The sequence below is a fragment of the Ricinus communis genome, chromosome 6 (genome assembly GCF_019578655.1).
Source record: "Ricinus communis isolate WT05 ecotype wild-type chromosome 6, ASM1957865v1, whole genome shotgun sequence".
Lineage (NCBI taxonomy): Eukaryota > Viridiplantae > Streptophyta > Magnoliopsida > Malpighiales > Euphorbiaceae > Ricinus > Ricinus communis.
In genome coordinates, this window is record NC_063261.1 from 16038011 (window position 1) to 16181314 (window position 143304).

At 32.7% G+C, this 143304-nt stretch overlaps 11 protein-coding genes, 2 long non-coding RNA genes and 1 other non-coding gene across 24 annotated transcripts in view; 6 read left to right on the top strand and 8 right to left on the bottom strand.

The window, feature by feature from the left end:
- Positions 1-1693: 1693 nt before the first annotated feature.
- LOC8277534 (separase) lies at positions 1694-18460 on the top strand. Of its 2 annotated transcripts, XM_015725270.2 has the most exons (27): positions 1694-2368; positions 3138-3315; positions 3385-3492; positions 4454-4588; positions 4737-5239; positions 5993-6095; positions 6193-6318; positions 7031-7315; positions 7389-7505; positions 7640-7861; positions 7981-8082; positions 8222-8350; positions 8434-8802; positions 8925-9014; positions 9758-10021; positions 10127-10250; positions 10356-11144; positions 11496-11733; positions 11971-12073; positions 13271-13468; positions 14436-14491; positions 14571-14800; positions 14907-15153; positions 15506-15908; positions 16765-17004; positions 17209-17296; positions 17422-18460. In XM_015725270.2, the coding sequence occupies exons 1-27, from the start codon at positions 1734-1736 to the stop codon at positions 17937-17939; spliced, it is 6600 nt and encodes a 2199-aa protein (XP_015580756.1). In that variant the 5' UTR covers positions 1694-1733; the 3' UTR covers positions 17940-18460. The 2 variants fall into 2 exon arrangements, 1 of the variants encoding a protein (XP_015580756.1); XR_007216340.1 differs by lacking the exons at positions 17209-17296; positions 17422-18460 and adding an exon at positions 16573-16664 and having other exon boundaries at positions 16765-16798.
- Positions 13736-16925, bottom strand: LOC107262044. Of its 3 annotated transcripts, none has more exons than XR_007216343.1 (4): positions 16787-16925; positions 15481-15608; positions 14488-15396; positions 13736-14203 (listed from the first exon to the last, which is right to left on the bottom strand). It is a non-coding gene; the product is annotated as an uncharacterized LOC107262044 (long non-coding RNA). The 3 variants fall into 3 exon arrangements; XR_007216342.1 differs by having other exon boundaries at positions 14488-14803; positions 14911-15608; XR_007216341.1 differs by having other exon boundaries at positions 14488-15608.
- A 4179-nt stretch (positions 18461-22639) lies between the features above and the next one.
- LOC112536391 lies at positions 22640-22746 on the bottom strand. Its single transcript, XR_003080419.1, has one exon. It is a non-coding gene; the product is annotated as a small nucleolar RNA R71 (small nucleolar RNA).
- Positions 22747-30489: 7743 nt separating this feature from the next.
- On the top strand, positions 30490-36790 carry LOC8277533 (ribosome biogenesis protein BOP1 homolog). Its single transcript, XM_015725274.3, has 18 exons — positions 30490-30839; positions 31358-31438; positions 31591-31695; positions 31785-31939; positions 32334-32451; positions 32576-32674; positions 32874-33030; positions 33113-33221; positions 33312-33414; positions 33557-33707; positions 33802-33934; positions 34033-34139; positions 34224-34294; positions 34412-34472; positions 34690-34917; positions 35001-35085; positions 35582-35760; positions 36404-36790. Exons 1-18 carry the CDS (start codon positions 30675-30677, stop codon positions 36487-36489), a joined length of 2193 nt encoding a protein of 730 aa, XP_015580760.1. The 5' UTR covers positions 30490-30674; the 3' UTR covers positions 36490-36790.
- A 7998-nt stretch (positions 36791-44788) lies between these two features.
- LOC8277532 (nifU-like protein 2, chloroplastic) lies at positions 44789-48699 on the bottom strand. Its single transcript, XM_002528955.4, has 4 exons — positions 48323-48699; positions 48153-48249; positions 47669-47979; positions 44789-45261 (listed from the first exon to the last, which is right to left on the bottom strand). Exons 1-4 carry the CDS (start codon positions 48404-48406, stop codon positions 45073-45075), a joined length of 681 nt encoding a protein of 226 aa, XP_002529001.1. The 5' UTR covers positions 48407-48699; the 3' UTR covers positions 44789-45072.
- Positions 48700-52197: 3498 nt separating this feature from the next.
- On the bottom strand, positions 52198-53391 carry LOC8277531 (WEB family protein At3g51220). Its single transcript, XM_002528954.3, has one exon. The coding sequence runs from the start codon at positions 53145-53147 to the stop codon at positions 52407-52409; it is 741 nt and encodes a 246-aa protein (XP_002529000.1). The 5' UTR covers positions 53148-53391; the 3' UTR covers positions 52198-52406.
- Positions 53392-57271: 3880 nt separating this feature from the next.
- LOC8277530 (DExH-box ATP-dependent RNA helicase DExH7, chloroplastic) lies at positions 57272-89018 on the top strand. 5 transcript variants are annotated; one of them, XM_015725266.3, is made up of 34 exons: positions 57279-57864; positions 57948-58053; positions 58325-58527; positions 59292-59345; positions 59459-59609; positions 59694-60115; positions 60708-60926; positions 61903-62014; positions 62246-62434; positions 62873-62952; positions 63927-64049; positions 64217-64303; positions 65234-65334; positions 66337-66394; positions 67221-67286; positions 67552-67634; positions 67725-67908; positions 68988-69134; positions 69225-69326; positions 69433-69585; positions 71483-71587; positions 72374-72514; positions 72650-72739; positions 72824-72880; positions 76533-76616; positions 77667-77765; positions 77874-78014; positions 83339-83409; positions 84418-84487; positions 84740-84832; positions 85082-85294; positions 86005-86097; positions 86935-87057; positions 88143-89018. In XM_015725266.3, the coding sequence occupies exons 1-34, from the start codon at positions 57589-57591 to the stop codon at positions 88218-88220; spliced, it is 4374 nt and encodes a 1457-aa protein (XP_015580752.1). In that variant the 5' UTR covers positions 57279-57588; the 3' UTR covers positions 88221-89018. The 5 variants fall into 5 exon arrangements, 2 of the variants coding, with proteins under 2 accessions (XP_048231413.1, XP_015580752.1); XM_048375456.1 differs by lacking the exon at positions 59292-59345 and having other exon boundaries at positions 57276-57864; XR_007216257.1 differs by lacking the exons at positions 86935-87057; positions 88143-89018 and having other exon boundaries at positions 57273-57864; positions 85098-85294.
- A 2047-nt stretch (positions 89019-91065) lies between these two features.
- On the top strand, positions 91066-94657 carry LOC8277529 (SWI/SNF complex subunit SWI3B). The gene is given in 8 exon segments (XM_025159097.2): positions 91066-91282; positions 91284-91340; positions 91343-91424; positions 91733-92157; positions 92498-92908; positions 93463-93589; positions 94193-94323; positions 94419-94657. Coding segments are annotated over 8 exon segments (1482 nt in total). The 5' UTR covers positions 91066-91216; the 3' UTR covers positions 94602-94657.
- A 1462-nt stretch (positions 94658-96119) lies between these two features.
- LOC8277528 (protein argonaute 2) lies at positions 96120-100200 on the bottom strand. The gene is made up of 4 exons (XM_048376256.1): positions 100099-100200; positions 99589-99975; positions 97977-99114; positions 96120-97843 (listed from the first exon to the last, which is right to left on the bottom strand). Exons 2-4 carry the CDS (start codon positions 99965-99967, stop codon positions 96442-96444), a joined length of 2919 nt encoding a protein of 972 aa, XP_048232213.1. The 5' UTR covers positions 99968-99975; positions 100099-100200; the 3' UTR covers positions 96120-96441.
- Positions 100201-102654: 2454 nt separating this feature from the next.
- LOC8277549 (uncharacterized protein At5g49945) lies at positions 102655-106568 on the top strand. The gene is made up of 3 exons (XM_002528950.3): positions 102655-103797; positions 105748-105951; positions 106040-106568. Exons 1-3 carry the CDS (start codon positions 102826-102828, stop codon positions 106268-106270), a joined length of 1407 nt encoding a protein of 468 aa, XP_002528996.1. The 5' UTR covers positions 102655-102825; the 3' UTR covers positions 106271-106568.
- Positions 106569-120714: 14146 nt separating this feature from the next.
- LOC8286979 (embryogenesis-associated protein EMB8) lies at positions 120715-131594 on the bottom strand. The gene is made up of 14 exons (XM_002533835.4): positions 130558-131594; positions 130352-130441; positions 130187-130251; positions 129982-130082; positions 129070-129159; positions 127382-127504; positions 126451-126528; positions 124684-124769; positions 124469-124517; positions 123617-123673; positions 123401-123531; positions 122533-122616; positions 121871-121940; positions 120715-121331 (listed from the first exon to the last, which is right to left on the bottom strand). Exons 1-14 carry the CDS (start codon positions 130809-130811, stop codon positions 120894-120896), a joined length of 1716 nt encoding a protein of 571 aa, XP_002533881.1. The 5' UTR covers positions 130812-131594; the 3' UTR covers positions 120715-120893.
- On the bottom strand, positions 125146-126444 carry LOC125370417. Its single transcript, XR_007216378.1, has 2 exons — positions 126220-126444; positions 125146-126066 (listed from the first exon to the last, which is right to left on the bottom strand). It is a non-coding gene; the product is annotated as an uncharacterized LOC125370417 (long non-coding RNA).
- A 3561-nt stretch (positions 131595-135155) lies between the features above and the next one.
- Positions 135156-136963, top strand: LOC8272155 (protein WHAT'S THIS FACTOR 9, mitochondrial). Its single transcript, XM_002533836.3, has one exon. It carries the CDS (start codon positions 135419-135421, stop codon positions 136595-136597), a length of 1179 nt encoding a protein of 392 aa, XP_002533882.2. The 5' UTR covers positions 135156-135418; the 3' UTR covers positions 136598-136963.
- Positions 136964-137335: 372 nt separating this feature from the next.
- Positions 137336-143304, bottom strand: part of LOC8284797 (embryogenesis-associated protein EMB8) — an 11335-nt gene continuing 5366 nt past the window's right edge. For 2 of the 4 annotated variants that reach the window (XM_025159896.2, XM_015728182.3), the window contains exons 10-17: positions 143023-143070; positions 141573-141658; positions 141347-141395; positions 140536-140592; positions 140321-140451; positions 139336-139419; positions 138626-138695; positions 137336-137890 (exon numbers count right to left, since the gene is read on the bottom strand). In XM_025159896.2, the coding sequence (XP_025015664.1) occupies positions 137663-137890; positions 138626-138695; positions 139336-139419; positions 140321-140451; positions 140536-140592; positions 141347-141395; positions 141573-141658; positions 143023-143070 (753 nt within the window). In that variant the 3' untranslated portion in view covers positions 137336-137662. The remainder of the gene's footprint in view (positions 137891-138625; positions 138696-139335; positions 139420-140320; positions 140452-140535; positions 140593-141346; positions 141396-141572; positions 141659-143022; positions 143071-143304) is intronic. The other 2 variants (XM_048375777.1, XM_015728183.3) reach the window with 1 other exon arrangement.

Consider the following 143304-nt stretch of genomic DNA (forward strand, 5'->3'; position numbering starts at 1 on the left):
ATAAAAGAAACGACTAAACAGAACAACAACATCAATAACAACGGTAACAACACAACAAAACATATCTTGACTTCAGTCTTTCAATATCAATTAGGCTTTTAGCTATTGAGAAGAATTGTCCAATACCAACTATAGTGACTGTCATGGTTAATTTCATTATGAACAATGTGATAAAACTTTGATTTTAATCCTCCAACAACTTATTTCATTGCTGTCATTCATGTTCACTACTTTTAATTTTGATATGAATAGTAGACATATAGTTTATTTACTGGTATTAATATATTATTTTATCTTCTTAAAGTAATTTTTTTATTTTTTAATTCTAAATACTTAATAACTAACATTTATTTTGAATAATTATTGAAATAATTCTCAATAAACATTAGTCAAAGTTATTAATCTATTAGTTTTTATATTTAAATTTCTTTTATGGATAATGACTTTTGTTACCTCTTAAATGGGTGATTTGAGCCATAAATTTTTTCGAGTTAAATTGGTTTAAAAGGTAAAAATAGTCAAAATAAAAATGGCCATAAAAAGCTACCTTATTAAAAAAAGAAAAGCATAAGATTTAATTTAGTCCCTAAACTTATGAATAATGACTAAATCAACCATTTTTAGGGGGGTTTTTAGCACACAACTTTATTTTTTTAGCTCAAGTAACATATAGCTGATGAAGAGAGTGAATTACACTTTATAGGCAATATGCATGAGTTTTTGTCAAAATTAGTAATTAAGTATTTATTCAATTTAATTATTTTCTTTATTTAAATTAAATAATTTAACTTCTCTTCAACTAAGCCAAAAAATAAAATTGAATTCAATTTTTTTAATTATCACATTTCAACATTTAAAAAATATACTAGAGAGATTAACCATAGCCAATTGTATTCACGATAATAACTTCTTTTACAATCACAAAGAAAATAGTGTTGATTTGATTGATTTGAGTGATAAGCAATAAAAATAAAGGATGATGATGGCTAGCAATAGAGATATAAAAGGGGATTAGGAACTTCTTATGATCATACCCAATGTTGATTCTATCCATATTATTGTTAAATCCAAACTGTCATATTCTCTTTGCTATATTACCTAGGATGTGATGGAAGATATATTTTTTGACTTTAGAGTTTTCATGGATTTGATTGAAAATTTAATCTGCTGAGTAGGTTTTTATGGAATCTATGTTTTATGCATTAAAATGAAAGTTAAAATTAATTAATTGAATTAAAAAATTTTAGTGTGGCATTGATATATTGGAGGTCCAAGAATTGGAAAAGGCAAGGTAAAGGAGGTTGTGGAGACTAAGAATCTCTCTTTAGATGATATGTAAGGAGATTGAGTGAAAAATGGTTCAGGTGATTGAATTAATAAGTTCATATGGATTCACATTGAACGAGTTGAATGTGGAATGTATCTTAGAACTAAAAAAGCTCATCATTAAATAATATTTTCTATTTTTATATCTAGAAGTATAATTAACTCTCTCTATCAGCTATTGATGGGAGGTTATCTTAGTCGGAAAAGGAAAGTTGTATGCTAAAGTAAGCCAAAAATGCTAAAAGGGTTGAATTGATCTTATCTGTAAGTTTAGGGGCTAAATTGAATTTTATTCCAAAAGACCGGCGGGCTCAGTTCCCGCCTTTCAAAATAAAAGCTTCACAGAACAACCATACTTCCATTTACTACGTTCTCCTTTGTTCATTTCTTACTCTCATTCACTAATAATGGCTTCTCTAACAGAAGACTCAGACCTAATCTCAAAACTAGAATCCTCCACTTCAACTCATATCTATTCTGACTTCTCAAATTACCTAATCCCCTTCGACGATTTCAAAAATTCCGATAAATCTCAAACCCTAACTCGGTCTCTAGCCAAACAGTTCCTTCCCTTCCTCAATCGCTCACTTTCAATCATACCAAAACGCCTTTCTGATCTCTCTAAATCTAAGGACATCCCAAAAGAGATTGTTTCTGGACTGCTTGATACCTACAGATTGTGCTTAGATTGTTTAGAATTAGTAGCCTCACAGCTGTCATGTAAGTCGTACACTGTAAGTATACAGAGGCTGAGGTTGGTTTACTGTTTGGAGCAATTACGGCTTTACAAGGAAGCGGAAAATGAGGGGTTTAGAGTTTTGCAGAAGATTAAGGGCTTGGATGTGATAAAGAAAAAGAAGAAGGAGAAGGATAAGTTTCTGCCGGTCCTTGCGGTGAAGGAGAATGTGGATTCGGAGCTTGCCAAGCTGGTCATTGAGGTCGTGGTGTGCATTGTGAAGTGTGTGGCTTTGGAGCAGAGCAAGGATTGTGAGGATTATAGGAGGGTTATTGGGTTGGTTGATGAGGTTAGGCCGTGGTTCAGGTATGTGGAATTAGTTTATGCATTCTATCATTGTTAGATATTGGAAATAAGTAGTAAATAACGCAATGTGATTTTATGTGCGTTTATTGATGGGAGTTGTGAAACAAAAAAAGCAATGGGTTGTTTAGGTACTTAATTTTTTTATTAAAATAATTTACAGCTGAAAAGGATAGAAATAATAACTATTGAAATACACATAAGTTTTAAATATTTGAATTTTTCTTTTGGATTCTTTACGATGTATTTATTTTAAGGGAAAATGAAAGGCAGCAAGGGAAAAACCCTTTGAGATTTGGTAGAGTTAGAGCTTTACAATTGTGAGACGGTATTTTTGCTAAAGTTAAGTGTATCATAAAAAGCTAAGTTCTATTACAAATGGCTTCAGAAAATGTTTGCGGCATTGCTTTATTTTTTTTTTCAATGGCAGCAAGAACAAAGACTAAAAACTTTGTTACTTGTTTTTGGGCCATATTATACTTTTCCCTTCACTAAACAGAGGGCCAGTGCTTTCACTGATATTTGTTAATCAATTTGTAGAAGTTCTGTTGTTTATGAAGCAATTCTTTTTTTTTAATTTTTAAATTACTTGTCATGCTTTGTCAGTTTGCACCCTAAGCATTGATAGCTTTAAGTTACATCTCACTGGACGCTTTTTAAATTAGATGCATGTTTTCACCATTTATCTGTACTCTATCGGAACATTTAGACAGTAGTTTGGACATCAATATTTAGATTACTGACAGCGTATACCTACAAATGAATATTTTAGAGAGTTGGATGCCAATACACATGAGAAGCTACATAGAGTGCTTGTTACGTACTTGGGAAAATGCACTTTATTTTTGGTTGGGGAGCTATCAAATTTTGATGGGGGCATAGTGCATTCTTTCTGTGTGACAGCAGTTGACGAGTATATAAAGTCATCCTTGAAAGATCAAATTTACAAGGTATTTTCTAGATTTTGTTTTTTCCAATTAAATGGCAGGGGATCTTTCTAATTAGTACTTTTTCTCCAGTTTGCTCGCCGGATCTGTTCCTCCCTATTCTTGCATCAGTATGACATACCTCAATTTGTAATTGACATTTTGAAAAGCATTTTGGACTCCCTGGCCAGTAGGTGCAAGGTAAATCAGCAGATCCTTTTATCAGGGAAGACCCTCCCTAAATTTACACTTCTGGTTCCTTCTGGTTGTTTGCTAAAGCATTGGCTCTATTATGATTTCCAGTTACCACACTTTTTTCACAGAATGATTTTACTGTTTAATAACACGTTAAGAGAGTGCATGTGCATGAAAATTGAAAAGTGATTGTTTACTATGCAGAGTCCCGTTCTAGCTGTGGTGCAAATTGATTCACTGTGAGACGCTAGAATTTTTATTTTTTTAGCTTTCTACAAACCAAGACTTGTAACTCTGTGAGTTGGAGAATGCAACTCAAAAAATTCTTATTCCCTGTTTGTCCCCTTCACTTATAAATGATTTCCCATTATAAAAGTTGTTCTTTAAATATACACTGTTTGGACCTAGGATAAGTGTGAAATATCAATATGGAAGAATGGAGGAAACTTTGTGTCCCCTCCCCCATTACATGTAAGTGCTGCCACTTTACTCCCCTTCCATTTTATGTCCCTCTTAGTAAGGATGAGTAGTTATTGTCAAAGAGGTGTAGTTAATGAATGAATATACACCCATAGCCAAGAATATTGTTTGACTTGAACGGCTCCATATTTTTTTATGAGAGGAAGAGAACATGAAAGGCACCAAGTTTTTATTTCAGTTCCTTGTTTTCTATTTCTAGCTACTTTTGCTCATAAAATAATTTTAGATGACTGTTAAATCATGTTTCTCCTTGATGAATCTAGAATTAATCTCAAAATCCTGACCTGATTGACATTTTTGAGAGTTTTTCCTAGTTGAAATATATATATCGCAAAGAACTTATTGCGTTAGACTTTTTATGCAGTGCAATGCCTTTTTGAGATTATTGACAAGCTTTTTTTGCTTTAGATCTTTTCTGCAATGCTTTCATGATTCAACCTGGAAACAAATCATCTCCTCGGTAATATTGACAAACTTTCTTTGGCAGGTTGAAGACCAAAATTTGGAAATAGAATTTGTTCAACTTGTCTCTTATTGTGCTGATAAATGTCGAACTGCAAGTACAAATTTCTGCAGTACTGTCGAAGCACATCTAAATAACATAGCTGATGTTTTTTGTCAGGTATCATGTTTAGCTCATTTGCTTTTGTACTTTCCGTCTTTATTTTCTTACAGTTATATAGTTATCTGGATGAAGACACCTATAACTATATAGTTATCTGGATGAAGACACCTATAACTATCTTTGTTTCAATTAATTGCTTTTGCAGGCTAGGGAACCAATGGATAAGATTTTGAGGCTATATGCTATTGGATTGACCATTACTGATAGTGTTGTTAATTCCAGAGTCGATGATGCTACATCCTCCAAAAGCTCAAAGGATGAGCCTGCATTCAATAGTTTGCTTACTCATGGAGCTAGGCTTTCAGATTTCGCACCCCTGCTTGGTTCACTGCAAAGTTTCTTTTATGTTGGATGCGAGGAGAACTGTGTGTCATGTGGGGTTGAGTACAAGGATTCTGATAGTCTATTATATTCAGAGTCAGATTCTCATTATGGAATCTCGTTAGCTTGCAAACAGAAGAATAGAAAGGTTTATCTGCTGAGCTACTTAAGTGCTTTGAAGTTCTTGTGTCAGCCACTTGCTGCACTAGTAAACTCAGAGAAAAAACAAATTGTTACTGAAAATGGTGTTGCTTCTATTTCTACTATACTGTTCAGCATCCAAGAAGCATTTGATAAATTTTTTGATATCTTCCTACTTTTTCAAAGGTAAACAGACTATAGCACTTGATGCCTTTGTTCTTTCCCTGTCGCCTATAGAACTTTGGCTGCTTATCCAGCAAGTAGTTCTAATATTACGAAATTTGATTTGACCTTTATTTGGCTATTTAGAGCCAGTTTGGCATTGCTTCTTCCTAGCTACTTTTGGTTATTTTATTTTATTTTATTTTCTGTAGCTGCCTTTTGGAATCCAACTTCTGTAAGCAGAGTAAACCATGCTTGCTCTAAAAGCAGGTTTCAAAAAGCAGAAACAGTAAAACTAAAAAAATAAAAATTCAAATTCTCAAAAGCAGGATGTCCCACAATGTTGCCAAACTGACCCTTAATGGCATAAAAGAAGGTACTGTCCATTATGTTTAAATTAGTTTTAGTTTTTTTTTTCTGGATTGGAGTGGTGTTTCTTATCCCTGTTCATACAATTGAGTCCTTGAGACATGGCATGTATTAGAGTTGCATGAAGAGACATATTAAGTAAGATATAGAATTACATTCACTGCTCAAGTATCTGACTTTTAAGATATGTATTTTTTTTTTAAATCACTTTTTTTTTCCCTCTTTTTAAGATATTATACTTTGACATTTCAGTACCAGAAAGTGAAATTCTGAACTGTAATAATCAAGCTATGAAATTAGTTTGTTGTCAACCCTACTTATGTTTGATACTAGCACTTGATTAGATGCAAATCATCAGACAATAAATGTCAGTGAGCATTCCCTCACATTTCCTGTATAAGTTTGCAGTACAGCATCTGAAGGAGAGGGGGATGAGTTTGATGAAAACATTATACTTAGTGTTGCTGTAGCTGCCTTTACTATCTCCATCAGGACCAAGCTAAAATTGCAGGTTGCCATTATTTTCTTTGATATTGAAGAATTCAAAGTTTCGTCGCTTGAGAGATGTACTTTGATTATGGCTAACTGGTTTGCACTTCTTATTTCAGAAGAGTGTGCATGTAATGAAGCACATCCTTGACAGTAAATGGATTCAACCCCAGGGGCTGAAGTACTTATTTTCCTCTCTTTACAATCTTGGCATACATTTATACAGGAATAAGCAAGTAAATGAGGTACTGTTTTAAAAGAAAAAAATGATATATGATATTAATGCAATTTCTTTCTGTTTCATGAATAATTCTTTTTCTTAGGTCATGATTTTATTTGTCAAGAAAAGCATTTAAAATGGAAAATGTGATCATATTAGCTTTCACATGTTGCCGATGTACTGTTTGATGTTGTGTTTATTCCAAGCCTGAAAGATATTTCTGAAGGCAATGCGTGGGTGCTATAAAAAGTGGAGTTACTGTGCTCCTATTGCAATTTTTAGAATTTGTTTTGGTCGTCCTACTTTACTGCTGGTTATACTGATGAAAATGGAGGATCCCATCTATAAGTCCTACTGGAGTTTGATTGAATTAATTGGGAAGTGCAGCTAAAATTCTCCCTGGATATCTTGTTTACTCCATTCCTTGAAAAGGGAGTAATGCCTCGAATGAGTTGATTCAAGTGTTTGGAAGTGTTGAATAGATAATACATAGCGTTTATGAGTGATTAATTTAATGAAGATGAAAATCTGGAGTTGATGGACTGATGCACTGACATAGATTATTCAAGAGGTTAGACGGTGATCATTTAGATCGATGGAGGGATAGGGACCGTGTTTTAATTTATACAAGCACATGTATATTAATTTCTCATCTGGCCTCAATTTGATAAATATGCAGTCTTGTATTTTAATGCTTTTCCATTCAAAGCCTTCATTTTGTTTCCTTTTTTTCTCAGGCTTCAAAGGCATTAAAGTTATCTTGCAGAGCATCCTGGACTTGTGCTGTTCTTTTCTGTCAAATGTATATGAACAAATCCAATGGTGATCTTTCAGAAGATGTTATTTCTGATTTCATTACAGAGGCATGTACACGAACTGCTTTTCTTTTGGACATTGTCTATCAGTGTGGCAGTCTTAAACTAAAGAAGATAATTGTAAATGGTCTTGAAAATTGGTCTGTTGCTGAAGATTTATTTAGAAGTCTGCCAGGTCCTATGCCTTTGGTGAAGCAATGGGTGAAGGTAGCACTTGAACAGCTTTAACAGTCTCCAATATTTATTTCTTGCTTTGGCAGTCTGATTATTTAATTTTCAGATAGAATGCAAACGAATTAAGAACTTGGATGTGGATGATGAAGCTTCAACCTTATATCATTTGTTGTCATCTTCAAAGAAATTGTCGAAGAGGACAATTGGCAAAATCTTACAGCAGGTCTGGCTCTTTTTGATGCATTAGTTTGTATGGATTTGTATATTTTCTTTATATTATGCTCTCTTCCTCTATACTTGTGATTTTGGCTTTGCTCTACCTTTTCTTTTCAACCTTTTCATTTGAAATTTTTTTAGGAGCTTAATGCATATGAAGAGATGGACATTATGTACCCAGAATTGTGCCAGAGAATGCAACTTGAAATAATAGATATTCTCTTGCAAGACGTGTATGTCATGCAAGATAGTTGTTTAGAGAGATCAAGACTTTTACTAAGAAAGGGACGAGCATTGAGGGCCTTTGGTTTTAACGGTTTGAGGGACTGTATACAATGTCTGACAGATGCAATATCTGTAATTGTGAGTTAGTCCTGCATGTTTTTTTATCCCACCTTTTGCTTCTCATTAAATATTTGGTAGAAATGCCTTGTTCATACAGAGTTGGGTATGTGACTTACTTGAGATGGCTACTTGAACAGAATGCTGGAAAACATGGTGGTGGAATTCCAACTTCTCTTCAATTAGCCATGGCACATTGCTTACGTGGTTTGTGTATCCAGGAAGCTGAGCCAAATTCAAAGGTGTTGATGATATAAGGCTAGTCTTGTAATTTACTATTTAATACTTAAAATCTTATTTGTTTAGTTAATAAGTTGTGTGAGAATGAATATGAAGCTGACAATAAATCCTAAATGTTCTCTTGTTTCTCTCTGCAAGCAGCAAGTCCTTCAAGATGTCCAAGCTGCTATAAGTATATGGTTGAGTATTCCAATATCAGATGATGGCAATTTATTATCTGGCAGTGGATTGATACTGCTGTATAATATAGTAGATTTACTAGCAGCAAAGGTATCTTTATGATCTCATTATTTGATTGTGGTTATCATTTCTGATATCTCTTTCAGCTTTTCTTCATTACTTTCTCTCTACAGGGTTCCATGGAATTTCACTACAATGTATATAAACTGATGATTAGAATATTGGAACTAAAAAATGTACCATTGGAGAAGTTCTTGTCAATCTTGTGGGAGAGTAGAAGGCTTAGTCATGCCCTCTGCATTTCACCTGTATATGATGAGTTGCTGATGAACTTATCAAGGGATTATGGCGAACAATTCAAGTCTACTGGTTTTTGGATTCATTGTCTAAAGGCGTCTCCACCTTTATTAGTTGGGTTTCAACAAAACTTCTCATATTTATTTACAAGTGTACCGTGCAGCTCTGGTGATCATGAGACTCCTTTTCAGTCAGATATCACAGTTGATGATGTTAAACAGGCTGCTTTGGAACTCGTTTCAAGGGTAAGATCCTTGAATCCTTTTAGGAGCATACCATGGTTTTTTCAGTAGTTTCTTTATCTCATATTTTATATTAACTCATCCATTCATCTTTTTTGCTTTTATTTTATTTAAATCTTGTATAGGCTCCTGTGACCAGTTGTTCTATTTTCTTTGCTGGATGCCTCTACTACGATTTGTGTGAAAAACTCATTGCAAGTGGACACATATTTGAGGTACGATGCACTTATTTATTTTCATATTTGATAGTTGGATATGATGATTTGATCTACAAAGATAATATTCTCTGTATTTGGATAATTTGTGGTACGTTCCTTTTTCTGAACAAATATAAGTTCACATGCTATTCTCTCATTACTAAGCTAGTTTGCGTATAATTACAATTAAACATATTGTTAGGTTAGTTTTCCTGATAAATCTGGTAGAATGTTTGCAATGTCATAGAAAAATATTGTCTATGAATTAATATTTGCTCCTATTTTATAACTATTCATTTTTCTACATTGGCTAGACTCACCTGAAAGAGCGACAGAACCAACCCGCAATTTCAATTATGTCGTAAACCTATTTCAATGTTTCCAGCCTGTTTATGGCCATATTCTTCATATGATGCTTGGAAACAATTGCTTTTTCAGTGTAATTCTGGCCATTGTTGTCCCTTCCCTTGAATCCAGTAAAGTTTTGTTCTGAACTTTGATGGATCTGGATGTCAATATGACATGCAGCTAAACCTGTTTATATAAAATCTTGTTTCCATCTGTTGCTGACTGTCACCAACTTCACTTAGGTAAATATATGCATTCTTATATCTATTCTTTTTCCCTTTGTTATTTGATGTATGAATTTTATTCTGGATAACATGCATGGAAAATTCCTTTAGCTTCAGCTCGATGTATGTTTGTGTCTTCCTGCTTGCTATGTCACTTTGGATTTCCATTTAATTTTTCCTTCTTTACAGGCTCTTTCTTATGCAAAAGAAGCCCATCGGTTGCGTACTAAACTCTTCCAAGAGAAATTTACATACTCTGTTGAGCAGCAAACTGAAAAGCACATTGAAGTTGGGGATCATTCTCAAAAGCTTACCTATGCTATTCGCAATCTACGAGTGAACAAATCAATTGCTTGTAAATTGTGGTACTCTGATGGTAAATCATCGGATGAGGAAGTCTATTATCTTAGTCCATGGAAAATACTTCAGTGTTATCTTGAAAGCACTCTGCAGGTTTTGTAATCTTTGACTTGTAAGCTTCTGATCTGGGAATTTCATTCATATCTTCTGTTCTATTAAGCTTATGAAATGTATTTTGGATCATTCATGCAAATTCAGGTTGGAACTGTTCATGAAATAGTTGGAAATGGAGGCGAGGCTGAAACTTTTTTGTTGTGGGGAAAAGACATCTCCTGCCAACAAAGCTTGCCACTGTTTGTAGTTGCCTTCTCTTCTGTTTTAGGTATTGACTCAACTTAGGTCCTGTTTTCTGGTATCAATGATCATAACTTTTTTAATACACATTTAGAAGTTTTATGATGATTAGTTTATTCTTATTGATATGTAGGAAAAGTATATCGTAAGAAAAGGTCTTGGGATCTCTCACAAAAGGAACTTCAAAGTGCCAAACAGAATTTGGAGAGTAGGAGCTCTGCTTTTTCTTGCTTAAAATGCAGATTGATACTGGAAGTCACTGTTGATCAGCAACTTGCTGATTTATCCCGAAATTGTATTTTTGATGCCGCAAGAAATGTTTCATTGGAGAGGTTATCTCATGCTGAAAGTTTGTATAAATCATCCCTTGACAAATTGAATCTTTCTGAATGGAAGAATTCTACTAGTTTTCCTGAAAAAGTTGATGATGGAACAACAAACAAATGTGCTTGTTCTGACACAAGTCGGCCAGATATGATGGATTTTGTTTCCACAAGATCAGGGCCTAATGCAAAGATGAAAGGCAGAAAGAATAGACAGACTAAGCCTAGTGCGAAATCTTCATTAAAAGAGCAATCATCTATGACTGAGTGTAATACGAGACTAACTCGTTCTAGATATCGCTCTTCTCAAAACCAAAATGTGAACAGTTCAGAAGAGGAGCAACATGGCCTTTTCAAACATCCGAATGACTATAGTGCATGTGATTTGAATGATGCTAACAGCCAAAGGAAGTTATTGTTAGAAACGAGAAGCAGCACGGTGGATTTTGGATGTGAGGTTGTATGCATTTGCAACAAATTGAAATGCTGGTTTTGTCTTGCTATGGAAGTTAAAGAGTCTGGACTACTGATGAATTTCATAAATATGAAATGGGAGCTTGTTCGAAGGCGGCTCTCCCTCAGGATACTAAGTAGCAGAGGTATGGCTTCTATTGCATACTATAAATATTAGTTCATGAAACACTTCGTCCTATTGTTCTTTTTGGTTAAGTTAGTTAGGTGGCAATGAGTAATTCATGCGGTAGTATGCTACTTAAGTTTGGGTTTTCTTCCTATTTTACTTGTCAGTCAGGTCCTTTCTTATGAGCTGCATATGGTATACTAAACAGCATAAACAATTAGGGCTAGCAGAAAAAAGAAAAGATTAATATCCATTCTGGAAGAAAAGGGGTATATATGAGCATACAATTTGGTAATTGCTTTGTGTGGGTATTTGCAAATTATTCTCTGCCATTTTTTTGCTTTACAATAGCTTATTGGTCTCATTTCAGGAAAATGCCTCCAAATTCATGGCGAAATCCATGAAGCACATGAAATTATTCTGCAAAGTGCCTCTGTTCTAGTCAGCCGGAACCCATTCACTCAATCTTATTCTGCTGTTTCACACACTTTTTTGCTTGATTTGGTTGGGACAGAGTACTCTGGGGATGTATTTGCTGTTGAACGGGCAGCTTTACTGTTCGACATATGCTGGTTCTCTTTGAAGAGTTACCATTCCAAAGACAACAGGTATTTATATTAGTCATGCAGGCATGCCTATTAAGTCTATTTATAGTTGTCTGCATGTTTGCCAATGACTACAAGGCTTCCCTAGAATATGCATATCTAAGTTACCTTGTTTTGCATCTAGGTTTGCATGTAAGGTAATATACATATATCTAGGTATCCTTATCTATTTCTAGTCTTTATAGAAATAGTTGTTTTTTTTAATTGACTAGCCCTTTGTCATCACTTCTTCTGCAACAGGACCATCTGCTGTGATCTATCCCATGTTAAATTACAGAAAGTAGCTTCCTGGTTGATGCTAGCCTTTGTACTATGCCGCGAAGTTCCTAAACTTTTTCAGAAGGTCACACTTCTGCTGCTTTCCTTTGGCACAATTTAGTCTCGCTATTCTTTATTTTCATTTTTGGTGCCTTTATATAAATCATATATTTTAAATTCTGGTGGCAACTTTTATTGGTTTAACATCTTTCCCTGCTATTTCTTTTCTTATTACTTTTAATTTTTTTCTCTTCTACAATATCCACAATTTCAAATTCTTTGTAATGGCCTGTTGACGACTTCACACATGCCTGAACATTTAATGTGAACTGAGTTTTTGTGTAGGCTCACTGTTATTTGCTATTCACTCCATAGCTTGATTTCTGATAGGTATTCTAAGAACACTCTATGTGGAACTCCAATGAAGTTAGTAAGAAACCTGCATCAACTCTAATTGAAATTCTTTTCCTTGGACTGGTAGTTTATGTCAACAATATTATGTCCTCAAGCACTGGCCAATAGATCAAATAGCATGATGTGAGAAGGTTACAGATCATCTTCTTAAAAGGATTGGTTCGTAATCATAATGGTTTTCCCAGGTCACAGACCCTGAATCAAATCTTAGAATCTTGAAGAATGCTAAAAGCGTCGACCAAACTAACCAAACAGAATCTGATAGATGAATAAATATCATCAATGCAGCCCGATGTTTGATATAATGAACAAGAGTATATTTGACTGTAGGACCTACTGGAATCTATTATGCATCTTTGCTATTTAAAATTCTGGAGGATTCAAAGTTTCTGCCGTTATTTATACAAATAAAGATGCTAAAAAACTCCATAAGAATATGAAATTAGGAGAGATGAGACTTTACATTAAAGTCTTGCAGCTTTGTAGAAAATTTTGTTAATTTTTAGCCTATTCCTAAACTCTCAAAAGTTCAACTTGATAAATATCTATTTTCAAATATAATAAGAATAACAAAATTCTTATTTTAGAAGTGTGAATGTAAGTTCTTAAACAATAAAGAATAATGCACTTTAAATTCTCAAGGAAATAAAAGCTTAAGATTTATGAGGATCTAGACTAGTAATTCTTTGGAGTTCAAGGTCTCAAAAAGTAGATCTAATTGCTTATAAATTTGATCATATGTGATTGTGGATTTTGAATTTTGAATTTAATTTTATCTTTTGCCATTGCTTATACCTTTGAATTGCTTGCTTTTCCTTCTATATTGTTTGAAAATGATTGATAAATATTCCTTTAAATTGATTAACAGGTTTCCAGATTGCTTTCTGGTATTTTTACTCTTTCTTCATCAAGTGAGCATTTTTCTTTGCCATCTTATTGCAAAGTGCTCTCTGAAGGTCATTGGGCGTCATATTTTCATCAAGCTTCACTTGGTACTCATCATACTTGCCAGTTCTTTTCAAGTATCACCCAGAAACATAAAGCTGAACATCTTGAAGATGATCAGGTATATTTTAATCCATATTTGGTTCTCATATATAGTAGAAATTGCTCTATTTCATAAACAAGAGCTTCTTGATAGATGTTTTTGGGTGACTGACACTTTAACATCTTGGCATAGATGTCATATTTCTTTATGACTTTATGCGGTAATCAATTTCATTTATCATTGCTTCCTCCATCCTGTTTGACTCTAAGAGTATCCAATAAGAGTTGGGATAGCTCGCTTGTGTAAAATAATTAACTAATATTTGCTTCTTTTGAGTTTGAAGTCAAAAAATTGAATAAATATTTTGCTGCTTAAAGAAGATTGTACTGTCACAAGGATTGGAGAAGTTAATACAATTTATGCTTATGTTTGGGAGAGGGAGGAAAATGGGAGCAGAGTTAAGGAATTGTTGAAGGGCTATTTTACTTATGTATAGGAGAGGGGATAATGGAAGGAAAAATCACGTAGAGACACTGGCTAGGGGAAAATAATTCCTTAAAGATTTGCGGTCTGCACCAAAAGAATTAACAGGACAAATAACACTCTAAGATTGCAGGTGGGAAGAGAATTAGGATTACTGTTGAGGGAATTTCGGACATGCACACATCATCTGCTTGCTCGAGATTTTAGATTTTCTTCTTCTCATGAGTTTTCTGGCTAATTTGTCTGAAGAGCTGTCCTTTGGACTTTGCTTCTTGAACCTTCTGGCCATGTTTCTCGATTAGACGTGAATGTGTCAAAAACATAGTTGCTCTGATACAAATACAGCATATCAGATACTATTTCCTTCTTTTTCTGGGTTTTATTTATTCAATGATTTAGAGGTGTGAAGTGCCAATTCATTTACTCTTGCAAAGCATATTCTTTCACTTCATTATTTATTTTCTTTATTAGTTTGTGTTACAAAAATGATTATATCTTGATAGTGCAAAGGTACTAAGAGTAGATTTTATTTCATAGTTTCATTTGATAATTCTGCTTTCAGGGTTCACAAGTGACTGGTGCAACATGCAAAGGAGCAGAAACATGTAACTTACCAAGGTTTTAGCTGTCACATTATACTGAGGCTTTCCATGGTTCAAAATGCGTTCTGATTTTCTTCTTTTATGCTGTGCTGCAGTCTTGCTCCCAAGTCTCTTCAAGATATGGAACATTTTGTGACAGATTTTTTCTCAAGCCTTCCTTCCACAATGGTTGTTTGCATAAGTTTGATTGGAGATCCTTATGCAACTTTATTACAAGAATTACTCATGTATCCTTCACGTGTTTGTGCATGGATGCTGTTGTCACGCTTGAATTCTAAGAGCCATCCTATTATGATGCTTCTGCCAGTGGATTTGATTTCAGAAGGTACTTAACATAAAATATAAACAGAGAGTTACAGTTTGTCACATGGCCACTTAGTAATTGTATGCATAACTTACTGAATACTCAATAATTTGCAAAAAATTGTCAGAAACCTCAGATGATGATGCACCAAATCCTGGCTCTGAAGAATTTCCAGAAAGCAATGACTTGGATAAACATTGGCACTGTCCCTGGGGTTTCACTGTCATTGATGAAGTTTCTCCTGCATTTAAACTTATATTGGAGGAGAATTACTTATCTTCATCAATCTTTCCTCTGGAGGACACCAAAGAGAATAGAACTTTATGGTGGATGAGGAGAAAGAAGCTGGATTTTCAACTTGGTAAACTGCTGAGGTATTTGTCTCGATTCAATACAACTCAATTCAACCTTAAATAATTTACCAAGTTCTTTGAATTGTATTTGTATGTTCTTTTTTTTTGTATTACATACATGGGCACTTGTATAATGACATACGATGGAGAAAATAGTTTCAAAACCTTGTCATTCATCTTCAGTTTCAGTGTCTGCATGTATTATTTTACCTAAGCTCTGGTGGAGATAGAAAACAATATTTATTCCTGAGCTTCAGTTAATGCCTGTTGAAGGAGAATGCTAATAGTGGGATCTCAATCCATCATATGCATCTCTGGGATATTAGAACTTATTTGCTTAGTACTTACTAGATGTCTTGCCTTCATGATCCAGGAAAATGGAAGATCTGTGGTTGGGTCCCTGGAGGTGTGTGCTTCTTGGAGAATTGTCCGACAGCAAGCACCTAGACTCCGTACAGAAGAAGCTGATGCGAAATCTGAAATCCAAATGTAAAGTTGATGTTAATGAAAGTTTTCTCAAGGTTATTCTTGGAGGAGGAAAGTCCGTGTTAGATGCAGAAGCATGTATTTATGACATATTATTTCTGAAAAAGGGTTGCTTCATTGGGAAAGTTATATATTCTGATGAAGAAACATGCAAGATATTGACTAAAGAATTTGGAGTTCAAAAATTGCCAAACTTGGCTATCCAATTGATACACGAGGCTGTGAATGAACTTGAAGTGGACATTGTAACTAGAGAACCCCTAATTTTGGTGCTGGATTTTGAGGTGCAGGTGGGATTTTCTTGGCTTTTGTCTCTTCCCCTTCATCTTATTCTGACGTTGATCTTAACTATTTGTTTTCATTATTTTGTTTCCCTGATTTGGCATTCTCTTTGTAGTTTTTAAAGATTAGCCATCCATAGAGGTAGGATTAGTTAATGTCTCGGTTGGTTTAGCTTGAAAGGAAAATCTCAGTTTGGCTGGTGAGCTCTAAAATAAATCTGGGAGTCGGATTCTCAGCTTTTCAAAACAAGCTTGTTGACCTCTAGAATCAAATTAGAATAATCTTATAAATAAGACGAGTTCTGCTAAACCCTGAAGGTGAGAAGCCACATTATACTTGCAGTGGTCGAATAGGAACATGAAAAAAACTGGAATTATCTGAAAATCGATGCTGTTCTCTTATCATTGAAATACATTAATTAGACAAGACAGGAATTTTATTGTTAGTCAAAGAGTTGATTATTTATATTAACCTCGACTTGTACCACATTAAGCTTTATAATATCTTATATATCAACTAAAGACCAAGCAAGTGTGCCTCAGAACAATCCTACTGAACCCTTGCTTCTTATCATTCCTAGCATGCCTTTTCTGTCACTAGAATGTTGACCTGAGCGGTATCTGTGTGAGTGAGAAATGACATGCTTGAACTGATTATTTGTCTTCTGCACAGTGAGAGAATTCATTTGACTGTTTCAAGATGGTGCGATTCCTTTAGTTGGCATGGTAATCTAAGAATTTAAAGGTTTCCAAATGCGTACACAGGTCATCTACAATGTCCTTTTGGAGTGGATTAGATTTGCCATTAGTTTCCTTCTATGAAATTTATTTCATATAAGCTGACTAGACTGATGACTGTATGCAGATGCTTCCATGGGAGAATTTACCTGTTCTTAGAAACCAAGAGGTCTATCGGATGCCTTCTGTTGCTAGCATCTGCTCAACGCTCGATAGAAGCTGCAACAATCAAGAGCAAGTTGGGAGAATATTTTCTGCCTTTCCTTTCATAGATCCCTTGGATGCATTTTACTTGTTAAATCCAAGTGGTGATCTAAGCAGCACACAAGTTGAATTTGAGAACTGGTTTAGGGATCAAAACTTGGAGGTAATTTTCTTTTTTCTTTTCCATTATAATGGTTAAGAAAAAGAATGATAGGAGGCTGGTGAAGTAAATTCAGGAGTAGTTCCGAAATGAGTATTCCCCTTCCTCTTTTCAAATAGAGGAGGTTATTTCATAGTAGTTGTATATGATGCAAAATTACTTAATCCATGTGTTTCTTGAATGATACTTAATTAAATGTTGATGCAGGGGAAAGCTGGATGTGCTCCCACTGCTGAAGAACTGACTTCAGCTTTAAAGAATCACGACCTCTTCTTATATTTTGGTCATGGAAGCGGTATGCGAGATAAAATATGCGAAATTACCACAACTTTTTTTCTGTCCTTTGCTGTATGCTCCGATTTTGCATTATGAAGTCGCTTGCAGTGATGTCCATTTAACATTATGTATCTTATGTCACAGGTGCACAATACATTTCTCAGCAAGAGATTCAAAAACTGGAAAACTGTGCTGCTACTCTCCTGATGGGATGCAGTAGCGGAGCCTTGTCATTAAATGGAAGTTATATTCCACACGGTACTCCATTATCCTATCTTCTAGCTGGTTCACCAGTCATTGTTGCAAATCTTTGGGAAGTCACGGACAAGGATATCGATCGATTTGGGAAGGTAATGCTTGATGCCTGGTTAAAGGAAAGATCTATTGCTTCCTCAGATTGCATCCAATGCAATTTACTAGCAGAAGAATTTGAGGCCATGAACTTAAAGGATCGGAAAGTTGCTACCAAGAAGAGAGTACAAAAGAAGAAAGAACCTGAAACTTGTGATGGTGATGCCTTGAAGAATTCTTGTAATCATAGACCGAAGATTGGATCATTCATGAGTCAAGCTCGTGAAGCTTGCAGACTCCCTTATCTGATTGGAGCATCTCCAGTATGTTATGGCGTCCCTACAGGTATAAGAAGAAAGAAGGATTTATAGCATATGGCTTCACTGCCTTGTATTTTGCCAAATTGGCAAGGATTTGATTAAAGCTAAGATCACTGCAAGATCTAACCCAACACAAGAATTATAACATCAATGGCACAGCTTTGCCAGAAGATTCAGCTAACATCCATTGATAGTTTCAATTTTCTGTATTCGCTTCTAACTTTCCTCAGAAATTAAGGGGGGGGGGGGGGGGGGGGGGGGGGGGGGGGGGGGGCGGCGGCTTTGAAGTCTGCAAAGTGGAAGGACAAGTTAAGTTGCAAGTTTTTTGTCCTCCTGTGGCACAAGTATTCATTCTTCTATAAATATCTTCATTCTTTTTTTTTTAATCCCAAGGAATTGGGGAGTATACCTTGTTTTCTCTTGTACAAAGATGTAATTTAATTCGTACATTTGTTTGGATGTGCATCTTAAGGTGTTGGAACTTTTATTTTAGTCTCGGGTAATTACTTAGCACTTGTATTTTGTCGAATTATATAAGTTACTTTTTAACATTTAAAAATTTATTTTTTATTATTCTTTTGTTTTATAATTTTATATTAAAAAATCAAACTATTTGAATTTCTATTAAATAATTATTAACTACATTTAGTTTTATTGATATGTTCATATTATGTATTTATATTGAAGATATTCTAGTGATTTATTAGTATGTTTTATATACATAATATGTAGAAATATGTGTTTATTATTTTACTTTAATTTTATTGTCTAATTTCATATGTTAATAGCAAAACATAAGAATATGAGCTAAATATATATAAATGGGTTTAAATTGAACTGTTGCTATTGAAGTTCAGAATAAAGACACGTTGACTACTAATTTTATAGACTTGACCGAAACAACAAGATTCATAAGAAAAACTTAATTAGTTATTATGTAATTAAAGATAATTATTTTTAAATTATTAATTTTATTTAGGATAGTTAAGAGGATAACTATGGAAGTGTTGTGCTTGCAAAAGGACTTTGAAAAAGGAATTTCTACAAGTGGTGGAGATCAATTTAATAAGAGGAAGTATGTATCTGTCTATTATTCTTCTCTCTGCCAATTCTCTACAGTTCATTTTCTACAAACATTTTTAGTTAGTTTTTGCACTACTCTTTTGGAGATCTAAGAAACTTTTCAAGAAATGGAGAGTGAGGATTAATCATCTTCATACCTTAAAGAATTCTAGATTTTGAAGGAGCCTTTACTTTTTATATTGTTTTTATGTCTTTCTATTTAATTATAATGCACATTGGATTAAATATGTCAGATTAATTTTTATAAGTGTTTAGTTTATTTTTTTACCTGTGCACGAACCTTATTTATTTATGAGTTTAATGAATGATTTCTTTACCTTTATAACTTTATTAGTTGCATTTATTATTGTTAATTGGCCATCATATCAATTTAATAATAATATTTTTTAGGTTAAATGAATTAGAAATACCATCTTAATCTATGTTGGTATAAGAAACCTAGGTTGTATCACTAATTTGAGTGACTTAGGGAAAATGCACATCACCATCTCATTCATTAGATTTAGGCTTAAGGGAAAATAAAGAGATTACCAAGTATTGGCTAGACTAAATACTATTTATCATATAGTTTTCACTAATAATTCCATTTGCATATTTACTTTCTAATTTATTTAATTTCTTTTATAAACCTTAAACTATACTCAAAATATTGGTTTAGAGTGTTTAGATTTATTTTTAATATTTTGTGTGATAGTTGGTTTTTATAGTATATGCTCTTGGTTCCTTGTGAGATCAACCTCATGGTGAACTTGCCCGCACTATCATTCAGTTCGTACATTTGCAGTACTAAGTTTGAGACATCAAATTTTTGACATTGTTGCCGGGAAACTATGTCAATATTATATTAATTAATTGTCAAGTTTAGTTTCTTTTATTTTTGTGTGTTGGTTGTTTATGTATTTTTATCTTGCTTTTAAGATTTTGTTTTAAATTTTTAAATCTGAAATTTTGATTTTGATTTGGTATGCCTAGTCGGAAAACAAGATTAAGTAATTTATCAACTTAAAATTTCTACAACTTGAGATCAGCTGTTAAAAAGGTAAAAGAGGACCAAGAAGTAGAGAGTGAGTTTGTACCTCCAAAAGAAAAAGAAAGATTTGAAGAAAAGCTAGAAGAAGAATTTGAAGAAGAGGATGAAATATGGCTAATGACTAGAGACAAGTAGCAGTTGAAAGGCAAATGGCTATGAAGGATTATGCTCGGCTTATAATTGGTAACACTACTTCATGCATAGTTCTAGGTGATGTATCTAGGAATTATAAACTTAAGAACATTCATTTTAATATGCTCCTTTCATTATATGGTATGCAGGGGGGGGGGGGGCGGCGGCTTTGAAGTCTGCAAAGTGGAAGGACAAGTTAAGTTGCAAGTTTTTTGTCCTCCTGTGGCACAAGTATTCATTCTTCTATAAATATCTTCATTCTTTTTTTTTTAATCCCAAGGAATTGGGGAGTATACCTTGTTTTCTCTTGTACAAAGATGTAATTTAATTCGTACATTTGTTTGGATGTGCATCTTAAGGTGTTGGAACTTTTATTTTAGTCTCGGGTAATTACTTAGCACTTGTATTTTGTCGAATTATATAAGTTACTTTTTAACATTTAAAAATTTATTTTTTATTATTCTTTTGTTTTATAATTTTATATTAAAAAATCAAACTATTTGAATTTCTATTAAATAATTATTAACTACATTTAGTTTTATTGATATGTTCATATTATGTATTTATATTGAAGATATTCTAGTGATTTATTAGTATGTTTTATATACATAATATGTAGAAATATGTGTTTATTATTTTACTTTAATTTTATTGTCTAATTTCATATGTTAATAGCAAAACATAAGAATATGAGCTAAATATATATAAATGGGTTTAAATTGAACTGTTGCTATTGAAGTTCAGAATAAAGACACGTTGACTACTAATTTTATAGACTTGACCGAAACAACAAGATTCATAAGAAAAACTTAATTAGTTATTATGTAATTAAAGATAATTATTTTTAAATTATTAATTTTATTTAGGATAGTTAAGAGGATAACTATGGAAGTGTTGTGCTTGCAAAAGGACTTTGAAAAGGAATTTCTACAAGTGGTGGAGATCAATTTAATAAGAGGAAGTATGTATCCGCTCTATTATTCTTCTCTCCGCCAATTCTCTACAGTTTCATTTCTACAAACATTTTTAGTTAGTTTTGCACTACTCTTTCGGAGATCTAAGAAACTTTTCAAGAAATGGAGAGTGAGGATTAATCATCTTCATACCTTAAAGAATTCTAGATTTTGAAGGAGCCTTTACTTTTTATATTGTTTTTATGTCTTTCTATTTAATTATAATGCACATTGGATTAAATATGTCGGATTAATTTTTATAAGTGTTTAGTTTATTTTTTTACCCGCGTACCTGAACCTTATTTATTTATGAGTTTAATGAATGATTTCTTTACCTTTATAACTTTATTAGTTGCATTTATTATTGTTAATTGGCCATCATATCAATTTAATAATAATATTTTTTAGGTTAAATGAATTAGAAATACCATCTTAATCTATGTTGGTATAAGAAACCTAGGTTGTATCACTAATTTGAGTGACTTAGGGAAAATGCACATCACCATCTCATTCATTAGATTTAGGCTTAAGGGAAAATAAAGAGATTACCAAGTATTGGCTAGACTAAATACTATTTATCATATAGTTTTCACTAATAATTCCATTTGCATATTTACTTTCTAATTTATTTAATTTCTTTTATAAACCTTAAACTATACTCAAAATATTGGTTTAGAGTGTTTAGATTTATTTTTAATATTTTGTGTGATAGTTGGTTTTTATAGTATATGCTCTTGGTTCCTTGTGAGATCAACCTCATGGTGAACTTGCCCGCACTATCATTCGGTTCGTACATTTGCGAGTACTAAGTTTGAGACATCAAATTTTTGACATTGTTGCCGGGAAACTATGTCAATATTATATTAATTAATTGTCAAGTTTAGTTTCTTTTATTTTTGTGTGTTGGTTGTTTATGTATTTTTATCTTGCTTTTAAGATTTTGTTTTAAATTTTTAAATCTGAAATTTTGATTTTGATTTGGTATGCCTAGTCGGAAAACAAGATTAAGTAATTTATCAACTTAAAATTTCTACAACTTGAGATCAGCTGTTAAAAAGGTAAAAGAGGACCAAGAAGTAGAGAGTGAGTTTGTACCTCCAAAAGAAAAAGAAAGATTTGAAGAAAAGCTAGAAGAAGAATTTGAAGAAGAGGATGAAATATGGCTAATGACTAGAGACAAGTAGCAGTTGAAAGGCAAATGGCTATGAAGGATTATGCTCGGCTTATAATTGGTAACACTACTTCATGCATAGTTCTAGGTGATGTATCTAGGAATTATAAACTTAAGAACATTCATTTTAATATGCTCCTTTCATTATATGGTATGCCTAGTGAAGATGCATTAATATTTATTAGGAAATTTAATGTTATAGTTCATACTTTTCCATTATATTAACTAAATGAGGACCAATTAAGGATGAGATGTTTTCCTTACTCATTAAAAGAAAAAGTAAAGGCTTGGTTAATGATCTTGCCACTTAATTCTTTAAGAACTTAGGATGAAGTATATTACAAATTTATGAGTAAATTTTACTCATATAAAAAAGACCAAAGAGTTAAGAGCTGAAATTTTCAACTTTTATCAAAAGGATACCAAATCCTTTCATGAAGCATGGGATTACTTCAAGTCATTTTTATTGCAATATCCACACCATGAATACCCACTTTATGTAACTAACCAATCATTATATGAAGGTTTAATATAACAATATTAATATGTGGTTGATAATGCAACTGGAAGTGCTACGTTAGAAAAAACTAATGATGGGATTTATGGTATCTTTGATGTTAGGAACCAATTCTCAACAAAAGAGTGTGAAAACAAAAAGAGTAAGAGTGAATGAAGTTGTGTCTAATAATGAGATGGCTATGCAAATAGCTGAAATTAAACAAGTTAAAGTACTTACTTCAATTAAGAATATACAAAGTAATGAGGTTTGTAGTATATGTGGTATTTATAGTCACAGTACTAATATTTGCTCATCTTATGAGAATTATGCAGGAAATGATTATGGATAAGTTAATTTGATGGAATCTTATTAGTCTAGGCAACTTAGAAATAATCTGTATTCAAAACTTATAATCAAGGTTGGAGAAATTATCTAATTTTTTTTTTTTAAGAAATAATGACCACAACCCACCACAGTTATTGAGGAACCAAAATTAATCCCAATATCAAAACCAAGAGCCTCGATACTCAAGAAATCAAAATTCTCTATTCCAAAATCAAAGACAAGCTCCTCAAAGAAAACTAAGCTTAGAGGAAACACTATAATATTTTACAACAACTACACATGATAAATGCAGAGGAATGAAAAGAAAACTGATTCCATTGAAGTTTCAACGAAGCGATTGGAAACTCAATTTTGAAACATTGCTGAAGATGTACAAAAAAACAAGAAAAGAAAATTGCTAAGTCAACTTGGGCAAGTTAAAACTATCATTATTTTAAAGGATGGTGAGTTATTTGATAATAATGTTGAAACCTTAATAGAGAAAGATTCTTCTTATGCAGGTACATCAAAACAAGATGAAATAGTTGATGTGGAAATAACTGAAGGATGTGTACAAAAATAAGAAAGAGTAGAGCCCAATCTTGGGCAGAACAAAAAAGATAAGGAGGCATTTTTAGGACCTGAGTTCCATAAGGCAACTGAGCTTTATAAGCCTCCTATTTCATTCCCTAACAGATTAAAAGAAAGCAAACTTGGTAAGCAATTTTTTGAAATCTTTGATATGCTTTCTAAAGTTAAATTTTGTTGGATGTTATTAGAAGTATGTCAGCTTATGCCAAGTTCTTCGAGAAGCTTAACTCCAACAAAAGGAGATATGAGAATAATGAGAAAGTTATAGTTTCTCAAAAAGTAAGTGCTAACGAGACGGATTTCATTTCTATTAGAGACTTTATCATCAATTCTGATAACGCAACACACAACCCAACTCGTTACTGTTGGTGTTGTTGTTTTTTCAGCTAAGTGATTATGCGAAAAGGAACATGGAGGAGGAGGAGGAGGAAGGCATGGTTATTCCTTTAGTTCCAGAGAGAAATGTCGTTGTAAAAGGGGAGTAAGGCAATTTAAAACCGCGTATGCATTTTTGTTATTGCTTTCTCTCTTATGAGTTGTGTTTAAATTTGTTGATTTACAGCTGTTCACAAAAAAGTTAATTATATACGGCAGTAGTCTATATTTATTCCAAATTTCATTATTTTGAGCTTAAATTTGAATCCAATTTTTACTATAGATTTCACTCTCCTAAATTAATAAATGCACTTAAATTATATGTATTTAATTAACTGATATTTATAATTTTTATTTTTATATTAGTAAAAATAAAAAAATTAAAATTATTAATACTTATATATATATATATATATATATATATATATATATATATATATAAGATCCTCGAATTTAAATAAAATACTTTTTATTTTTTATTATAAAAATTATACTATTTCAAATAAGAAAATACTAAAAATGTTCTTATACATTCACTGGGCATAATAAAGCCAAATCAATTTCAAATTCATTGTTTATCTACCACGAATTTTTCTAGCCTTACTTCTTTTTATGCCTAGTGAAAGAGTAACCACAAACGGCTCCTTTAATCAATTAACTTGGATCTTGTTGTCGAATCCAGTAAATTGATAATTCCGTTTATAAAACTTAATGGTGTCACCAACTCTGAGCTAGCTTCCGGTAACGAACAAATTATAGCCATTCTCTTGAAGAAAATATTGGCCTGGGGGGTGTCCTTTCCGTCAACGAATTACACACCTAAATCTCCAAACAGAGGGAAATGTTCCAGAGCCTTCATTGCAATTGACAGTTTCTGCCCAACATTTGTTCGAGCCACCTCCTTAGTGAAAAATGTGTATTTTTGAGTTAGAGGTGCTTGAGTATGAGTTTTCATTATCCAAACATTCATGAGTGGTGTGGTTATATAGAAAACAAGAAGATTTTCCTGACGTGTGGGTTTGTTTAAGTAGTCACTTTCCTGGTACAATAGCTTTTTCTTCCATATATTTTTGAAAGTTAGTTGGAATACCGTTACATACTGTTTAGGGCACTGAGATAAAGACAATTCAATACTATTAAAATAAAGTAAGAATACCAAAATTACTTATTCTAAAAAGTAAGGGTACTAAAGTTACTAGTAATAATAAAAATTTAATTACAATATTTTAAACATGCTTAATGGCTAGTAAATTTTTTAATTTATTTTATGTATTATTTCTATATTTTTTTCATTCATATTCATGCTAAATAATTAAATACTAAATTAATGAAAATTAATAAGGTCGTATTTGTTTTTCTAATGGTTTTTTAACAGTAAAATTTTGAGAAATTATATTTATTTTAGTGTAAAAATTAAAAAAATAAATAAATAGGGACTTATGTAATTTCTTTGACTTTTTTCATTAAGGCTAATAAAAGCATGTCATATAATAAGATCTATAAGATATTATTAAAGAAATACTAAAACATCAAAATATATATGTTTGCCAGTTTTCACGACGTTCTTGTTTCTATAGTGTCTAATAGGGGACCACAGTTCACTTTGAAGTTTTAGAGAAAACTACAAGAGTAGCTCGGTACTAGGTTGGACTTCAGCAAAGATTTTCACCCTTAGACTAACAGACAATCAGAGAGGACAACTCAGACCTTAGAAGATATGCTTCAAATGTGCATGATAGACTTTGGTGGTTAGTGGGATTGGTACCTACCATTGATAGAGTTTGCTTACAACAATAGCTACCATGCAAACATCGAGATGGCCTCTTATGAGGCATTGTACTGTCGGAAGTGCAGATCTCCTCTGTGTTGGAAAGAAGTTAGTGAACGAAAATTAGGAAGATCGTAGTTGGTTCAGATCACTTCAGAGAAGATCCCTATTATCCCTAAGCGACTAAGACAACTTTCAATAGGCAGAAGAGTTATGCAGACCCGAAATGGAAGCACGTGGAGTTCAGTATTGGGGAGTATGTGTTCTTGAAAGTGTTCTCTATGCGTGGTGTGATGCGGTGTGGCAAGAAAGCAAATTGGCCCCTCGTTATGTGGAACCTTTTGAGATTATTGACAAAATTGGAGAGGTAGCATACAAGTTGGACTTACTATCGAGTTTCTCACATGTGCATCCGGTATTTCTTATATCCATGTTGAGAAAGTACATCTCGGATCCTTCGCACATGTTGCAACTTTAATATGTGAAAATAAGCGAAGACTTGACCTACAAGGAGCATGATCATGGATACTCAAGTTTGCCAACTGCGCTCTAAGATTATACCGATAGTTAAGGTGTTGTGACAAAATTATTCGTCGGAGGAGTGTACCTGAAAAACCGAGCAGGAGATAGGGACCTCCACTCTCATTTATTTTAATCTTGAAATAAGCCTTGCTTTCTTCGAATTTTAAAGACGAATTTTTTTAAGGGGAGAATATAATATCTACGAATTTAAAATTTTAATTATTTTAATTTTTATCGGAGGTAATTTAATAAATTTTTAAATTTATATTACATGAATTATTGATGAGTCAATATTTTATATTTATAAACAAATAAACAATAAATAAAAAATAAGAAAGAAGCATAACAAAATTTTTTTCCCTCCCCTTCTTCTCCTCTCTCCCCGTCACCCTCTTCCTCCTTCTCCGTCACTCCCTCCCATTTTCGCTACCGCCGCCGCTTCTTCTCCCTTCCTCTTTGTCGGCAACATCTTCTTCCTCTCCTTCTCTCCTATCTGGCGACGCCACCTCCCTCTTCCCCTGCACCTTTTTTCAGTCGCTTTTCCCCTTGTCGCCTTTCATTCCTCGCCTGTCGTGGGCTCCCTCGTCGTCGCCAACTCGTCGCCGTTATCCGCACAGCCTCCAGCCGTCGAGGAGGAGCTGCTCGCGAGGAGGCAGTTTCCTCCCCTGCTGCCGCTGCCGAAGCAGCCTCTTGCTGGTTTCCTTTCACCGATTTGACGCTGGAAACGGACTCCTGGACCCCGAAAACCTCAAGGCAGCCCTCCCCCGTCGATTCTCCTCCGCCAACAGTAGTGGGTGAGTCTCATCGGAGCCGAAACCTTTCGGCCTCGATCCGGTGACTTCCAGCGAGCTTCAGGTGAAAAGTTTGTATATCTGTACTTCCCGCAGCTCAAGCTTTTGCACTTTCGGATTCGAAATTTGATACTGTTGGTGGTACCGGCTTTCAGACTCGGTGTTTCCGGACGTGCAGAAGTTCGGCTCAAAATAATTTTATTTAGACTTTAAAAATTATTTTAAAATGATTACAAAATATTTGGTGTATTTATTTATTAGTTATAATTAATTAATTAGACTATTTAATTAATTAATAGTCTGATTTTAGAATTACTGGAAATTAATTTCAGAATGGGTTAATCTTTTGTTATGTAATTTAAGCTGATTAATTGAATTAAATGTGTAAAATATTATGTGACAATATTGGAAATAATAATATTATTTTTGCCGGATTGTTATTTTATTTGAATTGTGATTTGGATTGTGTTACGCAGTTGGTAAAATAATACAGTTTTGATGGCCGACTCTTGTTAAATAAATGTGAAATATTTAAAGTGTTTCTAGCAGGTTCTGGGCCCATTATACGGGAAGTAAACGTCTATAATTTATGGGAGGTTTTGCCGAATTTTCGAGAGAACTTTCGAGTCGGAATTTTTTAGGCAGTCTAATTTAGGAATCTAGGCCTAGAAAAATTAAAATTCATATCTTATTAATTGAGTTATTTTCATGAATAGATAATCTGTTCGTCCAAGTAGCTCCATCCGAAGCGTAGGAGTAGACTGCAAAATGTGGCAGAATTGTAAGTTAAAAAGTCATATATGCCCTATACATGTGCCTTCCGAATTTTTATATAGCAATTTTAATTAATTATTTATATTATTATCGTATTTATGTATATTTATTTGTCATAGTGGATATTGCTAGAAATTCTTATTAATTATTATTCTATATTTAATTAATTGATTTATATATTTAAACTATTTATTTATTATTTATTCAATTAATTGCTTTATAAATTTTAGATTAGTTATTTATTATTCATCTAAATAATCGTTTTATGAAATTGATTATCAATTTACTATTTATCTAAATAATTAAATTTACGAGTGTAATTATATGATGTTTAATATTATTTGATACGTTATTGATTAATAGTTAAGTTGCTTACCATTTATATATTATTTTTTGCAATATCAATATTATAATTTCATATTGACTGCGATTAATCGTAATGATAGTAAAAGAATATTTTTGAGATTTGCCTTGGTCGAGTAAAACTCTTTGGGCTGTGAGAATTTGATTGCAGGAGGAAACATCCACGGTCGAGCGTTGCTCTCTGGACACTAACTTTATTAGGAATTAAGTGACCAGGCTGGATTTAAGGATCCTGGTTGAGCTTCGCTTTCTGGGCGCCAGCCCTATTGGAATAAAAGAGCCAAAAGGCTGATAGTATTAGGGTTAGGTTTCTGCTGAAGTGCTCGTCCCTTATAAGTTAAAAATCAATTATTTTAAATTATACTATGACACTTACTTATTAGTTTGTGATGTACCACGTTATCTTATCACCATTACACATGGATATTTATAGTTGTTTTACTGTAGATATATGATTTTTATTCACTCTCGAGACTGACGGTTTTAATTCTAAATTTTTCAGGTGACAGCTAGATTGTCCGCTGGCATCTTTTACAACCCGACTTTCCTTTTCCTTTCGAGCTTATTGCAATTAAATCTTACTTTTATATTTTTTAAATTATTTAAAATGTTAAATTACCCGCACTAATGTACGTTAGTATTTTATATTTTAATTTGGTTTGTTAAAAATTATGAGGCAGTGCTAAAAATCTAGCCGGAGAATTAATTTAACCAATGCGTTTATTTAGATCTTTGGCTAATTAGATTTACTATGGGTTTCGGTGACCTTAAATCTATCTATTTTTTAGCGTCAATCACGAGCTCACAAATCGGTTCTTTTGACAATTTATTCACATACGAATAAAATATAAAAGATATAATAAGACTATTTATTATTATTATGACAAATCATATATTAATTTTTGTACCATCGAGCCATTTAAGGTTTTTGTATTTAAAATTACGTAATTTTGCTGCAACTCATTGGCAAAAAGACAAAAACAAATATCGTTAAAGAAAAATAGTTTTAATATCCGATAGGTTAATGCCTCTGAGTTTCTTTTTGGGAATATGCCTCTATTTTCTATAAAACGAAAAGAAAATAAAAAGAAAAAGAAACTGAGAGTGTGATTTCGATTTTCTTTTCTAACCAAGGAAACTGAAAGGTATAAGGCGTTCACGTATCTTCCAATTTCTTAAGCAACTCTCTCTTTCTTTTTTTTTTTTTTTAATTACTGTGAAATATGGTTAGTTAATTCTGTTACAAATACCCAAACCAGTGATCCTTGTTAGAAATGGGTTTCTGTAAGTGACGAGGAAGCGAAAGCAGAAACTTTATTTTTGGACATTAGATGGTGAATACAATTAAATAGTATGTAAAAGCAAATTCATAAAATGTGAACTATTTTAGTTGCTTTGCAAAATCTATTATGTCATGTTTTTTATTTATGAGATTTGGCTGCCGCTTCATGAGTTTATGTTTTTTCTTTTTTTTTTTTCAAAATTTCATTTGGAAAAAAGATATCCGGAAGATACTATTTTTAATTTGTGTTATTGTGATTTCAATTTTTATATTTTATTTATTTTTTAAAAATTTTATCAAAAAAATAATAAAAGTATATAAAAAATACATAAAATTTATTTATTTTAGTTTATATTATTATATTTTTTTAAAAAAAATTTTGTTTAGAAAAAATATATCTATAACATACTAAAAGAATATTAGTTTAATTAGTATTACTATAAAATCAACCAAATGAAGTAAATTTATTATTTTTATTTTATATATTTATGTTTAATATTCATGAATTGAATAAAATTATACATTTTTCTTATAGCAATTAGAATTTTAATGACATAAAAATATGTGTTTCAAATAATATATCAAATGCAGTCTAAAATATATAAAAATATAATTAAAATAAAATTAAAAAATTTTATTTAACTGTAACAAAAACATACTAAAAAAATATCAACAAAATATCAAAGCATATCGACAAAATATAAAAAGAATACTGTAGCGCAGTTGCATAACAAGCTGAATAAATAAAAAATTTCATAAAAAAATTATAAAAAAAGAAATCTGACCGTAAAAAACCCTTAAAGGAAAAATCAGCTAAGATTTTTGTACGTGTATGCAATCTGTTTGTGAGTTATGACTCGTGTTGGCTTAGAGTTCTGTTTGTGAACTCTTATGCTTTCAGAAATTTTGAGTTATGGGCCTTGGTTAAACTTAAGAATAGCCCACGCAGCCCACCTTCTATTTCTACCCTCACCATCTTCTTCTCCCCTAAACCCTGAAACGCTAATTCCCCAATTGGCCTTGTTCTCGCAGCCTATTCTGTCTCCTTTTCCTACAGCGAGAAACACTGAAGGAGTTCCGGAAAGATCAAACTTTTCACAGAAACGGAAACTGAACGAGTCTCTTTAGATGGGTTCACTGAAGAGTAAGAACAAGAATGATAAAAATAAACAAGAGAGTATAAAAAACCAATCCAAGAAAGAGAAGGTTAACAGCAGAGAACCAGAAGGCCATAAAAAAGAAGAAGAACAAATGCATACCCATTTGGATTCTGAGTCTGATTCCGACTACCAGGTAATTCTTTTTCATCCTTATTACTGTACATGGATATGTATAGTTCTAGTTCTCCTTAACTAATTATTCAGAAAAATTAAAAGTCGGCAGCACTTTGTTCTTTAGGTTTGTATCTGTTCTTTGTAATGTTTAGATAGATATGAGATGGGTTATAGCTAGTTTTGTTAATGGAGCTGATAGCACTTCAATTGATGGCTTAGAAGAGAGAATGATACAGAAATACACTTTTAGAGAAGTTAAAGCTCAATAAAGTACTTTATGACTTTCTCAAACTAATACTTTTAGGCTAACGATGTTAGCATTTGTAATTCTCTTCTAATTTTCTATGATGTGGGTTGCTCTGCATCTAAGACCATGTATTTAATCTTTTTTTCTTTAAAAAAAATATTCTTAGTTTCTTTTTCTTCTCAGGCTCGTCTATGTGTGTGTATGTGCTTATACTGCATATTTTGGTTATTTTTCTGTCAATACTTTAGTTTGTATTAGGTAATACGAATAAGTTAATCTTTGTGATATAGGAATTTTCTGATTCTGAGGATGAGTATCATGGATCATCTGGAGCTTCAGAGACCGGAGAAAGCAATTCCTCTGGAGATGAGGTACATGGTAATTTCCTTCATTTTTGTTTGCCGCAATGCACAAATTGCAGAGAAATGCCAAAAAGATACTATTCCTTTTCATTTGATATTATTTCATGTTTTACTTGAGTCTTATATTTCTGTCTCTTGATTTTAATACAAGTAAATTGCAGGGTTCTGTTGACACAGACAATAATGATGACATAGAAAATGAAGATCAAAGTGAAGGCTTGGAATCTGATCAAGCGGCTGAAGAAAGCGATTCTTCTGAAGATGAGGTAGATTTCTTCCCCCTACTTTTTCTTTTCTACTTAGAAAAAGTTTGTGGAACTTCTACTTATTTTATTTATGATTTTTGTTGCATAAGGTGGCACCGCGAAATACAATTGGTGATGTTCCACTGAAGTGGTATGAGGATGAAAAACATATTGGTTATGACATTGCTGGGAAGAAGATAACAAAGAAAGAGAGGCAAGATAAACTTGAGTCATTTCTGGCAAGTGCTGATGACTCAGAAAACTGGTGAGTTTTCCAGTTGTAATATTTTAATTTCTTATGTTTTGGTCATCACAATGCTTGCTGACCTCTTGACTTTGAGCTTTAACTGATTTATGATAACTATATGATACTTGCCATCATTGTCCTCCTAGTCTAGAGCCTTCTTTCTCTCAATTTGACATTAATACTTGCTTTAACATTTGCTTAGGAGTTATTTTGCTTTGCAGTATTGTGAATTTGATAGGCTCACTTTTTTCTTTTTTGTATTTTGGTCTGTGTGGGCTTATACTTAAATTTTGATTTTTCTTGGAATGTGGTACTACAATTACCTTTATTGAGATTGTAGGCATACACACATAAAACAACTTCAACTGTTTGTGTTTCTTATATTTTTTTGTGGTCGATTTTTTTCATTCAGGCGAAAGATTTATGATGAGTACAATGATGAGGTGGTAGAGCTAACAAAAGAAGAAATGAAAGTTATTCGTAGATTGGTGAAAGGAAAGGCTCCACATTTTGATTTTGATCCATATCCGGTCTGTAGTTCTCATTCCTTCTGCTTCCACTACTTTTATTTACTTTTTTCAATGCTGATAATGCATTTTCATACATATAATGTCTTATTTTTTTGGCTCAAGTTTAAGTTATTTATGTGGTCAGACTTATAGCGATTGGTTTAAATGGGACTCTAAGCATCCACTGTCAAATGCTCCAGAACCAAAGCGACGGTTTACTCCCTCAAAATGGGAAGCTAAAAAGGTTAGTCATGTCATGTTATAATTTTTTTTTTGATTGGGGAGAAGGTAAAAGCCCAGTATTTTTCTTAGCTTTTGTTGGGATTGGCATTGTTTCTGAGTAAGTAGTTATTCTGACTTTTACTTGGAGGCTGTTGGTGTGAATTCGAATGTGATTCTTTTCTTGATTTACTTTTTTTTTTCCCCTCTTTTTGAATCTATAGGTTGTCAAGTATGTTAGGGCAATTCGCAAAGGCTTAATAAAGTTTGACAAACCTAAAGAAGAACCGCGTTTCCACCTGTTGTGGGGGGATGATTCTGGCTCAGCAGAAAAGACTGGCCATTTATCCTACATTCCTGCACCAAAGCCAAAATTGCCAGGTACAAAATGTCGCCCCATTTTCAATTTTTTCCCCCAATTTGCCATGTATGGTGGTGTATCTAAAATTGAATTATGCTTCAGGCCACGAGGAGTCATATAATCCTTCTCTGGAATTCATACCAACACAAGAAGAGATCAACTCTTACCAGCTGATGGATGAGGAAGACCGACCTAAATTTATACCTAAACGGTGACTAATAATCTGTCGTCAATAGTTTTTGTTTTCATTTCTATTTTATTGTTAAATATCTATCATCTTAAAACAATTTGATCTGCTTAGGTTTACATCTCTAAGAAGCATCCCTGCATACGAGAATGCTATGAATGAAGCTTTTGAGCGTTGTTTGGATCTATACTTGTGTCCTAGAGTGCGTAAGAAACGGGTAAGTTTGTGACACCCATTGAGACCTTTTTCTGAATGCTTCATTAGTTTAGATTTTGATAATTTTTTTGAAAGATTTTCTCTTGTCCATTTTGCTCAAGTTCTTAGAAGGATAATAAATATATCTCCTTTTGAAATTTCAGATCAATATTGATCCTGAATCTTTGAAACCTAAGCTACCAAGTAGAAAAGATCTTAGGCCTTACCCAGCAACTTGCTATATTGAGTATAGAGGTCATACAGGTGCAGTTATGTCAATCTCTACTGAAGCTTCAGGAGCATGGATTGCATCAGGTTTGGATGTTCATCTTTCTTATCCGTAACATGTTCTAATCAAACTTTCAATATCTTTGGACATGGATCTCATTAGCTCATGCTCTCTGGAAAGGTTCAAATGATGGAACTGTGCGTATTTGGGAGGTTGAGACTGGTAGATGTCTTAGAATCTGGGAGCTTGGCGAGGCTGTCCAATGTGTAGCATGGAATCCTTTGCATGAACTTCCTATCTTGGCAATTGCTGTGTAAGATTGCATTTTGAGTCTATTTTTTTGCTATAACCTTCTCTAGTCTGTGTTTCCCATGTTCATGCATGTAAATTTGACAAAGAACAATTGTGCAGGGGACAAGATGTAATTGTTCTGAATACAGGATTGGGGAATGCAGGAGTGCAGAAACAAGTGAAGGAACTTCTTCATGTTAGTACACCTACAGCTCCTGATGATCCTGGTCAGTATAAACAGCACTTGTTTCAGTGACTAACGGAAAATTAGTTATCTTCTGATTTTCACACACCACATTCTATATGCTTAGGTAATGGAATCTCTGGTTTGAGCTGGCATCAAGATGAAAAACATGAAGGAATAAGGATAAGGCATTTTAAGGTAATTTTCTTTTCTCTTTAAACTCATTTTTTTCAAAAAAGTTTTCTACATGTCTTATGGTGATAGAAGGTTCTCATGTGAAAGTACTTTAATATTTTATCGCTATCTACTTTGCAGACTGTGTCCTCAGTCGAATGGCATCGTAAGGGAGACTATTTCTGCACTTTGATGCCAGCTGATATCCTTCTTTTGATCCTACTTCATTGTACTTCTTTTTAACTATCTGCTGATATGTGCATAGGGAGGCCGTTTGATGTTCTCAAGTGTTAAGGCGGCTTTATTTAATTGCATGATTATCTCAAAATGACTGACTAAGCATCTTTCTTATATGCTTATACATAAACTTGATATGCCCAAATGAGACCTTTGCTGTGTTTCCTTCACTTATTAATTACGCGAGTCGAGAGCTGTTCTTATACACCAACTCTCTAAGAAGCTCACACAAAGACTTCCCTTTAAGCTGCATGGACTTCCGGTATCATCAGTTTTTCATCCTACTCGTTCAGTAATCTTTGTTGCAACGAAAAAGAATGTTCGAGCTTTTGATTTACTAAAGCACAAACTGATTAAGAAGCTTGAGACTGGTCTCCGCGAAGTTTCCTCCATTGCAGTTCATCCTGCTGGTTTTTCTCCCACTTTCATATATTAAATTTTGCAGCTGCTGCATGCACACTTGTTATATGTCTGAGATTGGCCTTCAATGCAGGTGATAACATAATTGTGGGAAGCAGGGAGGGCAAATTATGTTGGTTTGATATGGACCTTTCATCTAAGCCTTACAAAGTTCTCAAGTATGTCCGATTTTTCTTTTAGCACGCTTGACAGTACAGTGTAATATGTATCAGTATTTTTTTTCCTATAGAGTTGACCCTCCTATAATTAATATTCTTGGTAGATCAAAAAATTATTAAATATTAGAATTATTAATTTATCAAGTTCAATTATCTAAACAAAAACGAAGTTGGTTCCTCGACAATTTATTAATTTATAGAGAATATTTATTCATTAAATATTAAATTTAAGAGGATTGATTGTATTTACTTTCTGTCAGTATGTTGGAACCACTGTCAACTGTGCAAAATCTGTTAAATGAATGCCTTGTTTAACTTAATAAGTGATTTCAAGCACTACTGAACAATGAAGGATGCATGCAAATATATTTCTATGCACATGCGCTCATTTATGGTGTCCCATTCAATTATTTGTTTGTCCAAGAAGGTGATCAGTCTTAGCTGATGACAGTTATCTCATTTGTTCTTCCTGTGATGTGATTTTGGAATTTATCAGGTGCCATCCGAAAGATATTACAAATGTAGCGTTCCATCGTTCATACCCGCTCTTTGCATCAAGCTCTGAGGATTGCACTGCATATGTTTTTCATGGCATGGTTTATTCTGATCTTAATCAGAATCCTCTTATTGTTCCTCTGGAAATTCTTCGTGGACATTCTAGCTCCAATGGTAGAGGTGAGTCTTTCCTAAGTTATGTGCTTATTTACTTGCACCCATACAGTTCTCTGATTAGGATTCAGGAATAAGGTTGAAGTTGGAGTAAAACTCTACCTTATTCGAGGTAGTCAGTTTTAGCGAAGCTGTTGACATTATTTTTGTGCTACTTAAGTTCTTGAAACATGACTTTCCCAAATTAAAATTGACTTGACCAAAATAGAATTCATGTATTGGCAACTATACAAGTTTCATGATTTAGGTTTAGGCAAAAGTACTATCATGAGATTACTTGATGCCTGGTGATAAGTGAGTACTGAGCCTTGCACATAGCCGCTCAATGTTCGTATGCCTGTGATCATTTAATTTAGTGGTGAGGGATCACTAGAGAACTAGAAAAAAATCCTTATCGGCTGGCCAAACTTTATATACTTCTGTATTTGCATGCAATTATTCCTAGATAGTGGACCCTATTTGGGTAGTATCATATCGAAATTGAACCATTGCTGGAGCTTGCAGTCTGATGCAAATCTTGTTCTGGGTCATCTTGTTTCAGTAGGTGTACCGGGGGCACCTGCCAAACTTTGTTGAGTAGTGGACTTCTTTTTGTGTATGTTTATGATGAAACTGATAATTACTACAATTCTTTCTCATTGTATTGCAGGAACATTGGATTGTAAATTCCATCCACGGCAACCATGGTTGTTCACAGCTGGTGCTGATTCATTGATCAAACTTTATTGTCACTAGGATAAACATAAAAAAAGGAATGTATTATATCACGGGGTCGAAACAATTGCAATTATTTCACTGGTTGAAATGATTGGAGAGTTGTGTAGCATTGAAGGATTCTGGAGACACCGGATACGTGATTGTAAGGTAGAAAACACTGTTTCAAGCATTATAGATACTCCATATCCTGAGATTGAAGTTCTGGCATTGATGTCTTTTTAGCTTTATGTTAACCAGACAGGCCTCAATAGTTTTTGACAACACGAGAAAACTGCTTCTCCATTTTATTTATCAATTTAAGATCACATGTTTTCCCTTTTGTTTTTGTCTGTTTCCAAATTTCTAAGATCAGGATGGATCTTCTTTGGCATCATGGTTTTAAACAATTTGCATGTCTTGGTTATTGATTATTCTGCTAAAAGTATTGAGAGGGTTGAACATGTTAACTATTGGGATTGTTGTTACTGCTTTGATTATATATGATAACTGATTGATTTGATGCCTTGGTTTCCTAATAATTTTCATTGCTAACAACCTGTATGTGATTGGATGCAGAAATAAAAATCTCAATTATGTTCTCCGAGTCCCTATGAATTATTATGGGGTTCATGCGATTGTGTAATGCCAAAGTTTGAGCAATTTTTCTTTTTCAATTTGTTTGTTTTAGATTACATAAAGAAAAGACTTGTCCGCTAGATTCCAAGGGTTTCGTTTTCTTTTCCTTTTTAATAACGAATTCATCCTTTTTTCTTTCGACAGTAGATATTAGATAATATGCTAGTGTCTTTTTTTTTTTTTAATAAAACAATAAACCATCATATTTAGTGTCTCAAACTCAACCACGAGTGATTTATTTGGTCGTTCTACTAATTATTTCAGTATTAATAATAATATAAATTGAGTTTATAAATAAAATATAATAAGTTTTTAATATTTTATAGTTATTTTGTGATCAGAGTAGTCTTGAAAGTTTGATCATTTGCTGCTCTAAAAAACTGAACATGAGATTTCCAGTATTCAGATGGGAGGACTTTGGGATTCATCATACTTCTTTGAGCTCCTGTGTCAAAGAAAGCTATAACTGGAACAGATTTTGCATATTATAAAGGCAAGACTTGTATAGGAACATAAGGAACTGAAGGGATTTTTGAGGTTTTTTACTGTTTTAAAATTTTATTAATTTCAAAAGAAGTCACTAGTGTAATAAAAAAATTATTTTAAAGATAGTTATTAATTGAATTAATATTGCTATCTTTTACAAATAAAAATTACCACATAATTAAAAAAATTAACTTATTAGTTAATAAAAATATTATTTTTAAAATTAAAATTATTCTAATTAAAAATTAATTCATAAGCTAATATAATATAAAAAAAATAAAATAAAAATTTTAATGCTTAGAGTCATTATCTAATTAGAAATATACTTTTAATTAATAATTTAATAAAAATAACAAAATTATATTTTTTTCACAACCTGATTTGTGGACCCATTAATCAGTACTAGGAAATGGATAGGCATAAAACTACTGAATCATAGCAACCTTGAAAAAATAATATCTCAATTAAAATATAATTTTATTCATTATATAACAATATTTTATTATCAAAACTCAACTACACAAATTCTACATATTTAAATTAGTCCGTCAGTGCAATTAGATACCACATATTTAATTGGTGTTATATGCCAAAAGTAAATAAACATTTTCGAGTTACTACTGCGGAGAATCTAGATTTTTAATAATCAGATATATGAATAATTTCAATTACATTAAGGCTGAAGAAGGAGGAAGTCGGGCTGCCAAGAAGAAAAGTTATGGAAGAGCTAGTTGACACTTGAAATATTAAATTGAGACTGTCACTCTCGAAAGTGAGTTAAAATCATATAGTCTGAATCAAAAGTAGTCATATATATAAAATAATTATTTAGATAGCATAGAATATCACAGAATAATAAATACGTGTCCTATCATATAATAAAAAATATAATTTTAGCACATACGGGATGAGTACTTCAGCAGGATCCTAAACCCTCAGTTCTAGCAACCTTTCGGCTCTCTTATTCCAATAAGATTGGCGCCCAGAGAGCAAAACTCGACGAGGGTCCTTAAGTCTAGTCTGGTCACTTAAGTACTAATACAGCCGGTGCCCAGAGAGCAAAGCTCGACCAGGGTCCTTAAGTCCAGTCTGGTCACTTAAGTACCAATATAGCCGGCGCCCAGAGAGTGAAGAAACAGAACCAAAACAAGAAAAGGATGATCAAAACGGCTAATTCCTTTAATAACTTTTAACAGCTAGTCTTTTATTATTTTCTAAATTTGTGGCTTTATAATTATAGTTACAGTTTTGTAACCAGCCACCTATTGTTCCTGTTTTATTTTTTTCTTTCCTAATTAAGCTATTGTGTGTAATGTATTTATATGAGAGAATTCTCCTCCATCTTCTTAAGAAATGAGATTTTAATTTACAAGAATCCTCTTTATGGTATCAGAGCCTTACACAAAGAGTGAGATAGTAAACTTTCAATCCCATGGCCAATTCTTCTCTGACTATTGAACCTCTTCTCACAATACAAAATTTTCATCAGTGATCCAGTCTAGTGATCTTAAAATTCAGTCAAACAAATTTTCTTTTATGAAAATCTCAGGTAATTCCATTAATTCGAAGTCCTAGAGTTCATCACCATCTTGAAGATGATAATGAACCACCAAAAAGGATCCAATCTGATGACAAGTGATTAATCCAGCTTACAGCACTTGACTCAACAATGGTGGCCTCTTAACCACATGGTTACTTGGAACCATTGCTGAAGATGTTCTGCTAAGCTTGGATGATACAACCACTGCCTTTCATATGTTTGGAAATCTATTGAGGACAAGCTCTTACCAAGATCCAAGGAAAAGGAAATTCTCCTAACTGATACTCTCATGTCCCTTACAAAAGGGAACATGACACTTAATGAATATCTTCGTAAGTTTAAAGGTCCTTGTGATAACCTTGCTGCCATAGGGAAACCTCTTGATGTAACCAACAAAGTCTTCCAACTTACATGAGGTCTAGGTCCAAAATATAAAGATTTTCGAATGGTAATGTTGTCCAAACCTCCTTATCCCTCTTGCAACCAATTTATTCTTTCCCTTAAGGCTCACGAGCAAACTTTACAAATGGAAGCTGAAATTAGTGATAACAAAAAAAATCACCATCAAGCTTTCTATGGTAGGCGTGGAATTGGTCGTGGTCGCTTTAATTCTAGTGGCCGTGGTTTTGGTCTTGCTGCCAATCAAAATCAGCAAACTTTCAAAGGCAAAACAGAGGAAAATTAGCCAAGTAATTCATCGCACAAAAGGGATGACATCATTGTTTGCCAAATCTGTAGCAAAAGAAATCATACTGCAATCAAATGCTGGAGCAGATTTGATCATTCCGTCCAACCCGAAGAAGAGCTACCTCAAGCATTAGCTGCTCTTAGCATAAATGAGGAACATGATTCAACTCTCTATGTTGATTCATGTGCTACAACATACATCATGAACTATATTGGTAAAACCTCTAAACTCACTCCCTATCATGGTAAAGAATCATTATATGTTGGTGATGGTAATAGTCTCAAAATTACCCATGTCGGTGAAGGTCTTATAAATGCTAAAAAGGCAACCTTAAATTAAATAATATTTTGATAGGACCTGAAATTAAGAAAAATCTTTTATCTGTTAGTCAATTAACTCAAGATAATGCTTGTAATATTAAATTCACTGCCAATGAATTTTTTTGTTAAGGATTTACAGGGAAGAATGATAGCTAAAGTTGTGAAGAAAGGCGATCTTTATGCTTTAGAAGAATTACAGAATTTTGCTCTCTCTGCTGTCATGCAAATTGAATTTTGCTCTCTCTGTTGGATCAGGATATGCAAATTGAAGAAAGCTCCCATGACATTGATGTGAATCAACAAGTCGATCAACCTCTACACCAACTTGAACCGATTTCACAGGATGACTCAATGCAAAATTACTCTTCTTCATCTTTGTCAAATAACTATCGAGATATCTTAAACAATTTAAGTATTGATATTCCTTTTGCAGGTACCACGAATGAACAACAACATAAGATGATAACACGACGTCAATTAGCTCAAAGACCTGAACTTGGTCTTGAGTTAGCTACTGCAACACAAAGAATAAGAGAGAAGAAAAACTTTAAACCTGAAGCACTCACATGTATGACTGATATAGCAGAACCTACTACATGGAAGAAAGCTGTCTCTATTCCCCATTGGTATAAGGCAATGAAGGAAGAACTTTCAGCACTCCACTCAAATAAAACACGGTCTCTTGTACCTAGACCTGCACACACCAATATCATAGGATCTAAATGGATTTTCAAGACTAAACACAACAAAGATGGTACCTTGGATCGTTATAAAGCACGTATAGTCGCTCAAGGCTACACCTAAATACCAGAATTTGATTACTATGAGACCTTCAGTCCTGTAGTAAGACTCACTATAATTCGGATCGTTCTTGCCATTGCCATAATATGCAAATGGACATTAAGACAGCTTGATGTGAAAAACGCATTCCTTCATGGGGAATTAAGTGAAACAGTCTTTATGTAACAACCTTTATGATTTAAGGATTCTCAATTCCCTCACTTTGTGTGCAAGCTACATAAATCTTTTAATGGGTTAAAACAAGCCCCGAGGGTTTGGTTTGATAAATTATCAAAATTTCTTATTCACTTTGGTTTCAGCTGTAGTAGTGTAGATTCTTCATTATTTGTTTTACGAAAAAAATTCAATTATTATCATTATGCTAATTTACGTTGATGATATTGTGGTAACAGGGAATGATAACTCATTCATTCAACAAATCATTGATGCTCTAAGACGAGAATTTGCTATTAAAGACTTGGTACAATTGCACTACTTCTTGGAAATAGAAGTTCAATACACAACCTCTAGCATCCATTTCTCTCAAAGCAAATATGCCCAAGGATATAATTGTCAAAGCTGGATTGGGTGCAAGTTCTCACTTTAACTCTCCTATGGCTATGAAGTTCAACAAATAGACAACGATCATACAGCATTTGAAGCCAAAACTTATCGAAGTCTAACTAGTGCTCTTCTTTATTTAACTCACACTCAGCGAGATATTGTTCATGTTATACACAAGATATGTCAAAAGGTATAGAATCCTACAATAGGGGATTTCAAAGCAATCAAGAGGATAATTCAATATGTCAAAGGAACATTAAATTTCGGTCTTCAATTCATTCAATAAAGCTCTCTCAATTTGTATGGTTTCTGTGATATTGACTGGGCTGGATGTCCTATAACAAGAAGAAGTACATCGAGTTATTGTGTATATCTTGGAAGCAATTGTATTTCTTGGTTTTCAAAAAGGCAACCAACTATTTCTAGGTCTAGTTCCGAAGCAGAATACAGGGCTATGGCAGTGGCTATAGCTGAACTTACATGGATCACATTCATCCTACATGATATTGGAATTAGTTTGCATCAACCACCATAATTATTCTCTCACAATTTAAGTGCTTTATACATAACTGTGAATCCGGTTTTCCACTCTCGGTCTAAATATATTGCCATTGATTATCACTTTATAAGAGAGAAAGTTGCTCTTGGAAGCTTGGTTACAAGATTTGTTCGATCTTCTTAGGAAATAGCAGACATTTTTACTAAACCATTAGCTAAAACTGTCTATCAAGGATTGCGTGATAAACTTGGAGTCCATGTCCTCCTTCCCTCCAACTTGAAAAAGGGTGAAGAAACAGAATCAAAACAAGGAAAGGATGATCAAAACTAATTCCTTTAATAACTTTTAACAGCTAATCCTTTGTTATTTTCTAAATTTGTGGCCCTATAATTATAGTTACCGTTTTGTAACCAGCCACCTATTGTTCCTGTTTTGTTTTTTCTTTCCTAATTAAACTCTTGTGTGTAATGTATTTATATGAGAGGATTCTCCATCTTCTCGAGAAATGAGATTTTAATTTACTAGAATCCTCTTTAGAGAGCAACGCTCGACCATGGATCTTTTTCCGGTAAACCAAAATACTATAGGCCCAGAAAGCTGTGCTCGACTAGGCACATTACCGAATATTTTTCTATTACCTGACTTTGATATTTATTGGTGCACACGCGGTCCTGATATAGCTCATCAGATAGCATGTTCTACCATTGCCTCATCCCGAGCCACAGTACATATTTAGCATCAATAAAAATTAAAGTAACATGATACAGAAAAATTCATAATGTTATTCAATCCGACAATAAATACTAAAATTAAGTGATGCGAGTATAATGAACATAAATTAATAATGCGATGTTAATAATAATAATAATAATAATAATAATAATAATAATAATAATAATAATAAAAATAAATGTAATGACAATAAGTAATAATAGTAGTAATAATAATAATAATATTGAAAAGAACGAAAATAAAATATAGTAATACTAATACTACTATTGGTGATAATAATATTTATTGGACAAATAGAATTTTCATTTAATTTAGGATGATGACACGTGCAATAGATTAAATGACTTTAATTTACAGTTCTGTTGAATTACTGGTAACTCTTCTTACGCTTCGGATAGAGCTGGCTGAACCGATAGATTATCTATTCACGAAAATAATTAAGATAATTAAGTTAATAAAATATTTTATGATTTATTTTAGGCATAGATTTCTATATGAGACTGCCTAAAGAAACCTGACTGATCTCGACTTGAAAATTCTATCGAAAATTCAACAAAACCTTTGCTAAAATACAGACATTTATTCCCTGTAAAACAGGTCCAAAACCTACTAAAAATATTTTAAATATTCATTACGTACTTATAGAAGTCGGGTCATCCATAACTGTATTATTTTTTAACTCTGCAACACACTATAAATCACAATAATTAATAATAGACAGTCTTTATTAATATTTATTTCACAATCAATCCCCAATTATTTGATATTTAATTAATTATTCATATCTGAAATTATCACAAAATTAAATAATAATTAATTACATGAATTAATCTATTATATTTATAATTAAACTATTGATTAATTAAATTAAATTAATTTATTATTTATAATTAACAATTAATGGAATTATTAATTTTTAATAATTTTTAAGATCTAAATAAATTTTATCGAGGAAAAAAATCCAAAGCGTCCAGAAAACAGGGGCGCGAAAGTCGGTACAGTGAACGGTGCGAGATTTCAAATCCGGAGGCCCCTACAAGAGAAGCTTGAAATGCGTGGAGTCCAGATATGTAAATATCTTTACCGAAATCTCACCAGAAGCCACCGGTTCGAGGCCGGAAAGCTTCGGCTCCGGTGAGTCTTCACCAAGGCTGCCTGCAAGATGGAGACTAGAGGAGGAGCTGTTCCTGGTTTTTGGAGGGCGAGGAACCCGAATTAAGCGTCAGATCTGCAGAAAGACAGCGGCAGGAGGCTGGTTGCATGGTGGCAGCGGGGAGGAGCAACTCCACCCACAGTCGACGTCGACAGGGAAGAAAGAGAAGAAAAGAAGAAGAAGAAGAAGAAGGGGAAGGAGGACGCTGGCGCAAGGGAGAGGGGAGGAGATGGGTGGGGAGAGGAGGTGCATCGGGGAAGAAGGGAGGAAGAAGGAGAAGGAGAGATCTGCACCAGGAGTTCTTTTGAAATTTTTCCAACCGAAACATTATGCTTAGGCCCCCTTTAGAGTACTTGCTACAGTAACATCCCCACCACTTTTCATTTTTTTATTTGATTTACATACACCCATATACATATAATACCCCAATAATTAACACTAGTTTAAGTCTATAACAATAATAATAACAACAATTATACAAAAGAAGGCAATTGATAACTAATTTAAATTTAATCCAAATTAAATAGAAAATAAATAGTTTAAATAAGAGTAATATAAATAAAATTAATTTATTCGTTTAAAATTACAAAATAAAATTTAAAATTTATCAAAATTAATATATTTAAATTATTAAATATTATTAAATTAAACGTTATAAAAATATTAATTTACCAAATTACCTTCAAAAATAATGAAATTAGAATTTAAAAATTATGGGTATCCTATACATATCAAAACAAAAAGATTATATATTAAAATATAATAATTCATGCCAAAAAAATTTTGTGTCTTAAAATTTAATATATATATAAATTCATTCTTCGTTAGAATGTTTACTCAAAAGCGAGTATGACCCCTGGGGTACTTGTGGGTGGTTCAAGCCAGAATACAATTTTATTCATCTATCTTTTTTTTCTAATAACCACCATGAAAATGCAAATATGCGAAACTGGAGGTTTTAAACTTCAACATTACCGCGAAACAAATGCTGAAAAAGTGTGCCTACAGATGGAAAATAAAGATGCACTAAATTCTGTGCTCCTTAAAATTTTCTCTAAACTGGATTTTTCAAAATAACATTCATCAATTGTATTCAAGCTAAACTCAACTGTACACACTGTTTTATACTATTTATACAGGTTTATGCGTCTCTTCTCTTTCTCTTCTCTTTTATTCTCATTATTCGAGGATGTAACCGCGCAGATTAAATAATTGGCAAGGATGTTATAAAAGTTGAACCGCAGCAATGGCTGGAATTTTCTCCCGTAATTTTTGAGTGACAGCTACTCGAACAGTCATAACTCCCGCTGCTGGACCTGTGATTCGGATTTTCGCTATTGGCTCTTCAATCGCCACTAGTTCAAGAGATCCTCCAGCTGCCCCCACAAGGTATGGTCTAATTTCTTCAAGTACCTGACACAATCAACAATTATAGAATAAGCTAACTGGATTATAACACGTTCATATGATTTAAATTTTCACTTTGTTCTTCTACGGGACAGGGACAGGTACAAAAGACAACCAAAGAAAATGGATCCTCGTGTAAAGCAAATAGTTGCAATTCTCACACCCCCTTAAGTTCAGGCCGAGTCTGAATATGGTACCAAATTCGAACAAGGGACGGTCTATCCAATTCTTAGAAAAACAATACACCCTTTGTGTGTACTCTAGTTCAGTTTCAAAGATTAAACCATCTTCAGGTTCCTCACTTCTCAATAAGAAAGGTATTATGTACTTATTCAAACATCAAACTCTAAGTTTCTCAAGATAAGTTTTTGCTGTAATCTATGAGTAAACATAAAGTTTTACTTGGCAACGAAGTTACCTTAGATGTGTTGATAAAAAACAATTAAAATAGTTCTTGTAAGTGCTTTCAACATGTTTTGGTCATAAGACTTCTACAAAAGTCGAAAGTAGTACAAATTATTAAATAACAGCAGGAACAGCGTTTTTTTCTTTTCCTGAAATGCAATGGCAAAATCCATAAACAAACACAGTACAGTATACTTGCAAAAGAACTTAAACTACTTAAAAGGCATCAAGCATTTGTCACTTTGAAAATAAAATACAAATTCACAACAATCTCTAACACTAGAAAACAAGATAGAAAGCAGAATTTAATGACAGAACACGCAGCTTCCATACAGAAATTGTCTGCTTGCTGATACAAGCAGGAACCAGTACCAAGACCAAACCCAAGGGTAAACCTGAAAGTTTGTCATAAAATTGAGATGCATTCACATTGAATCACACAACTTCTTACAGACATGATAATCACTACAATATAAGTAATTCCTTGAACAAGATCATGTCCTCTCACAAATGTTTAAGCAAAGAAGATAATAGAGATCAATCCAATATGAAGAGCAAGCGTGTGAGTATAAAACACTGTTGAAACTGCCTAGCCGGTTGTGGCCAGTTGCAGAAGCTGACAGAAAGAAACCTCATACATATATATACCTTAGGAGGCAAATTAACTATGTAGAAACCAATTTGAGGAGGTAAGAAAAACAAGGCACTCTAGACACAAAATGGAGAACCGAGAGTTAAAATAACAGTAAAATGCAAAAGCAACCCTTGAAAGAAGAAAATAATCTATTTTTAGAATGTAAATAAGAGAAACAGTTTCAGAATTCTTTAAGCAGATAAAAGATCACAGAATTTCTTTTATTAGAAAGTGAAAGGAGAGATCACATAGACAAGAAACTTTGCAGAACTTATGTGCTGTTGAATAGAAGTATAACTCAACTCAACTAAGCTACTTGCAAGTTAACTGGGATTGGCTATATGGAATTTCTTTCTCAACTGGAAACGATTTTGGGCTGCACTTCTAGAAAGATGTAAAGCCATAAAATCATCTTGTACCACATTTCTCCATGCTAGTTTAGGTCTACCCGTTTCTTTTTTCAGTTACCAACCTTAATGTGGCCAACCTTTCTAATTGAGCATTCATAAATCAGCAACTCACATGCCCAAACCATCTCAGTCTACACTCAATTTCTCCTTAATGGGAACCACCCCCTACCTTTTCCTTAATACACTCATTATAAACTCTTCATTCTTGTAAGGCTGCAAATTCATCTTAGCAACACCCATCTTAGAGCCGTGTTGCCCTTTCATTGTTTAACACTAACTATCATACTTCATAGTATGCCAAATTGTAGTGCCGTAGAATTTTTCTTTCAACTTAATGGAACTTGGGCCACATAAAACTCCCGTGACACCCATACATTTCATCTACCCTGCTTTAATCCTATGGTATCATCCTCTTTGTGCTCACTATCTTCTTTTAGCAAGGTAAAGTTTGCACTATGAGGCATTGCTATCCTATCCACGTTCACTGCACTATTAACACCAACCTAAGCTTGCAGTGCATATGCTCCGTTTTAGTGCTACCAAGCTGCTTCTCCAAAGCTCTAAAACTTATCAACACTTGTTTGAGTCTCATTTATCAACTCAATGTCATCCACAAACATCATACGTCAAGGGCACTATTGAATAGAGGTAGAAATAAAAAGAATATCTAACCCTAATTTAAAATAACGTGAAATGGCTGATGCCAAATTTGCATAACCTTTGGTGGTTAAAACAAAAGTATCCTCCTTTTCTTTTCTTCTATAAATATTTACATATACCTTCATATATTCAATTTGTTTGTATATTTAACATCTCTACTCTCGGAGGTCCTTTACCATGTATTGTTTCAAGTAATTTAAGCACAATATGAATAGAATCTTTTTGAACAGAATATTGAGAAACAACAAGTATCTCTTATAAGCTAAAAAAATTTAGTCTTGAGTTTGAAGACTGGCGTAATTACCTTCTCTATATTTTCTTCATTAAGTTCAAGCCCAGTTTCTTCATCAGCAATGGGTTCAACTGCAACAATTTCAGGAATCTTTTCCATTAAGCGCCGCTCAATACCCATCTTCATCGTCATAACAGAACTAGGACAAGAACCACAGGCTCCTTGCAGCTTCAACCGCACAACATTACCATCAATCTCATGTAACGCCACATTACCCCCATCAGCAATAAGATAGGGTCGAACTTCATCCAATACACTCTCAACATTCTCCGCAGTTAACGGTAATTCCAATGCTGAGTTAGGAGTAGCAACAGCCCTTACAACTGCAAAACCACAACAAAAATTAAGTAAAGAACCAAAATTTCACCACATAAAAAGGGAAGTTTAAGAATAAATTATAGTGCAAATCTTAATTATTTGAAAACAAAAAAAGAAAAAAAAAAAAGATATTTATAGCACATATTTTTACAATTATACAAGAGAAAAAAGAACAAACCTAGCCTTCGTGTGAGCCTAACGGAGCGGCAGGGGATGCGACGCAGGTGATTGCGGCCTCGATTGAGTGAGACTCTGGCGCTAAACAAGCTTGAACTCTATATATATAAGATTCATCAATAATAATAATAATAATCAGTTAATCATCTTAACAAAAACAAAAAGACATGCCTTGAAAGGACGAGAAGAAGAAGGAGCAGAGTCTAGGGTTTGGTGGGGCCTGGAGTAAGTAGGATTAATCACAACAGCTTGCATCTCTCTCACTCTCTTCTCTTATCTGGCGTTTGATTGTCAGATCAAAAATTCAACAATCAAATCAAATCAGAAGAGCTCCACAGCACTCCGCTGAACTCTATTATATACGTGCGATTTCTCGGCTGGTGGCGGCGCCGACTTCTTTATCTATTTTCTATTTGTTGATGGTCCAATAATGGAGGCTGTGATTTTTTTTTTAATTTGAAAATGTGGCTGCAGTGTCGAGAATGGTTGTTGATTATTCGCCTGAATTGCTTAACAGATGTTACTAAAAAGCGGACCGCCCGGTTCCATGAATCAATCAGTCTGAATTCTATCGTTCATTCGCTGACCGGGTCCGGATATTTTACTATACAGTGTACATGCTCAATTTCTCTCCTAACAAAGCCATATTCAAAGTTAAATTATTTATCTCTTCGCCAAATATATGTATAAATGTTTAACACCTAAAATATTTGATATATATACTTAATTTTGAATATAAAATATTTTTATTTTAAAATATATAATTATTTTTTATATTCAAAATTTAAATTTATATGTAATTTTATAATTTTTCTATTAATCTATTAATTTATAAATTATATTATTAATTATATAATATAATAATATATTTTAATATTATATTAACTAATAAATATTTTGTATCAGACAATAATATTAATTCTATTTAAAAATAATAATATATTAATTATATTTTAGTATGATATTAATTAATAAATTAGTTTTATAAATAAATAAAATTTTTAATTTTTTAATTATATTCTAATATTATATTAAATAATAAGAATTTTTTAATTATATAATTAATAATTAATTCGAAAAGATAGTAATATTAATGTAATTTATATATTAATTTATATAATATTAAAATTAATTAATAGATAATTTTATATTATCGCATTAATAAAATTTTAGAAAAATCAAAGGCATTTGAAATTAGTTATTTTACTATTATTTTCTAAAGAAATTATATTAAATATTAAATATTTTAGTAAATTGTATCTATTAATTTTATTTTATAACTAAAATAATAATAATAACGGTCATGCAATGCACGAGTAAACGATTAGTTATAAATTAAATTTAAAATTTACACTTTTAACACTTTTATTCAATTATTTTGAAAGTTTACAATAATATTCATATTTTTAATTTATTTTTAATTTAATTTTAAAATCTTACAGTAAAAAATATAACACGAAAAATTAATAATTATGAATCAGTAAAAATAATCTATCTTACAGTTAATAATACGGCTATTAAAAGTTCTACATATATGCATTATTTCACACATTTTGCATCTAAACACAAAAGATTTTTTGTTGACTTATTTTTTTCAATAAATATAATTGATTTGTCATGCATTTTACTCGTTATAAAATTATAAAAACTTATTTAAAAGCATGAATATTTATTTTAAAATTTTAAAATAATTAAATAAAATTATTAAAAAGTGTAAAATTTAAAATTTAATTAGTAATTAATTACTATACTTTCTTGAAAAAGAAAAAATGATGAAGAAAAAATATAAGAGAGGAAAAATTTTTAGAAAAAAGAAAATGAAAAAAAATGAGTTGAGTTCTTCAAGAAAAATAAAAAGAGAATAGAAGATTTTGATTTAAGAGACAAATTAAAATTTATAGAAACATATGCCTTAGTTTAGGGGCTATAAACGAATTAATTCAGTAATAAATTGAAGAGATAATTTATAAGTACATAAAGATATATGCCTTTAAACTTATAATGATAAATAAATTAGTTAAGGTGTGGATAAAAATTTGATATAGACACCTCTTAATTTTTAAAAGAAATAAATCTTTAATAATCATAAAATAAATGAAACAATTTATTTCATATATATGTGATTATTGTCAGATTGTCACATCTGTAGATCCTAGGATTTTTCTTAATGGATGAGCTTTACATATGACTTATATATTATATATAAATTTATTAAAATCTTGAAAATATATATGTAATGTTGGATAATAAATTAACAATTAAAAATATAAATATTATAATTATTAAGTTAATATCACAAATTAAAATAGTAAAGAAAAAAATTATATACTTTCCTGACATAAGTATTGTTATGTACTGCAATTAATATGAAAAATAGTATTAGGCTCTCTTCTTATTATAGTTTGGAATAAAGACCCATCAAACATGAATCCGAAAAGTTAATTTCAATCAAGTTTAAGTTTATGTATGAAAAGGTTAAAAAGACAAAATTAAAAAGAAATTATGATCTCCCAAATTCTTTTATTGGAACAAGTAATTACTCATAATAGAGTAATATCATTAACATCTAAGAGTTCATTATACTGCAAGCAAGAAGTTTGTTTAATTAATGAGCTAGGTAAAAGGAAATTCAATGATAATAAGGGGACAAAAGAAAAGCTTAAGCTAAATATGTTCTCATTTTCTTTTTTTAGAGATTTCATTAAGAGAGGGAAAAATCTTATATAGGGTTAGTATATGTCTTTATCTATACATCAAACCCGATAGATGATTGACACATATTTATTAGTTTTAAATAATAAAGTATGTGTCAATCATCCAATACTAAAGTGTAAAACACTCATATATACGTATCACTCTCATATTAATTGTGGTGTATACACAAAACCTATATAAGGATTTTTCTTTTTAAAATCTCCTAATTGGAGAAAAACACCTCTAGGTGAAAATCTTCAAAAAATATGAGAGATGTATAAGTGTTTTACACTTTGATATTGGATGATTGACACATATTTTATCGTTTAAAACTAATGAATATGTGTTAATCATATATCGGTTTGATATATAGGTGGAGACATACACCAAGCTTAAACAAAAAGGTAAAATTTTTTATTTCATTAAAAGTGTTTGAAGATTTTTATTTTAGGTTTGATGTATGTCCACACTTATACATCAAACTAATAGATAATTAATATATATATTTATTAGTTTAAATATAAAATATTATAAAATATTTAATACTAAAGCGTAGAATACTCATACGTAAACATCACTTTTCTATTAACTGTAATATATACACTAAATTTAAACAAAAAATGTTAAAAAAGTGTAACCGATTTCTTTTTGTTGATAAGTTGGAAGTCATTTCTTTCTTTTATCTTTTTATTTTTCAATTTTTATCTCGAAGTGAAAAGAAATAATAAAAAGTGGCTTTTGCTTGTTGGAGCTATTAATTTTTCTTTGGAAATTAAGTTTTTTTTTTTCCAAAAAGGAAAGTAGACTTGAGCTAAGTTCAAATTGAAGATTTTATAAACACGACTCAATTACCACTAAGTTAAAACTATTTAATTGAAATTCATTTGTTTGATTTTTGTTACTTGTTTCTTGTAATTTCTTCTCACTTAAAATAAATAATTAAGAAATTTTTTAACTATTTCTGATAAATAACACTTAAACTATTGAATGAATAATATAAACTTTGAATGTTTTATACTTGAATAATAAGAAAGTAATATATATTTGTAATTTTGTAATTATTAATAGCACACTAGAAGTAGTTAAATAAATCCAATCATTGAACTCCTTTGGATTTCTGGGAGAAATTATTGAATTTCTTTTTAGTCGTAAAAGGCATTTACGAAAAAAGAAAAAAATAAAAGACCATTTAAAGGTAAACCTGTTGAAAAAGGAAACATTTACTTATTACTTTTTTATTTATTTATTGATATATCCTAATTTATTTATTAATATAATAGAAAATTCTTATTTTAATATTTAGAGCTAATAAATGTGTCGGTGTATAAAGAATTTTCTTAATAATACCAATATGAATGGAAAAAGAGAACCCAAATTCTTTGTCTGCATGACTGGCCTGCAAAACCTTGTAACAAGAAGCAATAACGAAAAGTTTCTTACAGATACAAAGACGGATACAAACAGTAAAAAGACAACATTTGCAATACAAAACTCAACAGAAATTAATTAAATTCAACCTGAAACATTCACGAACTTAAAATCTTCTTACAAACTTCCCTAATTAAAACACACCATGAGGAGATGCATAGAGAGGATTATTATTAAGAGTCTTGTTCGATGACCCTTTTTTCCTGAAGAAGAACAAATCTCCAAGAAGAGGAACAATAGGCTTCTTCTTCGTCACCTCCTTCTTCTCTTTTTTCCCTCTTAAATACTTCTTCTCTTCTCCAAGACTCAATATATGAGCTAAAGACGACGAACTCTCCATCCTTATCAGCGTTTCTCTCTTCTTCTCTTCCTCTCTCACAGCACCTTCTTTCTTTCCCGTTTCGAAACTCACCCTTCGAGACATCGCCGCCCCCTTCTTAGCCGCTGCTGCTGCCTCTGCCTCAGCTAACTTAGACATGTTCTTGTGAAGCTCAGCATTCAAAGAAGCCACCGCAATTTCTGTCTCCGATTCCCTCTCCTTCAGCAGCTTCAGCTCCACCTTTGTTTCCTCAAGCTCAGTCTCGAGTTTCTTTAAAGTATCAAAGAACTCACTGTTGTTTTCATGGTCATATTCTTTGTTAGGGTTTATTGTACTTACTGGAGTAGTTGGAGATGAGAACATCCATGCATGGTCTTGAGTAGTAGGAGTAGGAGGCGTATAGTAAGGCTTCGGAGAGTAAATTTCTCGGACAAGAATCCGTTCCCCGAAAATGGCGACGGCTTCTTTGACGGAGCGAAAAGGGCGAGAAGTGTCAACTAAGGAGCTATAGTCTCTGTTAGGTTTTTCTGGAGAAAGAGTGGTCGGGGTTTCCATGGTGAAGCAAAAGAAAGAAAGAGAGAATAGGAGTGTACTGAATGTGTATTTTGGAAGAGGGGTAAGAGAGTATAGGGCATATTTGAGAATGGGTTTGGTCTGGTCTGGGTTATCTTTGCTTTTACTTCAAAAGATTATTACACAAGAAAGAGTGATAAGGAAGAGGAGACATTAGAGAAGAGAGAAGGCTGTTGTTTCAAGGTTAAGACAGTATCAAAAAAAGAGAGTTTGGAAATGGACGTAGATTAGGACCCGTAAACCACCAATATGGGGGGCACCCTCGTACACAGCAAAAGCATACCCATTATTAAGGCAATTGTAGGCATTTTCGTGTATATATTATAATAAATATAAAAATGACACAAATTATAAATATTTTTATATTTTAATATTAAATAATTGACTGATATTTTATTATTTAATTTATATTGAGAGTCATTAAATTATATATTTTGTAAAAAAAATATAAATTTTTTAATTTGTAACTAAATAGTTGCTAGACTTTAATTTTAATAACATCAGTGAATTTTTCAGTATTTTTAAAGATAAATTCTATAGATGGTCATAAAATTTTATATTATATAATAAAAAGACATCAAATTTTTTATTTATTACAAAAAAAATACTACATATATATCTTTTAAAATTAAAATTTTAGTATATTTTTATTATAAAATGTAAAATTTGATGATCGCTCGTGTAATTTATCTTCACACTTGTCAGAGAAACTCATTATTGTTATTAAAATTAAAATCTAGTAACTGTTTAGTTACAAATTAAACGTTTGGTACTTATCTTTTATAAAATGCATAATTTGATGACCGCTAATATAATTTACTCTTCAATATATAACTATAAACACGCACCAAATTTAGGTAAAAACAATTTTAGTTACAAAGTGATCAAATCAAGATTCTTTCTAGTTAGATAATGGAGTATATAATTTGTATTGGAGATATAGTGAGGGTGGGAAGTCACATAATGTTTAGACCAAACGTACATTATTTTTTTCTTGGGTCATGTCAACCCACATGCATTGAAGTATAATGTCCTTTTCGTATATGAAAATCCGGTTATTATGATCACGAGAAAAGGAATTTACTTTAAAGATAGGTTTTTATCACATCAATAAGTACCTTTCCCTAACACAGATTTCTTTTGTTTCCTTGTTTCATGAAATATTATGAGAATTTGGTTCGGATTTGTTATGATAGACACTCTTGAGTAATAGTAACAACTAAAGTAATTTATCATATGGTATATCGAATAAATTAGCAATAAATATATAAAAATATTTTATATTTTGATATTGAATGAATTATATATTTTAAATTATTTAATATTAATAAATATATTATTTATTTATTAATTTAGTATATAAATAATAATGTATTTTTAAAATAAGTGAAAATTTTCAATATAATTAAAACTAAAGAGTGGTGAGATTTAAGAAATAGGAAAAATTACTCTTAGCCTTGAGGTTTGGCCAAACTTATAAGTTTAACACTACATTTTTAGAAGTGAATTAGTATTTTGTATTTAGTTCCGATGACTATTACCCTTCTATTTTTTTCCCCACCAACCAACAAATTCAAAGGATCTGATTAATAAAAATAAGTTCAGTTTGGTCCTTAACCTTATTATATAGATTCAATTTGGTTTAATAAAAAGATTAATTTGTTTCCTTTTGCATTCTTTTTTAGCTAATTAATTAAGCACCATATTCATCATTAGCAGTAATAGTAACTACATTTTCATAGCTCCTCAAGTTAGTCATTTTTTAAACACAAGTCCTCAACTGTTTTAATACTAACTAGTATTTTAGCTCAACAAACTATCAAACAATCACATTTAGATCGTGAAAATAGTGATGCTTTACTAGAATTTAGCAAATTGCATCAGTCTAGCTACGAATCTACAAATCAATTTAGTTTTTCTTCTTCTTATTTACTATATAGTAATCTATTAAAATTTAATGCATATTTATGTTCGCATAAAAAATTCACATCAATTAATATTTTACACCTCTCTCACACTAGATTTTCATAAGTGTAAGTGCATGTGAAAGGGCTAATAGTTTGTCAATTTCCCATTTAGAACCATGATAACAATTTTATTAAGGAAAGACACTTCATCCTTTGTAAATAATGTACATAGGTTTTTTTTTTGTTCAATTAGGTACAATAACTTAATTACCTTCAATTGTGGCATGTAAAAGCAGATTGTCCATTAAATTCTTGATTTCATTATTAAGCATGAGATTGCAAGCCAATTAATAAAGTTGTAAGTAGATCATTATTTTACTTGTCCAAAAGATTGATGTTGGAAACTTAATTTGCTCAAATTATGTATAGATATTTAAAAGTATTTTAAAGCTTTAATGATATATTTCTATATATAAAATGGTGAAAATATGTGCTTTTACCCCAGTTAAGCATAATTGTCTATTTTCAGGAATATTAGCAAAAACAGAAAAATATGGAACTAAAAAAAGCTTAATGGGACATGTTCGTGTCAAGACCCAAGATTAAGGCGCATGGACTGCTAATTACAAGGCCTAAGGAATATTTTACTCATTTTGTATAATTATTAGAATTTATATTAAGAGTTATTTATGGGATAATATTTTGTGTGGATTAAGATACTTTAAGTCTTATCTATTAGATAGACTTATATCTAGAAACATTTATTTAGAGGATGACTCTCCTCTATATATATCTCTTTAAAACTTAATTAGAAAAGGAGAATTTTCTCCCACTGCTCTTTACACCTGCCACCATTATTTTCTCCATAATTATCTATAGTTATTCATAAACATTTAGTTTTAGTTTTCATTACTCTTTTTAGGATCTAAGGAGCTTTTCAAGAAGTAGAGATTGATGACCAATCTTCTTCCTACTTAAAGAAATTCTTGATCTAGAGGAATTTTTTTTTTTATGTCTTTCTATTTAATACCATGATCATTGGGTTAAATATATTAAGCTAGTTTTCATACGTGTTTAGTTTAGTTTTTTTTTTTTTTACTTTTGTATGAACCTTAATATTTATTTATTTAATGAATGATTTCTTCACCTTCATATATTTATTAGTTTCATCTATTATTATTGGTTGACTATCAAATCAATTTATTAGTGATATTTGTTATGAAAATTTTTAGGTTAAAAGTATTATAAACATCATTTTTACTTTAATCTATGTTGGTATAAAAAACCTAAGTTGTATCATTAGCTTTAATAACTTAGGAAAAAAAGCATATTATCATCTCATTCATTAGATCTAGGCTTAAAGTAAACAAGGAGATACTAAGTAAATGGCTAGACTAAATACTATTTTTAGCATATAGTTTTAGATCATAAGCATTTGCATCTGCATTATATATTTATTCATTATTTAATTACTTTATTTTAGTTTATGAATATTGTCCTCTTTACATACTGATTTAGAGTGTTTAGATTTACTTTTATTGTTTTGTGTTGATAATTAGTTTTTATAATAAGTAGCCTCATAGTTCCTTGAGAGATCAACCTCGTGGTAAACTTACTCTTACTATAGGAATGGTTCGTGTACTTACGAGTACTAAAAAATACACATCAAAACTCTCAATAGCTAGTAGGGGCAGATAGATTAATTAGTAGTTATTTAGTCTCAAATATGCTGTTCCTAGTTTAGGCCTTTTGCTTTGGCCAAATTATGTTGATATATGGTATAGATTGGATCTCTTTATATGACATAATATATGATGTTACATTATTAATAATGGGTTTCAACTACTATAGGTTATTAATTCAGTTGATAACACATCTTATTGACCAATTTGAATTTTATGGTGAGGCCAAGAGTATTCTTTCCTTTCTAATTAATAAAACTTCGAATGAATAATTTAATCTTAATGAAATCAACACGATCAATTTAATTACAATTACGAAAATTGATTTGTAAGAATATGTATTTTACAAAATAAAATAAATTGAAATGGAATTTTATTCTACAAGTGATGATAAATCGAATTCGTATAATCTTTTATTATATAGAGTAAATATTGGATATTTAAGTTCTTTATTTATTAGAATATTTATATAATATTTGGGGAAAGTAGACATTTTAATCCTTTTATGAAAAAAGAGTATGAAATAGAAATACATTCTTAAACTTTAAATTAAAATACAATTTAATTTTTAAATTTTAAAATAGATCAATTACACCATTAAAAGTTTGAAAAACAAAATAATAACATTCTTAAACCACTTCTGATTTTCTGAAAGACATTCTTTCAAGGACTATACTTCATGACGCATTCCGTTCATTAAAACAGACATTTAATCGCACAAACGTCGCCGTTTTGCTTACAACGATTTATTCTCCACCGTCGTCTCTGTTACTGATCTCTCTTAGCGGCCTCGACCCCGAAACCAAAAAGAAAAAGAAAAAAGAAAAAATAAAAATGGCACCAAAGAAGAAGCAAAATAACAATAACAAGAAAAAACCTCAATCATCAACGTCATCGTCGTCAGGTCCAAGGCTACAGATTTCAGCGGAGAACGAGAACCGTTTACGGCGGCTCTTGCTCAACTCGAATCGGTCCACTCAACCGACTCCTCCGGTTCAAGAGAATCTCTCTAAAGCTCAAAAGGCTAAGAGACTTAAAAATGTGTACGAGAAGTTATCCTGTGAAGGTTTCTCTAATGATCAAATTGAACTCGCTCTTACTTCACTTAAGGTATTATTATTATTATTATTTTTTATTTAACTATTTCTTTTAATCAGCGTTTTTAATTGAGGTTTTCTTTTCTAAATGAGCAGGATAATGCTACGTTTGAGTCTGCTTTAGATTGGTTATGCTTTAATCTACCTGGAAATGAGCTTCCTGTGAAGTTTTCTAGTGGGACTTCTCTGTATGCAAGTGAAGGTATTTTTTTTGTAATTTGTAGTTTTTGTTTGTTTTAAATGATCGTTATGCTGTTGTGATGTAATTAATTGTGCAATGGCAGTCAATTTTAGTGCGTTGATTGTTGAGCACTCATAGTAAATTAGTAATTATTATCATCATTGTTGTTTGTTATTGTAGTTACAATTATTGTTGCTGCTGTTGGTTTTATTAAAGTCATTGTTGTTATTATCATTCTGTGGCTGTTGTTATGATAATTTAGTTATTTTCTTTTGGGTAATGTGATCATTAGGTTCTGTTAGTGTTGTATCAACTGCGCGGGAAGATAGGACTCCTACAGTCAATGCTGCTAATACCGAAGAGGATGTGCAAGTGCAAGCAGCTTTTGTTAGGATCAAGGGGCGGCGGGATGATGATGATGATAATGACACTAGTTTACGCCAACCATCATCACAAGCAGATTGGATTAGGCAATATATGGAGCAACAGGAAGAGGTACATTGTATTTAGACTGAGTGTTTTTCGTATTATGATATAGAAATTTCATGCATTTCTTTTTTAATTCCTGGCCAAATAAAATAAGTAGCTTTGAAGGTGAGGTTTCTTTGGTCTATAAAGGATGCCTTCAACTTAAACTCGATATATGAAGGATACTCTTTTTTTTTTTTTTTCTTAAATGCATAAAGTAATATCAAGTACTATCTGCTTATTTCAAATATTGTGATACTATTATTAATGAGTTCCAGGATTCTGTTGAAGTTAATGCCTTTATTCCTTTCAAGAAATTCGGTTTCTCATTGCTTTTTACCCTCCCCCCATGTAATATCTTTATAGTGAGGTCATTACTTATTTAAAGGATGCATTACTAGTTCCTCCTTGTACTCAGGCTTTTTTCCCATATTAGTTAAAGCTCTCCTTTTATACAATGAACCAAAAAAAACAAGACCTACAAGTAGTTTCATGATGTAGACAAAAGTGGATATGTGATCAAATGCACCATAAAAGAACAGAAGAAAAAAAGATCGTATAAACAAAGAGAGGGAACATTTTCCATCTATTTTGCTATATGTTATCAATGAGAATTTCTGAAGAGATATTGATTAGTGAATTGGTGGATGTGGGGGGCCTGCTTAACTAAGATGTAGGTCCATGACAAATGGCTTGCATGATCATTTTTATAGAAATTTGTGTATAGTTGAATAAAAAGAGGTCAATAATTTCTGCATTGTTATTGCTAAATGATATTCTAATACTTGCAGGAAGAATCTGAAACTTGGGAAGATTATGCAGTTGATGGAAGTTTTACTGACAAGGTAAAATTTCCTTCAAACACACATGCTCTCCCAAGAAATGTTCAGTGGTAAACTAACATGGAAGCTTAACTTGTTCACCTCGTGTTTATCATCTGTTTTCTTTATTTTAATAGGTTCCTGTACCACGGTCTTACGACGCTATTGCTAAAGAGTACTATGCAGCACGACTGGAAGCTGTAAAAGCCAAAGAAAAAGGGGACAAGAGAAGTCAGGAACAATCTGGTCATATTATTCGCAAACTCAAGCAAGAATTGTCTTCTCTAGGTTAAATTCAGTCCTTTTCCAATTACATGGTCAAATCTGGTCGTGGTGCCATTTACCTTGTGCTATGTTGCATTCACTGAGCAGGATTATCAGATGACGTATTGGCACAAGAGTTTGTCCATGAGCACACTTCTGCTTTTGTGCCAGAAGGCATATCTACAAGTTCCATGCCTCACGAGCAACTTCTGGCAAAAACATCATCTGATGCAGAAAGCAACTTGGTCTTTGTCTTGCCCTCAGAGGAATTACCAGCAGATCCAAATGATATGGAGAGCCCAAGTTATATGGAGTTTCCGGTTGAACTTGCTCCTTCTAGTGTACCTGTTCAGGGGAAAATTGACTTAGAAGATGAGACTGCAGATATGGAGCTTGGAGGTTTCTTTATGGAAGATGCTACATCTAATGAAGCTTTACCTCCTGAAGTGCTGGAATTACAGAAGAAGGAAAAAATGAAAAAATTATCTAGTGAGAAGAATTTAGAGAAATTAGATGGGATCTGGAAAAAGGTACCAGTTATTAGAATACAGGAGCTTGTAAGGAAATTATTTCTGATTTTGGATGTAATGAACAAATTAAGCCTATATTCATGTGTACTTGTATGTGTTTGGATCTTATCTCCGAAAAATAACTATTGCACAATGAATTCGTAAATGCTAATCTCTTATCATTAGAATAACTGGAGCAATATCATATTTGCTGCAGATTTATTGCCATTTTGTTTGATCTGGATGTAAATGAGTTGCACACCCCCTCTTTTTTTGCATGTTTCTTCCTTGGTGGATTGTTGTCCATTTCTTTTCGTGCCCAATCTCTTCTATATTTGGTTTCCAAAATGTGATCTTTTATACATATAAGCTGGAATTGCTTTCTCTTTTTGATTCTGATGAAGCCAGTTTCTGTTTTTGATGTGGATATATACTACTTGTAGACCCCCTCCTTTTTGGAGTGTTTCCTTTTTGATGAATCATCATCCAAAATTTTAGAGCCAACATTATTCTCTTTTATATTTGGCTTCTACAACATGGTTGATTTATATGTATAAGTTGGAATATCTATCTCTTCTATTATTTTTTCTTGATGAAGTATAAACAATGACAGGGGGACCCAAAGAAGATTCCTAAGGCTGTCCTTCACCAACTATGTCAAAAATCAGGGTGGGAAGCTCCAAAATTCAAAAAGGTGCATGAAAGGAGAAAAGGTTTCTCTTATTCTGTTAGCATATTACGCAAAGCCAGCGGGAGGGGCAAGAGCAGAAAAGCTGGAGGATTGATCACACTTCAGCTTCCTGACCAAGATGAAACCTATGAATCTGCTGAGGTACTCTACTTATTATATCATTTGCAAAGTTCTAATTTTTCACAGGTATTGTTATGTCTGCACTTGGCACAAGTTATCTTCTAGGCAGTGAATTGATGAGTGATAATCAAGAAGCACTCAATTAAGATAGTTGTTATCTGTCTGCTCCTCTTTTAGCAATTCTCAGACTCGAATAAACTCTTTAATGTCTCTCTCCTTGGCGCTAGCCTTGTTTGGGTTCCACCTTCTGAGTTACAACTAGAGCTCGGATTAACATATTCAGACAATGTTTTTATGTTTGGGCGAAGTGTAAGAGTTTGTAGTGACGGAAGAAAGAAAATTCTGACCTTTTGACGTGACTTGTATATCACTTATCTAATTGTAAGCACTTCTGCAAACATAGTATGTAGTATCTATGGCTCCATTTTTTCCCCAGAGCTAGTCTTTTCCCTGCTATGTACTGCATAATCACAATTTTGCCTAAGATTCATGGTCTTTCCAATCTCTATTCTATTCTTATTGTGCAAGCATGACAGATATGTTGAGGGATGTAGAACATCAGGCACAATTTCATGTTAGCCTCTTATACATATTTATTTTCTACATCTTCTTATATTTGCGTGAATATAGCTTGCCCATACGACCTATCTCACTTATGGCTTTGAAGTGGTTAAATAAGAGATCTTAGAGGGTTTAGTTTTTGTCTGTCTTAAGTTGGGTTAGACCCTTGAATTGCTAATCTGTACTCAACATTCATTTCTTTACCAACTCCTGGTTTTATAATTCTTGCACTCAATATCATAAGGGATTGATTCAGAATCCTCTGCTGTTGCTTTTTATTCTTCATCTACTTCCTTGTGGAAGTGATATTTTCTACTCATTACTTTTCATTTGCAATATTTTCTTCACAAATTTTATTTTGCTTTAGTTTCTTTTTTCTATTTTATTCTGTTCATTGTTGTATATATGATAAATACAAAATGTGCTTCAACTGCAGGACGCTCAGAACAGAATTGCAGCATTTGCTCTTCATCAACTGTTTCCTGATTTACCAGTACACCTAATAGTTTCCGACCCCTACGACTCTCTTATTTTGCAGTGGAAAGAAGGTAATATCCTTTCTACAATTAGGTTTATTAATTGGAGTAATCTGGATTTTTGTTGTAAAAATGCATACACGTGTTCGATATTATATAAATGTTTATGTAGATAATCATGTTAACATTTTTAGTTCAACTGTCACAACTGTTATTGTTTCAGTAGTTTACTGTTGTTATTACTTTGTACTTCTTTAAATTGTGGGATTAGTTGACAGTTCTAAAATCTACAAATGCTTACAGGGGAGTCATCAAGCAAAGTGGAAAACACTGTAGATGACCGAAGGGCTGGTTTTGTGGATTGGTTATTGAATGCAGATGAATCAACTGCCACCAATCATGCTACAAATAGGCTTTCAGAAACAGCACAAAACTCTCAAGTTGAAGAAACTAAGAATTTAAGTGATGCTGTTGCCGTTCCAGTAACACAAGGTATGTACTGTTTTCTGTTGGTGCTTTTCTGAAGCAAATATTATACCCAACTTTGTTGCTGATAGGGTCACTTGTCTTAAAGAGATTTAAATAAAATTGTCTGTTTTTATTTAGTCTAATTCTAATACATTTCTCACTAGTGAGTGGCTTTATTTTTTAATTTTTGAAAATTGTCTTGCTTCAATTTTAGTTGATACATCTCTTGGGTATGTGGAAAGAACAGTGAAGCAAAAAAAGAAACAGTTAAAGATTGAGAAGGATTGAGTGAACATGCATCCTTTGGGAGATTAAGTATTATTCTAAGATTAAGGAAATTTAGAAGTGCGGAATAAACAGGTCTTAACTACCATGATACTGTTGTGATGCGATGCCACTTTATTTTTTCATTGCAATGATAATTGTATTTCTAATCCTGCGTGATAAAACTTCTTATTGCAGGCGAGAACTATACCACGGATGTGGAAAATTCTTATTTGAGACAGGAGCAAGAGAAGAAAAAGAACGTGCTGAAATACAGGGTTGGCGTATTTCTTTTCTCATTTCTTATTTGGTAGGAAATAGGTGAATGAAGTGATGTCTTAGCATTTGGCTGCTGAAGAGGTTCATGTGTCCGTTATGTAAAAATTCCTCTCTCCACAATTATAAAACAAGGCGCAGGACATGCCTAGTTGGGTATTATATGTAGGATATGCCTCTAATTTAAGTCGACCATTCTGCTTGTCATTTTCACTTTATGGTATTTTAGCTGTATGTTTTAGTTGTCGATCAGTAGAAAGTGGTAATTACCAATTTTATGATCTCTTTGAAGAGTGTCCTAACCCACAACCCCTGTTTGGTTGCTTAGCATGACCAGTATAACCTTAGCTAGGTTAATTGATTTCAACTTTTGGTGACAAAAGGCATTGAAAATCTGGTGAGCATGTGGTTGCATCTTAACAGGAAGTGCTCATTTCACTAAACTGTAAGCAATTATATTTTCTGTTGCTATATGCTGCATTTTTGGTGTTGGATTATAATTTGTATGAGTTCTTCTCACTGTAACAATTTCCATGTTTTATCCTGTTAATTTGAGACTTTTCTTATAAAAGGATTTAAGAAGCTTGAAGGACTTCCTTATCCTATGAAAATCAAAGAGCAAACTATGTTTCCTCAAAACTATTATATTTGTGGTTTTCCAAATACTCCACAATACATCAAACAAATCAGAAAATTGAAGAATATTAGCATGTTTTCTACAACGAAACCTTCTCCATTTTAAGCTGCAACTAGTCATGCCAGCTTGAAGCTATATGGCTGTTTAACTCATGGGTAGGCAGGTGTGGATACAGTCCATTTCCTTTTTGTTTTAAGAAATAATTGGTGTACCAAGTATTCTTGATGACTTTATTTGGTCTCCACGTGCTTTCTTTTTCCTTTTTTCTTTTTCAGAAAAAAGTATATAGTTTGCAGTTGTTTTCAGACTGCTTATGTTTTACTAATATGCATTTTGTAGGAAATATTGAAAACTAGAGGTGCTCTTCCTATTGCTGGATTAAAGAATGAGATATTGCAAATGCTGAAGGAGAATAATTGTCTTGTTGTTTGTGGGGAGACAGGCTCTGGCAAAACTACTCAGGTCCATATGGGTATTTGTGGTGCACCCCATCACTCAGTCTCTCTCCTCCTGCATGCCAACTTCTAATTCTTCCTTGGTCTTACTTTACTGATGTGGTTTTAACACTTGCTTATCTTATGGTGTTTGGCATGCTAGGCTCCTGGTCCTCTAACTGGCTTTTTATGTAGGTTCCACAATTTATATTGGATGACATGATTGAATCAGGACGTGGTGGACAGTGTAACATTATATGCACGCAACCGAGGAGAATAGCGGTAGGTGTGCGATTTAATGAATGCATGGATGACTGTTTATCTATCTCATCTCCTAGTTCTTGCTATACAAAGTTTACCCTCCAAATAAAACATCCAAATATTCTGTTCTGGTTCTAACAACAGTGGAAAGAGAATATATGTAAAACATCCATATATTCTGTTCTGCATCAGGTTAAGATACACTTCCTCTAGTCACTCGCATATCAATTGTCAAAGTTGACTGGGTAAACCTCATTCTAGTCCTACCTGTTTTATCATCTTACAGCACCCCTAAATTAGTGTTGTGATCTCTGTTTGTGATGATAAAAACTATTAAGAGAACATCAGGTATATCTTATATATGTCCACCTCTGTGCTTCAAGACTTTTCTTGTCCATGAGCTTAAGAAGGACTGCCTAGATGATGATAAGCTTGGTTATCTTCAATTTGGAATCTTAAGATGCACACATGCCCAACATAGTGAATATGGTGCTGTTCTTCTTTCCTTATTTTAGTGCCCCTGGAAGAGAGTAGTATTTCATCTCTACCGCATGTCTTTTTGCAATCATTTTCCATATTCTATTTGTTGAGAATGAACAAAGAATTTATTGGGCTTATGTAACTGTTTTCTTTATACCTGCAACTAGTTATCATCTTATGGTCGTAAGATATTTCTTTTATTTGTTTTTGTTGAATGCTGTGTGATATTAGTACTTGTGGGTTATGTTTGGTGCGTTGCTATATTATTGTCTACTTTATAGTTTTTAATTCTGTATATTTATTGTTTCCTTTTTAGAATACTTGTATATACACACAGTGCTGTGAATCACAATAACATACATTAGTTATTTTTCCACTTATGACCATTGGTAGGTTAAGCAGTATGATGGAAGCTGATTTATTCGTGTGGTAACTCATAATCATAAATTTGATTTCTGCATTTTGTTGTAGGCTATTTCTGTGGCTGAAAGAGTTGCTTATGAACGATATGAACCTCCGCCTGGTTCCGGTGGCTCTTTGGTTGGTTATCAAGTTCGTCTTGATAGTGCAAGGTTTTAATCTGCTTCCTTCTTCTTTATTGCCTTTTATCATTGGTTGTATGACTATAGTAAGGAGCAACATAAAGTGCAATTCTTATTTCACATTTTGATCATCTTACTAGGTATCTATCCTTCATCTTCTTATATGCTTTTGGATATTTTTTGTTTGAGATATCGGAATGGAAAACTAGGCTCTATGTCATTCAATGCATGTTTATTACTGTTCTAATATTAGTTGAAATGCTCCCATTTCCTTTTGGATCATTATTGAAACTAATGGGGTGTTTTATTTATGCCCATCCCATCCTTCTGCCAGCCATTCTTTTTTGCCTTTTTGTTCAATTTTTATGTTGAATTAAGACTGAGCCATGTCTGCTGGTACTCTAGCAAGTAAATAAAAACAATTGGAACTGAAACCGAACCAGATGGAGTATTTTTGTGCTTGGTTTGCTTCTGTTCTTAGATTGGACTGCTACTCACTGTCTAAACGGGCTTAGACAAGCCCAAAACCCATTCTATTGACTTGTGAGTATTATGCGCATAACTTAGTGGGACAAGTTTTTACATACATTCCTCCATTGTACAAGTGTGACGAAACTCCAGTATAGCTTCAAATGGAAAGTTCAGCCTAGATGTTACAAACTTGTTTATGGTGCCCAGTTCTTCGAACACTATAATAATTGAACATATGGATCATTTTATGAGCTGGCGGGCAACAAATCATTGCTTTGCGCCAAGATATTCAAATTTCTTAACACTGGCTAGATTGCTCATAAAACAAGTAGAAAATAAGAAGCATTGAAAAAGACAAGGCTTCGCTATCAGGATTCCCCAAATCACGAACTTCCATAAAGTATATAAATCCTATAACATACTTGGCTCTAAGGAAACTTACTATTCTGTTGAGTACTTTGTTTTGTTAGGTTCTTGTTATTGCATATTTGTGGAGCTTCTATGTTTATGGCATATTTATGAGTGCTAAATCTTCTTTTTGCTTGGATTTTGTTTTTACAGGAATGAGAGAACAAAGCTTCTGTTTTGTACAACAGGGATTCTTTTGAGGAGGCTTGCGGTAAGCTCAATTTACTGATTATTCTTGAATCTGTTGTATGCTCCCCATTGTGTTTATGCTGAAAATAGTTTAGATGCCAGCTGCATTGTTTTCCGCTAGTGGTATTTTAGAAGGTACATAGGCCTTTTTTTTTTTGAAAAGAAGAAAAATGTGGGGAGAGGAAAATGGAACATGCGGCCGATCATATTTCTCTCCCACCCATTTTGCTCCTTTCCAAACAGAGCCTTAAAGTCCACATATATTGTATGCACATATAGGATTTTCAAGTCTGGTACGTAAACATTTTGATAATCCGATTTCTGAATTATTTGAAGTTTGTCTTCTTCCCAATAGTGCATAATATCTTTTTGTCCTTACTTTAATAATACTCTTTTGTCAATTTAATATCTTCTTCTTATCATAAAGAAAGATCAAAACTTTGGGTTTCATGTATGGATAATCTTTGCTCGTTCTTGTGCTTATAGTATGTACATGATAAAGGGCCTTTGTGATGTCTTTGGTATGGAATTTTAATCCTAGTTCCATTGTTTTCCAAAGGTAATATTTCTGAATGAAATATTTGGCATCAATATTTGATCAAAATCAATACATATTGATTTGTTACATTGAACTAAGGATCTTTTCCATTTCGTTTTAATTATTTGCATATTTCATCATATTAATAGATTCTAATTTTATTCAAAAATTAAACAAGTGTTTTGAGATTTCTTTTAGCAATTCAAAATTACCACATAGATTTTTTTCTAGTTCTGTAAATCAGTAGAGTTGCTGTCCTTCCAGCCATATATGCAAAAATTTAGCTCATTATGATCTGTACTATTTGCAGGGGGATAGAAACTTGAGTGGCATTACCCATGTCATAGTTGATGAGGTGCATGAACGGTCTCTTTTGGTAAGTGAATTTAAATCTAGCCTAAGAGATTTGAATTTGACGGGTCTCTTTCGAATAACTACTAGTTAATCATGGCTAGGCCTAATTGATTACGGTGTTTTTGGTTTTTCCTAATGAGGTCACCCTTTCCATTTTTTTTTTTTTTTAAATTTCCTAACCTTTTTGGGAATGGACCCTAATTTATATGTAATCTACCTGGAAATATGTCATTTTCTACAAAAAGAAACAAAATTGATTGAATCTATTCTCTTTTCCCCTATGACAGGGTGATTTTCTACTCATTGTTTTGAAGAGCCTGCTAGAGAAGCAATCTGATCAGGGCACACCAAAGCTGAAAGTTATTCTTATGTATGGTCATCTTTAGGTTTTTCAACAGGAGTCATGTCTCTGTTGTACTATATATTTGTGTATCTTGTTTCTTATTGAGTTACCATTCAGGTCTGCAACTGTTGATTCAACTTTATTTTCAAATTACTTTGGACACTGTCCTGTTCTTTCTGCACAAGGCCGCACACATCCTGTGACAACTTACTTTCTTGAGGATATATATGAAAGTATTGACTATCATTTGGCTTCAGATTCTCCAGCTGCTTTAGGGTTGCAAACATCCACCATTGCTAAGGTGCTTTCATATTTTGATTCAGATAAAGTTACAGTTATTATTATGCAGTTCTTCTTTGCTTCTTTATTCTGCTTAAATATTATTAGTTATAATATCTGAGGGTTAATAACCCTTATCTTTTTCTGCATAGTATTTCAGATGATTATGTCCAAGCTCTCTCTGCCCTGTGCTTTTATTTATTGTCGCTTTTGTAACTCCTGTGTACTAAGAAAAAACGTTAATCAAGCACATCTACTTGCATGACTTTGGCAGATAGTACTAGTCCATTATGAATATTTGTAAACATTTATTTCTTGCAGGGGATATTCTAATTTTAAATTAACAATTAAATGTTTTGTGTTCAAGTATGTGATTAATTAAATTGACATTGTTGGGTTGCTGATATATATTATAAGTGAAGGTTTCCTTCTTCTGATGAGAGTTTTGTTGTTATATTCACATACCAATTTTCTGAATGTGCAAGGCCTTTGTAGTATTATTTTATCAATAATTTGATATCCAATTTTGAATTAACAATTAAAACTGTTCTGCATTTAAATAAATGGTCAATTGATATTTGACATGGTTGGGTTGCTAATACACATAGAATGAAGTTTTCCGTTTCTTGATATGAGTTCTATTGTTATATTTACGTGCTGATTTCCTGAATCTGTTAGGCCTTTGTAGTATTATTTTAGCAACCGCTTTTTGGTTTCTTTAACATTCCTAGACTACTAGCTAAAAAGTAATGTTTCTATGCATGTAAATCTGTTGCTGGAGGTTAAACTGGTTAACCAATATGGGTTACAATGATAAATGGCAGCTCAATGTGACCAAGCATGCACCGGGAAATGTATTTATCTCTGCCTAAGGCTTACTTTTGAACTAGAAATCTATAAACATGGCTTACTTAATTTCTATTTTTTCTTTCTTGAGATAATGTGTGCCTTTGTATCTTTGAATTTTAGTGGTATCTCACATTTTGTTCAATCTATTTATTTCATGTGAAGTTCTTTTCTGATTTCTAATTCCAATGATTTTAAGTTAGTTTTTCTTTTTTGTAATATTTTTCAAACCTTTAATTAATGTGGTAACTGCAGAGTGGTCCAGTGAATGACCGTAGAGGAAAGAAGAATCTTGTCTTGTCTGGATGGGGTGATGATTCTCTACTTTCAGAAGAGATTATCAATCCGCATTTTGTTTCAAGCAATTACCAATCATACAGCGAGCAAACACAAAAGAATTTGGTAAATTTTTGTGGCCGTGTTAGTGGCATAATTTTTGTTCCATTCCTCACATGATTCTATAGTGTAACTATGAGTCAATCTTCTCTCCAGAAAAGATTAGATGAAGATATCATTGATTATGATCTCCTAGAGGACTTGATTTTCCATGTCGATCAAACATATGGTGAAGGAGCCATACTTGTTTTTTTGCCTGTAAGTCCATTCAGTAGTTCTCTTACTGTAATAACTCATGGGTATATGTCATTCCCTATGAGAATTATATGCCTTTGAACTCTGATACAATTGTGACCGATAACAGGGTATGTCGGAAATTCACATGCTACTTGACAGGTTAGTAGCTTCTTATCGATTTGGGGGACCATCATCAAATTGGGTGCTCCCTTTGCATTCATCTATAGCATCAACAGATCAAAAAAAGGTGTTTTTACGGCCTCCTGAAAATATACGTAAGGTAACTTTTTTTCATAAATGGCCATTGATTCCCACACTTCTGATATTTATTTTAAAGATCAACTATTTTTATAGTTCTTTGTCTATGCATCTTTTTCTTTTTATTTGTAATAATGCCATTTTCATTTGTAAAGTTGTTTGCATGGAAACTACAACATGTACTTTGTTTGTATGATTATCCAGACTCCATGTACCGAGTTGCCTTGCAATAGAAAGGATTAATTACTATGAAATGCTTGAGGTTTGCCTTAATAGACACTTTCATCCCTATAGTTTTAAATTAGGTGCTTTAGTCCCTCACTTAAACTTTCATCTAGTTAAAAATTTAAAACGAGTAAAAAGACTAAACTGTCCATCCAAAATTGATAACTCATTGTAATTAAAGACAAATTAAGGACAGTACCATCATTGCAAGTCACATAACAGTGACCCTAACTTTACATAAATGGATTTCTAAGTCTTGATGATGAAAGGACTAAAGTGCTGTGCGTTTTGCAAATGTCAGCGACTAAAGGGCCTAATTTTGAAACAACAGGGATTAAAGTGCCTCTTAAGTCGAATCGTAGGCATGTCATAGACTTATCCCTAATAAAGTTGAAATTCCATGAGAGACTAGGCAAATTTTAGGATGGTGAGGTGGAATGGCAAGAATATTATGAATTATGGAGGGTTCTGACGGAAGATGGTCCCTTTAGTTGAAGGTGGGATGGGGGTGCTCTCTAGCAAGAAGACCTCCTTGATGTTTAAAAAAGCATTTCTGATGGAAATTTGACCGAGTGGATGGCCATTGTCGCCAAATAAGGCCATGAAAGAAATGAGAGCCTCAAAGGGTAGATGGGGGCACATGGTCCCTAGTGACAGTAACTGGAATTTGCAAGCGCAACATTTGATAAAAGGCTCAGGCCAGTGGAAATGGTGGAAAAATTTCATGTTTTGTTAAACAGTACAAATTTGGGTCCCCTTATTTTTTGTCTCGTTTAACACTTATGCTCCTGGAAACTGGCAACCTTTTGTTTGTGCTTATCTGTCTTTTTGGAGCTAATGGAAGTCACTAGATGACTTATATATGACAATTAATTATCCTTGCATAACCAAGACCCTTTAGAACCTTAGGGGGAGTGATTGGATGCATGCTGGTAAATTGGAGGCGTATATAGCTGGATGGTGGTGGATGTCAGATTTCTCCAGTCATTTGTCAATTTCCATGACATATTTGCCACTGTTTAGGATCTCTCACAATTACTCTGCTTCTTTGTCTTTTGTGAGCTGTGGGTGTTTCCTAAATTTAAGAGTAATTACTTTATTTCTAGGTATTTTGATGGAAATGAAATTCAAGTAGTTCTTATGTTGCACTTTGATATACATGTCTTGAGATGAGTTATATGATTTTCAAGGATCATTACTTATCTTATGATGGAATAAGAGGGTTTAGGTTCTTTTTCGTATAACTTTGAGCAATTTCCTAACAAATATAATCAGCAAATACCCAATGTCATTACAAAGCTTAATTAATTGAGTTAATGAGTTGCAATTTAGGTTTATTGGCTGCTCTATCTTTGCGTGTCTATGCAGAGACACATATAAGGGCAAAAAAAGAAATCTTGAACTAAGAATCTTCAAGATCCTGTGACAATTTTTGTTTTTTCAAATTACTAAATTTCAACAAGCTCAATGCCTCCAACTTCCTTAAAAGCGATTTGTTTTTTTTTTTTTTCTCCTTCCAGTTGCCTATGATTTATTTTCTTACATGGATTGGTTGACTTTGCTAAAATTCTCTAATAGCTATCGACTTCTTTCTTTCCAGTTGCCAGTTATTCTTTTCTTAGTTTGACTGACTGACTTTGCTGAAATTCTCTAATTGCATTTTTCACGGTATTCACATTCTCTTCCTGGTACAGGTTATTATAGCGACAAACATAGCAGAGACGAGCATAACAATAGATGATGTAGTTTATGTGATTGATTGTGGAAAGCATAAGGAAAATCGCTATAATCCACAAAAGGTCTTTCTCCATCTTCCTTTCTCTCTCTCTCTCTCTCTCTCTCTCTCCCCGTGTAAAGTTTATGCTTGAGTGTCAATTTTGCTTTGACAATTATGAGAATATGATCCTTTATATAATTGGAGAGCATATGTTCATATCGGTTGCATGGCCTATAAAGGAGAGTTGCAATGTTTTATAGTAAGATGAATTGCAAATTACAATTTTGAATAAGCAAATAAAAGTTTGTTTACCAAAGATATATAAAGGTGCCTTTTTGCTTGATAAACATTATGATATTACCTTCACAAACTTTAGAAAGGAACATAGCTTGCCTGTTTTATCCTGTGATCTAACATGTGATGCTGCTGCTACCAGGACCTCAGCTTTTCCAGTTACTGTCATTTTCTTTCTTAGATTGGGATTTGCATGTATAAGTATTGTCTACTAATCTAGAAGTACGAGAAAAGAAAAAGGACTCTGTTGCTGTAAAAACTGAAAACCTCAGGTCTTCTACCTTTACTCTTAAATAGCAGCATAGGTTTTCGTCTGATCATTAATTTGAATGGTGCCGATGCTATCCAGCAGGATATTTTATGATAAGAATCTCTAAAAGGGTAATGAGCTTATCCAATCATTTTTCACTTTCTCAAGTTTCAAGCTGGCCCATTTTTAGTTTTAAATTCTAACTGTTCATTCAAGTTTTGGTACCCTATGCGCAATTCATTATTTTTAGTGGTGGTTGAGTCTTATGCGCAATTCATTATTTTTGGTGGTGGTTGTGTCTTATTGTTTTATTAATTGCTTTAGAAATTAACAAGCATGGTTGAAGATTGGATATCTCAAGCAAATGCAAGACAACGCCGAGGAAGAGCTGGACGTGTTAAACCCGGAATCTGCTTTTGCTTGTACACATGTCACAGATTTAAGAAACTTATGCGCCCTTATCAGGTACTTTCTGCATGAAAAATGTTGGGTCATCTATCCTCATGCGCTCTTCATTTTTCTTTTTTGTTATCAATGTTCTTATTTTCTTCACATTTTACATTTTGATGTCACCCTACCTCGCATCTTGACAATGTTAAGGTTCCTGAAATGCTTCGGATGCCATTAGTGGAATTGTGTTTGCAAATTAAGATACTTTCTCTGGGTCATATAAAGCCATTTTTATCCAAGGTAACTAATACATCTGAGCCTCTAGATGAGAGAGGAATTAATTGATAAGATATTTTAACTGATTATTTTGTCAACTATTTCCAGGCTTTGGAACCTCCTAGGGATGAGGCCATGACATCTGCAATTTCATTGCTATATGAGGTAGTTTTCTGTTATGCAGAATGATGTCTCTAAATTACACTAATCAACTAGACTGTATGTTTGATAGAATACTATATCACCAATGTGAAAAGTAATTGCTATTTCACTTACTGCAGCTTTCTTTTGTCACAAAAGATTTTAAGTTTTAGCTAATTAAGACATTCTTCTCTTTCTGGTCTAAATTTACAAAAGGGTAGAGGATGAGCAGCATTTTACGGCACTCAATATCAGTGAGGAGGCCAGAGTTTATTTGACCCAGTGGTCTTGAACTCAATTCTTGTAGAGATTAAAAAGTTAATCCCCACCTAATGGTTTTAGTCTAGAGTACTTTTGACATGAGAGACCTATCTAAATCTTGTATGTTTTCATTCATTTAATTGAATGGTGGGATTGTACTTGGTTTGCAGTTTAGTTATCGTCTTTGTTCATAGTAGTCATCGAGCCAGCAAAGAAAAACCACTCAGCATAGTGGGGTGGGAAAGAGTGCCAAGCACATCTTTCATTTTTAAACCTAAGTAGCTTCATTTGAGGGGGCATGTAAGAAACTTTTAATTCCTTAACCTTAATATCTTGTAGTTCCAGGATGAATGGGCTTTCGACATATCTTAACTCCTAATTAATTCAAAGCAATCAGAAAAAAATAGGAGATATAATGCGAGGAACAATAGTGTTTTCAATTAGTCATGGATTCCTTATTGTCACTGAAACAATGACTTCGAAAATAAGTCAAGTTATTTTAGAAGCTTAAACAAAGGATAGATTGAAAGCTTTGCGCCTGTGAAGGATAAGGACTAAAAGTTGGTCTATCAGTTACTTTAATAGAGAAACATATGACAAATAGTTACCTAGAAGAAAATCTCTGCATTCCAGCTGTTTCGGTGTTATTCTGGTCTATTACGAGCATCCAGCTCCATGTAACAGGATAGGACCTTCAATAGTTCTTCGGAGGAAGGAAATCCTCACTAAACAAAAAAGAAAATATGAGAGATATTTTGAACACTATTGCTGTATCTTCATTGATAAGATTGAAAATTTATTCAGACTGATCCTTTAATATGCCATTGACTTTCTTTTACCAAATTGTTTGAAGTTCTATTCCTAGGTGCTTTAAAGCTTATAATTAAAAACTTCAGCTTTGACAGCATGATCTTTTATGCATTTAAGCCCAATTGGACTTTGTACAAGATTATATGTTGGAGAAATGAAATCTTTTCTTGAACTTTTCTCTATGAACTCAATCATCTGACAAATAGTATTCAGATGTGAATATCTTTTCCATTAACGAAACCTTAAATTCCACTCATCTAGTTCTCTATAGGGAGTTGACATTGATAATATTTTGGGTTAATTGCAAAAAAGTACATGACCTTTAGCGCATTTTTTAAATTTAATCACGTCTTTTTAATTGTAGCAATGTGATACACTATCTTTGTAATTTTTGCAATTTGATACGTAAAGCTAAATTCCGGTGAAATTAAGCTTACGTGGCAAATGGAGCTTTGGTCACTAAAATACATAGGATCCACGTATTAAATGGTGCATTTTACAATTTTTCACTTTCTTCCTCCTTCCTCCCTCCCAAATACAACCAAACTCAAATCCCCACTAAACTACCAAATTTTCAAATACCAATTCTTGAAAATCATCTACGTAGCTTATAATTCACCATTTTTCTTTTCTAAACCAATCATCTTGAAAAATGGTTGTTTCTAAAATCAAGAATTTTGATTGATGCCTACAAGAAAATCAACTTCTTCAACTCTTTTTTTGACTCGCTTATGCTCAACTCTCACTTCAGATTGATGATATAGTTTCCATCATCAATAGTTGTTCAAATATCCACTAATTTTATTTTATTATTAGACATATTAGACATATTTAAAGTTGTTCATATGCCTTTGCTTTGGTTTGTTTTTTGGGGATAAGTTGATTGTTTGGGAAAAAGAAATGTTTTGAGTGGTAATATTAATATGCTTGTCAAGGCGTTCAATGAAATGTCTGAGCCAAGTAGTTATGGGCCTTTGGCGTTGATGGTGTTATGGTGATATTGTTGGTGCCCAATGAAGGAATTGAAAGTTGCCAGTTTCTTTCTGTTTGGGAAGTGAGAAAATGCAAGAAAAATATAAATTATTTGAATTTCATTAGATTGAAAAGTTTATCGACTGGATTTTACCCAATTAGAGCTAGTCAAATTTTAGGTTGGAATAAGTAGTGGTGTTGTAGTATCATTTGGTTAGATTAGTGTCTTTATAATTCTCTAGTGTCTGATTCATAAGAAAGTGGAGGAAAGTACATAAAGAAGATAGAAATGAACGAATTTTTGGTGTATAAAGAATGAGTCTAGACGCACCATTTCTAATGTGTACACCAAATATACAATCTTTTTTCAAACAACATTCATGTCAGCTATCTCTGATTGGCATGTCAGCACCATTTCACTGGATTTTTAATCGGTGTATCAAATTGCAAAAATCAAAAAGCTTATGAATGACATTGCTAAAATAAAAATGACGTGATTAACTCACAAAAAGCGCTAAAAGTCTCTTTTTTTTTTTTTTTTTTTTGCATTTGACGCTAATTTTTTTAATAAGATGGGAATTTTGGCACACAAGGAAGAAAAGAGATCACAGCTTGGAGGATAAGGTAATCCTCCTAAAAACCCTAGCCCAAACTACAAGGAAAAAGGCAAGACTTGAAATGTAATACTTTCTAATCAAGTTGAATAACACTTAAAAATATCCCCGACCTCTCCAAAAGGGTTTGCCTATCAAGAAGCTAGAAAAACCACCTTGTCTGATGGAAAATAAAAGAGAAACTCCGGTTTTTGAAAAGTGTGCATGTTCCTCTGTATGAAATACTTCATAAAAGTAGAAGTTAGAGCACAACTTCAAAGAATAGTAGCTTCTTTTCTTCACCAAAATCCTCTCCATTCATACCAGTAAAATTATATTAAGATTTGTTACATACCTATGCTCCTCAAACATGCTTATAGTGATCAGAAATTTGCTCAAGACGCGTCTGTCTCACAAGTACAAACAAATGAGAGGATGACTCGATATGCTTACAACACATAACACACCATTTTAGAGATATCAGCATCCAAACATTGAGTTGACAAATCAGAGTCAACTTTCTACTGCAAACATCATGTTTTGTGCATATTTCTACAATTCAATGAAAATTATCAATATGTAATAAAAGCGACATTATGTTTCATGGAACCTCCCGACAAGAAGATGAAATACATCCCAAAAGATAATATGCTAAGTCCCAACAAAGTAGATTAAGCAGGAAACTGAAAAATAGCCACTGTTACGTGTCAGCACAAATTCATCTACTGACAATTAAACTAAATTTATTTAAAAATAAAAAAGATTAACATTAAAAGAAATTTGACAAGGAGTTTCAAAAATTGGATTCATAATTTCATGGTCTAGACTTCCTTTTTTTCACCACTTATTATTTATTATATTTTTGAAAGCAGTTTTTTCTTTATTTTTAAGATGAAAGGCCTTTGTATTTTTTTTGCTCCGCTGAAAATACTCCAATCATATTTAGAATTTTTATTGTATTAGTAATTGTTGTTACCTTGCAGCTCCTTTATTTTTCATCTAGTTTGCCTAAATAATACCCTGCAGTTGGCTGTTTTCAGGTTGGAGCTATAGAAGGTGATGAAGAGTTGACCCCTCTTGGACATCATTTGGCAAAGCTTCCTGTTGATTTACTGATTGGGAAGGTTTTCATACAAAAATTTTACTCTTCCCTTTTACTTTTGCATAATTTACTGATGGCTCTTGGAAATTAATCCTTTAGTTTAGGGCTTTACATTTTTATTTTGTGCTTAGCTTGACATTGTAGAAGTTAGTTAGGCATCATGATTTTCAATTGTTCAAATTGTTACTAGAAACTTGCAGAACCTGAAAGAGATGTTCCCTTGTTAAACTCAGTGATTCCTTTGTGCTTTCTTCTATTCGAAATATGTGTTATCTTTGGGACAGCTTTAGAGTGTTTCTTGTAAATCCTTTTAACTGTTTCTTACTCATTTTCAACTGACATTTTTTATTTATGTATTTAGTTAGAATACACCTGGATTTTGTAAGCACCGAAGTCCATCTTTTCTGTATTATATAATCAAATTTTGTTTTTGGCTTCACTGTAGGTCTTTAATAGTACGTCGCCTGTATAATTCAGATAAGGGCTCTGCAGATAGAAATGCATAAGCTTCTTGAACTAAAATTACTTAAAATTTGCAAATGTATCGAATGTCTTTGACAAAACTCTTGTGGATGAATGAGATCCCTATGAATTTATGTCCTAAGGGTTAACATAAATGTCGTGTGGCTTTTTTATACATCTTTCAGTGGTAATTCAATGTTGAAATGATTGTAATTGTAAGGTCTTTGTTTCAGTTTGCTATATATTTCTTTAGATACGAATTATTTCTCTTCTGATTCTAGTTGATCCTTACCATTGATATATGTTGTATTGGCTCATGCTAATTGATGTTAAGCTTGAAGGAAGTTCTTCCTCATCCTAAATTTAGGCTTTAGACCATATACTTGATTGAGGCTCTATCATGTTAGTAGAGCAATTTATTTTTTTGTTGGCTCAGGCTAGCATTGCAATGCTAGATAGGCTGGCTATTTAAATTCCTGAGCACATGGAAAGGCATTTGAGGATCAAAAAACTCATTAAACACCATGGCATGCTTTAACATTCTCTCTTCTTATCATGTAATTTTTCTTTAGAGTATATAATCTTTATCTATTTTCCTTTGAAAATGCAGATGATGCTATATGGTGCAATATTTGGTTGCTTATCACCTATTCTCTCAATCTCTGCATTTCTAAGCTACAAGTCACCTTTTATGTACCCTAAAGATGAGGTCCCTCTTTTAATTCAGCACCAACTTTTACCCTGTTTATTTAAAGGGGAGAAAATAGTCTTTTTTCCAATCTAACTTATTTATTTATTTATTTCGCATAAATTGTAGAAGCAAAATGTTGAGAGAGCAAAGCTGGCTCTGTTGACTGATAAGGTAGATGGCTCTAACGATTTAAACCACGGTGACAGGCAATCTGACCACATCATAATGATGGTTGCTTACAAGAAATGGGATAACATATTGCACGAGGTTAGACAGGATTTTGCTTCAACTTTTAGCTAGTGAACTCTAAATACAAATTAGTTATCACGTTTAAATGCATTCATATGAAAGCTGTGCACGGAGTCATTAATGATGGCTAAGAGCTCATGCAAGCCAGTGAAGCTTTATAGCATATTTTTGTTCCTGTGCATTACCAATATCAATTGCTCGAGCACTTAAAAGGTGCCTTAAGATGATATTAAACAATATTCTCGGCCACTATTGAGATAGTTGAAATGATTATGTTAGGTGCAAATAAATAGAAAAGATAGGTTGTATTGCTTCTTAATTTATATGTATTACATTGTACATATATATAGGTACAAACATCACCTAAATAAAGGAAAAACATAATCACAGCAATTTACAGCTATATAAGAAATATGCCTAATGATTTGCCTAATCTCCTTTAATGTAGCCTAGAATTCCTATATTTATAGCTAGGTCAATATTTCCTATTCCAACACTCCCCCTCAAGCTAGCTGAAAAATATCTCCCATTGACAACTTGCTTACTGGAAAATCAAATTGTCTTTTCAGTAGTCCTTTGGTAAACATATCAGCTATTTGTTGAGATGTAGGAATATAAGGAATACAAATCAGTCCACTTTCAATCTTCTCTTTGATAAAGTGCTTGTCAACTTCAACATGCTTAGTCCGATCATGATGAACTGGATTATGTGCAATGGAACAAGCAGCTTTGTTGTCACAATAGACTTTTATGGGGAGGGAAATAGGTAGTTCCAAATCTTCTAGTAACCTTTTAATCCACATTGCTTCACAAATTCCATGTGCAAGAGATCCGAATTCAAATGACTACTACGTGCTACAACATTTTGTTTTTTGCTCCTCCAGGAAACAAGATTTCCTCCGAATAAAAGTGCAATACCGATGTTGACCTTCTATCTGCAGTGCTACACCGCCCCAATCAGCATCGATAAAGACTTCCACTTGCAAATGACCGGATATTTTAAACATCAGTCCTTTTCCAGTGTTCCCTTTAGATATCTAAGTATCTTATAAAGTGACTTCAAAGTGTTCTTGGCACGGTGAGTGCATAAATTGGCTAATCATGCTTACTCGCAAATGCTATATCGGGACTAGTATGTGACGAGATATATAAGTCGCCCCAACAAACCTCTCCTTCTCAATTATGTCCTCTGGCTTTGCAGGATTTAATTTGAGATTCACCTCCTTTGGAGTTTCAGCTGCTTTGCAACCTAGAAGACCTGTTTCATTTAGTAGATCAAGGATGTATTTCCTTTGATTCACAAAAATTCCTTCTCGTGATCTTGCAAACTCCATGCCTAGAAAATACTTTAATGCCCCTAGGTCTTTGATCTCAAAATCCTGACTTAGCTTTTTCTTTAAACTAGCTAATTCATCCTCGTCATCACCAGTTAAAATCATATCATCAACATACACAACCAACACTGCTGTTTTACCTTCCTTAGAACGTTTATAAAACATGGTGTGGTTTGCTTGACTTTGATTGTATCCATATCTTTTCATTGTTTTCCCGAATCGTTCAAACCATGCTCTTGGGGATTGCTTGAGGCCATATAAAGATTTCTTAAGTTTGCAAACTTTGTTTTTGTCAACAGATTTTTCAGAACCAGGAGGTGGACTCATGAACACTTCCTCTTCTAAATCACCATTGAGAAAGGCATTTTTCACATCTAGTTGGTGTAGTGGCCAACTGAAATTAACTGCGAGAGACAATAAAACACGTATAGAGTTAATTTTGGCTATTGGAGCAAAGGTTTCTTGGTAATCGATACCATAAGTTTGAGTAAACCTCTTAGCCACCAGCCTAGCCTTGTATCTCTCCACATTGCCATCTGCTTTACATTTTACAGTAAAAACCCATTTACATTTCATTTCATTCTATTTATAGGTTCTAGCTCCAAACGCACCCATTTCTTCCATTACTGCCATCCTCCAATTTGGATCATCAAGTGCTTCCTGAATATTTCTTGGAATAAACAGATTTGAGATTTTTGACACAAATGCCATATGACTCTTGGAAAGTTTATTATAAGATAAATAATTTGCAATTGGATGATTAGTACAAGAACGGGTTCCTTTTCTAAGTGCAATAGGGACATCAAGATCACAATATTCATGTGATTTTTGAGGATTATCAAAAGAATCATTATTTTGAGGAGAATCTTGAGTACCTGAATTCGGAGTGGATTGACTAGGTGCTGAGGAGATGATGAGTTCTCTACCTTTTTTGTGATCCTTTTTCCTTGTATAAACAAGAACCTCACGCTCATTATTTGGAAGTGTTTCTTTCTCTGTCATAGATTCAATATTGCTTGACAAAATAGAAGTTTTATCTTCAAAAATATTTGGCGTAGAAGCCACAATTTTGGGTAAAACAATGTTGTCCCATTTATTTTCTTCCTCTAATTGCTCCCCGGAAGAAAATTCCTTTTGAAATAAGGCTGATTTTCAAGAAAGATAACATCCATAGAAATTATGACCTTTTTATTATGGGGATTAAAAAACTTATACCCCTTCTTGTTTGATGCATAACCAACAAAAACATATTTCTCAGCCCTTGGATCTAGTTTGGTTTGATCATTGTTGCCAGATAAATGGACATAGGCTGTGCAACCAAAAATTTTAAGAAGTAAATTGGATGAAAGACGATGTTGTGGGAAGTAATGTTGAAAACATTCAAGGAGAGTAGTGAAATCAAGAACACGGGTAGGCATTCTATTAATCAAATATGATGCAGTTAAAATAGCTTCTCCCCATAAATATTTAGGTAACATAGAGACATAATAGCACAAGCCACTTCCAATAAGTGTATTTTTGCGCTCGGCTATACCATTTTGTTGGGGCGTATCAACACAAGTAGATTTATGTTGAATACCTTTGTCTTTTAAAAACTTTTCAATCGTTTCATTGAAATACTCTGTACCATTATCAGTATGTAGGGTACTGATTTTAGTTTGAAATTGATTTTCAATCATAGCGTAAAAATTTTGAAAGATCGTCTTAACATCAGACTTGTTAGTCATTAAAAAAACCCAACACAATCGAGTATGATCATCGATAAATGTGACAGACCATTTTTTTTCCGAATAAGTATGGATCCGTGAGGGACCCCACACATCACTGTGAATTAAATAAAAAGGCCTCGAGGGTTGATAAGGTTTTGAATGATAAATGTGCTTATGACTTTTTGATAAAATGCAATGTTCACAATGAAAACAAGAACAATCTATTCCTTTAAATAAAGTAGGAAACAACCTTTTAAGATAAAAAAAACTAGGATGCCCTAATCTATAATGCCAAAGCATGATTTTATCCTTAACAGAGATAGAACTAACACTGCTTAGTCCATGAGGTTTTTCATCTTTGGAGGCTTCACCTTCAAAATGGTAGAGCCCATCTATCATCCTAGCACTGCCAATCTTCCTCCCCGAATTTTGGTCCTGAAACACACAATAGGAGTCACAAAAAATGACACGGCAATTGGAATATTTTGACAGTTTACTGACAGATAATAGATTACATGCAAGTTTAGGTACATGGAGGACAGATTTAAGAGTCAAGGTTTTTGACAAACTGATTGTACCTTTACCAGCAATTGGTGTGTAAGAACCATCTGCTATACAAATTTTTTCATGACCAGAACAAGGAACATAAGTATGAAATAAACTTGAGACACTTGTCATATGGTCAGATGCTCCAGAATCTATGATCCATGGAGCAGTTAGACTCACACAGGATAAGGCATTTAAATTTCTACCTGTTTGTGCCAAGGAAGCATTAGGAGTACCAGATGATCCAGAATTAGATTTCAGCAGCTTTAGTATTTGATCAACTTGTTGTGGAGTGAAGGGGACAGCTTCAGCTTCATTTGCAGAGGGAGTCCGATTGAACTTGCCTTCATGTTTTCCCTTCCAGTTAGCTGGTTTTCGATGAAGTTTCCAGCAGTTTTCACGTGTATGCTTTGATTTGTTGCAGTGGTCACACCAAACACGGGGCTTTTCATCAAATTTCTTCACTTTTCTTGCATAGGATTCAGCTGCTGCTAATGCAGAATTTTCAGTGCTGCTGTTTGAGCCTTTTTTCCCCAACATAACCAGCCTGCGACTTTCCTCACGTCGAACCTCAGCAAATACCTTGCCAATAGATGGAAGGGGCTGTCTCCCAATGATTCGCCCTCTCACTTCATCAAACTCCAAATTAAGTCCCATGAGGAATTTGAAAATGTGATAATCTCCTACCTTTTTTTTGTAATGATTGCAATCATCAATGGATTTCCATTCATAAAAGTTAAACAAGTCCAAGTCTTGCCATAGACGTTTCAGAGAATTAAAATATTTGGCGACACTATCCTCATCTTGATGGATTTCCCCTAGTTTCAGCATGATTTCATATATCTGAGACTGATTTCCCAGATCTGAATACATTAAATTGACATTATCCCAAAGTTCCTTTGCTGTGTGATAACACATGTAATTGGAACTTATGTCTTCCTCCATGGAGTTGACTAGCCATGTCATAACCATAGAGTTTTCTGCATCCCAAGAAGAATAGGATGGGTCATCCATGTCTGGTTCCTTCTTCTCGCCAGTTAAGTATCCACTCTTCCCTCTACCTCGAATATACATACGCACATACTGAGACCAACATAGAAAAATCTCTCCATTCAACCTAATAGTAGTTATGTGGACTGAATGAAAATCAGATGTGGCTAAGATTTTTTGTTGATTGGATGAAGTAGGTATTTCAGAAGTAGGATTAGTGATTGACCCATCAGATGGAGTTGCAGGCATGGTGGAATTACAGTGGCTAGATTTTTCTTTGAGGAGGCTAGGGTTTTTCTTTTTTTTTTTCGGATGGCTCTGATACCATGCAAATAAATAGAAAAGATAGGTTGTATTGCTCCTTAATTTACATGTATTACATTGTACATATATATAGGTACAAACATCACCTAAATAAAGAAAGAACATAATCACAGCAATTTACAGCTATATAAGAAATCTGCCTAATCTCCTTTAATGTAGCCTAGAATTCCTATATTTACAGCTAGGTCAATATTTCCTATTCCAACATTAGGCATATTTTAGTATAAACTCTTTCCTTCCTAATAACCCATCTTTGAAGTAGATTTGTAGCTGTTTTTACCATCTTGTGTCATCTAAGTAGAAGTGTTACCTCATCAGATAAAATTCCTGCACTTGTAGACCTCATTTAACACGTCAACAGTATGCAATATCAGTATAATGTATATGATACCAATAAAAAATGCATTGTTGATTAATATTTGGAAGTTGACACTTGCAGAAGGGAGTCAAAGCTGCACAACAATTTTGCAGTACCTATTTTTTGAGCAATTCAGTTATGCACATGATAAGGTTTCATTTCTTGTCCATTATCCACATATTCTTGAGTCCTGTTAGTTATTATTTTAATCATTCTATGGTTTGACCTTTAATACAACATGACAAGTGAGCCTAGTATGGCAAATATTGAATCACAGAAGAGAATATTAAGAATTTTAATAATCTGCCTGCTGGATGTGATGCAGTATGTTCCCTTACCTCAGTACACTGAACCTTAGGTCTCTGTTTGTAGTCTCTGTAAGTTCTTGAGATTTTCATATCTAAAATCTGAGCAAGATATCTGGCTTCTATAACTTGCAAGGACAGAATTGATACTGAATGAAAATAAAGGAAAAAAAAAAGACAGATTGTTCTACGATAATAGTGCAATTTTGAGTTTCAGCTACCAGCCTTCTGTAGGATCCTGCTTAGCAAATTGTGGTTATTCGTTACATTGGTTCGACCATGGCATCATAAAGGCTGGGTGCGGGTGACAGAAATATTCTTGCATGGTTTGCTCTCTTAGAGTAGGTAACAGCTGTGCAAGGACCAGGCCTAGCCAAATCAGGCATGGATTTCTAATGCCTTGGATTGAAAGGTAGGCTGTATCATTGATCATGTTTGCGCAATTGCATAAGACAGGAAGCCAAGCGAAATTTTTTGGTCACCAGCTGGAAGTAAAAGATAAATCTCAAGCCTTAACCTGGTTGGATTTGGGGGATAAAACCCCCTGCCTAAAGCTAGTTTTCTGTTTGCTGGGCAGAACCGCTGGTCCACTAACAGGTCTAGAGTAGATCTACTTAATTGCATATTCAAAAATCCTAGTCTGAGTCAAATATCAGATCGATATTCAATATTTATAAACATTCAGTATCTTTTGAAGGCAGATGATCAAACTTTCTGTGACTTTTATAGAGCCAGATGGAATAACTTGAACTATACCATATGGTGATATATCATGTACATAAAAATCCCAAATAATTGAGTAGTTTGAGATTGTTTCCTTTTCTTTTTCCTTTTTTTTTTTCTTTATCTATTCAGAGACATGAGGATACAATTTGGAACACTGCTAGCAGACATAGGGTTTATCAATCTGCCGCAGAATTATCAGGTACTGTTCTGATGCAATTTTAATGCAAGATGCTCATGCTTTTGCCTCATTTACCTGTTTTATAAGAACCACCAGATTTCTTTCATTCTGTTTTGCGTGGGTTGTTTTAGTTACTCAAGTTACAATTACTACTGGGCCAATGTATTTGAGTTCTAAAAAGTGTTTGTATTCATTTGCATATTTCTTCTTCTGAAGCTCTTTTATTTACGCAAATGTTTAAGATGTCTATTTTACTGAGGTATCTTCTCCCAGATTCTAGGAAGAAATAAAGAGAAGTTTGATGGTTGGTTGTCTGACAAATCGCAGCCCTTCAACACATATTCACATCATTCTTCAATTGTGAAGGTAGCCCTAGCTTTGTATCATTCAGTTACATTAATTGAAAAGAGTTTGTTAGCTTCTTTTATGATTATAGTCGAAGTTGGAGATGTATATTTTTTTTCCTCTTTAATTGACTTTTCGTACATATCCTTAATTTCTTAGTTAAGATAATATGTGTTTACTATTTTTTTAAACTTAAAGAAGCATGTAATACTAAGTCTCAAAATCATACAGATATCCTAGATTTAGATGGAATTTAAGAAATTCTTGCAGGCAATTTTATGTGCAGGTCTGTACCCGAATGTGGCTGCCACTCAACAAGGCATTATTGCAACAGCTATCAACAGCCTCAAGCAGTCTACTATTCCTGCGATAAAGGGTTATCCAGTCTGGTACGATGGAAGAAGAGAGGTTCACATACACCCATCCTCGATCAACAGTAAAGTAAAAGCATTTCAGCACCCATTCCTCGTCTTCCTTGAAAAGGTTTCCAAATTCTCAGTCCTGGAATTTGTTGAGTTTTTTGTTCTATTTGAGATTTTTGGTTCTTTAATTGGTTGCTGAATAAGGACATTTCATGAAATCATTTTAATATTGCAGTATCTCAGTGTTACTTGGTTAGTCTGTAGTTATGGTACATTGTTCATGCCTTCCATCTAATGTACTATAGTACGATTGGCTGGATGAGTCAATCATGACAGACCATTTTCCTGAGGATTTGAACCACCTGAAAGTGATCAGTATATAGTTGGTCATGAAGTAGGACTTTTCTAACCAACTAGTGTGCAACTTAGCTTTCCTATGTTGTAGCAATCATTCAATGCTTCTATTTTATTTATGTTTATTTTTAAATTATAAGAGCTATCATCTGTTGTCCCAAATGTTGATATTCTATTCAGTAGTTTCTCTTATTTAAGAGTTCATATAAATTGGTCTATATGAAATAAATCCTCAGTATTATCCTGGTGTCGGAGGGGCAAAAGAAAGTACTGTTATGCCTACTGCCAACTGATAGTTATAATTTTCAGCTGCATTAATTTGAAAAGAAAACAGAATCCTGTAATGTTTTCTACCTTATTGTTATGTCATGGAATTCCATTCTGATAAAATTTTAGCAAATCAAAGATCAGTCTCCTTATAGTTAGTTTTTCAGAGAACATCAGGCCTAAAATGCGTCATGTCTTATGTATTTCCAGGTTGAGACCAATAAAGTATTTCTGCGAGATACTACTATCATATCTCCCTTCTCAATCCTGCTGTTTGGTGGCTTCATTAATGTTCAGCATCAGGTATTTCTCTATATTTTTTGACCAAGAATATTGTGCATGTTGTATGTCTGTTGGTAATTAACTACTTGATAGCTGTTCCTTACACATGGCTGAATTTCTATGCATCCATGGGCCTGGGAATGTAGCGCTTACCTCACAAACATTGCCATATAAGTGGGTTCAAACGTCCTTTTGAAAAGCCAAGTGATTTGTGCTAAGGGCCAATCTCTACTTATATGCCCTTTAACTTCTTGTATCTTTTCCATGTGGGATTGTTTTCCCATTTCAACATTTTCCGGCACACATCTTCTCCTGGAAAATTATGTGCATCAGAAATTGTGATGCTTTTAATTGTATTTAGTATCTGTGTTCGTTTTGTAGGATTGCCTTTTTCAGTAGTTCAACGATTCTTTCTGGTTAGATGTGCTTGTAAAAATTTTGCACAACAATTCTTTGACCGAGTCATAAAATTACCAATTTCAGTATTCTAAAAGCAATAGTTACAATGCTTTAATGGATATGAATTTCACCATATGAAAAGGGCTACTTGGATGAAATTTTAGGAATTCTGCACTTTGCGACTCTTTTTACCCAGTAAACAGTCTTCAGTCTTTTTTCTTATAATGGTTTTCTCATGTTACATCTATCATCATTCTTTGTGCTTGATAGCATGGTATTTATAATTTTGCTTACTTTTATTTCCTCTTTATTTTGTGAGGAGATCATTTCTGGAGGTAATTGTATAATACAATGCATCAATCTTAAAGTTAATATGATGGCTTAGTAGCTTTTCTTCTTAAGTAGAGATAAATTCTCTCTGTTTTTCTTTTTTCTTTTTCTTTTTGTGTGTCATTGCAGACAGGACTGGTCACTGTAGATGGATGGCTAAAGCTAACAGCTCCTGCCCAATATGCTGTCTTGTTCAAGGAGTTCCGATCAGCTATGCATTCTCTCTTGAAGGAGCTTGTTCAAAAGCCGAAGGTAAGATGATTAGAGAAATTTTCTTCTTTTCTTTTTATTTTTACTTCTAAATTAATAGGTAAGAGTTAGTGACATTTTTATGAGAATTTGTTAATTTATTGGCATTTGTGGATGGTGTTTGAATAAATCAATATTGCTTTCTGTTTTGACAGTTTTTCTATCTCATTTGATAGGCTTTAGGAAAATTTTAGAAGGCTTTTTATTTTTCTGAATCTTCTTTGGAGGGTATTTGCAGCCTTAAGATTAAATTGAAGGCTTAGCCCGAATGTAACCTCACCTCTGGGAATTCATATTGTGGGATGTGATTTGTTCCTCAGCTGATCCATATATTATCCTGCTTAGTGGAGTAGTTATGATTCAGATTGTTTAAGAACTGCATTAGAGAATAGGTAACTTATTTTGGCGCCTTGCTCAATGGATACTCTGGCATGCTCAATGAAGGGCGAGAGATGGAATGGTCAAAGCATAGCAGCATGAAGTTTCAAGATGTTAATGGCTGCTTGTTGCTGTCTTGAGTTCCACTTGAGTGCCTGGGGTTTTTGCCTTTTCCAGGCGATGCAGAAGTTTCTCAACCCATGTGGGGATCCATTAGGAACCATTTAGGTTGCAATTCATGAGTCAGCGTCTATTAGCAGGTCAATAATTGAAATAAAATTGATAATTCTAAAAGAGGGAAAATTCAAGTCAGAAGGAAGTACCAAAAACCAGTCAGAAAAAGAAAAAGAAGTACCAAAGTAAAAGGATAGAAAATGTAGTAGAAGAAGTAGAAGAGCAGATGATTCCCTAAATAAAAACATGATTATTTTCTTAAATAATGGAAATGATTGGAGAGTAATAGCAATCATTTACAGCCATATATTGCTTGCTCACAACTACTCTTTTCTTTTTCATGACCAAAACATAGCTATCATGCTTCCTCGTCTTTACAGCATTTTTAGCCAATAATGCTTTATGCCTTGCACTGATTATGATACTAAGGGATTGGTATTTTCTTTTCCTTCTTTATCGTAATAGTCTACAAATTTGTCTTCTTCTTCTTTTTTCACTATTACTTGGAATGATTCATATATTGAAATGTCTTGCAGAATGCAGCCATTGTTGATAATGAGGTCATCAAATCTATGATCCAGCTGCTTTTAGATGAAGACAAACCCTCAAAATGAGTTGCAGATATGGTTGGATGAGGAACATATTGATGCAGGGGCATGTTCCTCTCGACTCACGATCCTATTGTTCACTATAAGAGAGGGAGAAAAGATGGGTGGCATCTCTACCTATCCATTTCCTGCTTTTGTAAAAAAGCTAGCCCTTGTCAAGGAGTTAAATGCTCAGCATACCAGAACTCACTAAAACTGGCCACAATGTGACTGGAGTTGATCTGTCTTTGATGGCCAGTTATCTCAGCATATATATCATGCCTATGTCTTAAATATCTTCCCAGTTCCAAGCTTTAAAGGTCGCAATTGGACGTGCAATTTAGTCATGAGGAAGCATTGACAGGCTAATCGAGTGGTGTCTGTTAATTACTGGGAATCACCTACTGTATATTATACTGAGAAATCATCCTAGCGGCATTGACTGGGTGGAAGACTTGACAAGGTGTCCTGTACTCAATAGAAGTGCTCCTACCACCTTCCGTGGTGTTAAAGGAAAAATATTTATGAAATGATGTGGCAATATCAACTTAGAATATTGGCTGCTAATAATGTTGACCGTTCTGCTTATGATTGAGTTCCGCAATCAAACATTACTATTTGATCATTTTGAACGGAGAAAAATGATAAAAGAGACAGGGCCAAGCAATTCCAATATTCAGCATGAAGAGAGTTTATTGTCAACATGTACATGAAAAATTGGAGAACTAATACCTTTGTGTAGCAGAGATGACATGTTTATAAATATAGCAGGGATAACACTCTAAACTACAGCATTTATATCATTAGATGCACGAATTTTTGCTACTTTATGGTAATCAATGTGTTCGCTTATTGAAAGAGTGTTTGAGAGAATAAAATAATTGAAATACAGTTAAAAAAATATTAAAATAACAACTCCTATAAATTGTAAGGTTTTTAAATAATGGTTAAAATTTTGTAGCATTATAAGATACCAAATAATAATCCTAAGCTTCTAAAATGTAATAACAGCACATCTACTGACTTATGGTGCATCGAAATCTGTGAATTATGTTCTGCCTAAATTCTTATACATTTTACTATAGCAATTACCCGACCCGTTCGATATTATCCGATCCGTTGCGTTGCCTTTCCTACAGGACTCCACTGAAAATGCAACTTCTCTTTCTAAATCTGTCAAACATATATATATATATCTAAGACATAAATTCTTAATGTGTATTTAATTTTTTATAAATAAATTTTTTATTTTGACATGTATATTTATTTTTTATAGATGAGAGTTTATGTATAATTTTATAATTTTTTTATTAATTTATTGGCTAATAAATTACATTTCTAATTAAATACGGATTCTAATATTAAAAAATAACATTAACTATATTTTAAATTATATTAAATAATAAATAATTTTTTAATTAAATAATAATACTAATCTTATTTTAAGAAATAGCAGATTAATTATATTTAATATTATATTAATTAATAAATTAATTTTATAATTAGATAAAAATTCTAATTCTATAATACCTTATTATATTCAATAATAAATTAATTTCTTATATAAACTTTTAATTCTAAAAAATAGTAATATTAATTATATCGATAGTATTAATTTATATAATACTAAATTAATTAATAAATATTTTTAAAATAATTTTTATATTATTATATAATAGATTTAAAATTTTTTAAAAATAAAAAGTACATTTAAAAATGGTTAGTTTATTATTATTGTTAAAAATCTTATAAATTAATATTGAATATTAAATTTTTTTATTATATTATATCTATCAAATATAATTTTATAGTCAAAATAATAATAACAGTCGTGCAATATGCACAGTAAACAAATTTTAATTTAGCTGCCGATCCATTGCTATAACATAGATAATTGCATATGCTAACAACATAACCAGTAGCACCAGCATGAGCCAAATTCCACTGTGAACTTGGAATTTATATAATTTAAAAAAAAACATAAAATAATGATTATAAAATCCTTAATTTTTTTTGAAAGTATATAATCTTTAATTATTTATATGAATAATGAAAAGCTATGAGTTGTGAAGTAGAGAAAAGGGTTTTTTTCTTTATATAGAAAATACAGGATTGGGATGTGAAAATCTATCTTTTTTATAATTTTTTTCAAAAAATTTATTTATACGTTTTTTCTTAATTGTATTATAGTATCTTTTGATATTTTTTTATAATTTTTTTAGTTTATTTTTGTTACTATTAATAATTTCCTTAGTTTTATTTTAATTATATCTTAATTATTTTGAAATATACTTTAATATTTTTTTGAAATTTTTTTGAAACACATCTTCATGTCATCAAAACACACTAATTGTTATAAAAAAAAATATAATATCATACAATTCATAAATATCAGATATAAAATATAAAATAAAAATGATAAATCTACCTAATTTGACTGTTTTTATATGAATATAAATTAAAAATAATATCATTTTAATATCTTATAGGTATATTTTTAATATTTTTTGAAAGAAATTAAAAAAAAATTATAATAATACAAGTTAAAATAATAAACTTTTTATATTTTTTAAATATATTTTTAGTATTTATTTTGACATTTAAAAAATATAAAATAAAAATTAAATTCATATTAATATAAATTAAAAATAATAGCATTTAGATATCTTTTAAATTAATTTTTAATATTTTTCAACGAAAATTATAAAAAATCTCCTTACAAATAAAACTTGTTTTAAAAAAAATCGTAAATGTAAATTCTTTAGAAAAAAAAGTATGCCCGTGAAATTTCTTACAGAGAAAACGGAATTATCCAAGTAGCAAGTCACGTCTATAAAATGGATACAAATAGCGAGACCGACCCGCAATTAATAATAAAATAATAATAACAAAAGTTACAGCAAAACACAGGCCTAAGCAGAAGATTGTGTTTTGTGTTGTGATTTTCCCTCCCTCTCTTCTTCCTTCTTCAAAATCCTTCACTCTGTTGTTATCCTACAATTATAATAATAATAATAATAATAATGGCCGCTTCTACACCTTCTTTTAAAGACCCTCCTTTACCCTCCTCCACCCCAGTCCCACCTTCTCTTAAACCCACCACCGCCACCTCCACCTCCACCTCCACCGCCACCTCCGAGTTCCTCACTCCGCCCTCCACCAACAACGTCACTCCCCGCCCACCACCCCCCTCCTCCGATGCCGACGTTGTCCATATCCCTAGTTACTCCAGTAAGTTCCTCTATTTCGGAATCCCTAGCTACCCATTGTTTCACATTCCGATTTTGATTCATAAATTTACTTTCTTTAGTTATGTGGTATTGGTTTTGTTTGAAAAGCTTACTGCCTTTAGTCATTTAATTTTATTTTGGACATATAATTTTAGTGTCTCTTGTTATGTAATTTGATTATGATTGATAAAGTTCTTGTCTTTATGTATGTAATTTTGATTATGATTGATAAATTTCTTGACTTTATATATGAAATCTTGATTTTGATTGATAAAATTTACTGTCTTCAATTCTGTACCCATTTTGCAGGGTGGTTCTCTTGGAACAGTATTCATGAGTGCGAGGTTCGGTTTTTACCTGATTTCTTTGATTCACGTTCGCCTTCGAAGAACCCTAGGGTTTATAAGTACTATAGGAACTCAATTATCAAGTGTTTTAGGCAGAATAATCCTTCTGTAAAGATTACCTTTACGGAGGTTAGGAAAACACTTGTTGGTGATGTGGGTTCTATTCGTAGGGTTTTTGATTTTTTGGAAGCTTGGGGTTTGATTAATTATTTTCCTAGTGCTTTGAGTAAACCATTAAAATGGGAAGATAAAGATGCTAAGAGTAGTGCTAGTGCTGATGTTAAAGGCAATTCTGCTGATTCTACACCTCCGAAAAGGGATGCTACTAAAAGATTGTGTAGCGGTTGCCAGTCTGTTTGCAGCATTGCTTGCTTTGTTTGCGATAAGGTTAACTCTTTTCTTTCTGATTTAACATTTTTGAATTTGAATTCATGACTGACTATTGTATTTGCATTTACATTGTTATCCAAAATTGAGGGTAATGGAAAAACTTTTGTAAGATTTTTTTTCACAATGCGACTTGAGACTGTAACTATCCAATTGGTTAAGGAGCACTACACAGTTAGGAGTTTATTATTGGTCTTTGTAACTTATGTTTCTTGATGGAGTATGATTTGACCCTTTGTGCCCGGTGCTATGTTCGTGATTGTACTTCTTTGATTGGGTAAAAAGATCTCTAAATCTAGGAATTCATTGGTGATCTTTTCTACCTATGTTTCTTTTGCAGTTTGACTTGACACTTTGTGCTCGGTGCTATGTTCGTGGCAACTATCGCATTGGTGTTAGTTCCACGGATTTCAGGCGGGTTGAGATCAGTGAAGAAATAAGGTCAGAATGGACAGAGAAAGAAACATTGCAACTTCTGGAGGCGGTTACACATTTTGGTGATGACTGGAAGAAGGTTGCACTTCATGTGCCTGGTAGAAGTGAGAGGGACTGTGTCTCTCATTTTATCAAGCTTCCTTTTGGGGAACAATTTGCTGGTTATACAGACTTGGGGGAACTGAATGACAAGTATGACCAAGTGAAGGACTCTAGTGATGCCGTATGTGGATCAGAAAGTATTGACTCCTCATCTTCGAGCAAAAAGATGCGTCTTACACCTCTTGCAGATGCTAGCAACCCTATAATGGGTCAGGTATAAATTTTTGCTCATTTCAAAGTCGAGGAAGACTGAAAGAAATATAGGCTTCTTCTTTTTCTTTTATGTTCCTTTTTATTTTTTCCTTTTTCTCTTCCATCTTATGCCATTTTGTTGATCATTTTGAAAATTCTTCATTACCATCCTTTATGATGTATCCTAGTCAGGTCAGAAAATCACAAAAAAAAGTATTGGCATACTCTTCTTCTTTAGTTTTCATTTTCTACTCATTTTGTTTGGTGTATTGCATCTAAAAATTAGACAGTTGTTCTTCTACTTCTATCAGAGTGATCTGAGGTTTAGCTCTCTGTAACCTGGTTCTGGAGCAAACATATAAAGTTTGTGACTTTTATTGATGCTATATAAACTTATATAAGTTGACTGGCGATAATACTCTTTATGCCCTTGAAAAATTATATCATGAACTTTGATCTATACTAATATTAAATCTTCTGGGTACAAGCATATGAGGTTGAATCTGCAAGTATGTTCAGTTTTATTTTTCTCCTAAATTAGATAGAATCTTACATTTTAATTCCAAATCTTCTCAGGCTGCTTTTCTATCAGCTCTAGCGGGTACTGAAGTTGCAGAAGCTGCTGCTCGAGCAGCTGTGACAGCTCTTAGTGAACCAAGTAAAAGCAGTCTTGGATCTTTTTCCAGGAGTACAAGAGAACAAGGTATTACAGACTTTTTGCTAACATATTGAATAGGAGTACTAGTAATGATCTAGGGTAGAATTTGTGCAATCTGTCTGTATGGTTGGTTAGGATTTGGTTGATTAAGATATAAAATTTGCGCATAATGAAATGCATAAGGAGATCGAATAAGATTTTGATTTTAGGCAAAGAATAGCTTTAAAGGCTGGAATACTAAAATTTGGTAGCAAAGATCTTGGGTCAGCGGATAATTATTAGTTTTAGGGATTGTTAAGGTAATTTATTGGTGGACAAAGTGTTGGGAAGATGTGTAGGAATTGTCATTGATACTGGTGTACTGGTAGGATGATCTTAAGGGTTCATTATTGCGACAGCAGTCTTTCACATACTAAGAGGCTGCAAGGTTTTTAAGGGTCAGTCATCAGTTAAATGACCTGGTTCCACTGGGGTAAGATGCAGGATGAACCGATGATGTTGTTTCCCCAAGTTATATTTTTATTCAAAGGGATTATTTTTAATATAGCTTCCTTCAATCTGCACCAAGGCTTCAGTGATCTGCCACTGTAATTTTATTGAGACCAGTTGAGACTCAGAAAACTGATAAACTTATTTTGTTTGGTGCAGGTGCCATTGATGCATCTAACGGGAATGCAGAGCAAAATGGATGTGAAAGGACTTCCTTAGATGCTAATTCACTGCTCGAGAAGGAAGAGCTAGATGCGGAGAGAGCGATCTCCAGGCTGGTAGAAGTGCAGGTGCTTAAGATTCTATATTAGTAGTGCTTGAACTGCTAAACTATCATTAATGAGCAAAAATAACATTTCTCTTTTTTCTTTTTTCTTCTCCTCAGCTGAAAGAGATCCAAGACAAGATTATTCGATTTGAGAAGTTGGATTTGCTGATGGAGAAAGAGTGGCAGCAGTTAGAGCAAGTGAAAAATCTGCTCTTTGTTGATCAGCTCACACTTTTATTTCATAAAAAATCAGCCCCAAAAACTGAGGAACATGTGGAGGAGAATGTAAGAACAGAGTGATGTTTTATTTGTTGAATATTATTTGATCAAATGCCAAATTTATGTGCTTTTTTAAATGTCGGATTGCATTCTTTGTTACTGCGGTGCGCCCAGTTCAAATCAAACCAGTTCTTAGCTCTGAAGCAGCCCTTTATTCTCCAAGGGAGTCTTCGCTAGTGGGAAGTTTCGAAAATATGTTTTTGCCTTGCGAAAAGTTCAGCAAAAACTTACCAAGTAATTTACATGGTTGCCTCTCTGCATGAATATTATTTTTATTATGATTATCAATATTCTTAAAGTAATTAAATTTTTTAATAGATTTAATATAGATAGAAAGTTTTAAAAGAATATTACTACTTTTATAGAGTTTAGGTTAAATTATATTTACTAATATTATTTTTATAAAATTAATTTTTTAGTATTATAAGAATATAATAATTTAGAATTTATTTATTTATCTGAAATTTTAAAAAGTTATTATTTCAACATGGCTAGAGTGATAAAAGCAAGCTTAATAAGTTGATGAAAAGTAATATTTTTTATGATTAAATTTAATTGACTAAATAGTTTTAAAATGTTTTTAGGCTCACATTTATTTCTTATAGCATCATAGTAAAACATTATATAAGTAATCATATTTTCTATTAGAAATTGATTAAAAAAAAATATTAAAAATAAAATCACAAGCATATGAATAAAACAAAAACTCCATTGTTTACAATACATTAATTCCTTTACTCCTTTCTTTAAAATATCTTTGTAAGACTATTTACTTTATTCTTATAAAGCATTCTTTAACATTAAGAACCTGCAACTAATTGTATATTAATTTATCTTGAACATGAAAATCATATTACACCACTAAATTTAATACCTTTTCATCTTCCATCTTACCAATTTTATTTGTTTTAATATTCTATTGTTTGTTTGCACATTTTTGGGATACAACTGGAACTCAAAAATCAACTCCAAAAACTTGGAAACCTGTGGAGGAGAATGTAAGAACAGATTGATGTTTTTTTTTTTTTTCATGAACTGCCATCAAAGTAGTAATTAGAACTATTTCTCCAATTTTCCTGGCAAAATAATTTGACCTCTAATATCCATTTCATTCCATGTGAAAATCCCCAACCTGTTTTCACAATGTCAGCAGTAATTCCTGCTAAAATGGGTTAGCAATCCTGCAACCTACAGGGAAAGATTTACGGCATTCAAAGGCAACAGGGAAAAACATCCCTCCTTTTCACAGATGGGAGGGAAAACTGTGACAGCAAAAAATTTCCTAAAATTTGTCAGTTGTTTTTATGAAGATAACCACTCAGCTTTCTTATGGTGACTAGGTTAACCTGTCACCCTGTCAAACATCCCACTTAGTAGCTTCAGTACTCAAACAAGTTTAGCATATACCTACACAATTTGAAAGGATTTAGTTTACAGGTAAATAGCTTTTGACATTGAAGATGAGTACTTCCTGATTGAAATAAAGATACGTCTACATATAGTGAAATGCATTTTAATTCACAGACAAATTATCAAATATTTAGATTTTCTGCAATGCTTAACAAAAACTTGTATTATAAAATACTAGAACAGAGTTCAAGTCGACCACAGACACAGATATAACAGATTGTTACAAGTCATTCGACAAGAACTTTATGGAATTCAAATAACCACAAAGAAACTAACATGAACTCATCAATTCATTCATATTACGAAAAAACACTAAACAAAAGAAAAATAACAGACATAAACTTATAAGGGGCATTAGATTCACGCACAAACTGCTTTTCCGGTATGCATAAGACATGATCCTGGAAATGGAACTTGGCGTTGCTGATTAAATGAGCTGCGACATTGCACCTCAAATATAGAACATAGAGTTCTCCAGGTTAGGGTGTAGCCTGAAAGGCTGCTCATCAAAGGAAGCCAGTGAAGATGATGATGTTGAAGGTGCTGAAGGCTGATGCAACTCCATTGCATTGTAGTAAAGCCGACCTCTAAAAGCTGCACGATCAGCATAGATCACTGGAGGGACAAGTGAGACAGGCTTGGTGCACTGAGCAGAGGTGAAGCAAATGCTGTAAATGAACTCCTGCAACTCATTAGGAGTAAACTCGATCTCGTTCTGCAGCACCTGGTAGTGTGCTGGCTTGCTCGTCCCAATTTGACCAAAATGGCTGCAAAGATAGATATCAGACCCAGAAGGACTTGTAATTACTGTATCCACCACAGTGCCCGGAGGTACATTTTCATCTTCATCACTATCTAGAAACAAACGAGTTGTGTGTCGCTTCTGGGCAACAATAAGAGTGATGGTTGGGAAGTATTCAAGTGATTCAAATGCCGCCTTGATATCCTTCAACTCTTCATTGAGAACCATATCAAACTGGCTCTCACTTACTCCATCACGAAATACAACAATATTCTCTGGTCTTACCTGATTTAGCCGGGCATAAGCATTCACAAGCTCTAAACACATGTCTCCGAATTTCAGGATTTTCTCTGCACGATGATCTTGAGGACAAATCAGTGCGCCATATTGATTTGCTGCAGGCCAATTCATGGTGGCAACAACAGCTGCTATTGAAGGACTTGTTGAGTTGTAAGAGCTAGGATGGTTAACATCAGCACCAATAAACATAACATGGCCTTTACTTTGCAAGCATTGAGGCTGCTTGAAGAGCTCCACATTACTGCCTCCAAGCTTCGCATTGATCTTTAAAGCTAGATTTGCAAGAAATTGAGCTTTTGGTCTAAATGCATTTTCGGATAAACAACATTGAGTTACAATGCCAACTTTGGTCTCACATATCCACTTGAGATTGCTGTAACCAGGATCCTCCTTTGGCAGGACACAAACAAGAATCTGTAAATATTCCCCTCCATTCCTCTTATAGCACTCATTATTAACACTTTCAAGCAGCTGTTGGAGATTATCAACATTGTGTAATAAATTCATTGGATGATGTAAACAGAAAAGAGGCTCATCCATGTGAATGCCCAGTTTTTCGCTGTTAGAGATCAGCTCAGGAATGAATTTTTCAAGATCATTACTACCGAAGTTGAGCACTCCCCACAGCCTAATTGGTTTGCTGTGAACTACCGACTTTTTGAAAAGGTTCCAATGGCATTTGTCTCTATCAACAGCTGTTGGTCTTCCTCCTGAATTGCCAAGCTTCAGTTCTGGTGGCGCAAGAACCCGACCAGTAACTTTTGTCATATTCAGATCTGTTCCAATCCCAAAATTTTGGCTGATATCTCCACTGCAAGCAAAAAAAATATCAGAATTGTAAGCACCCAAGAAATAATACCATCTACCATGAAATTCCATTCAAAAACTTGTGCATGAGCATGGTATTCAGTATACATAGAAAAAACAAAAACTTAGTTACTCACCCACAGGGTCCATCACTTGATTGTATCATGTCGCATATCATGCCCTCTCTAGACTTTGGCGAAGCTAATGAAATTCTCCTCAACTTTTCGGATTGATTTCGATCCAGATCCTCCATTGCAAACCTCTGCCCCTTAGCTATGCTGCAGAACTCCATAGGAACATAATTTGTCCTGTTCTTTTTACCTAAATCTAAGCATGGTATATTTCTGTGTGTAATATTCTTGTTGTATTTTTCTTTAAAATAGTCAACAAGCCAAACTTTCCTCTCAGAGATACGATCCACCTCGAATGAAATATCCTGTGTGTCATCGTGGGTTAAACCTGCTATTTTGAATTTCTGACCTGTAGTTCTGTGATTAACAGTAACTTTCAATTCTTTCAAAACTCTCTCCACTTCTCTCCTGAAAGCTCTGAAATTGTTCAAGTTAAAGCCTCGAATATGCTCCTTGAGAAAATCTATGACCGGCATTTGCTTGAGCAAAGGCAGAACTGAATAATCCAGACACAAGGCTAGACCCTGGGATGTTGGCTTCAGGGTATGTTTGATTCCTCTAGAAGCTGTAATTCCACGTCTGAGATCATCCCCAGGATAAGGCATGATAGGATGGAAAATTCGACCAGCATAAATCATTTGCCTCATTGGATTCTCCTTCATGACCACATCCAAAGCTTGCAATACTTCACGAGGAACCGAAACCACCCTTCCTCTAAGATAATCATTCAACTTGTCACATTTCAGCTCATTCACAAGCTGGAGTTCAACCATAAACGAACGGATCCTGATTCCTTCATTCTTTGATAATTCGACCTTAAATTTACCTGTGGGTAATGAAACTGTACTGAAAATGTTCTTCTCACCATCATATACAGTCATTGACAAGGGGAAGCGGGTAGGGTCATCTGAGAATAACTTGTTCCGTATCATGGATAGAATGGTCTTTGGCACCTTCATAGGCAAACTATTCCTTGCAGGTACATCTGGTTTAATGGAAAAATCATAGTGCCTGATGATGCTTTCTGGGTCGAAGCTTAGCAGAAAATGATTAACACGAAGGCTAATCGTCCGGATATTATTTTTGCCACTGCTGTTATCTTGTCGAGAAAGGTTTAATGGCTGCATTTGTTGAACAGTATGTTCTGTAGAAAAGAATTAAAAGACTACAAGAAGGTCAAATCTCTGGATTCTCATCTTAAATATGAAACAGAAAATCAGAAATTCCACTAACAAAAACTGGAAATAAATTCAGCTGTGCCATGAGAAAAAGAACCTTCAAAATACCTTAACAAATTCCTTTTTCCACTTAATAATTAGTTGGAGATATAAACATTGGATCTAAATAGTTGTAACAATAATAGCCACCTATCCCAACTAATAAACATTTTCTTTTTCAATTTTTCAGTAGCATTATCACCCAAAAATTTTAGAAAGAAAAATCAGAAAAGAGTCGTAAGATTTCAATAATAAAAGTAGTTTTTTCATGTTATCAAATCCGCCATAATCAAAACTATAATCTTGATTACAGCACAAGGAATACAATGGCTTAAAGTAAATTGAGTAAAAAATAGTCATAAGAAATTAGTTTAATCAATAGCTTAGAAACAGAATCATACCAGGGTTAATGGCTGCTATATCTTGGCTACTGGCAGATCCCCTGCTGCTCCCTCGTCGTCCTCGTCCTCCTCTTCCACTACTACCGCTGAATCTACCCCCAGCACCACCACCACCGCGGCCAGCACCATCACCACCACGGCAGCCATAACCACCAGCACCACCACGGCCACCATAACTGGAGTTATCTTGGCTTGAAACCCCACTCTGACCATGCTGCTGTTGATGATAATGAGTACGATACTGATAACCACCGCGGCCACCACCAGTGCATCCACTATTATCATTATTCATTCCTCTCCCTCTCCCTCTTCCAGCAGCAGCACGACCACCGCCAGTAGCCGCCTTTCCTCCCATAAAGCCCCCACCACCACTCTCCATGGACGTCACTAGAAAAAAAAAAAAAAACGGACGTTACTGAATAAAAACAAGAGAAGACGTACAGAATATCGTCGGAATAGAAAAGAAAAGCAGAGTTATAGAATGAGAGTGAGGAGTTATATAGACTTTACGTCGTGAAAAAGTTAAATGAATCAGGAAAACGGTTATTCCATTCTCCTTGCGGCTTAAGGAACCTTCAAGAAAACAGGAAACTTCTGCAAGAAGCGCCTTGTATGTGAAGGACTTCCTTCAATATTATATTATTACCATTTTTTTTTAAATAATAATAATAATAAGCCTTAAATACTATTTACTCATGAAATCGCCTTTAATAAACAAGTCATAAATAAGCCACACTTTTACATTCGTTAGTTGTATATATTTTTTATATTACATTTAAGCACTTTTTAAGAATTAATTATCCTTTTTAACTAAAAAATAATTTAATTTTATTAGGATTAAACAATTTAAGCAAACATTATTAATTTCATATTATTAAAATAGAATTTATATACATTAATCTTATTTTAATTTAATTATAAAAATTCAATTTTGGTCTGAATTTATGTAGATTAATTTAAATGTCATTTCTTAATTTAATTATAAGTTTAATTTTTTAAATTCAAGAATCAAATAATTTTATCTTTAGTTTAAGTTTAATTTAGTAAAATATTCTCTAGATTTCCTTTTCATTTTAGCAAAAATAAATTCTAATATTAATAATAATCCACTAATATATTCTAGTTTTTATTTTACGTGGAAAACACTTTCTTTTACTGTCTATGAGTTGAACTCACACGAGTTTGGACCAATACTAGCGCGAGCCCAACTCTAGGAACATTCGAATTTGTGTTGTTTTACAGAAAACACGATTGTTTTTGCATTTTTAAGGTTTTGGAAGCTTGAGCTTGCGCGAGCTCAACCTTCGTAAACCCTAATTTTATCGTTTTGCTTTTTATTTTGCCTTTTCCAATTTTTCTTTTAGGTTTAGAGATTGAACTCATGCAAGCTCAGCCTGCACTCGCGTGAGTTCAGTCCCTTAAACCCTCTTTTTTTTTATTATTATTATCATTTCGTTGTTTTTGACCATCGTTTTGTGTTTTTAGAGTTTTGTGCTTTAATTCATTTTTATAATTTGGTTAATTAGTTGCAATTTATTTGTTTACTAATCTATACTTTTTACAGTGACATTTTTAATTACCTGGATTAGAAACCGTAAGTGATTTGGTTAATTAGGTTAATTAATTAGTTAATTTCTTATTTAATTAGAGTTACCCTTAATCTCCTTCTAGAATTCTCTTTTTCTCCTCTCTTTCTATAAATGTTTTATTTGATTGCACTAGATTTTCACCTCACATGTTAAAGAACTAAAATCAACTTAAGATTTATTAGTGATCATTCCACATGCTTATTTTAAAATGAATCCAACTTATCAATATAAGCTCCCCACGCCTTACTTTGTGTTTATTTAAAATACTAAGATAAAATGAATTCGACACATAAATTTAGATAATAAAGCCATACTCTGATTCAATCACTTTTCATATGTGAAGATAAAATTTAAGGTGTCAAAGTACCTCCCGATAGGATTAGTTCAGGTGCCAATGTACCTTCCTTCTAAAACTAGTCGAGGTACTAACATACCTTCTCTATAAGTTATAATTTCTTTGCTCACATCACATGCTAAATAAAATAAAAGAGAATATTCATGGGTAGAAAAGATTATGTTAAGGTAATGGTATTAGGCTATACAAGGATCTGTTGAGTCTAGTAGAGGCTAGGTTCATGCCTAGATAGATAAATTTTTCTATCTGTATCTAACTTTCCGAACTCATTATATCTTATGTTGGAAAGGAGAAATCTTAAGCTTTTGGCAAGCATATAAAACTGTAATTCTCATTTTTCTATTTGTTCTAGTATTTCAGGTGGCAATTCTATTTTTTCAATATTTATATGATTATTGTAATATTCTAAATTTTTCGATCGAACAATTAATTTTGAAACATGCCTAGTACGAAAGACGATTTTCCAATATGTTAATGAGGTTACAAATTACTTGGGCCAATTAATTTTAAGTCTAATATTATAGAATAATGATTTGCATCGAGCGCAATTAATAAATTCAAAATTAATAAATAAAATTATTGATATATGATTTAAATAAAATTAATAATTTTGTTTTTTGGGAGCCTACTATCCTACCCATACCTCTTATTTCTTTTATTTATTAGTTTTTTCATAATTTGAAAAGAAAATTAATTTTCTCTTTTGTCCAAATTAAAAGAAGAATACCAGACTGTGTAAAACCTATAAAATAATATTCTTTTTCATTATTATATAAGTTATTTAGTTAATAATTTCATTATTTATTATTTTTTAATATTTTATTTTTCTCTAATGGCAGCTCAGTGTTTATAGTGTTAAATTGAAATATGGAAATTAAAATTAAAATAAAAATCATAATATAGCATTAAAATAAATTAAGTAAAATTTACTAAATTTGAAAAGAGGCAAAAGTCTAAAATTACTTAGCAATCAAGTCTACTTTTAATAAGCATTTCTTATTTATTTAAAAACCGTATTTTAAGAAAATGAAAATTGGCTTTTAATAATGTTTTTCTTTTTCCCAATGTACCCCTGCCTGCCTAGTCCAACTCACCTAGTAGTAGTACAAAGTAGCAGTTCCAATTCCATGCTCTTTCTGCTTCTTTCTCCAATTACCATATTTCCACTTCGTTTCTTCCGTTAAAAAAAGAAACAATGGTTCTCTCTACTCCACCAGTCTCATCTCCTCCCTCCACTTCCTTCTCTCTCTAAAAGGTCCCCCTTTTTTTACCTGAAAACCCATACCCAACACAATGATCCGACCCGTTTCCCTCCTCCTCTTTCTTTCCCTCTTACTTCTCGTCCTCTCTCCCTCTCTTACCACTTCTGATTCCCACTTCGAAGGTTTCGAAGCTGAAGAAGACGACGTCGTTGAAGAAGAAGCCTTAAACCCCGATTCTTTCAAACAGTCCGATCTTCCCTTAACGACGTCGTCTCCTTCTGCAGATCCCATATCGGAAACCCCCAACTCTAATCCGGATCCGGAATCGGATCTCTCGAAACCCTCGACATCAACAACAACCACTTTTGATTACTGGGATGAAGATGAATTCGAAGGTCTACCCATTAATCAATCACCCCCAGAAACCCCAAAAGTTACAGAGCCTGCCACTGATAAGAACCAAAGTGCAGATCCAATAGTTTCACAAATTGCTACAAAGAAACAATCGTATATGATAGAGATTGTGTGTATTTCTTTCTTGATTTGTTTCATCATCAATTATTTCACCGGCAAACGCGAGAATGAGAACATAGCATTATCATGGGCGGCGAAATTCGCGACGAAAGATTCGATTTTTGAGAAGAATTTTAGTCTACTTGGAGTAGGAGATAAAGACGATTCGCCGTTGTTGTTAAAAGAAGGGCAAAATGTGTTCAAATTCTATGCGAGTGGGAGGAGATATTGTCAAGGGTTATTAGCTACAATCGAGTTAAAAAGTAGGCATGATTTGATTTCTAGAGTTTATAATATGATTGTTCCTTGTAAGGACGAGATTAGTTTCGAAGTGTATATGAATGATGATGCTATGGATCATGTGGTTTTTGCCGTTGCCAAAAAGAAGGCAGCTAAAGGAATGCAGAAAGAGATTAGGGATTTGCAGAGGTTCGCGGGGATTGTGGCCCAGCCTCCTAGTGGGAGAAAATGGGTGCCTGATGAATTGGCGGTTATTACAGAATCGAAGGAGGTTGCTAGTGATCTAATCACTGAAGCTGTGCTTGAACAGGTTCGTTTATCGATTCTAGCTGGCTTTTATTTTATTATATATTTCTTTAATTTGAATTTGTAGTGTAGTTGATTTTTCTTTTTATGTAGAATATAGTACATTGCTTTTTGATTTTATGCTCTTTAGCATTTAGTCTTACACCGTTGAATGACAGTTTGATTTGGTTTTGATTGGGTGGAATTTGTTTTAAAATTTTGTAGTATTATGTTTTTGAGTCCCTGACTTTATATCCAAGTATTTGGGTATACTTTTATCTTGACTCAGTTTTCGTAATTCAGATGTCATGTCTTTCCTTATGTGGAATTGACTTATTGAAGCGAGATGCTGTATCATTCTTGAAACTGGGGACCCACAAGGGGTGCGTGATGGAATTGAGAATGACGTTTTTCCCCTAATATTATGATCAAGTTGGAATCTACCAGACGATTTCTTATTTTGATCCTGTGAAGCCGGAATCTTCCTATATTTGTGCTTTAAGAAGCCATGTGATTTATCAGTTGATCATTTTGGTGATTTCTTGTAATTGGTAGAGCTGCCGAAACAGTTCAGAGGGTTTATAATTTATGGTTTAGAAAGACGAACACAGCCTTTTTACATCGAGTAATATTGACTCAATCATAATCATTTCTACTTGAAAATAAACAATAAGGAGAAATTTAGGGCTTCTGATAGCAGCGTGGCTTTGTGAGTGGTCTTCTTTCAATTTAAACCTAGTGTAATTCTTCAGTCATAGAATGCCTAAGTAGGAATAGATGAAAGGTTCAACATTGTTTTCATGGTCCTGCTGATTTCACATCCTCTTTTATGTAAAAATATTTAAAGTGACTACATGTAAATTATGGAAGGAAGAGTAGAATCAGGACAAGATTAGCCTTCACGACCTACTTTCACAGAAGGATGATGATTTACTGTCTTTATTTCAATAGATGACACTGTTTGGTATGGAGCAATCATGTTGGGCTAGATTCTGTTCTTTGTTTTTCTTCTCTTATTCTCTGTTTTCTTGTGCCACTTCAATTGTAACAATAATGAGACCAGGGTCTGGTCACCACTATAGTCAATAGATAGTATTACTGTTGGCACTAGGTTGGCATATATAGTGTTCCCATGCGCATTAACTAACACTTATGATATCAAGCAACTGGTTTTAGCACATATATGGATGTGACATTATGATTGTAAGTTCAGAAAAGGATGTGATGTATTTTTCTAGATGATCTAATTTTATATTTCTCAATGATATAGATTGTTTTGGTTCATCTATGGATTTCATTTTGTGATTTTTAGTCTGTAACTTTTGTTCTGATTATATATAGTCAATTATATATATATTTTTTTACTTGTTAGGTGTTTGCATTAAAGTTTTAGGTGCTGCAATTAGATCTGGATTTGAAATAGGATTTACCATGGGATAGATTTTGTGAATGCTTATGTGCTGGTGACTGAATGAAGGACAAATCTTGTTACTTAGCATGATGAAACGCAAAGTCCAATTTTTCTTCCGCACCCTATGAATGTCTCCAGAAAAAGAAAAAGAAAAAGAAGCTATTGTGATGGACAAATTCATAGACTAGTCAACCACATTCAATTTTATTTACCCAAAGCATATTTGTTTCTTGTTACATTGTAAATAGAGAGTCGACTAGCTGACCAGATTTTAGCAAAACTTGTAATGTTTTCCAGTTTAGTCCCATTTGCTATCTCTAGTACTATTGGTAATTGTATGGTTTTCAGTTAGCCCACTTCATCTTCTAGTTTTCATGCGACTTTATACAGTTTAATGTTAAAGGCTTTTCATGTAATAATTCACCCATTGTTGTTCATGACTGGCTAGCCCTTTGCTTTATGTCAAATTATTCACTATGATGTGAATATGTTTAATCAGCTCTATGATATTTCTTTGGTTACACCCTCGAACTATTGAATTGAAGTGCATTTTGAATGCTGCAGGTTTTTGGTGAAAAAGCTTTTGAGAAACATGGCAAGGGTTTCATCTCCATGCATTTTTCTGATCAACACCCTGGAACACACAAGAAGATGCTACTGTTCAAGTTTGCACTCCCCGATGCTAACAACATGACTGATATGACCCGATTGGTGGCACTGGTTCCTTATTACATTGATCTAATTGGACGCTACAAGTTGAGTTCCCAGGTGGGTCAGCTTGTATTTGCCTTTTGCAATCTGCTTTTAATAATTCACCAATTCTATTGTCTTAAAATTTTACTTCTCCCTACTGCAGGCTCGGTCTAAAACAGATGCCGCCAGATCGAAAGCTGCCCAAGAAGCATACAAAGAACTTCAAAATGCAAGGCAAGAAGCATTGCAGAGAAAGAAGGCAGAGAGAAGAAAGATGCTAGAGGAGGCCGAAGCAAAGCTTAGTGCAGAGGCTATTCGCAAAAGAGAAGCAAAAGAGCGTGCTCGACAGATGAAAAAGGCAATGCCAAAAGTAAAAATGACCCGGGCGCACTAGATTTGAGATCCCCCGAAGTGGGAATTCTGGAACTCTCCTGGTGCTACAATCGCACCTTAAATCATACTACATGGTACTTGTGTTTCTTTGCCTTACATAGTTTTTCTTGATTTCATGCGCTCAAACAGTAGTGTATTTTTAGCAATTATTCCAATTAATCTAGCTAGTCTACAAACCTTACCCCCCATCTTTAAGGGTTTTTGAATGTACGGAAATGTGACACATATTGACTTGCTTTCTGAGCAGCTTGGATCCTTCTTTTCGTTATAATAACCAAATCTTTTGCTTTGGTATGAAATTAGAAATACATTAGTTTTTTGCTTTTTCATTGATGGTTTTGTGAATGGTAAATTCAACTTAGCAATCTCTGTTTCAAAACATTAATTTAAAGTTGTATGTTTATTTGGAACTTTTTGTACGAGAGCTTCAAACTGTGATCAACAAATTCTGCTGGCAAACATGCAAATCGATAGAAAAAGAAAAGGAAAAAAAAAAAAAAAAACCATTTGAGAAACTTTGTAATTCGGAGAGGGCAGGATGATTGGGCTTCCGAAATCTTAATGATTTTAACAGGGACCTTGTAGCTAAGCAAGGACAGATTTTGTTAGCCAATTGATGTCTGAGATGCTCAAGGTGAAGTAGAAGGCCCAGCCGGCTTGTGGGCAAAAGAGAGTTTCTAGGCCAAGTTTTTGTATGGAGGAGTGTTCTCAATTCTGGGAATATTGTTGGCAGAGGATTATATGGGCTAGTTAGAAATGGCAAAGTCTATCAAAACCTAGCTTCACAATTGGTTATATATATATATATATATATATACATATATATATATGGCAGTGAAATTCTAAAATCTCTTGTTCCTAAAGAATTAAGCTAAATGTTGTTTAGCATTTAATTAAAGTAAAACTCTTGATCACATTTAATTGTTTTTTAATAGTAAAAAAACATATTAGGAATAGTTACTCGTTTTGCATAGGCAACTACATTAATATCCAAATTAAAACAAAAATTATAGCTTTATGAAATAAATGATTGTTGATTTGATCCCCCTATGTGTCAGCTTTTAAAGTCAATGCTATAATAACCGTCCGATGATGAGCACGTCAATCTAAATTGGAATCAGGCTGAATTTGGCTTTTAAACTTATAGCATTGGGTCAAATTGGTTCTTTTAATCTTTTTGAACCAATTTAGTATAAAACTTATGATTTTTAGTTCAATTTGCTTTTCACTTAAGAGCGCGAGTAAATAAAATGAGGTTCAAATTATACCAAATTGTCCATATTAGCAGTAATTGTTAGGATTTAGTCAATATTAGCCGGTAAATAAAATCCCATTTTATTAGGATTCTACTTTAGAATAGGTCTGTTCAATTAGAAATCTGTTAGAAGTGGACTCCTTATTCATCATTCTTTCTGTTTTCTTTGTACGGCTATTTATAGTCTGAATTTTTTCCATTCAATACCAGAATTCCTTCCATAATTTCTCTTTGCTAAATACTTCTAATGTTAACATCATCATTTGGTATCAGAGCCCGGTTAGAGGCTTGATAGAAGCAGCAGTCTTCTATAGATTTTTTAGGCAGCGGCTATGGCAACAGAGGGTTCGTTTGTTCAACCAGCAGTTCCGAAGTTCGATGGTTACTATAGTCATTGGGTGATGTTAATGGAAAATTTTCTTCGATCGAAGGAGTACTGGGGAGTAGTAGAAAATGGTATTTCTGCAGCAGCAGAAGGTGCAGCTCCAACTGAGGCATAAAAGAAAATCTGTGAAGAACAGAAGTTGAAGGATCTCAAAGCTAAGAACTATTTGTTTCAGGCATTAGATCGTTCTATCCTGGAGACGATCATTAACAAAGATACATCCAAGAGCATTTGGGACTCTATGAAGCATAAATATGAAGGAACAACACAAGTAAAGCGTGCTCATCTACAGGCACTGAGAAAGGAATATGAAATGCTTCACATGAAGGAAGGAGAATCTGTGAATGAGTACATTGCTTGTATTCTTGTCATCACAAACAAGATGAAAGCAAATGGTGAAGATTTAAAAGAAGTTGTTGTTGTGGAAAAAATTTTAAGATCATTGACTCCTAAGTTTATTATGTTGTGTGTATGATCGAAAAATCAAAGGACACGAGTGTGTTGTCAATTGATGAGTTGCAAAGCAGTTTGCTTGTGCACGAACAACGAATGAGTAACACTAATGTCCATGAAGAGCATGCTTTGAAGGTGACTCATGGAGGTCAACATGCTGGACGAGGAAGAGGGCGTGGGAACTTTGGAGGCAGAGGCCGTGGAAGAAGCAGACAAGGCTTTAACAAAGCAACGGTCGAATGTTATGCTTGTCATAAGCTTGGACACTTCTAGTGGGAATGCAAGCAAGGAGTAGCAAATTTTAGTGAAAGTCGAGTAGAGGGTGAAGAACACATGTTGCTAATGGCCTATGTTGAAGAAAAGAATCAACACAATACTGACATGTAGTTTCTTGATTCTGGATGCAACAATCACATGTGTGAAAAAAGAGAGTTTCTCTGATTTTGATGAAGAATTCACTGATTCTGTAAGGCTGGGAAATAACTCAAACATGGTGGTCAATGGGAAAGGCAACATCAGGTTGGAAATTAATGGAGTTGTTAGCATTATCTCAGGAGTTTTTTATGTTCCGGAATTGAAGAATAATCTGTTGAGTTTGGGATAGCTGCAAAAGAAGGGGTTAAGTATTTTGTTTCAACGAGGGCAATGCAAAATATATCATCCAGATAAAGGTTTGATTATGGAAGCTAATATGTCTGCAAATCGAATGTTTATTCTGCATGCTATCTCTTGGCCTATAGCACCCACTTGTTTTAGCACTCTTAGAGAAGATGTGTCGCAGTTGTGGCATTGCAGGTTCGGGCACCTTAGCTTCAAAGGTTTACAAATCCTCCAAAAAAAGGAAATGGCGAAAGGTTTACCACCTCTTAAGCCACCCTCGAAGCTATGCAAAGACTGCCAGATTAGAAAACAACATCGGGACTCATTCCCAATAAGAAGTTCCTGGAAAGCATCGCAAATTTTGCAACTTGTTCATGCCGACATTTGCGGACCAATTAAGCCAGCCTCGAACAGTAAGAAAAGGTATTTGATCACCTTTATTGATGATTTTAGCCGAAAAACATGGGTGTATTTTTTGGCAGAAAAATCAGAGGCATTTACTGTTTTTAAGAGCTTTAAAGCGCATGTTGAGAAAGCAACAGATATGTCTCTAAAAGGGCTGCGCACAGATCGTGGTGGAGAATTTACATCTGGAGAATTCAACAGTTTTTGCAAGGAACATGGAGTGTAAAGGCAGCTGACAGCTTCATATTCGCCGCAGCAAAATGGCGTTGCAGAAAGGAAGAATCGGACTATCATGAATTTGGTCTTTAGCATGCTATCGGAAAAGAAAGTACCCAAAACTTTCTGGCCAGAAGCAGTAAATTGGGCTGTATACGTTTTAAACCGTAGTCCAACGCTAGCTGTGAAGGACAAAACACCCGAAGAAGCATGGAGCGGGATCAAGCCATCAGTTCAACATTTCAGAATTTTCGGATGTGTTTCCTATGCTCACATAACAGATAAGTTGAGATCTAAACTAGATGAGAAAAGTTTAAGGTGTGTTTTACTCGGAATCAGCGAAGAATCAAAGGCATACAGGCTTTATGATCCTATCTCACAAAGGATTATTATAAGCAGAGATGTATCCTTTGATGAAAGTGGACAGTGGGAATGGGACCAGCAACATGATTCGGCTAACATGTGTGAGCTAGAATGGGAAGATGATGAAAAGGTTGTCAACGAAGAATCTCATGTGGAAGCTCCCGCAGAAGAAGATGTTGCTGATCCTGTAGAAGTTCCTGTAGAAGAAGATGTTGCTGATGCACAACCAGAGGAGTCTTTAGTCACTAATCAAGAAACTTCTTTGGGCCATGTGGAAAGGAGGACTAGGAAGCAGTCACCTTGGCTGAAAGACTATGTATCTGGTGAAGGTTTTTCTAATGAGGATGTTGCATTCTACTCAGCTTTCTTTGCGTCGTATAGTGATGGTGCTGATCCACTCAATTTTGAAGAAGCTGTGGAAAGTGCAAGATGGAGAAATGCCATGGATGCTGAGATTGAGGCCATTGAAAAAAATGGAACTTGGGAATTAATCGATCGACCCAAAGGAGTTAAAACAGTTGGAGTTAAATGGGTTTACAAGACTAAATTGAATGAAAGGGGGAAGTTGACAAGTTTAAAGCAAGGCTGGCAGTTAAAGGATATGCTCAACAGTACGGCGTAGATTACACAGAAGTATTCGCTCCGGTCGCTCGAATGGAGACTGTACAATTAGTTATTGCTTTAGCAGCTCAAAAAGGGTGGGAATTACATCAACTGGATGCGAAGTCAGCTTTTCTACATGGAGAGCTAGTTGAAGACGTCTATGTTGAGCAATCTTGTGGATACATTCAAAGGGGAAAGGAGGAGAAAGTGTACAAACTAAAAAAAGGCTCTTTATGGGCTTAAGCAGGCTCCGCGTGCTTGGTACAGTCATATTGAAGCATATTTCCTTAAAGAGGGCTTTCAGAAATGTGATTATGAGCATACCGTTTTTGTCAAACAAAACATGAAGGGCAACTTTCTCATTGTAAGTTTATATGTTGATGATCTTCTTTTCACAGGAAATGATGAATTGATGTTTACTGAATTTAGAAGGTCAATGAAGCTTGAGTTTGATATGACTGATCTTGGTAAAATGAAGTACTTCCTGGGTCTTGAAGTTCTACAGAAATTGGGTGGGATTTTTGTCTATCAGAGGAAGTATGCTGAAAAAATATTGCAACGTTTTGGAATGAATCAAAGTAATTTTGTTCACTCCAATTGTTCCTGGTTTCAAGATTTGCAAGGATGAAGGAGGGACAAAAGTGGACAAGATTTACTTCATGCAAATTGTGGGATGTCTCATGTATTTCACTTCAACTCGTCCAAATATGATGTTTGCCGTTAGTATTTTAAGTAGGTATATGGATAATCGTACGCAGCTTCATTTACAACTTGCAAAGAGAGTGCTGAGATATTTAAAAGGAACGATTGAATTTGGAATTTTCTATAGCAAGGGAGGAAGTGATGAACTTATGGCCTACACTGATAGTGATTATGCTGGTGATTTGGATGACAGGAAAAGTACAACAGGAAATGTCTTTCTTTTTGGTGCTGGAGCTGTATTATGGTGCTCTAAGAAACAACCAATTGTAAGTCTGTCTACCACAGAGGCAGAATTCATCATAGCGGCATCATGTTCCTGTCAAGCCATTTGGTTAAAGAGGTTGCTGGTGACACTTAATCAGACTAAGCAAGAGTCCATAACTATCAAGTGTGATAGTAGTTCAGCAATCAAGTTATCAAGAAATCCAGTAATGCATGGGCGTAGCAAGCATATAGATGTTCGGTTCCACTTTCTTTGAGAGCTTGTACAAGCTGGAGTAATAGAATTGATTCACTGCAACACTTCAGAACAAATTGCTGATGTGATGACAAAGCTCCTCAAGCTGGATGCCTTTCTGAAGCTGCGTGCAATGCTCAGAGTTTGTGCCGAGAACACAACATAAACTGAAATTCTCTTATCATAAATAAGAGAATTTAGTTTAAGGGAGGAATTGTTAAGATTTAGTCAATATTAGCCAGTAAATAAAATTCCATTTTATTAGAGACTCTACTTTAGAATAGGTCTGTTCAATTAGAAATCTGTTAGAAGTGGACTCCTTATTCATCGTTCTTTCTGTTTTCTTTGTACGGCTATTTATAGTCTGAATTTTTTCCATTTAATACCAGAATTCCTTCCATAATTTCTCTTTGCTAAATACTTCTACTGTTAACATCATCAGTAATATCATAATTATTTTGACCATTATTATTATTATTATTTATATTTTTAATATATTATCGTCTTTATATGATGGTCACTCAACAATTAATATATTACCGTCTTTATATGGTGGTCACTCAACAATTCTTACTCGTTTAATCAAATTCTATACATTAAAATTTATTAATATATAAAACAAAATAAACAAAATTAAGCTCTTCATCATTACATTAATTCCCATCATGAATTACCCACTACTTTTACTATTAACATAGCAAACTCTGTTCGAGACTTAAATATCTAATGTGATTTGAATTGGTATTATTCAAATTAAAATTAGGAATTAGGGTTTGGATTTAAGCATTTTAGCAAAAATAAAAAGAAGTCCAATTTAACTCCTAAACTTATCGCATTAGGTTAAATCACTCATCTTAACCTTTATATGTCACATGCTCTTAAATTTTCAAAAAGGGATAAATTGAGCTTAAAATTATAAGTTATTTGTTAATTGGCCTAAAAAGTTAAAAGGATTTATTTAACTGATGTGATAAGTTTAGGGGGGCAAAATTAGGCTTTATTAGTAAAAATATACAAAATCAGTTTCAGCCCTTTAGATCTAACTAGTTTTTTTTCTTTCTCACACACATTATACCTGAATTATAATTATTTGACTCGTTATTGTTTAGAAACTAATAAATTAAAATAATTTTAAATTAAAATTAATATGATAATTTATTTGATAAATTAATATTATTATTTTAAAATATCACTTTTGTAGCTAACATTTTTATTTTGATTTTAATATGTAATCAATATTTCTTTTCACCTTATTTTTAATATCAAATTATTTTTATCTCAAAGTATAATAAATTAAAATATATTTTACTTTCTACTTTCTATATTAGTATATTTATGTTTATATGTTTCTTTTGTAATTAGTAAAATGTATTTATATAAATATAGTACCATATAATTACAATTATTCTAATTTATCACAATCAAATTAATTGAAAAGTCATAAACATAAAACTATTACTGTTATATTAAAGAATAATATATTTAAAATAAATTAGTTAGTTAATTAAAACATAAAAATATAATCACTTTAACTCCTATGACATTCATATTTATTAGTACCATGTGAGGCTTATAATTGTTAAAAACTTAGAAACATTTTTTTAAATCTTATATTATTTTTTTAAATAGAAGAATCTATTTATTCTTAATAAAAATATTTTCTCTATTTTAAAAATAATAATAAATAAATTTGTCTATAGAGTTTAAAAAATATTTACTATTTAATACGTTCACCGTCTAATGTTTATCTCTTAGAAACAATTATTAGTTTATATGGGATTATAATTATAGGATTATCTAATTTAATATTATTTTTGTATCCTAACAAAAATTAAATTAAAAGCACTTAAGTTTTATTGTTCGTAAAATATTCCTTTTAACAATAAAATTCTCTTTTATTATATTTCATTTCACTATCCCTTTTTTAATTTTATATAAAATTATTTTTTCATATAAAAGCAATATTTTTGAATAAACTAAATCATATTTAATTACATATCATGTTCGTGCAATGTGTTGCTTTTAATTAAATCATCAAATGTTACTTTTTTCTATCGATTTGTGTAACAACTTTGTGTTATTATCATGACATACTTATTTTTTTATTTTAATGAACTGTGAAAAATCATACAATTACTTTTCTCGTATAATATCTTTTTATTATTTATTACTATCACTTTAGTATGTTATTTTAATTCCTTACTTACTATATTGATAATAAATTAAATATATACTTAATATTCTAGAGTTAGACTAAATCAATAAAGCCCTTTATTAATAAATAACTTAATCTAGCTAATTAAATATTTAATAAGGAATAGGCACTCCCTTGTTTTTGAGACGGAAGCTATAGTCACAATATTCTAAAGGAAAACAAAAAAGGGTGTGATTGAATTAACATCTATAGCTTGTGAATTATTGAGGCCAAATCCTTGTTTGTAGAATTAGACTAAATCAATAAGATTTTTTTATTAATAAAATCAATTAACAAATGACTTAATTAATTCAATTAATTAAACAATCAATAAAATCTTTTTAATAAATCTGCATAACCTTTCTCTTCGCATATTTATACATGACTAGTAATTTTATTTCCGTGTGTTGTACGTAAATATTAATTATTTGACTCGTTCTAATTTAAAAATAATTAATATATATACTTTTAAATTTATAATTATAAACATTTTTAGTATTAAAATAATAACAAAATCCTTTTTTTATATATATAGTAAATTCATTTTTAAATTGATCTAATTTATGAAAAAAATGAATTCAACTATGAGAAGGCGATAGAGATACTAGGTGAAGAAGGTGTAATAGAAGATGCATATTCGGCATTCATATACATGAAGACCTTATGCCTGAGCCCTTCCCTTCAACTCTACAATTCCTTAATTCATGGTTATGCTAGAAATGGGAAGTTCGATGATGCTCTCTTTTACCTTAACCATTTGAAAGAATTCAATTTGTCTCCGGCAAGTGATACCTATAATGGCTTGATTCAAGCTTATGGGAAGTGCAAAATGTATGATGAAATGGGCATATAAATTTAATATATTATTAAAGAAAGATCAAAAATTGTAAAAGTATATTAATATAATTAAATAATTATACAATAATAATTTTATTTTATCTTAGTAATTTAGGATAAGCAAACACTTTCAATATGAACTATTTTTTTTTATTTTCTTATTTTAAAAAATTTTAAAATGAAATTTCTTAATTTTAATATTATATTTAGGTTTAGATATCTAAACTTTAATTGCAATTCTTTTTGTTCTTTAAATATTTTATTTTGTTATTTATTATTATGAAATTAAATAAATAAATAAATAATTTTTCACGCACGTGAAATAATATGAATATTAACAATTGAACTCGTTAATGCTTCTATTAGCCTAATCCTAATGTAGGTGTTATATTTTTATTTTTATTTAAAATCTAATTAAAAATAATATATTTCATAATTTTCTTAATAACCGAAATTCTTCCTTTAAAATTTTGTATTCTTCTATTTAAAAAAAAATCTCATTAGTAAATTTAACAAAATTATATAAAATTTTAACTAAGAAATTACTGATTATATAAATATTTCTATATAATATAAAATTAGCAAATAAAAAATTATTTAAAAATTAATTAAAAATGGAATCCGAGAATGGCACCTTATTTTGTTATTCTGTACAAATGAGCTCTTCCTCTAATTTACTAATTCGTGGGACGATATTGACCTTTTTTTATATTTGAAAAATGTTTCAGGAGGGATCTTTGAAATAGACGGTGGTTGATATAGTAATCCTTGATCATAATTTCCAGTATGAGTAGCGCGTTCAATATTAAACTTGTGATTGGTAGTAAAACACCGATTCCCGGGTTGAGACCTAATTCGATCTTCATAAATTTCTCGAGATACTATTCGGGGAGTCGATAAGCTAATTCCTGTAGATGACGTAAAATCATAATTCTTGATACGGGCCTTTTCCACATAAAAAGAGAATCTTTTGTTACAATAGAACTAGATAGAGATAAAAGTTTAGTTAAAAGATTCACAATATATAATTCTTAATAGAAACTGCCAATAGACTTGATTAGTAAACATTTTAAAAAATAACATATATACGATTATTATTATTATTATTGTTATTATTATTATTTTCATAATTCAAGTCACACGAATCGCAACCAACCAAGTTTCACGAATTGAAACTTAACATATCTTTCTGCATTTCTCTTTGGCAACCACCAAAATTCTACCCTTAAAATCTTCATGTTATGATCACATGAACTGCAATAAATACCCAAATAAAAAAAAAAATAGAGATTTAATTAAAAGTATACTAAAAATCATGATCACAAGGAAGCAAAAATGGTTTACTTTGGAAAGTTTAAACTACAAATACCCACATAAAAAAAAGAAAAAAGAAAAAGAAACCTAATATCAAATAGATTCAAAATAACAGGATGAATCATAAATCAAATGACAACAACCCATCAAATCCAGTAATTAGTTAGTTTAATAAAATCAGTTTCTTTCTCACTTACCTAATCAACTAATTAATTGAAAAAAAAAAACACAAAAGATTTAAACAAAACTAAAGCCAGAAATTAATAAATAAGAGCTAAATCAAAACTTAAGTATGACAATCCATGTGATTTTGAAAGCCATATTCATACATGATCAAATGATACCGAGGGCGAGAATCAGGGAGGGGGAAACCATGAGAGAAATTGGACAAGAAGAGAGGAGAGAAAGAAGAGTGCCAATATATTTGAGAGAAATAACTTCTAAAAACTATAGAAGTTGCTGCACAGGAGTGAGAAAGTAAAATTACGAATCCTGCTTTCATATATTGTGTTAAAATAATAATTTAACTTATTTTATACATGAAATGACTTAAATATCCTTATTTCTCCTTACCTATAATTTCTTTCTATTTTCTTCTTTCTTTCATTTTTTTTATCTTCTTTTATTATTAAAAAAAGTAAAGATGTTGGATTCATTTTTTCTTTTTATTTATTTTTTAAGAGTTTACTCATCACTTTTTAAATATTATTTGTAGTTGCTAATGATTAATGAAACGATTCTTAAAAGTGTGTTCAGACATAGGTTGCGATCACGTTGAATACCATACTATGTGGTTGCCAAATGAGTAGTAATATCATCAAAATTTCCCTTCTCCTTTCTAATTCCAATCACATATCACTCACATTAGAACCCTAGATTTCTAATTAAGGCAATATGCGGTACAATATTAATAAGGTCACAAAATTTTCTTTTTGTTTTACTATTTTATAATTTTAAATTTTATTTTTAAGTATTTAATTATAATATAACTTAAACGATATGCAATACAATATTATTAAGATTAAACATATTAAGATATCATATTAAAATTTCCAATATAAATTAGCAATCATATGCTAAGTGGTCTATGACGTGTTAGCTAAATAGAGACCGCTCGGGGTCCATAATCAATTAGTAGCTAAAGTTACAGAGCAATAGGTTAGCTAAACTTCTGTGTAGTTTCTAAACTAGCTATCACTTTAATGACCACATGTACGTGTTCTCTAAATTAGCTATCACGTGACGTGGTCTTTAAGTGGTATTCCACGTCAATAAAATAGCAACCGACTGAATGTATGATAGAGACCAGTCCGATTTGTGGTCGCTATTTCGTTAGCGGCAAGAATTTTAGCGACCATTAAATGTGGTATTTATGGTTGCTATTAGAATTAAAAGATTTAATTTCATAACTTCTTAAAATAGAAAATACAAGAATAATTTATACTAGAAAGTGTTTGCTATATTTTACATTATTAAAAAAATAAACATAAGTAATTTTTTTATTAATTTAATATAATTTTAAAATATATATGAATTTTAATTTTTTTAAAAATATATTAAATTTATCTATTACTAGCTATAAAAATATTCAGTATAAATCTTATAAGTTATAAATAGATTCATTAGTAAATTTACTATAATATATATATAGTTCTATTCGAATGATAACAACTCAAATAGTTAATATTTAAATGCAACACATATGAATAAAAAAAACTAGGGATAAATGAATATTAATTATATATTTATTTTGATAAATATATGTTTTAGGTCATTTCATATGCTAGATCAGATTCTATTAGATCTCGAGTTGGTACCAAGCATAAATAGTTTAAGGTTTAGGTTATTTCAATTTTTGGTTGTTCCAAATTCGTAGTTGATTCAGTTTTAGAGCATTTGAATTTTAAATCACTTTAGTTCCGAATCGCTTTGGGTTCTGGGTTCATACAGTTTTAGTCTTGAATCTTTTATGTTCTTATAACATTTCAAGTTTAAATAGACTAAATTTCAAGCGAGTAGAATCGAGGATCCCACTCTGCCATCTCAACATTTGATGTAAGGTATTGGTGTACAATATTATAGAAACTTAGGATTGATATCTTCTCTTTTAATAGGTGCTTCTGGTTGCATTTATTCTTTAACATAGTAAAACGTATAGTTCTTGGTATAATTATTTAAGCTCTTTAAAATTCATTAAAAGGAAAAATTGAATCCCTCTATTAGAAGACAGCAAGTATTATATGATTCAATAAAATTGTGCCACCACCACAATATATTATTTATGAGGAAGAAAAGCCATTCTTTTTACTATTGCTAATAATCAGTTTCTTCAAATCAACAAGACAACAACGTTGTTCGACACTGTGGCTGCAAATTCAAGAAATCGTAAATGGTGATCACGACAGCTTAGCATAGAATCCCATCAATTAAAAATCCCATTATACTATTAAAATATGTGGCAAAACATATCATATACACATTATATTACTTTTAAATCCCACTAATTTATTCTAATTTTTCATGTGTTTTTGAACCTGGTTGAGCATGAGCGGTATAGCACAATATTTACTATGAAAGTCTAATGACACTAAAAATTCAAATTTTTACATCAAATTATAAATTTGGTCAATTCTTTTAATTTTTATGGTTAATTAATTATAATTATAACCAGATTTATTATGTTATTCATAATTTTGATAATAAATTTATTTTTGAAATGGAATAGATTCATTTTATAGTACAATGAACCTTATATCATCGACAAATGAATATAAAAATTTTACTAACAAATATGTCGTATGTGCATAAAAATAAATCGGTATTTATGGGTTATTAATGAACAGATTTATTATCTACAAACAACAGGTTCATTAAAGTATCACCTAAGGTTCATCAAATATATAACTTAGTTTTATAGTTTATAGATTCATTATTCATAGGTTATAATCTACAGGTTTATCATCTACTAGCAATAGGTTCATTAAACATATAACAAGAATTTATTAATCATAAGTTATAAACAAGAAGTTCATCATAAATACATAAGGTGTTTTAAAAAGATATATTCATCAATAACAAAGTGTATATAAAACATTAGTTTTCTAGTTATAAACTTTAGTTTCATAACATTTAAACTTTAAATTCTTTAATATTTTTACCATTATTTTTGTAAACAATTTACGTGATTGTATTGAAATGTCATTTCAAATGAGTATGAATATATTTACAAGATACTGAAATTTTTATAAATTTTAGACTTTGAAATATTAAAATTGAAAGTCAAAAAATTGTAAAGATTGTAATTTTAAAAATATGGGAGTATATATAAATAGAAATGGAGAAAAGAATAAAGTTGATTTTTTTAGTATTCGAGAAGACAATTGTATGTTTTGGTTGAAGTAAAAAATTATATATTGAGCTCATAATTTTTTTTGTTTTGATTACAGATAAAACTTTCAATTAAGCTCATTTTTTACTTAAAACTAGACTGACACATGTTAATAATTTCAGATATATATAATGTTAGACGAACATGGATCCATAATATAACGATTGGGTCAAATATATACAGAACATGTAGACATCTTCGTAATCCAATATTTATTTTACTATATTTCTATTCTTGATACCATTTTAATTAAGTTTTTCTACATATTTGAATTATTTTTATAAAAGTAAAAAAAATAAAAAGAAAATTCAAATTTTAAACCTTGCTCAATTGACCACCAAACTAAATATATGGTGCTAAGTATTGCTAACATACAGTATTTATCAATTTATATTTTATTAAGGTAAATTATCCCAAAAAATTTCATGGCTGGAGAGATTATAATAGCAAAAAATATTGGAGTTACTATCTTATACATTAAAATAATCCATTTTATTGAAGTGGAGAAAATAATAATGAAAAGAAGAGAAATTAGTTACTTATTTTTGGATTGAAGAAAGGGATATAAATATTAATGGCCGTAAATGAAAAATTTTATTTCTTTCCATTTCTCACAATATATAATTAATAAGTTGATAATTAACAAATCAAAACTTAATCAATATTTTCATTTGAGAATTATAAAGATTTACAATTTAAATCTTTATTTCCTCCATCCATCAATTTTGATATGAGTTTATTTATTAACTATTATAGTGAGAATAAGAGAACTGCTAACTTGACACATAATCTAAAACTCATTCGAGTTTCACTAAATTTAAATAATATTAAATTCTATATTTTATTAAAACCCGTTAAGTAATTTATTTCATTTTAAATAAGACTAAGAATAAAAATAAAATTAAAATAATAAAATTGAAAAAAAAATTAATATTATACAATATATTAATTTATTAATATAAAATTTACTTAAGAATTTTATTTATTTTTTTAAAGTTTAATTTAACTAACATAAATTTAATTATCTAAAATTTTATATTAATTTTTATCTCATTTGAGCTTTTAAATAAATTTTATAAATTTTATCCATGGTAACAAAATATAAGTAAATGACTTTTAGACTAAACCCACATAGATTCGACTAATAGCACTAAAGATTAATCCATACGTATAAACCCATGATCCTCCCCAATTCTAGTCAATCTGAAACTTTTGCGGACTCAACAATAATCATTGACAATAACTCCGGAAAGAAAAAAAAAAATGCCTTGAATTTCCATCAAAAGTGTATAATTTATATCAAATAATTATGATTACATGTAGTATCTTTATTATCTTAATGAAAATGGTTTATCTAATAAAATAAACCATTATTTGGATCAAGCGATCACATGGTTGTAATCCACCAAGAATGTCTAAAACGTATATCCTTAATAACTATGATTGCGTCTGTTACCTTCTGAGCAATGCTGCCGGAAAATTGATGTTTCTGAACTTTCTCTTGATGAACAATAGAAGAGCTGAACCCACCAGCGGCCAAGTTGTTGCTATAGCAATGTATGCCAGCAGCCAGACTGAGATCCTACTGTGTCGGGCGAGCTGACTCGTGTATCTTTTTACAGGAGTAATGAGATCATTTTGATTTTGATCGGATGGCTGCTTGAGATCAATACTGGAATGTGTTTTCACTGTCTTGTGATCACTCTTTTCTGTTTCAGGAATGTGTTCTTCACCCTTCTTAACATCATCTTCATTTTCATGGCTTGTCTCTTCTGCTTCATTGTCTAATGTGTTGCCTATTGTAGTAACCAGTCCATCTTCCATGACATTCACGTAGGGCCCCTGATCAACTGAAGATTCAAACAGCATAGACAAGTTGGACCCTTCCACCTGCAAGACAATTAGAGCTCAATAATTTTAATATTTTGATCCTGCTATACATCCTTTCAAGAAAGATTGGTCAATACATTAAGCTCCAGTTTTTTCGATCCTCAAATCCTGAGACTAGTGGCAAAGGATATATAGTTAAATACAGAAACTTCAGAAAAAGTGGATTAAACAACCAGATCAAATCAACTTGTTGAAAAACAGATTCTTACTGCTTTTCCAGGAAACCCTATTTCTATTTTTCCAATTATTTTGGTAAAACAATAGGATATGACAAACTTCTCAATGAATGTTGGTCTATTTTACAGTCGGGTGGCAAATGGGTGAAATAGACAGTGCCGGGTTTTGGTCCAAAATTTTAAATAAATATTAAGCTCCCGATGAGAGAGTTAAAACGTCCTCATTTTTGGCACTTGCATATCCACATTGTGATGCATCCATAAAGTGTGTATGTTGTGTGCTTCTGAATGTGTGCGTGCAGGCATGGCATTTTCTTTTTATTTTGTGTATAATCTCTAAGCCATTAGTGAAAAATTGTGCACCTTCTTTCTTCTGTTTTTCAATGGACTAGAGTGAAGGACATGAAGGAACTCATCAACAGCTCTCACCCACCTGCAAGTGCATGAAGAAACAATTAAACACAAACTGTGACAAGTTATGCGTATCCCATACTACTGCTCTTCAGCATAAAAAGAACAGGTTAAGTACGTAAAATCTCCAATTGCACGTGCGTCTATGTATCTATGTATGTGTAATAGACCTTAGTTAATGGAAATTGCTTCTTGATTTTCACCCACCCCACTTATTCTATCAGTTGCTTTTCCAACTAATTCCTAGAAAGAACTTACAATCTTAAACTAAAAGAAGCCTCATAAAACAATGCTCAGCTTCCTGTAGAGGAACTGGAAATATAGACCAGAAATTGCTGAATCTCTGTAAAACATCATATGAAAGTTTCCAATAAGATAATTTTAGTAGGGCCTCGTTATCTGTCTAGATTCCTTTCCTTTGGTTGTAAAAGAAGAAATTCTAACAAGATAGAAGAAAAATCTGAATTCAAAAGGCAGGATGAGAAAAGAACCATAAATAATCCAAAAGTTGCATATGTAAATTTTGACCAAACAATATGCACATTGTTCTGCAGGTTCCCATGCCAGCATGTAAAGTGAAAAATTACTTTTAAGGGGGAGAAACTCTAAATTACCACATGCTTTTCGCAGTTATCCCCTCGTAATAAGCGAGATGCCCTCCATGCTTTGTGGTAACCAGGATAATGTTCTCATTTGCCCTATCAAGCAGATCAGTTTCTCAAAAAATTGGAGAATTGCTGAAAGTACATCAGTTTGCACAATACACGACAACTACTGACTATGTCAAATAATGAAAATATAAATATCATATATTGTGCATGATATTGCGCAAGGCATATGTTCCTGATCTCCATCATTTCATATGTTCGTATGTTTTGACGGCTGGTGTACTAAGATTTTAGTTTAGATATAAAAGTATCCGTAAGGGGCCATGGTTATTGCTATTTGTCAAAAGTGTAGGTCAGACCACATAATTTATGGGGGATAAAACTTGGATTGCTAAGCAAATCTTTTCATGTGAAACTTATTTCTGGTTTCTAGAACCATTCTTACTCTTGGCTTTTCACTTTAGCCTAGAGTACCACGTAATACAAAGATACCTACATATGGCTATGACACTTGAGCACTTCAAAATTGTGGAAAATCTATCAGAAGTTCAGAAAATAGGCAAGTCTGACACTTGGACATACATCTGTTAGAATACTTTGTACCCACATCCAAATAGCATCTGTTAAAACTAAAGGTGAGTAAAGAAGGTAGGGTATGCCTTTTGTGACCAAATACCTTGTCACAGGAGAATGACTTGTGGCCTCAAGTGCACTTGACCTAAGGCTTGAGAAGCCCTTTTATAGTGGATTAGTCATGCTTGAGGCCTAAGGTGCATTTAATGCACCACGTAGTGGAATAAAGGCTTCAAATAATGCCACAAATCATGAAGAAGTGCTTAAGGTGCAGAGAACAGTGAAGGTGCCAACTACTCACCTACATTCATCCCATGGGATGGCTTCCCTTGTACATACTGGATCATCAAGGGCACTCACGCAGATAAGAGGTACTGATACATTACCCACAACATTCACACAACTAGAACGCCTGTAATATGTATCCACAGTCTGTAAAACAGAAATCCTATTAGTCAAATCGAGAACAATGACAGCACCTTAAATTATATGGACTTTGAGAATCAACAGCTTTTACCTCACACTTTGCAAGAATTCGGGTAGCATGCTTGTCAAAGTCCCTAACTGAACGTGACTGACAAAGGGAAAATCATATTCTTATCACAGCTGACAAAGCATAAGCATACTAAAAGCAGAACCATTTGCGTGGTCTGTGCAACCTAAAATGGTTATTTTCATTTCAGCATATGAACAAGCAAATGATATCCCAGTGATCAAGTGCCTGCCTCGTAGTGCAAGAAGTAAACAATGCAAACCTTGATAGCCCATCCCCTTAAAAATTCCCAATTTACCAAACACAAAATGATGAATGTTAACAAGAGTTGATGATATGGACTACATTTCATATAATTGTTATTTTTTCTATTAAAAGAAAAAAAAGAGAGACTCCAGGTAGTTTGCTAGTGGCATAGGAAAATTCTAATTGTTTTGTTTCCGGCGTGGGCTCCCTCCGAAATCATTAATGCAGTAGTTCACTGTCAATCAGCAATGAAATCATGAGGCCGTTATAGGAAATGAGATGCTTTAAAGCATCTAATTAATCAGAACCATACCAAAAAAAAAGGTACAAGCCACCTTTGGACAAGGAGGACAATAACCACTTCTATTTTTAAAATATTAAAAATGCCGACTACCATAATTACTTATTTTATGTGTAAAAGAAGTTCTGGGATGACAAGTACATATTATATTCTAATGCCGTAGAGCCAAAGGAAAAACCAAAATTTTCTCTCTCAAGTCCAAACCTCATATAAGTGGTCCCTCCACTCTCCCAAAGGTTATTTCACCGACAGTAGTCCTAGCGTTTGCAACCCATTAGTGGAGTTCACAAAAGAAAATAAGAAAAGAAAAGAAAAGAAAAGAAAACTACCAGCTTGATGTTCTCCCAATCTATTAGACGAGACAAGATGGAATGATGCCTGCATCAAATTACAGATTAGTTTAATAACTAACCCCATAGATATCACCATGCAACAAAATCATAGGTCTATAAGCAATCAAGTGAATTTGTTATACATTCACTATGCTAAACGCCAATATTGTGAGATGTTAAATGTAGGAATGCAAGAAATAATATAGACATACAACTGCGCATAATCTTGAAGGCCAACAGCTAGCTTTCTGTCATAGAATTTCTGCACACATCTGCGGTTGATGAACCTGTCACATATCTGTGGTGCAACCAAAAAATATTCAATTTGGTATCTGTCCTATTAAGACTCTTAAGGACAATGAAACTTCTAAAACACACCATAGCCAAAGAGCTGAAACCAAGAATATTCACTTTTCTATTTAAAAGGTATAGTGCAATATTAGTTTCTAACTTTTCTTCTTTAAAATTATATAATCAAAGGCTATCTTCTCCTCACAAAAGTTCCCGAATAAGAAATTCCTTTGCCCAAAAAACCAATCCAGGTCTCATTATCTCACGATTTGTTCATCCAGACTACTCCCACATCCTGACTAAACATTTTTTGTGGCAGTTTCTCCTTTATAATTGTCATGTAGGAACTGAGCAAAGAGAGAAATGAACACAAAGAACAATTCTCTGAAAACTCAATTTCTTGTTGATCAATCAACATTAACATAATTGCCAAAGCCTAAAGGGGGGAATGTGAAATAAAGTAATTACAAGATAAAACAAAATATCAAAATTTTTTAACTCTAAAGTTTCTTCCTAAAATAAGAAATCTTAAAATCCTGGATGCTCCTTAATCAAATACAGAAATTGTTACAATCTTAGACATGCTCTTCACACAGAAAAGAAGAAGCTACAGTCAGTAGATTATTAGAGAAAAAGAAATCAAAAGGCTCATCAACTTCGCATAATTCCAAGCATTCCAGTTCAGGCATGGCAACGGAATTGCTCTATAGAGCTAGTAATAATGCATAGTTCTTGCCTCAACTTGCTTTTCAATGCTAAGCCCACATCAAAAACACAACTAAGCAAAACCATCTTTTAAATCTCTTTTTACGGTGAGCAACTCACACTTCTTCTTGAAATAACAAGGTCCCATAAACAGGAAATCTTTACTTAGATCTATGGGATATCAAGCAGCTGAGCATATAGGATACAAACGCCTCGACTTAATGTGGAACCTACAAGTACTTTAAATTACAGTGTCAGATGTTCTACAAAAAAATCTTCAATATCTGAAAGTTCCAGTTTTCTCCTTTACCATCTTGTCCACTTGAAGACAAAATACTCAGTGGCACATTACTATAATGCAACAAATCCTGCAATGCTGCTGACTAAACAAAAGTGTTTAGTCATCAGCTACGCAATAGTGCTTCAGATTTCATCTTTCCCTCTCACTATGGTAAGAGCAACCTCTTCTTTCTCGTTAATGACGCATTCTTGTAAGAATCTTGAGGTTAATTTCTTCAGTCATGACAGAAGAAATTTCAGTGAGGACAGATGACTTAAATCTACTTTCTATGTATTACGATGTGCACCTCAGCTGGAACCTAAAAAGCATTTAGAAAGGAACCATCATGCATTTTTCTGCATAAGACTAAGGGGAAGGAACAGACAGTTTCTCCTTCTTGCATGAAAGACAGCTTCTATTGAAGATTGGGAGCCTACTACACCACAATCAACATTCTATATTTTCAACTTACACTAAATTATAACTTCATTGTTTGGGTAGGAGATGTAAAGAGCCTACTGTATATGTAAGATTTCAGCCCCTGAAAAACCAAAGAAGCAAAAGACACATTTGCCGACATTATTGCACCAACTAATTCAGTCTGATGGTATATAAATGCAAAAACCAATTGAAATTTCATAAAACATAGCCCAATTTACAGAAACTCGGCCTTTGATCACATCATACTGAATCAAGTACTAACCAAAAGATCCCAAGGAGAGCAGACAGCAGCAGCGCCAGTTAGAGGAATATCAACCCCATGCTCTCCAAGATATTTTACCTGCAAAGCATACTCCCATATATAAGAAATAAAAAAGTAGAAGGATATGTACACATCAACTGCTTCAGAATTCCAGTTATAGATAAAATAATTGCTATCGCTTATAAATCATAAGAATAATATGGCAGATATCCAATTCTCTCCAAATAACCATAAGTAAAGCTCCTTTCTGTCCTTCACCTTTACAAAATGATGGGTAATACCTTTGAATTTTTTGGTGTTCAGAAAACATAAAGTTGCTCTATTGAAATTTTCTTTTTTCTTTTGAAATTGATTATTAAGTAAGAACCTTATGCCACCTTAAATGCCTAGCACCTTATGCCAGCAATCACCTAGGTGCGACCCAGTTGGTCACCTTATTTGGACTATGCAAAGCAACATGACCACATCTTACCGCACAAGAGCAGTGATAGTTTTAGCCATAGAAACCAACTGACCAATTACTCCAAAATAAACAGATACTTTTTATGTCCATTTCTAATAGTCACCTTATAAATTTCAATACCGAATTCATATACCAACCATGAAACTGATTAGTTTCAATTCAGGTTGCAAAATGGACTCCACAATTTCTTTTTTATTTTCTGACAAACAATAAACGTCAGTGGAGTTAGGAATCACTAATAAAAGGGGAGAGGGTCAAATGTTCTAGTTAAAGGTGCACTATTTGTAATTGAAAATTCTAGGTTAAATCATACACCAATATGAGCCTGTAAAAGTTTAGAAATAGAACATATACCAATCTCATGAGTAATTTCATTAAGATGGTGTAAATTATCATACTCAAAATTACACTAATGACTCTTAAAAAAAAAAAAAGAAATGGGGAAAAAATATTAGAGAACTCAATTACCAAAATATTGGCACCAATGCTAGTCCCAACAGCATATAGAGGAGCTTCTGGATATTGACAATGAATGTGATCAATGATACTTCGTAAGTCCTCTGTCCACCCAGCATTATAGAAGCAATCAGACTGACCATAAATAGTTATAACAAGACACTTTGTTAGTCAACTTATGATAGTATATCAACCGAAAACTAAGAAACTGGATGTTGTAAAATAATCTTCACAAAGGTGATCTGTTATTGGGTATTCTACAACTATATACAAATTGTTTATGAATGTATTGACTATTATGAAAATTAGAAATGTTAGGCGTATGGGACGGAGTGCAAGGTTTTGATCTTAAGAAAATAATTTATAGTTTTAAAGTAAAGTAGAAATTGAGCAAATTAGATGCAATGTAGAGAGTAAAATAAGACTGTACAGCTGCAGCATAAGCAAAGAAATTTGAAAAGAATTATGGCACTAATAATGCTTCAATTCGACAATAATATGATTATTGTGATTTTGTTCACCTATATAACCTTTTTATAGATTGAGCTTGATGAAAGCCTTTCAAAGCATTAAAGGAGTATTCTCCACGTTTTCCATTGAGAATTTTTATACATAATAAAAGCATAGTTAGTTGTTGGTTAATTGTCCAAGATTTATACCATTTTAGAAAATATTATTTCATTAATTCATAATAATTAAAATCCAATTAATAAAACTAATCATTTAAACTCTTTTGTCCAATCTTGTTTTTTAGGTACACCAATCTAAAGTGGTGCTTGAATTCGACCCTTATTTTACTAAACACTGGTCTAACCAAGATGAATGCTATATTCTCATGTGCCTAATAAACTTTGCTATGCAGTCTTCAACACATGTTGGAGTGGAACTGGACCTTTGTGCATGATTTAGCTGTTTTTGGGACTTTGCCCCTGTATTCAACCAAATAGAAAAGGTCAACTACGTTCATGTACACCTTCAGATTATTTAGAAATAGTGTCTGGGCTAGCATTCCTTTCAGTTTGCATTTAAACAGTGTGCTTTAAAAATGCAAATGAAAAGAATAGTATGGAATATATTTAATTAAATGTATCGTAATTTTCTTATGTTTTATGATTACTCAAAAAATATTAGTATCAGTAACTTGTGCATTATACTTTTCCAAGCTTTAGCATCAACTAGACATTGTACATCATTATATTTAAAATTTTCAAAAAATAAAATATATAAATTGTTAGTGATTCCAAAAGGTTATTAAGTTCTATTCCACTCTTAGCATTCTCATTAAACAAGAATGAAATGCAAGTCTCATCGTCATTTGTTTCCACAACTAAATTATACATGTTTATCTTTTCTATTATTGTTTGTTTAACAATTTAATAATAGTTATGTTATGTGCAACCCATGGGCATAAGGCTAGTGTTCATATATAGAATCACTTCTCACAAGAGAAGTGGGTGGTAAATCGAGGTAAGCCAGCCTGTAAATCTACAAGTTTAGGAAGCATACAATGATGAACTCAGCATTGATCTTCCAGCTGCTAGACACATCAATATGATGGATTTTGAACTAATTTGAATCCTTGTCAAGGGAAGGAAGGACAATAGATATAGAGAGCAGAAATAGGTGGTCCATGGAAGCTGAGAAGGAAAAGACTATTTTATAGTAAATCAAAAGCTTGTAACTGAAAATTCCATACTCACAGTAAGTGATATGCCTCCCAATCCCCGATGATTGCTTACAACAACGTTCCAACCCTGCCTTGCCATAGTGAAAGCAAGATGCTTTATATACTGTTACACGGTAGACATCTATTAGACATTTAAAGGAAGAAGATAGAAAGATTACATGAATAGCACAAGAAATGAAAGTAACTCCAAAAAATAGTCTTTGTTGAATGGTATAAGGGAAAGAGATATGAATGACAATTTAACTATAAATCTGACCAGGCAAAATGAGAAGTAATAAATTAAGATTTCAAGTTAACAATACTTAAATATATGATTAATAACATGCAGGCTACCAACTTCAATGTAATAAAATAATCCACATTAATATGAAATTATCAATATTTACTGCCAAGATCCCACAAAGCAATGTCCCCTCGTTTTATTATCATTGAAAAGAAAACTTTGATGATCAAACATAATAGAAAGAAATTTTCGTATGGATATATAAAAGGTCTTTACTATTTCTATTTCTTGTAGCCCTTTCTTTGGGCAGTCGCACTAATCAATTTAAAACTCTTACCAAGAGGACGTGAGAAACCTGAAGCAGTAAGATGAATGAGAAAACAAAGCTAGTCCCAGGAAGTAAGATACTTTACCAAATCAAGCATGTCTCTTTCTGGACTAACTCAATATAAAAAGTGTAAATTAGGCTAGACTTCTATTTAAATGATTGTCTGCCCTGTCCAACTTAGGCATAAGTATTACATGAAACAAAACAAAACATTTCAAAGTTCAAATGATTTTGAGTGGGTCAGTCAAACAAAAGAAATTTGTATCGGCTGCTGAAACCTTTTCTTCATGCAACAAACCAAGTTAACTCAAATGTCCAATTGAGCTGTACATGCATAAGATAATAACATAAGAATTCAGCACAGAACAACTTACAGCAGCAGCAGAATCACTAGTTAAGCCAGGAACCACTACCACAATTGGAGCTTTATCATCTTGGAGACCAGCATCATTCTTGCAGGAAACACCTTGTTCAGCTATATATTATAGTTGTAAGAACTAGACCCAGATAAGTTTACAGAATGAACTAAATTGATAGTCTAGAACTTCAGAGTACAGGGTATTATAAACTTATACTAACCAATATCAGAATACATTAGCCAATCCAAAGCAAGTGTTCCTCCATCACTAGCCTGAAATAGATGCCTGAGCACAACAGGGGAAAAAAGGATATTCTAATATAACTAATAAGAAAATAAAAAGTAAATGCTGGTTATATTAAATTTTATCAAATGAAAGTACTAACCTTTTATAGACAAAATTAGGAGAATCCCCAAAAAAACTCAAGAAAGCAGTTTGAAGATGAGGACTAGATAGCCATGGAGTAGGAGAAAACCTTTAAACAAACACACGCAAAAAGAAAGAAGCTTTGAATTTGTTTTAATAGCTAACACCAGATTGAACTGCATAACTGATTGATAAATTTGACGATGATGATGATTAAAGATTCACCTTCCATGAAGAATCTTGCACTTAGAAGCAACAGACTGATAAAGTTCAGAGGAGAAATTGCAAGTAAGTAACACAGGATCACCTCTAAAGAAGGTGAGTAAATTATGGAAAAAATGAATCTCTAAGAAGTAGTAGAGGAAGATTAGGAGTGTGAAGAGAAAGAAGAGAAGATAGTGAGTAATGGGTATTAAAGAAAGAGCTTTGAAGAGAAGGTTGTAAGGAGAAACAAGTGAATTTAGTGTGCAATCTTCCATTTTGAAGAAGAGAGCTATGGAGAAGGAGAAGGAGAGTGGAAGTTTTTAGAGGGAGTTTTTTGAGAAGAGAAAATAAAGGGTGAAGAAAGAGAGACTTTTTTCTTGATTTGGCTGGCCTTGGAGTTTGGACCTTTTGATTTGGGTATTTTCTTTATTGTCTATCGGTAATTTGGATAAAGGCAAATAAATTTATAACAAAATGTTTTTTTTTTCCCCTCATCAGAGAGTTCCATCAGCAAAATGAAACCTGGCTTGGAGAAATCATTTGTTACCTCATGTTTGACTGGTTGTCGTACAATCTAATTCCTTGGAAATCTTTATCAGAAAGGATTAATTAGGTTGCAATTCTCCTCTTGTTCAACGACACCTGCTGTCTGTCTGTCTATTTTCCTTAAATTAAAAGAAAAGACAAAATGAAACCTCATAGTAAACCACATGAATTAATTTTTAGTGGGTAATCCTATCATCAAAAATCAAATTACTTGGTAACTATTTGTAACAGATCCAAGTTTCAGACCCAGAAGCCATGGAGACGCAGAAAGACTTCTTCTCCGCATTTGATGACAAAACGACACATGTTTATCCACTGGAGCCCCCATATCATTCCCTTTGGCTTATCCAAGAAGAACTTCCAGAAAGAACTGAAATCTCCATGCTGATACAAGCAATACCATATCCTAATTGACGAAACCCACGTGAAAGACAGGAGCTTTACCTGTCCGACTCAAAACTCTTTTTATGGGTCCAATCCGTCGTCTTTCAGCGGTTGCAGAAAGCTAATTTTATGACGATACAAGAGACAACATATGGCAAACACTGCACACCGTCTGGTGATGTAAGAGGGGCTCATATGTCATATTCAGGCACATCTAGAAACTGGAAATGGATATTCTTGACGAATTAACTTAAGAATAGGTCTCTAAATTACTACTTTTATTAATATTAAGGACCATTTTTGCTTAATGCGGAGTTCCCGTGTAATTAAGATCAGAAGATAATTTGCGTTTTCGTTTTTGGAGAGGCAGATGACTTTACTTAAAATAAAATATCTTTGCTTTATATTAAACTCTATTAATTTTTAATTAGTTTAAATTTTATGTTTAAAATTTTTAACTTTTTGTAATTAATCCGATCTCCCAAAGATAACTTGCCTTTTGTTTTGGCTGTCTTACATTTCATGATTTGCTTCTCTTTTTTAGCAAACTCCATTATAAAATTTTATTTTTTTCTATTTTATTTGACTGATGTTTTAAAATTTTAAATATTAATTTTTTATATTTTTATTTCTAATTTTATAAAAAAATCTCTATCTGTTATATTAAACTCTTGTAAATCTATATCTTATTTTAGTCAACGACTTGTACTTTTATATTTTACTTTAATTAAAGACTAATAATTTTTAATCAAAGTAAAATATAAAAGTATAATATTCTAATAAAATAAAATAAAAATTAAAAAATTTAATAAAATAAAACTACAAACTCAAAGACTTAAAAAAAAAATTTATTGTCAGTTGAATAACTACTTCTTTAAATTATTTATTATAATTAATATAAATATTATTATGTATAATTAGATTTTATATTATTTCAAAATCTTAACTATTATGCAAATTCTAATAAAAGTATTTTAAACAAAGAGTGATAAAAATTATTAAAATTAATAAAATTAATAAAAATCTATACTTTTCAATTTGATTCAACTTTCTTTTTCTAAGATGAAAGGGATATGTCACATGATATGGAGAAGTATAAAAAAAAATTTATATTTTGAATTGTGCTTACAAGGTGTAATTATTTGATAGAGAAATTATTAAAAATATATTAAGATATAATTTTTAATTAATAAAAAATATTCAATTATATCACATATTTATATTAAATAAAAAAAATTAAAATTAGCAAAATGATATTTCAAGAACCTAATAAAAATGTAAGCATATTTGAAGAATTCAATTCTAAAATCTGAAAATTTTAATAAACTTTCATTATTGATACATCGTTTTTTCTAAATGAGTTTATAATTGTGTCTGATTTAAAAGTTATGTATATACAAATTAAATAAGAAGTCATTTCTATATAAATATTTTTCTACATTTTTAATGGAGGATCCATTTTAAATAAATTATTTCTATTTAAAATATGAGATTCAATTCTATTTAGCATCTAAGATCCTTTGTATTTTGAATAAGAATATCTTTCTTAAAATAGAAAGTAACTAAAATGAGCGAAAAAAAAAAAAGAAAAAATTAAGGTACTTGAATTAAAAATATTATTTTTACAAAAACAAAGAATCTTAATATTTAGAATTTATTCAAAAATTCTATTTAATTATAACCAGTTTATAAATATAATAATATAAAATTTTATATAAATTGTATTTATAATAAATAATTTAATTTATTAATTATCAATTATTAGCCATTAGTTATCAATTATTAGGCACTAACTATAGCAGTGGCTGATAACCGATAGGTGATAGATAATAAATTAAATTATTTAATAAAAATTATTTACAATTATTATTAGCATATTATGATTTTAGTTTAGCATTAATTATATTATATTTTGTTATAATTATTTCAGCAATATAAATTAATAAAAATAATTATAAATATTATAATTAATCTTTGATGTGTCTAAATAAATATTCGCAAGTGTACGAACTGAATGGTAGTTCGGATAAGCTCACCACGAGGTCGATCTCACAAGGAATTGTTGAGCATATATCATAAAGACCAACTATCACACAAATTACTGAAAGTAAATATAAACACTCTAACCCGATGTTTTGAGAATGATTTTAATTTAATAAAAGAAATTAAATAACCAGAAAGTAAATATGCAACTAGAATGATTAATATAAACTATATGATAAAATAGTATTTAGTCTAGTTTTTACTTAGTAATCCCCTTAATTGCCTTAAGCCCTAATTTAACAAATGAGATGGTGATGTGCCTTTTTCCTAAGTTACTCAAGCTAATGATGCAACTTAGGTTTATTAACCAACATAGATTAAAGTAAATATGATGTCTCTAATACTTTTAACCTAAAGATTTTCATAACACATACTACTATTGAATTGATATGATGGTCAATCAATAATAATATATGAAACTAATGAACATATGAAGAAAAAGAAATCATTCATTAAACTCAAAATATATAAGGTTCAAGCATAAGTAAAAAAACCAAACTAAACATTTATGAGACTTAGCCTAACATACTCAATCCAACAATCATTGTAATTAAATAGAAAGACTTAAGATTCATAAAACAGAAAATTAAAACTCTCTCAAAGTTCAAAGGACTCTTCAAGGAATAAGAAAATTGATGCTCTTTCTCCACGTCTTCGAAAAGCTTATCTGATTCTTCAAAAAGTGATGCCACGCAAGCTAATAAGATGTCAAAGATTAATTGATTCACTCCCGAATTTTCTGCCGAGAATAGAACCCTTATCTTCTAGAGATTCAGTAGTCGAAGAAGTCCCTCTTCTAATTCACCTCTACTCCTTGTAGAGATTCCCTTTTTTTAAAGTTATTTCCTCCCCAAACAACTCATTTAGTTTATCCTTTTATTGTACTAAACAAACTAAACTACTCAAATGATAATTATCTATTAATTACATAATAATTATTTAAACTTTCTTTTTTGGGCCTTAATAAATTAAGCTAGGCCTAAACTTTTAATAGCCGACATGTCTGATTCTAAGCTAGGCCCAAACTATTAATAGCCCACGTGTCTGATTCTCGAGCCTTTAATAGCCGCAGTCCAATTAACGTCCATTAGTGCGTTTTAAACTTATATTCTCCTTTTTTGCATTATTTCCTGAATTTAGGCAAGAAAAACTAAAGTGAGGTAAAACACATCTTTATACCATATTATATATAGAAACAAATCATTAACGCTCTAAAATACCCTTAAATATCTATATACAATTTAGATCGATCATTCTTATTAGTTTAATTATTATTAAATATATTTATAATATTTATTTTAACAATAGAAATTAAATTTAAATCTCAATAAGAGACTACAAATATTACAATTATTTAATTATTAGATATAATTTTAAATAATATTATTACTATATATAATATAAATAAATTATACGAGATTAATTTAAAATAAATTATTATTAATAAATTTAATAAAAATAATATTATTTAAATAAATAAAAATTTATATTAGTTATTAGTTAATAAAGAATTTTAAAATAAAATCTGATAAAATTATCGCTGACTGGAATCCAATTTTCAATTTATTTAAATTGAATCCTCTAATTTCACTAGTTAAAATCGAAATAAATATATTAATATTACAGACTATAATCTATCTAGTAATCTACAGACATTAAATCTCATTTTCAATTCGAAGGGAGGCGTCAAATTGAAGTGACCTGAAGAGTGGCTTGCTTGGGTATCGGCCTCAATGACGGCGTAAAGTAGGAAGGAGGCATCCTCATCGGAGACATTAAGATTCCTTGCGGCAGTTAAGCTAAAAACTTAAACAAAGCCAAACTTTACTTGGGTTAATGATCCAAGCCATTACCACTCTCTTCTGGCACCCGAGTCTAACCCGCCACAAAACAATCCAAACCCTCCCAGATGCAGCCTTTTCATGGCCGCAAACTCCCGCACCACCGCAACCAACTCAACCACCTCCGGACCTTTATAGCCGCAAGAGTCAAATGGGTACGTGACCCATGTCTAGATAAAGCAGTTTCCAAAGAAAAAGACCTTAGACAAGTGATTTCTTTCAAGAACCAAATTATCTCTTCTCCTTCAAAGACCGTCTCTCTTTCCTCTCTTTCTCTCCTCAAAACCCATTTCAATCTTTCAAACACAGCCCATAAATTCTTGGAGAATTACCCATCTCTTTTTACCCACTTTCAGCCTTCTCCTTCACTTCCTCTCCATGTCAAACTCACCCACCAAGCTCTCTCTATTCACAAAGAAGAACAACTTGTTTATAGTTCTTTCAGTTATAGGGATGATGCTGTTAAAAAGTTAGCTAAGCTTTTAATGCTCACTAAAGTATCAAGATTGCCTTTACATGTTATTGATAGATTGAAATTTGATTTGGGTTTGCCTTATAATTATATTACTGAGTTGTTATCTGATTATCCTGAGTATTTCAATGTTTGTGAAGGTAAAGATCCATTTTCTAATAATAAGGAAACGTTTTTTTTAGAATTAGTTTCTTGGAGAGATGAATTAGCTGTGAGTGAAATGGAGAAAAGAGTGGCATTTGGGGATTTGAGGAATGTTAAGAAAGGTGAGCGTATTGGGTTTTCTTTAAGTTATCCAAATGGTTTCGATTTGAAGAAAAAAGTTAAAGATTGGGTTTTTGAATGGCAAGGTTTACCTTATATATCACCTTATGAAAATGCTTTTCATTTAAATCCCAATGGAGGTCATGCCGAGAAGTGGGTTGTATCTGTTTTACATGAGTTGTTATGGTTGCTAGTGTCAAAGAAGACTCAGAAGGAAAATATGTTAATATTGGGAGAGTACATGGGTTTGGGAGATAGGTTCAGAAAAGCTCTAGTGCATCATCCTGGGATTTTCTATGTTTCGAATAAGATCAGGACGCAGACTGTGGTGCTTAGAGAGGCCTACAGGAAGGATTTCATGGTGGTGAAGCATCCCTTGATGGGTATAAGGTTTAGGTATATTCATCTTATGAATAAATCTATTGAAAAAGAAAGGAAATCAGCTGATGGAGCTTTCAGGTATAAAAAGTGCCAAAGCAGTCTAAAAAGTGCAAAACAAGAGTCATCATGAGTGAAATCCATCCCGTGAGGAGAACTAACATGATCAATTAGACTCAGCCAGAGACCTTCTCACGAGGCAAACAAATAAACGAATGAGTAGTCTTTTAAATCGAGATGTGCCCGACATAAGAAACTATTGCCAAGGGAGACCGGAGTACGCTATGCCCCATCACCTACAAAAGGATCAGTTACAGGAGTGATGCGCTTCCCAGGGCCCTCTGCGTCAGAGCGGCTACTTTCTTCCTTCGAGATCGATCCCTGTACCTATTCACTCTTCCTAAGGCTATCAAAAAAAATTGATTCTAGATAAAATTTTTAAATGAATTACAAATTTATAAATAAATATGTTTTATAATATTAAAATATCTCTTTTTAATTTTTTTATTTTTATTTTATTTTTTCTCTTGGGTTATTTTCTCAAATAAAATAAATTTTTTTATAAATTTTAATAAAATTATTTTATAGATTTTAGCATAAGTCCTTAAGTGAGACAGCTACTACAAAAGGTCCAAAAATCCTCTAGTGAGGAAAGCCTAAGTCACTTGAGTAAGATGGATCCCATATGTGAGGACGATGGATCCCGTATGTGAGGATCAAAATCCTCTAACTGAGGTATGCAGAGTATATAACTGAGACCTATCCCCAAACTGAGGTTCAAGACTCTCCAAGTAAGCTGAACCAAGACATTTCGAGTCTAACTGACCTCATTGTAACCATCATATGAAAATAGGGTTCGACCGGAAAGCACTACAATGAAAATTCTACTTAAAATCAAAATTAATTATGCAATTTTTCTTCCAAACCCTAATTAGGGTAATATGGGTTATACAAACATGAATGTCCGAACTGAACCTTACTTGTTTGGGGGCTAATGATAGTCCACCGAGTCTAAACCATCTAAACGAGTCCAAAGATTTTGATTATCCAGGGTGCAGCCTGGATAAATCAACATTAGTGCCCACTTGACCTTTTCTCTTTGCCATGCAGGTATCACACCCATCAACACTGAAACTTAGTTTTACTTAAGTTTTACCAAATATCATCGCTGAATCATGATATCCTTTTACAGGATTAATCAGATCATTTTGATTTTAATGTCATTGCCGCTTGAGAACACCATTGTCTTGTTCTCACTCTTTTCTCTTTCAGGAATGTGTTCTTCACCCTTCTCGACACCATCCTTATTTTCGTCAACGTGTAATCTATTGCCTATCGTAGTAACCATTCCATCTTCCATGACATTCATGTAAGGCCCCTGATCAATTGAAGATTCAAACAGAATAGAAGAGTTGGACCTTTCCACCTGCAAGACAATCGTACAAAGCCATTTAGCTTGCATTTAATTGAAGTTCAGTATTTAACATTTTGATCTTGATATACATCTTTTACTGAAAGAATAATCTATATATTAAGCTCCCTTATTCGATCTTGAAATTCAGAGACTTGTTCGCAAAGTATATATAATTAAATACGCAGCTGCAGGGAAAAAAAAAAGACCAGATCAAATGAACTTGTTAAAATGCAAACTTTTGATACATTGCTTTCCCAGACTCTTATTTTCTCTCTTCAAAAATCAGTTCACTCACTTTTGAATATTCTTTTGGTAAAACAATATGATTCAACAACTTCTTGATGAATGTTAGTCTGTCTTATACTCAAGAGGCAAATGGGTGAAACAAGGGATGAGAGAATTCAAATGTTCCTCAATTTGGCTCTTGGAATCCACAATGTGATCAGTGGCGAAGTCAGGTTTATAAATCATGGGGAGAAATTAATTAAAATTAAATTCAACTGAAAGGTCAATGCTTAAGTTTATCAAGTTTAAGGGAGGATATTAAAATCTTACAAGATATTAGTATTAAAAATAAATTGTTTCCAAACAAAAGGGGGGCAATTGCCCCTTTCTCTAAACGCGGCTTCGCAATTGAATGTGATGCATCCATACAGTGAGCATGTGTGTGCTTTTGAGCGGGTACATGCAGGTGCGGCAATTTTTTCAGTTACATAATCTCTAAGCCAATAGTGAAAGATTTTGCACCTTCTTTCTTCTGTTTCTCAATGGGCTAGAGTGAAGGACGTGAAGGAATTCATCAACAGCTCTCACCCACCTGCAAGTGCAGGAAGAAACAATTGAATATCAGACCATGACTATCATGCACATCATACACTACTGCTTTTCACCATCCAAAAGAAAGGTTAAGTGCATAAGATCATCAACAGTATCTATACAAATCAATGACTAGGATATTGAATTGCGTTAGAGTATGCACTATACGTATGTTATGCATCTATATAAGTGTAATAGATCACAATTCATGGAAATTGCTTCTTGATTTTCACCCACCCCACTTATTCTATGAGTTTCTTCAACTAGCTTCTAGAATGAACTTACAATCTCAAATTAACAGAAGCCTCATAAAACAACACTAAGCTTCCTGTTTAGTAACTGAAAATGTAGACCAGGAACTGCTAAGATCTTTGTAATACATCAGATGAGGGTTCCCAATAACACAATTTTACTACAGTGTCTTTTATCTCTCTACCTTCTCTATTTGTTGGTGATAAAGGAAGAAATTGTAAAAAGATAGAATGAAAATCTGAATGCAACAGGATGAGAAAAAAAAACCATTATTAATCCAAAAGTTACATATGCAAATTTTTGACTAAACAATGCACGCATCATTTTGCAGGTTTAAATGCAAGTGTAAAGCAAAAAATTACTTGAAGGGGGAAGAAACTGTAAATTACCACATACTATTCGCAGTTACCCCCTCATAATAAGCTAGATGCCCTCCATGCTTTGTGATAGCCATGATAATGTTCTCATTTGCCCTAAAATCAAGCAGATCACTTTATCATATAATTGGAAAATTCTGAAAGGACATAAGGTTACCCAATATACAGTGACTATTGACTATGTCAGGAAATGAAAAATATAAATATCATAGATTTGGCATGAAATCGTGCAAGCACTGCTAGATTTTTCAACATATTTAAACATGTCAGTGTTTGGTATGCTCAAAATATATGCATCAATGACCAAGCTTGTGCACTAGGCATGTCCCTGACCACCATCAGTTCATACGTTCCCATGTTTTGACAGCTAGTGTACCAAAATTATAGTTTAGATATAAAAGCATCCATCAAGACCGAGGCTATCGGTCTTTGTCAAACATTACGTGAAACCACAAAATATTAGGAGACAAAACTTGGATTGCTAAGCAAAATCTTTCATGTGAAACTAATTTCAGGTTTTCAAAAGGATAAATACTGTGACTTTTCACTTTACCTTAAAGTACCATGTTATACAAGGATATTATACAAGGATATGAGACTTTAGCACCTCAAAATTGTGGAAAATTATCAAAATATCAAAAAATATGCAAGGTCTGACACTTGGAGATATTTCCGTTTCCAATACTTTGTACCCACATCCAAATAACATTGGTCAGAACTAAAGCTGAGAACAGAAGGTAGGGTATGTTTCTTTGTGCCTAAATACCTTGTCTAAGGAGAATGACTTGTACGCCTCTGATGCACCTCACATAAGGGTTAAGAAGCCCCTTTGGTGCTAATGCTCAATGCATAGTGGCTTAGGCATGTTTAAGGCCTAAGGTCCAGTTCTAACACACTGTGTTGCGGAATACACAACTACAGGTCATGCCACAAATAATGAAGGGCGTTAAACCAAGTGCTTAAGGTGTTAAGAACAGTGAGAAAGCCAGCTACTTACCTACATTCATCCCATGGGATAGCTTCCTTTGTACAAACCGGATCATCAAGGGCACTCACACAGATAAGAGGTACTGATACATTACCCACAACATTGACACAACTAGAACGCCTGTAATATGTATCCACAGTCTGAGAAACAGGAGAATCCTATTAGTCAATTAGAAAATAAAGCACCTTAAATTATATGGAGGTTGAGAATCAAACAGCTTTTACCTCACAGTTTGCAAGAACTCGGGTAGCATGCTTGTCGAAGTCCCTAACTGAACGTGACTGCAAGGAAATATTATATTCTTATCAAATCTCAAAATGCAAGCATACTAAAGGCAGAACTATTTGCTTGTCTGGAAAAACAAAATTGCTATTATCATCTCCACATATGAATAAATAAAGGGTAGCCCAGTGGTCAAGTGCCTGCCTCGTAGTGCAGGAAGTCAGCAATATAAACCTTGATAGCTCCATTCCCTTAAAACTTCCCATTTTACCAAGAACTATAAACAAATAAATGAATGTTACTAATTGCATATAAACCTCAATGTGACTTTAGTTGACAATATGGACTATACGCAGTTTACTAGTGGCACAGGCAAATCTTATTTGTTTTTGGGCTCACTTTGAAATCATTAACGGCCATAGTTCACTATCAATCAGCAACGAGATCGTGAGGCCACTTTTGGGGCATGAGGTGCTTTGAGACATCTTATTAATTGGAACCATGCAAAAAAACCTGCAATCCTCATTTAGGGGAGGAGAATAAAACACTTTTATTTTTAAATTATAACATCACAAAGCCAGACTACCACAATTACGTATTTTGTTTGTAGAAAAAAATGTGGGATGATGACTACATATTAGATTTAATGCTGTAAAACCAAAAGCAAAAAAACATTTTACTCTCAAGTCCAAAACTCATATAAGGGTCCCTTCCCTCTCTCCCAAAGGTTATTTCATTGATACTACTCCTAGTGTTTGCAACAGACACTTGGTGGAGTTCACAAAAGGAAATAAGAAAAGAAGAGAAAATTACCAGCTTGATGCTCTCCCAATCTATAAGACGAGACAAGACAGAATGATGCCTGCAGCAAATTATAGATTAATTTAATACTAATCCCACAGATGTTGTCACCATGCCACAAAATCATAGGTCTATAAGAAATGAAATGAATAGGTTACAATCACTATGCCAAACACCAAAGATATAATGAGAGATTAAATGTCGGAAAACTTAGTCGAAAGAAGTAATATAGACATACAATTGTGCATAACCGTGAAGGCCAACAGCTATCCTTCTGTCATAGAATTTCTGCACAAGCCTGCGGTTGATAAACCTGTCACATATCTGTAAAGCAAACAATAAATTTTCAATTTGGTAATTAGTCACATTAAGACATTTAAGGACTAAAGAAACTTCTAAAACGCACAATAGCCAAAGAGCTGAAGCCGAAAATATTTGACTTTTCTACTTAACAGGGATAGTGCAACATTAGTTTCTCATTGTTCTTCTTTTCTTAGTAATATCTTCTCCTCACAGAAGTTCGTTACTAAGAATTTCCCCTACTAAAAAATAAATCCAGGTCTCAGTATCTAACAAGGAAAGAAATAGTGCTATACTTCCGCTTCGCTCATTCAGACTACTCCCAAGTCCTGACTAATCATTTTATGGCAGTTGCTCCTTTATGTAGAACTGAGCAGAGGAGAAACATGAACACAAGGAACAATTCTCTGAAAACTCTACTTTCTTTTAATCAATCATCAGTAACGTAATTGCCAAAGCCTAATGGGGAGAAGCTCTGAATGTGAACTAAAATAGTTTCACGATAAACAAAATACCGAAAACTTTTTAACTCTACAGTTTCTTCCTAAAATAAGTAATATTAAAATTCTGGATACTCCTCACTTGAATAAAGATATTGTTACAATATTAGACACACTCTTCACATAGGAAAAACAACCATTTTCAGTTGATTATTAGAGAAAAAGAAATTAAAAGGTTCAAATCAACTTCACACAATTCCAGGTATTCCAGTTCAGACATGGCAATTGAATTGCTCTATACGGTTAGTAATGATGCATAGCTCTTACCTCAACTTGCTTTGCACCACTAAGCTCGCATCAATTGACAACTAGCCAACCTTTTTTTCAACTCAATTTTTTTCACGGTGAACAACTCATATTTCTTTTCAAAATAACAAGGTCACATGAACAGGAAACTTTTTACTTAGACCCATGGGATATCAAGCAGCTGAGAATATAGAATACCAATGCCTCAACTTAGTGGGGAGGCTACAAGTGTTTTATTTTACATTTTCAGATGTTCTAAAAAAAAAAAGTTCAATGTCTGAAAGTTCTAGTTGTCTACTCTAACATCTTTTCCCTCTTCTCCATTTCAAGGGCAAAGTACTTAAGAGGGCACAATACTAGAATGGAAGAAATACTGTGCTGCTGGCTAAATGAAAGGGTTTAGTCATCAGCAAAGCAATGGTGCTTCAGATTCCATTTTCTCCGTCTGATTAAGAAAAGAGCAACCTATTTTCTCTTCTTTCTCATTTATGAACATTCTCGCTGCAATTTTAGGGTTAATTTCTTCTGTTACGACAGTCTAGAAGTTTCAGCAGGGACAGATGATTTAAATCTACTTTCTATGTATCATGACATGCACCTCGTCTGGAACCTAGAAAGCATTTTAGGAAGGAATCGTCTTACATTTTTCTGCATAAGACTGAGGGAAAGAAACAAAGACCGTTTCTCCTCCTTGCATGAAAGACAGTAGCTTCTATTAGAGATTGGGGGCCTACTACACCATAATCAATCTTTTATATATGCAAGATTTCAACCCTTAAAAACCAAAAGAAACAAAAGATGCAATTGCCAACAATATTGCACCAACTAATTCAGTCTGACAGTATGTAAAAGACTATAAGAAATATCATAAAACAATTCCCAAGTTACAGGCACTTGGCCATTGATCACATCATACAGAATCAA

What these genes read in the sequence shown, in the direction of transcription:
- LOC8277534 (XM_015725270.2), top strand. Translation starts at nt 1,734, where the DNA reads ATGGCTTCTCTAACAGAAGACTCAGACCTAATCTCAAAACTAGAATCC. An exon ending in AAGCTGAGCCAAATTCAAAG is followed by an intron (nt 8,083 to 8,221) that starts GTGTTGATGATA and finishes CTCTGCAAGCAG; the next exon opens with CAAGTCCTTCAAGATGTCCA. An exon ending in CAAGTGGACACATATTTGAG is followed by an intron (nt 9,015 to 9,757) that starts GTACGATGCACT and finishes CCTTCTTTACAG; the next exon opens with GCTCTTTCTTATGCAAAAGA.
- LOC8277533 (XM_015725274.3), top strand. Translation starts at nt 30,675, where the DNA reads ATGGGTTCACTGAAGAGTAAGAACAAGAATGATAAAAATAAACAAGAG. An exon ending in CCTAAATTTATACCTAAACG is followed by an intron (nt 33,222 to 33,311) that starts GTGACTAATAAT and finishes TGATCTGCTTAG; the next exon opens with GTTTACATCTCTAAGAAGCA. An exon ending in CTGCACTTTGATGCCAGCTG is followed by an intron (nt 34,473 to 34,689) that starts ATATCCTTCTTT and finishes CTTATTAATTAC; the next exon opens with GCGAGTCGAGAGCTGTTCTT.
- LOC8277532 (XM_002528955.4), bottom strand. Translation starts at nt 48,406, where the DNA reads ATGCAAGCTGTTGTGATTAATCCTACTTACTCCAGGCCCCACCAAACC. An exon ending in TAGGCTCACACGAAGGCTAG is followed by an intron (nt 47,980 to 48,152) that starts GTTTGTTCTTTT and finishes GTGGTTTTGCAG; the next exon opens with TTGTAAGGGCTGTTGCTACT. An exon ending in ATGAAGAAAATATAGAGAAG is followed by an intron (nt 45,262 to 47,668) that starts GTAATTACGCCA and finishes TGATTGTGTCAG; the next exon opens with GTACTTGAAGAAATTAGACC.
- LOC8277531 (XM_002528954.3), bottom strand. Translation starts at nt 53,147, where the DNA reads ATGGAAACCCCGACCACTCTTTCTCCAGAAAAACCTAACAGAGACTAT.
- LOC8277530 (XM_015725266.3), top strand. Translation starts at nt 57,589, where the DNA reads ATGGCACCAAAGAAGAAGCAAAATAACAATAACAAGAAAAAACCTCAA. An exon ending in CTCCTGAAAATATACGTAAG is followed by an intron (nt 69,586 to 71,482) that starts GTAACTTTTTTT and finishes TTCCTGGTACAG; the next exon opens with GTTATTATAGCGACAAACAT. An exon ending in TTATGTACCCTAAAGATGAG is followed by an intron (nt 77,766 to 77,873) that starts GTCCCTCTTTTA and finishes CATAAATTGTAG; the next exon opens with AAGCAAAATGTTGAGAGAGC.
- LOC8277528 (XM_048376256.1), bottom strand. Translation starts at nt 99,967, where the DNA reads ATGGAGAGTGGTGGTGGGGGCTTTATGGGAGGAAAGGCGGCTACTGGC. An exon ending in TATAGCAGCCATTAACCCTG is followed by an intron (nt 99,115 to 99,588) that starts GTATGATTCTGT and finishes TCTTTTCTACAG; the next exon opens with AACATACTGTTCAACAAATG. An exon ending in TCAAGTGATGGACCCTGTGG is followed by an intron (nt 97,844 to 97,976) that starts GTGAGTAACTAA and finishes TTTTGCTTGCAG; the next exon opens with TGGAGATATCAGCCAAAATT.
- LOC8277549 (XM_002528950.3), top strand. Translation starts at nt 102,826, where the DNA reads ATGATCCGACCCGTTTCCCTCCTCCTCTTTCTTTCCCTCTTACTTCTC. An exon ending in CTGAAGCTGTGCTTGAACAG is followed by an intron (nt 103,798 to 105,747) that starts GTTCGTTTATCG and finishes TGAATGCTGCAG; the next exon opens with GTTTTTGGTGAAAAAGCTTT. An exon ending in GCTACAAGTTGAGTTCCCAG is followed by an intron (nt 105,952 to 106,039) that starts GTGGGTCAGCTT and finishes TCCCTACTGCAG; the next exon opens with GCTCGGTCTAAAACAGATGC.
- LOC8286979 (XM_002533835.4), bottom strand. Translation starts at nt 130,811, where the DNA reads ATGGAAGATTGCACACTAAATTCACTTGTTTCTCCTTACAACCTTCTC. An exon ending in TGCAAGATTCTTCATGGAAG is followed by an intron (nt 130,442 to 130,557) that starts GTGAATCTTTAA and finishes GTTTGTTTAAAG; the next exon opens with GTTTTCTCCTACTCCATGGC. An exon ending in CCTAATTTTGTCTATAAAAG is followed by an intron (nt 130,252 to 130,351) that starts GTTAGTACTTTC and finishes TGTTGTGCTCAG; the next exon opens with GCATCTATTTCAGGCTAGTG.
- LOC8272155 (XM_002533836.3), top strand. Translation starts at nt 135,419, where the DNA reads ATGCAGCCTTTTCATGGCCGCAAACTCCCGCACCACCGCAACCAACTC.